The 143,620-nt window shown below is 43.3% G+C and overlaps 6 protein-coding genes across 8 annotated transcripts; 3 read left to right on the plus strand and 3 right to left on the minus strand.

Moving 5' to 3' along the window:
- The first annotated feature begins 1,771 nt into the window (after positions 1-1,771).
- Positions 1,772-7,312, plus strand: lancl2 (LanC lantibiotic synthetase component C-like 2 (bacterial)). The gene is made up of 10 exons (XM_086102003.1): positions 1,772-2,072; positions 2,785-2,951; positions 3,229-3,346; positions 3,454-3,661; positions 3,737-3,884; positions 4,727-4,873; positions 4,991-5,173; positions 5,789-5,965; positions 6,158-6,230; positions 6,314-7,312. Exons 2-10 carry the CDS (start codon positions 2,787-2,789, stop codon positions 6,388-6,390), a joined length of 1,296 nt encoding a protein of 431 aa, XP_085958129.1. The 5' UTR covers positions 1,772-2,072; positions 2,785-2,786; the 3' UTR covers positions 6,391-7,312.
- A 3-nt stretch (positions 7,313-7,315) lies between these two features.
- vopp1b (VOPP1 WW domain binding protein b) lies at positions 7,316-14,106 on the minus strand. The gene is made up of 5 exons (XM_086102004.1): positions 13,780-14,106; positions 9,351-9,409; positions 9,146-9,223; positions 8,931-9,064; positions 7,316-8,739 (listed from the first exon to the last, which is right to left on the minus strand). Exons 1-5 carry the CDS (start codon positions 13,828-13,830, stop codon positions 8,534-8,536), a joined length of 528 nt encoding a protein of 175 aa, XP_085958130.1. The 5' UTR covers positions 13,831-14,106; the 3' UTR covers positions 7,316-8,533.
- Positions 14,107-16,589: 2,483 nt separating this feature from the next.
- On the minus strand, positions 16,590-26,127 carry stk17a (serine/threonine kinase 17a). Its single transcript, XM_086102607.1, has 7 exons — positions 25,691-26,127; positions 22,250-22,462; positions 18,734-18,881; positions 18,468-18,594; positions 18,308-18,356; positions 17,980-18,156; positions 16,590-17,861 (listed from the first exon to the last, which is right to left on the minus strand). Exons 1-7 carry the CDS (start codon positions 25,873-25,875, stop codon positions 17,486-17,488), a joined length of 1,275 nt encoding a protein of 424 aa, XP_085958733.1. The 5' UTR covers positions 25,876-26,127; the 3' UTR covers positions 16,590-17,485.
- Positions 26,128-26,423: 296 nt separating this feature from the next.
- Positions 26,424-50,414, minus strand: reck (reversion-inducing-cysteine-rich protein with kazal motifs). Its single transcript, XM_086102243.1, has 21 exons — positions 50,250-50,414; positions 40,285-40,343; positions 38,930-39,004; positions 38,488-38,524; positions 38,304-38,389; positions 38,148-38,195; positions 37,955-37,988; positions 37,635-37,832; positions 37,143-37,407; positions 36,268-36,441; positions 35,569-35,781; positions 35,202-35,338; positions 34,877-35,020; positions 34,616-34,804; positions 33,570-33,692; positions 32,624-32,795; positions 31,462-31,651; positions 30,699-30,909; positions 30,272-30,345; positions 29,722-29,877; positions 26,424-29,585 (listed from the first exon to the last, which is right to left on the minus strand). Exons 1-21 carry the CDS (start codon positions 50,323-50,325, stop codon positions 29,364-29,366), a joined length of 2,883 nt encoding a protein of 960 aa, XP_085958369.1. The 5' UTR covers positions 50,326-50,414; the 3' UTR covers positions 26,424-29,363.
- A 5,006-nt stretch (positions 50,415-55,420) lies between these two features.
- hccsb (holocytochrome c synthase b) lies at positions 55,421-58,214 on the plus strand. Of its 2 annotated transcripts, none has more exons than XM_086102027.1 (8): positions 55,421-55,553; positions 56,172-56,290; positions 56,365-56,415; positions 56,531-56,661; positions 56,847-56,995; positions 57,126-57,245; positions 57,324-57,410; positions 57,668-58,214. In XM_086102027.1, exons 2-8 carry the CDS (start codon positions 56,182-56,184, stop codon positions 57,864-57,866), a joined length of 846 nt encoding a protein of 281 aa, XP_085958153.1. In that variant the 5' UTR covers positions 55,421-55,553; positions 56,172-56,181; the 3' UTR covers positions 57,867-58,214. The 2 variants fall into 2 exon arrangements, with proteins under 2 accessions (XP_085958153.1, XP_085958154.1); XM_086102028.1 differs by having other exon boundaries at positions 56,368-56,415.
- A 47,549-nt stretch (positions 58,215-105,763) lies between these two features.
- Positions 105,764-113,787, plus strand: LOC147186906 (polypyrimidine tract-binding protein 2-like). Of its 2 annotated transcripts, none has more exons than XM_086102114.1 (14): positions 105,764-105,871; positions 107,163-107,190; positions 107,686-107,746; positions 107,995-108,167; positions 108,475-108,615; positions 108,767-108,922; positions 109,024-109,134; positions 109,245-109,452; positions 109,613-109,728; positions 111,250-111,283; positions 111,807-111,899; positions 112,021-112,237; positions 112,394-112,471; positions 112,568-113,787. In XM_086102114.1, exons 1-14 carry the CDS (start codon positions 105,864-105,866, stop codon positions 112,695-112,697), a joined length of 1,554 nt encoding a protein of 517 aa, XP_085958240.1. In that variant the 5' UTR covers positions 105,764-105,863; the 3' UTR covers positions 112,698-113,787. The 2 variants fall into 2 exon arrangements, with proteins under 2 accessions (XP_085958240.1, XP_085958241.1); XM_086102115.1 differs by having other exon boundaries at positions 109,245-109,440.
- Positions 113,788-143,620: the final 29,833 nt, after the last annotated feature.

Consider the following 143,620-nt stretch of genomic DNA (forward strand, 5'->3'; position numbering starts at 1 on the left):
GCGCCAGTACACAAAGCAAATTCCACAAAGGCATCCGAGTTGAGTTAGTTGAGGTGTGATTTGTGGTTTGACAAAAATCCGTGATTCCCAGAGTAGTACGCAGATTCCCTCTAGTGGTATATGAGAGGATCACACGTTTGTGTTCAAATTTCATAATAAGGTTTTAACTGTGACTTCTGCTGTTTTCTGTCTCTGTGTTTAGCAAGCTTTCTCAGAGGAAAATTGGAAACGGATTCAACAAAGAAAGGCTACCAAAAATCCAGACTCTTTTTTGTCATTTTCACCGACTTGACTTGATTGTTCATGAATGACCAGAGCGAGAAACCGTCTCTTTGCAGTTACGGTTCCTCGCCAATAGAGGGTACTGCAGCTCAAGAGATCATTCCTCACTTCAACAATACAGCAGTTCAAAACATTGCTCTTCTACTTCCTTTATATGACTGGAGCAATATGCAGACATGGACAAATGGCAAGTATGTTTTATTTGTAATTTATGATGTGTTTTTTTCTCGTTTGGATTATGCTTGGTTTGAATTCACATGACTTGTTTCCTTGTCTTGCTCGTCAGGTTCTTTTTGTCCACCTGTTCTTGTTAACCGGTTCTTTGTGTCAACCAATCAGCTTCTTCAGTCACTGGGGCCTTGCCCAGGTGCACCGAGTTGTCTCATCAATTTACTTGTATTTAGTTTCCAGGTTTTGCTCAGTCCTTGATGGCTCATTGTTGCTGCTATGTTGCTCTAGTCATGTTATGGTTCATTTTGTTGTGAGTTTATTCCCTGTGTTTGTTTGTTTGATTGATTGTTTTTTGTGTGTAGTTTGGTTGTGCAGCATATCTTGTTTTCTTTGTTGTTGTGATGTGTGACTTGAGTAAAATGACCTTTAAAAATGTGATGAATGAAGCCAAAGAACTGTAAGATACATTTTTATTTATCGTGGCAATTCCCAGATAAATTCAAGACGCTGTAGATGTGGACCTGCTCAACATGCAGGCATGCCCCTCTTCCGTTTTAGAAAACTAAGTGAACACCAAGAACTTTCCGATCGAGGCACTCAAATCCTCCCTCTCAATGGAAGAAACCTCAAACACAAAGATTCAGTGTGGGGTAGCAATCTGCCTTGAGCAGTTGGGAATTAATTTTGGCGGATAATTGGTACGAGTAAGCCTACACTTTGGGAATATAGTGCTGAAGTAGGTTGATAAGGCAAAACAAGTGCTTTATAGTACCTGCACTGTTTACAGAAACAAAAAAACACCAATAACTTGATTCACTGTGCACGTTTGACAAATCACATGTGGAATTAAACACTGCATCAAGCAAAAACATGTTTTTATATTATTACAATTAGATCTAAGGAAATATGTGTCTAATTATTTTCTCAGCCACATGCAGGCGAACGGCACGTTTTGAGAGGAGGATTTCATTTAAACGATTTAATTATGGATACAGAATAAGGCTTTGTTACATTGATTGACATGCATGCCGAATGATTTGGCGAGTGATGCTGCATCATCTGATGCTCGTGACCCTTACCACTACAGAATCAAAATGGTCCATGCTGGTGAAAGGGAGAGGGGTGGGGTGCAAGTGTACTACGTAAGGATGGGTGGCGGCATGTGTGGATTTATTTGCAATGATGTCTAATCCCCGACAGCAAAGCATCATACACCAACACCATCTGTCACCATTCACGGTCGGAGTCGACTGCTTGCACTGCGCTGCTGGGTACTGGCGAGTACTGTTTGTTATGGGGATGACTAGAGTGGCGGTCAGGGGGAAGGGGGTTAGATCTTCACCCGCAGTGTGTGTGTGTGTTATTCGTGTGTGTGTGTAGGAGGGTTGGCTTTTTATTTGTCGAGCGGCAGCCGCTGCAGGGTTTGAGGATGCTGGGGGACTGCAGCTGACGGAGGCTTCTTGTCCCGCCCGATCGCCCTGACTGCGGCTTCCAATTTTCACTCACTGTGGAAGGGATACTGCAGGCTGGGGATAAGGGAGACGCTACTGGCTGCCAATATAGGATCATTCTCATCTATACAAACTCTGGAGACACCATAGCCTGTTCATCACAAATCGGTAATAGACAATTTTGCCTCAAAATGTCTTTTTAAGCGTTTGCGTTTGAAAAGTAAATGTAGGCCTGCTAAGGATGGCACACCGGTGTCAAACCGCATTGTGATGGTTTCCCTCAGAGAGATTATGGCTGTGAACCCATATAAATGTAATGTTTAATTACCTTCATCACAATATTGCATGTACACAATAAATTGGTGGATTAAGTAGTTTTCAAATCATGTGTCGGCGAAAATAAATTATTCAGCTACTGTTCAATTTATTTTAAGGGATTTGAATAAAGTAAAAGTAAAGTTCTGTTGTGTTTAACTTGAGTTGAATGCAGTTGCATTTAATGGAAAATATACTTTTTAGAATTAAAAGATCACATTTTCAATGAACACCGCATTTTAATTTCGATGATGATGGTTGTACTCGGTTTAAAAAGTTTGACAACCACTACTACTATCAGATTACTAAAATGTGAGGCCCACGGCTGAAAGAAATAAGTAGCAGTTTAGTGATAAACCACTCTTCAGCATAGTTGAATCATCCAGAAGCAAAATGAGTCGCTTATGCTGTGCCAGTTAATTACTAATTTATACATGTAACAGTTTTTCATGCTAATCCCCAAAAGAAGTAAAATAAGGGCATGGATTTATTTCTTCACGAACGCGTTTCTTTTTTAAATTGTTCCTGTGTGTCGGAGGATTTTGACCCTCTGGTGTTGCCGTAGGAATGGGAGATAACATGTCAAAACGTCTGAAGCTCATCTCGGTGACGGAAGCTGAAATGGAGGAGCGTTCTTTCCCAAACCCTTACACCGACTGGGACCAAGGAGTCCTCACGTCCAGTTCTGGAGCAGAAGTGGATTACAATGAACCGTTTGATGGGGAAGGAAAAGTGAGCTCCTTTGTCGTTTTGCAGAATGTACGCCAACATAAACAAGGGCTCTCTAACTTGGACATTTTCAGTTTAAAGACCCCCTTTGTTTGAATACTTACTTAAATCGGTCTTCAATCGCATCTAGGTCATGTCTGTTTTTTTTTAATTCAATGCAATAATGCACGAATTCTTATGACGAAGTTATGGCGCATTTATAACTGTCAGTTGCGTACCAGTCGAGGGAATGCACTAAATTAAATATAATAAGTATTTACGGTATTGTGCCTCCGTTCAGGTGAGCTCCTCCTTCCAAAGGAAGGTTCAAAGTAAGATAAAAGATCTGCTTCAGCAAATGGAGGAGGGCTTGAAAACTGCTGACCCCCATGACTTCTCGACGTACACTGGCTGGACAGGTCTGTCACCTGTGAAGATATATGCAGTGCATCACAATCTAATGTCTGGTTAATAACGCTACTCTTGAATGAATAGGTTTCCGCATAATTCCCTCTCTCCTATTCAGGCATTGCTTTACTGTACGTGCAGCTGTATCGTGGGTCCAATGACGTGGCGCACCTGCAAAGGGCGTTGGACTATGTCAAGAGATCAATGAGGATTCTGAATGGCCGCAAAGTGACTTTCCTCTGTGGTGACGCCGGGCCGCTGGCGGTGGGCGCAGTGGTCCACCACAAGCTGGGCAACGCCGCCGACAGCAGCGATTGTCTTTCCAAGCGAGTGTTCCTGAGTTAAGATACAGTTTTGCAGACACTTGTCCAATTACATTGAGTTTTTTTCCCCCTCGTCAGGCTCCTCCAGCTGCAGCGGTCAGTGCTCAGTGCAGATTCGGAGATGCCGGATGAATTGCTGTATGGGCGAGCCGGTTACCTGTACGCTCTGTTGTATGTCAATAAGGAAATAGGAGGTGACACGGTGGACGAAGCCACCATTTCAAAAGTGAGACATGTTTTGTGCTTTTAAATGAACATCCAATTCCCATGATTTATTTTTAGAAGGAGATGGCAGTAGTATCTGAGGTGAAACTAACATTTTGTTTTGGAGTAGCAGATTCCCGAAGCACTGCACTGCAGGTAACCATTATTTGTGCTCATAAATCCGGCCTGGCCACCGCGGCTCATTTTCTTTATCAAATGGTTGCCTCAGGGTGCAGTTAGCGAGTGTTGTTCCCGTTGTATTTTTCTTGCTTTTACCTTTGATCATTTCACTTTATGGCCTAGTGAAAATTTTGATTGGAAGCAATGTTTCTTCATTTATTATTACCGTATTTTCCGCACTATAAGGCGCATTTGAGAGCATTCCATTTTCTCAAAAACCAACAGTGCGCCTTATAATCCAATGCACCCTATGTGTATATATATACCTGTATATGTATATATATATATATATATGGATCAATATTCTGATTTCTTGGATGTAGTATTTTAAATGTTCCATAAAGCGCTTTGTTACAGCTGCAGCGGTTGTGAAAGCGCCATATAAATAAAGCTGTGTTGTATTGTATTGCTTTAGTGTAGCTCCATCTACTGGATGCATAATGCAACTGCAGCCACTGTTGTAGCGTCTATTCTATGCGCCTTATAATGCATTGCGCCCTATATGTGAAACGCAGTTTTAAAAAAGGCCATTCATTGAAGGTGCGCCTTATACTATATGCTGAAAATACGGTTTGTTTGTTTTCTTTTTAACGCATAAGCGTATGTTGGTTGAAATGTGCATCACAATTGGGAATGAAATTGCGTTTTGGGGCTCTTCCTGACACCGGTTCCTTTTCGACCCAGGTAGTGACGGCCATTATTGAGTCAGGGAAGAATCTGTCAGCAGAGCTGAAGAAGACGGAGCGCTGCCCTCTGCTCTATGAATGGCACAAGAAGCAATATGTTGGCGCTGCCCATGGCCTGGCCGGAATCTTTTACATGCTTATGCAGGTAAAAGCAGGCTTGACAAAGTCCCACTTTCTCTTTCGATTCTTTACAAGCCAATCCAGCAAGTGACGATTCAAAAGCGTGCATACTGGGGTTTGTGTAAAATGTCTCTTCGGTCAGCCGGGGGCGAGGGTCCACCCGGACGTGCTGTCCGAGTTGGTTCGGCCCAGTATCGACTACATCCGCCACAAGAGATTCCGTTCGGGTAACTTCCCCTCGTCGCTGAGCAATGAGAGCGACCGACTGGTTCACTGGTGCCACGGGGCGCCCGGCGTCATCCACGTGCTCATAATGGCTTATAAGGTACGACGAACGAAGCCGCTTCAATGTCATGCTCATCGTTTGTCTTGTTCTGGATGGCCCTCTGCTTCTGACTGCAAAAAGTTGGCACGCGATACCCTTTTTGCAAGCCTCATTGAACACGGAGTAGCCCCCCCCCCTTCGCCGCCCCCACCACAGTCAAACTGTGATTCATCAGTTTATAAAACACAGTCAGGCCGAAAGAGATGAGAAGACTGAGCAAGAATCCGTGCAAAGGATTTGTGCCGCGCGCACGATATTTCATTTTTTTAACAGCCTGACTTGACACATCACCCACGCGCGGTTTAGTTATAAATTACGAGCGAAACCCCCCCCCCCGCTTTCTCGGGGAGCCGCTCGGCACAAAATGTGCCGTTAGCGCTCTCGCTGCAGTCGGTGAGAGACGCGTGAAGCTCAACATTGAAAGTATCCTTAAAGGGGAATCTATTATGAACAACGTCCGTCTCGTATTTCTGTCCCAGCATTACAGAAATGATCGAAATAAATGTGACATGTGCAAATTTTAAAATAAATGTACATAATTTGACCTTCAGATGTATTGAACAGCAACATAGCAGACTGTCTACTGGGGTGTGTGTCCTTCTCCCCTCCCCCCAGGTTTTTAAAGAAGAGAAGTACCTGAAGGAAGCAGTCGAATGTGGCGAGGTGATTTGGCAGAGGGGTCTTCTCCGAAAAGGCTACGGCATCTGCCACGGTACCGCCGGTAACGGCTATGCCTTCCTGTCTCTGTACAAACTCACCCAGGAGAAGAAGTACCTGTACCGTGCCTGCAAGGTAATAAACGGATCAAAGCTAACCTTTTCAAATTTGGACTTGTCTGTGTACTATAAATACGCTTTGGAAAACCCCCCCAAACAAAAAGGCTTTGTGAAGATAATCAAGCGCACACTTGAGCATCCAAAACGGCCTTATATGGCGAAGTGGACATTTGAGCCATGACTTTCCGCTTCGTTCTTGTTTACTCAGTTTGCTGAGTGGTGTTTGGACTACGGGACTCACGGCTGCCGCATCCCTGACAGACCCTACTCACTTTTTGAAGGTATCGAAAAATCACTTGACAATTGATTCATTTTGCGGTCAATATTTCTCTGAGAGGAATGAATCCCCCGTTTTATCCATCAGGTATGGCGGGGACCATCCACTACCTGTCCGAAATGGCCGAGCCCGAAGCTTCCTGTTTCCCCGCCTTTGAACATTGATCTGCTGGAGCCAAGAAGCGGCTAAAGTTTTGAGCAGATCTCATTTGTTTCACGTCGTTTTCAAGCCGCCAAAGTGTTCGGAACCTATTTTTTGACCAAAGTACATGTTATAGGTCAACTATGAATGACTGTCATACATGAACTGGATGTGTCGTGAACATGTGCTATTTGTATTCACGTGCATGCTCAAGTGGTTCTTCATGTCCTGCCAGTGATGTAATTTTTCTTTTTCCATTCTGTATGTGAAATGTTTGTTTCATTTTTTTAACTGTCTTTTGTCTCAAACTGGAGGTGTTTTTTTTGGGGGGGGGGTGTGTGTTTAGTAAGAAGCCATACACATGAATGCATGTTTGATAACAACCCAGAAATGAAATAATTAGCCTCTGAAATGGTGGCAAAAACACAAACTGGCTCATGAATGATTCATCCAGCGTTGTTATTCAGCGGAAGTAGTGGTTCACAAAGTTTTTACAAAAGTACACCCTCGAAAATAACACTTGGCTCTCAAAGTACCGACAATAGCGTTTTAAAAAAAAGAAATAAATACAGGAACTTAGTACTTAAATGTGGACAAAAGAGAACTCAGCAGTGATTCAATTAAAATGTTTTGCCCAAGTAAAGTTCAATATTGCACCCAAATAAAAGGTTTGCAAACAAATAGTTCCGAAAGGTCACATGCAAATGAATTTAAAAAAAAAAAAAGAAGAGGTACTATAAACTATATTCTGCTCCTAACATGAAAGTCATTGAGGCCGACAGCGTATGAATGCACACAAATGCCTCATTCTCATGAAATGTTGTCCCTCTGTGTTTTTATCCAAAACGTGTCGTGTTTGACCCGCCAGTGTGTAATAATATTGTATAAACTGTGAAAAAAAATGTAACACTTGTTTTGCAGTAAATTTTACCAAAAAAAAAAATCCACTGTGGTTCAAGTCTATTTATTGTGTTTTGTAAATGGGACAAGAAGAATCAATGAATGTTTGTCCAGTTTTGAAAGAAAACAAATGAGGAACTTAACCACGACCCTGTGGCACACCTACTTGATGTGGCGTTTGTCAGTGTTCAGGCTTTTTGTCCAGTCTGAATGGACTATAAAAAGAGAAGGCAATCATTTCAGGATTACATTTTCTCCAAACAGGGGAAATGGGACCAAACATGAGCCTGTCTTAACGACAATGTAATAAATGTATTGGGAAGTGAACCATATTTGGTAACTGAAAAGGGACGTATTATGGACACTTGACCTTGTATTGTTTGGTCAGTAGAGTTCCTGCACAAACCAAGTGTGTCAACACCAGTTTCTCAGCACATGTCATAACTTGCTCATCTGGAGGAAGATCCAGAGCTACTTTCAAGCAATGGCCAGACTACAGTACAGTGAAACACTCATTTGTAAACATTCCAATCTCCCCCACGTATAATGCCATTGTTGTCACCTCTAAGACAAAAGGTTTTGTTGGACGTGAAGATTAGCGTTAGCTAAATGCATTAGCTTCTGATTAACAGCACACACTTAATTGGTCAAGTTGTCGAGACGTTCGTGGGGTATTGCTGTTTGGTGGCAGGTCCATTTGTCCCAAACACAACGTAGTAAACTTACTGCAAGTGCCTTCCCCTGTCAGAATTTACTTTTCACACTTTTTGAATTTGTGAAAAAAAAATAAAAAACCTAAATACTCCCCAAAATATTAAAGCCGTCATGGTGGTAGCCGAAGTCGAATCGTATCGGTACATCGGCCTTCAACAAAACTTCTCTCGTTATTTATCTTTACGGCAGATCATTTGAAAATACTAAAAAATAAGTTTTCATTGAATCAAATGGCATCCTGTTTTGTTTTGTTTTTAATTACATGGCGCATTTTGATGGCATTATACATTGTGCAGCTGGGAGGCAAAAGGAAGCTGGTGAGTGTGAATCCCCCTGATCCACTTGAACGAAGAGAAAATAAGTAGTGAATGCAAATGAAGGTGTGACCATGCATCTAGATTGCTGTGCCTGTTGCGTTTTTATTTATTTCTTTATTTTTAGTCTTTTCTCCAGGACAACAAACGGGGTGCCGGTGTTCTCAGACAAACAGTTAAGGTCCAACAAACAGCGGGCATTCCTTCTTCCTGCTTTTTTTTTTTTTTTGTGCGTTTGTTACTTCTTGTCCCCGTTGTGGAAAATTTGTTCATAGGACGGTGGTGGGTGGTTGCAGTAAGATGGCGGTGGCGGGTAAGGGGCCAGCATCATGTGGGCGGAGCCGGGCTGCGGCGGGTACGCGGGGTGCGTCATGGCGAGCGCTGGGTCACCGGCCGTCATCCCGTTCACACTGAAGCCCTGCACGCTTCCTGGCTGCTGGGAAACTACACGGAGCAGAAAAAAGATATTGATCGATTACATGCTAATTTCCATTAGCGACAGCGTTTTGCATTTTGATGTTAGCATTGAGCTGGTGGATTTTGTTCGCCGAGCTGATGTGGTTTGGGTGAACTCGCCGTTTAAATATACAATGATTGATTATTTTGAGCGGTGTGCATCAATTTGATCTGTTTACCTGGCGTGGTGACGGCGTGTCTGGTGAAGGACACGTTGAAGGCAGGCTCATCTCTCAGAGACGACGGGTACATCCTTCGACGGATCAAGAAGCCGGCGCCGCAGCAGAACAGCACGCCCATCATCAGCAGCACCCTGTGATGAAACCACGAAAAGAGCGGATGGACAATTGGGAAATACATGTTTGGGATGCGGTTCTGAAGGCAGAGTGCTCACCAGAAATACCAGAGTCTCTGGATGGATAGAGCTCTCACACAGCAGCGAGTCCCGCAGCAGTCCTCGTATGAGCGACATCTGGATCGATCAAAGATAACGTTTTGGCAGAAAAAAAATACCATTTGATGTTGGCTAAAATGATATAGCCAAAGTGGCTTCCTCATCAGTTTTCCAGTTCAATGAGTCACATCATGATGGTACTTACATGAAGTATATGGGGTATCCACCTTCAAAATACCAGCAGTACTTTTTGGCCTCTATAGCCTGTCAAAAAGAGAGGAAAACCGCCCCCCCCCCCCAAAACACATCAAATTAATTTACCATTTACTCACACGTCACAGCAGAGACCGACAATTTTTGTTTCGTTCAAAGCACTTAAATGACATCCGCTTACTTGAGCTTTAATGGCAATTTAGCCCATCTATCGTTTCACGTTGTTAGCATGAAGCTAGCAGACTTTCGTACGATGAAATTGCATAATTTGGTTTCAACATTTTGACCTCATATATTCAATGCAATATTTATTATTTTATGTATGTTTTTTTTAATGACTTCATATATTTATGAACTTTGTCGTATACTTCGTGCTTGTACAGTACCCAATATGGAAGATTGTGGCGTGCCAATTAAGAATCTAAATGTTATACTGCTCATATATATCGTATCTTCTGCAGGTGTACCCAATGAAGTGCCCGTTGACTGTACATCATAACGCCCTTCCGTATACAATTATCTCCTCTGTGATGAATCTCAGAATGCCTCCAAACAGAGCAACGATCCCCCTGCAACCTGCGAGTGCTCCCTTTTGCCCATCGTGAGCGTGCCGAGTGCCGCTGCCGGCTGTCTGCTTAATTAACTGCCTTTTAAACGACCTCCCCGTACGCGCGTGAAACTGCCGGCTCGATCAGATTTGCACACAAAGAAGCCGAGAGTACAGAGGGGCCCGCAGAAGACGACGAGGGCAAAGTATGACCCAAACTTGTGACCTTCATTTGGGGCTACTTTGCAGGAAAAAAAAATATGCTGGAATGTGGAAAATAATGCAGTCTCAACTCTGTCAAGCAGCAGGCTCATCCCCACCCAGTATGAGATCACACAACAACAATAAAATGCCGTGACCTTGAGGAGTAATTTACATGCTGCCGCTTGGTGTTTTTAAGGTCACCGGTAGTCCACAATGCAAAATATACTGTAGCCTGACATGACATAGACACTCTTGAGCAATACAGTGTACCCCCCAGACCCTCGATAGGTGTCAACCTACCATTTAGAAAAAAATAAGTAAATAGTATGGATTTTTTTTAGGCCGATTCCAATGTAAAATTCCGATAACCAATCAATTGACCAATTAATTTTAAAAATACATAACTTTTTTTTGTGTGTGTCTCTTAATGCTTTCAACAAAAAAAAACGTTGTCCTATTGTACTTATGTAACTTTACAACTGAGAGATAAATTGGCTAATTGTGGAAGGACGGAATGTTTGAATGCCATTATTTTTGTTTGATGTTGTAATCTGACAATGTGTGGAAATTGAAAATATTGTGCCACCCCTCCCTCCCCCCCCCAAAAAAAACCTGATGATTACAAAACAGCTAATATGAGTCGACTAATCAATTGTGCCCTAAAAATATTTTGTTTTCTTTTTCCAAGTCATAATTTTAAAAAATTAACAAAACAACAACAACCCCCCCTGCCCCCCCCCCCCCCTGCCTGCTAAACACAAACAGCTCAGACCAGAATGTTTTTGTGGCACATTTCCAGACTTAACCACTGTTCATTCTCCATGATTGGATCTAATTGTTATCCATTTACCAGCAATGGCCATCATCCAGCTCTGTTCATTGTCTTGTTCCAATTAGACAGAGCGAAAGAACCGACAGAGGAAGAAAATGCCCCCCCCCCCCCTGTGCTCCCGTGGGACAAAAAAAAAAGAAAAAGACTCTTACACAACCAGCAAATGTGCTCTGCTGCTTTAAAAGCTGCTCGGAGGTTTTAGCCAGAGGACATTGGATGGGGGTTGAATAGTTCAAATGGTTCTACACTGAACATTAAGCCATTCGAACCGCAAGTGTGTGAGTGTGTGTGTGAGATCCGGCTGCTTCGCCTTTGTAGTCGCTACTTGTGAAAGGCGAGCGATCAATAATGAAGCTCCCTCACAGACATTGCTCTGATACTACGCGCCTCCCTACCTTGCACTCTCAGGCCTTATTTCAAGTCCTCATAAAGGATGCCGATACCAGGCACCGATACTTAAGACAAAAAAAATGTAGTTCTTGCCCGTAGTTGGTATAGACTGCATCCATTTGACATTGAAATTTCATGTGTCATGAGTACTAATGGTATCGGTCTTGTGGTATCGACCAAACCAAAAAAATAACTCAATGATAACCAGTTTTCTTCAACTTCCAGATAATACGTTAGAAAAATCCTTTCATTGAAGTTGTTTTTTTAATCGATTTGACTTTATATTGTACATCTCTTAATGCTTGCTCTTCCGGTACATGCTTGTCCCATCCACCGATCGGGCATCCATGCTGTCTTATTGATCGCCGTTGACCACACGGATGCCCGAGCCATTAGCGAGCCGACGAGAAACATTCGATTGTCAGAGTGAGCTGAAACACAACAACAAAATTAGAAACGGCGTTGGAAACGAAGCGAAAAGGAAAAGTCGGGGGCGAGGCGGCAGATCGATGACGCCGTCAAGTGGTGGCTTCTACTTTTGGAATGCTCAGATTGAAACAACAGAATGGTTTTAAAAAAAATAAAATCAATCAAGTTCTGCTTCGGCGGCTGTACGGCTGCGCTAAAGCTGCGCAAAGCGTGACAGCGCCTGAGATGAGACGTACATAATACATGAAACATTTTCTATTTTCGGATTCATAGAAAATAACGACAGAAAATGTATGCGGAATAGATACAGCAGCCAGACATCACATTATGACCACTTGACGTCGGCTTTTAGCAACTAATCGAGGTAGCCAAAATGTTAGCGCTCTCAGTATCACGCGTTACATTTCTACACCCTTGAGGCGTCAATCAAAACTGAATCTTATGTTCACTTGGTGACGCCAGAATGCTCGTAAACAGCTCTTATGTTGAGCATTTGTTTGTTGATGAGCGATCAGCGTAAACGCAGTATAAATAGAAGACAAACAACGCTGGCCATATGGTCCCACAATAATGTCATCAAGTTCTAAAAATAGGCACGGGAAGGGAGACAGGAGAGCCACTTTTTATTCATTTCGAGTCTATAACGGAGGAATGAGCATCTGGCGTTTTTTTTTTTTTTTTTAACTTTTAGCCAAGTGAGTCCTCGTCCCGAAACTGACGAGCTAAGTCCGACTCGAGTCAAGCCACCTCTGGTTTCACCACCGATCAAAGTGAACGAACGGTGTCGGAGGGCTTGATTCCGACCACACTGCCTTTGTGTACATTTAAAATGGATGAGCTCAGTCAGCTGAGTGACGATAAAATAATCATGATACAAGTGAATAATAAATGTATACCAGTGTCGGCGGAGAGGTTTCAGGGGAAATGGGGACCGTTACCATTTCCTCTAGAACAAACCATATACGGCCCATTGTGTTGCCCCATTGTCATGCAGTGAGGACCTTCTTAACATTTATTCATTTTCTGTTCCCGCTTATAACTGTCTGAATAAAGCTCCTCAACTCACTTCAAAAGATGCCTAACACCAAGCCACCACCAAATGGCACCGTTATTACTTTGGCCTGATCAAAAAACAAAACAAAAAAACAGTGGGCTATTGACCACTCCAGGGTGGATACTGCACCTCCTCAACCTCAATTCAACTTTGTCGCTCGACAACAAGATGCTACCGGTTGGCGCCAAAGCAATGTTTTATATTTGACCTTTGCAGATATTGCTGGACAGCCATCGCAAGTGTGAATCTGTTGTCAATTGTCTTACATAAAATTTTACACCCAATAAAAATAGTGAATAAACTCATATCTGAGGTTCGTTGGATACCGTGATTCATTTGAAATCTTCAGAAGATCAGGGTGAACATTGCTGACGTCCCAAAATAATGAAATACCGGATAACATTGAGCCATGCATAGGCCCAACAACCTAATGTGGGGCGACGGGGACTGGAGACAAAACATAAAATGAGAATCATCAGAGACAATCGAAAAATAATCATCTTTGAATATTGCACATGTAACCTCTCACCTTTCAGCACCGATTTTTCGTGAGATTCTCGCTCTCACTTGACACGACGGTGGAAACAAGCTGACTTCCTTGTCTTCTTCAAAGTCAGGATTTGTTTCAAGTCTAATGTTCCCAGCGTTGCTTTGTTTTGTTTTTTTAGAAAGCCGATTTGACAAAAACATTTTGTATATCCCAATGATGCCCCAAATCCGATCTCTCCGGATCGTATCATGTTTATTCCTCGGGAGCTAGTGTTAAAATTGCTGTCAGTCTGACACGGACTCAGCTGGGATCGCTCTGCATCTAACGCAGCACACGTGACTGAAGCTTGGCGTGATACATTTTTTTTTTTTAGGATTATTATTATTTTTTTTTCAACAACAAACGGAGGACCAAAACCGCCGATTGTCTATCCAAACCTGTGAGAAAAAAAATAACAACGCCGAGCTTCACTCACCTCTATGAATAGCCAGAATGTCAAGGCTAAATCGGTCCGAGGAATCCTCATCTCTCCGCCGGTCAAAGTCAGCGGCTCCACTGAAAAGGGGCCGACGCGGAGACTCGACGCTCCTTTATGGCAGTGCGGCTTTCATTCCTGCTCCCGGGGATCCGCGGAGATCACATCCGGACGATCCAACCGCAGCCACCGGAGTGCGTCTGGCGCCCGGTAAAGGAGCGAGGGAGGGGGGGAGACAGCACAGCCTTGCTCGTTCAGACGCAGGATTAATGGCGAGGCAGGACCGTAGCAAAAGATCGGGTAGCCTGTGATGTTTGCTTCCAAGCACGCCCCTTTCGCACCCTCGTCACCCACCAAGCTCACGCGTTTGGTTTACAGACGTGACTTCAGAGCGGCATCATGACTAAACTCCTCGTTGAAATGAATGGAAATGCCTGGTCCGGAGCCAAATACAAAATATTACCAGAAGATTTCAATTCGCCATCCGTCCTTTAATCTTTTATCCGGAAGACGGTAGCGAATAATGCAGTAATTTGCAATATAACGCAAGTAAAGAATGAATTATTCCACAAAACCGAGGGGAAAAAAATACTTACATAGAAAATGACACTGTATTGTGTAAAACGCAACACAAGACAATGTCAAGAACAATTTTTTTTGGGTGTGTGTGTAATTACTCAGTCACAACAACTGCGTGCGTGTTGCATCTGAGGTCACAGAAGCTGACTCTCAGACATTCTAGGCAAATTACGGCCCGCGGGCCGAATCCGGCCCGTTGGTCTTTTTAATCCGGCCCGCTGAAGGTTGGTCCACAATTAAGGTTCGATGTGAATGATTGCATTCATTTCAATTGGACTTGTAATGACAGGCATTTCACCGCCAGGTGGCGCATTGACTTGAAGTTGCAGAACACGGGGGGGGGGCAATCTTTTCGACCACCTAGTACCTCTGTATCGCTCTACTTCTACTGGTCTGATCACAACCCATCTGCAGCGATGCACAGGCTAAAATAGGTCATCAACAACACTTTTGTCATTTAAAAAAAGTATATTAATCCGTACTTTCATGCTTTTGTTCTGTTGATGTTTGATATGGACTGTCAACAAATGCCGTTTTTTTTTTATGTACCATAGCTCGTGCTGACCTGGCCCTTCTGTCAAATTTTAAAAGTCAATGCGGCCCCCGAGCCAAAAAGTTTGCCCACCCCTGTTTCGACTTCAAATACAATTTGTCATGCGGGAGAAAATATGCTTCAATACTATTACACCGATACCACTTTACCAGCCCAACAAATTCCTTCCAAGCAGGTGAAACCACCCATGTGGAGATCAGATCAACACAGATGATGACATTTTGTTCGCCAACTGCAAATTATGTTCTTCAAAATGGACGATGAACTCTACTTGGGCGGCAACGAGGGCGGCCACCCCACAAGTTGTGGTGGTGGGCGCCAAGTTTGTTAAGCCCCATCGTCATGTGCTACACCAGCCACAATCCTGCGATGTTTTTTGTTGTTGTTGTTATATTAAACTAGAGCAATCAGATCACAGCACAGATGGACATGGTCTTCTTTTTCCATGCCGTTTTGAATTTTGCAAGGGAATAGCAGATGGTGCCACCAAGAATGCAAAATAGCATTGGCCTACAAAGAACTATTTTAAAATTAATCTTGAACACGTAAAAATGAACACGTGGTGCACACGTTATTATTATTATTATTATTGTTGTTGTTGTTATTATTAAACAGTGGTCCCCATTTGGTACATTTGATTTTGGCTCAGTCCACATGCATGTTCACTTCCCAAAATATTTCTTGAGAAATCGAATCGGTAACTGTTTTGATCAAATAAGACACAACCTCATGTGTGCGCTAAAACAAGGACTTGAATCAGACCAAGGGCAATTCTGAATATATATCATACAATGCACTTTGTATGACATTGAAAACATGATCCCATACTGGGCAATGTTTGGTCCAGTGATAAAAATGCCTGTGTGAAGGCTAATTAATTAAGACTGGATGTATCATGCAGAACAGAACACATCATCAGCATTTTCTATTTCTGTACCACAGTGTGAACAATTGCCCTTAAGTGAGAAACTAGCATGCTGCTTTCTTGAGGCCTTCACACACGAATAATTTGTTGCTAAAAGCAAAAAAAGACGCTCTCTCCAAATACCAGAAGATAGTCGAAACAATAACAAGAGACAGTATTTTATCATCTGTTCTCCCCAAGAAAGGGGAAATTTGCTCTTATCTCGTTTTGAAGGACAGGTGTACAGGTAGTTCCATTCATAATGGAACATGATTGTATTAAATTTGCCCTAACGAACATTATTTCCATCATCACATTCATGCGCAGTTTTTTGGGATCCAAATTTAACTCAATTTTGTTCATTATTTTGGAGTGTAATTTTAATCTTCGCCACAAGACGGCAGCACTCTATTATGTACAACGCTGTCAATAGAACTACATTATAGGTACCATATGCAGCCTTAAATGCAAAGTTTGTTTTTAGCGTTTCAAATTAAACTTTCTTGACCCTACTGAGCAGAAAAGAACCAAATTCAGTTGAATTCTATCTTCATCCAACATAGTTGAACATTGTCAAAGACATGATATTCATTGTATATGTTGCAAAAGCAGTTCTTTATCGAAATGCTGGAAACTTTTGACCTGAGGTATGTGCGTCCAAGCCACAAATAGTTGGCTGCGGTCATGCTACAGGAGAAAAAAAATCTATACGAGAGCTACAGATACTGCATCGTATCCCCAAAAATATAAATCAGTATTTTCGAAAATCACAAGTGTAACTCCCAACATATTTATTTGCGGTACAAGACATTCATGTACAAATATTTTCCCATTGTTTCAAACACGTAATTCCAACAACGTGGAAGTCTAGAACGCTCACAGTCAACATGTACAACTTAAACGAACATTTATTGGGTTGACAGGCCTCAGCCCTTGAAGGTTGTACCCTATACTGAAGGTTGCACAAATACCGATACATGACATGTATATTTAACAGTACCGTACTCTTAAATTAAATGAACAAAACCATCATTTGCAAAAAAAAAAAAAAAAAAGCAATTTAACAATAAAAATGGATGTTAGAAGGCAAATGTAAAACACAAAAACCCTCAATCAAGCACCAGAAACAAACACAAAAAAAAATTACACCATGCGTGTGAATGTGAGAGCAGCAGAGTTGCAGAGTTAGGAAGAGCAGCTTAAAGAAAAAAAAATATGTGAAGAAATCAAGACAGAAGTATATTAGACCAACCAAATGATGGAAAAAAAAATTTTCGCCTGTATAAGCAAATCAGACGTGTACTGTACAGTGTATTTACATAAGTGCTATGTTAGGTGGCATTCCCCCCTCAATGAGATGAAAAGAGAACACACTTTTAGCTTATATTTACACTGTTAACTTGCGGTATAGTTCTTTTTACGCAAGTATTTTTTTTCATTTGAACGACATTTTTATAATTTATGCATTTATCATTAGATTTTTTTTTGAAGCTATAGATGAATATACCTAGTTTGGCCAATAGAGGGCGCTAACACCGTTTCCCCCCTATGTGATATCCGTAAACATTTTAGAATCATTGTTTATGTACGTGTGATGAAGACATTGTTGCATCCCTTTGTTTTCACGATGATTCTTTTCGCTTTTGCTCCCGTGGGTGGGGGGGGGTTCTTCAGTAGATGAACTCCCCAGGGACCTCCTGCAGGACAGTGAAGGGCTCCTCAAACTTGAAGCGCTTGGAGTTGGCCTTCTTGTCGGCAACCCGGGCGTCCTTCTCGGCGGTGGACGACTGGCGGCACTGGCCCAGGGTGTAGGCGGCCACGACGATCAGGTCCTCAGTCACCGGGCCTTCATCTTTCTCCTCAACACTGTTTGTGCAAGTAGTCGAAGTGGTGGTGGGAGTTTCCGGGCTACCGGTGGGACCGCCGCTTGCGTCGGATGCGTCATGGACTCCCAGTGGGGGCCGTTTACCGCGTGTCTCCGCTTCCTGAGGATCTTCGGAATGAAGCCACGGGTGCTGGAGACATTGCTCGGCTGTGGCTCGAACCCTAAGTTCATACGGAAAACATGTCATGCATTGACACCATTAAAAACGAAAAAAATAAAAGCAAAGAATTGAAAGCATGCACATGACTCAGTTGAGAAACCAAAAATATTTGGACTGACTGTGGCTGTTTACAGAGCAGAGTCTGGATGAAGGACACGGCCTGGTCCAGCTCCTGCAGTTCCTCCTCGTCGTAGCTGACATTCATCTGGGAAATGTTGAGAAAGGTCTCCTGCTTGTCTTTGCCCAGGAAGGGCGACAGGCCTGTCAGCATCACGTAGGTCAAAACACCGATGCTCCTAAAAGTGCGACAAGGAGAATGATGGACACCGTTCATTCGAAGCGGAGAAATCCAAAACTGGACACCGTTTTTTTTTTCTTCTTCTCAATATTGCAATTGCGATTTAATAAGCGAGGATGTTTTCATTTCATTTTTTTTTTCCTTCTTACCACATATCTGTTGCCGTGCTTATGGGCTCATAATTTAGAATCTCCGGAGCTGTAAGAGGAGCAAAAGAAACTACCTGACGTGGACAATCCAATAACGACAATGATATAATGACCATGAATAAACAGATTGAGGCGGTAGAAGGGAGGAACGCCCACTCACCAACGTACTCGGGAGTTCCCATAATCTCTCGAAGCTCCTGCTGGCTGCTGACGATACGGGACAGACCGAAGTCCACAATCTTAATGTCGCCCAGAGGAGAGTTGCTGGTCAGAAGGATGTTCTGAGGCTGACGGAACCCCCGGACAAGATCAAATGTTAAGAGCCCGTTGGTTCTAAAGAGCCGCGTATCGAACGCTTGTCTTGCGCAAGAGTTCTCGATACGTTTGGTCCGCACAACTGAATTGCGTACGACTCGATCCGCAGACCTTCAGGTCCAGATGGACGACGTTCCTCTGATGTAAGAAGGCGACTCCTTGCAGGATCTGTCTCATGAGCCTCTTGACGTCATTCTCGCTGAAGGCCTCGTCCTCTTGATCCGACACGCATTGGTTGAAGATTTCTCCTCCCGCAGCGCTGGCCGCGGAAACGTGCAGAAAATGAAAAGTCATGCGCGGCGCACGGCCAGACGAGGAACACGTACACAGATATGCTCTTCGCCCGGGTAAATATATATATAGACTGTATATATATATATATATATATATATACATATATATATATAGAGATCACTCACACGTATAATATTAGACATAGTAATGTCCAGCAAGGGGGGCGGTGGCACAAACGTCGAGCAAAATAGCAAAATCAAGCACTCTTTACCGCCCGACATGACAAAAGTTGTCGGGAGAGTAATCAAGTAGTCTAGAAATCAGATAAGCTAGCGTTCATTTCTCGCATTGTTATCATCGCAAACTGACAATGAGTGAAAAGGAAAACAGGGGCAGGCGAGTCAGGATTAGAAAGTAGCATCGCCTCCGGCGGCTGTTGAAATACGTGATTTGTACGTCGCCTGCTGAGATCGGAATATCCCGTTGTACTCACTTGTCCGCTCACGCGTGTAATTGAGTTGTGTTGGGGGGGGGGGGGGGGGGGGGTTGACAAGTATGAGTTACCGGCCTAAAATCCAATACATCAGTGGGTCACAAATGACTGTGATGTTTCAAATATCGACTCCGAAAAGTGGAAAATACTTGTCCCCGGTTGCTACTAGCGGGCACGTTTCTGGAATGGAAAAGCCCACGCGGGCAGCCCAGAGTAACCGTGCAATGTGGGACTCCTCTCTCATCACTCATCAGCTCCGCCACCTCGCCGCCGCACTTTTAAATAGGACGCAGACCTCATTAATTCCTCAACTGGAAGGAATTTTTTCCAATCAAGCAGAATCAAAGCGTTCCAATTAGTCCAAACGTGCTGCGTGCTCACTTTTTCACCAGAAGCAAAACGGCCAACTATGAATTACTCAATTAAAATGATTATACGTTGAATGAACAATCGTGAGTTTTTGCGGCTACCCGACAGGAACAAAAAAGCAAGAAAAAGCCGACTGGCCCACTGCGCCGATGCGGCATTACGAAGTGGTGGAAATGGATTGATTCGACTTTGATCACATACTGGCTGCGACTCAGCATCTGACCTAAACGCAAACACATGACAACAATGTCCATTTTTCCAAGACTCTTTGCAAACAATAGCGGTGAATGAAAAAAAAATGTTTATTTTACAAGTGTGACAATACTGAGGAAGGCGTTAATTTTTCTTTTTTTTTTTAATCCGAGTGAGGTCATGTGAATGCCTCAGCGTGCCCCCCACATCCTGCACTCATGAGCTCTTCAGCAAAAACACACTCCAGACAAAAGACGCTCATTTGCCCAAATACACACAGCGTGATGTCACGGGGCCCCTATGGGGCCAATTCACAGTAATGAGCGTTCCTACACATGGAACGGACTTCTTTGCCGTGTATTTATGCGATACATACACAAACACACTTTTTCTCAAGTATGAATATCAAGAGGATATTAAAAAAAAAAGTCTCCAAACCCCAAACTTAAATGCCAGGTTTCAAATGGTCTAGTCGGCTTTTCCTAATATTATTTTGTAACAAAAAAAAGTATCTTTTTTTTTTTAAATCATAAAAACAACTATAAATCCAGTAAATGTGCTATAAAGTATGTGTAAATGTTGCACTAGCACATTTGAGGGTGAGTGAAGATCAACCATAATTTCATTGAGATTTTTTTTTCATCTGATATTTTGCGATTGATGGTCAGAGGACAGACGGGTGATCCCGATGTTTTTGTAGGTCAATGCAGACGTGAGAAAGATATCGCTGAACATTAGTCAGCCTGGAAAATCTGCTGTGGAGAATATTGACAGGTTCAGTCGAACTGTCAGCCTGCTGTTTTTTTTTGTTTGTTTTTTTGTGGCCTCACGTGACCTCTTTCTTTCTCTGGGTGAGGGGCCACGCTTTGGCATGTCACGCGCGCTTGTCCGCCTCAACTGTTAGAACGAGAACTGGAGTTCAGCCAGCATGGATCTCAATTTCAATCTTTTCAACATGCAAGTCTCCCCCCCGGATTAAAATTTTTACACCGGCGATTCCGACCACTGTACCCGTTCATCTATCTACGCTAGCAAACGTATAATGACCGGCGTAACAATTAAATGCTCGGGCCGACACTCTCCTTTGGGTCCCTTTTGTGGGGAGAATAATGCCGATATGATTGATGTTCATTTAACTCATTCAGTACCAGCCAATTCTGGACCAAGTCTGAAAAGACGTTTAAAAACGTCTTTGGGAGTGAATGATTTAATGGCGAATAGTAGGGCGATGGCATTGACAAACAGGCAAGTAATCTTGAAGCTACATCCAAGTGCACGCCTGCGAATGCCAGTGGGGTGGTGTCATGCATACGTAGAGGTCAGAAAAGAAAGATCCATTGCCGGTCAATACCGTCTAATTTAGTAGCCGAACGCAACTTTGACCCCAATTCGTGTATGTGTGTGTGTATTGGAAAGAGTCACGCTAGTGTGTGTGTGTGTGTGCGCTGTTGGCTGGATGCAGGCCAGCCACATTGTTCAAATAGTTCGTGTTCGCTGGACCATTCAAATCGAGCCCAGTTCGTCGTGTTTAAATTAAAAAAAAGAGCAAAACACTCAAGCGAAAGTGCTGGACATTTTTGACTTCAAAATGGCGCCGCGAGAGTGGCTGCCTTTCCAGCAGCTCCTATATTTTGTTGTTCTACTTCTTGCTTTCATAACTTTGCTGCTGTGAATTGGGAATTTCTCCATTGCGAGACTAATAAAGGTTTTCTTATCTTAAATGAGTAGTTCCTGTTTGAACGGTACATTTTTGAAAATGGATTATTTCTTCGTTCTTTGGGTATCGCGTGACGTGTGTTGTGCCGTCGTCCGGCTGTTGGGGTGAAAATAATCCTGGTGAGGAACAAATTCACGCTTTAAATCAAAATAAATGGCCATGTTCTGCGTTGTGTGGCCCTTTTTTTTTTTTTTGGTCGTTACCCTGCTCATTAGGTTTTCGGTTGCACCTGTGCTCACCCAGCTGTCTCTTCCAGGTGGAACTTGTTGTCTCGTCAGTTTGCTTGTATTTAGTTCCCCGGGTTCGTTCAGTCAGAGCCTGTTCATTGTCGCTGTTGTCGCTTCTGTCTTGTTCCTAACTGTGATGAGTTGATTTCAGTTTTGGTTTGTTACATTTTATCATGTGTTTTTTTGAACTTCTGTTGATTTAACATTTTTTTTAGTGTTCCAGTGCCATGTTTTCTTTTTTTTTTTTTTTTTAATAAATACGATTTTGAGATAATGCCTTGCACCCCTTCCTTTGCTCCCCTTGGGTGATCTTCACTCAACTATGCAAACCTCAAACCGTAACAAACGATACACGTGTCGTGGGAGTTTCCATTCCGAGAAAACAAGATACTTACAACTCCAGAACGAGCACCATCTCGGAGGCCATTTCATAGACCTGGTGAAGACTAACCACCCGCTGACTGTCTGTCGCCAGCTCGAGCACGGCAATCTCGTGGATGATCTCCATGCGGCAGTCTCGCCCTTTTCGCCTCTTCTTCATGAACTTTGCGGCGTATTCTTCACCTGTGCATTTCTTCACACACTTTCGGACCACAGCAAATTTGCCCCTGTCGACAAAAAGACAATTCTGTCAATATTTATGTGAAGGATTTTTTTTTTCCTCTCGACAAAAAGACAATTCTGTCAATATTTATGTGAAGGCTTTTTTTCCCCCCCTCTCTCATATGATGTGAATCAACATTGCATTCTTTTCACTGTCAAGATGTGCTTGGTTTTTTTCTCTCTCTTTTAATACGATGCCGTTACAGTGTTGTCGTGACAAAATATTGCCATCCTGCCATCCCCCCCCCCCCCCCCCCCAGTAGAAGCTCTATCCCTTGAATTTTGTAGTCTCGCTTTTCTATTCTAGTCTATTTAAATGCAAATAAAATCAAAATGTGCTTTTTATGCACGTTGTTTGGTTCCGCATGTGGTCGCGGCACTGGACTGTGACACGCACGCAATGAAAGTCAACTCCTGCTAAAAACGGTGGGCAGCGGTACGTTTTTTTTTGGTGTGGCGATAACTGGAAACGGCCGTCGCGCTGTTTGCTGAGTGGTTTGGGAGACCAGGCCAACTCTTTAGAAACCATACTGGATGACCGCAGCCTGTTCCGAAGCCGTGTCAGCACATTTCAAAAGCCGGCAGCCTCGCTTAACGGGCTACACCATGATGCTTTTGTGCGATATGAAATAAGTTGCAAGTCGGTGTTGATGAAGAGGAAACGGCCACTTTGATAGTTTTTCCCTTGCGAGGAAATGCGCTCTGCTTGCTGCGTGCAAGTGGCGGGCGCAATCACTCAAAAGCTTAGTCGAGTACCGCATGAGCTAATACGAGCGTAGCCCTCCTGTCACGCAGCTTTTGTGTCTTAACCATATGGAATTCCATTGTAGGCTCACATTTGCAGACTCTACGGAATGAGCTTGGCCACGGGGGCCATCTGGGACTCCGCGGCGGGGGCATATTGAGAGTATTATCTTAAACTACATCCTCAAGCCCAGCTCGGTAGCCATCTGGTGGGGGGGGGGGGGGGGGGGGGGGGTCATACGGAAGGTTGACTGATGCATGCAAACTAGTGAGGTCTATTGGCAGAAGCATTCAGGGAGAGTCAATACAGGGAAGTATCATAAATAGGAGTTCTCATTATTTTCATATGGCTGTGCTCTAATGAATGTGAGTCTTGAAAATGTGAGCAAATGATTGACTTCGTTAGCTCTGCAGGAGCCCCTTAATGACTCCATCTGAATTCACGGTATTGAAAATGAGCCTGGTGACCGTCAATTCAGTGCTCAAGCTTGAATTTAGCTTCATTCCACAAAGTTAAAGATTTATCCGGGCAGGGGGTTACACATTTGACAACTCGCCGGACGCTGCAGCATCGACTGCCCGTCAGGGGCCACTTTGTTAACTTCGGAATCCAAAATTCACTTTACAACATACAAGCCAAGGAGACAAATACTGATTTTTTTTTTTTAAATCAGTGCAGCTATGAGACCAAATGTGCAGAAAAAAAGTTCCAGTTCAGTCCATAAGCACAGCCGGTTTCCAACAAAACGGGAATGCTATGAGCTGAGGGATGTCCATCCAGGAAGCTCTTCACCAAACACGTTGATTACTTTTCTCACACAAACGTTAAAAGAGACCAAATGTTCTTTTGTCTCTTTTTTTTTCTGATACACTTATCCTCCCTGGGCTCACGGCATGCAATGCAAATCAGGTTTCGAAACAAAAACAAGGGCTAATCATTTCCTTTCATGAATGTTTAACTCACTGTCACCATGCTAATACAAAAAAAATCTAATGTGCTTGTGTGTGTGGGGGGGGGGGGTTCATCTGTATGTAGTCTCAAAACAATCTGCAAAGGTCAAATCAAGGCAACTGGACCCTGATTTGTTGAATTAGTTTGATTTCTTCTTTTTTTTCCCCATTTAGAACGCATGCAAAAAATCATAATAAATTGCCAGTGCAATTAGTTGATTGAGCAGTCTTCGAGGGCTCAAGGGAAATTGTGTCAGATGACTTGGGGGCGACAATGCTGTAGTATGCAGAGTGGTATGGCCACTGCAGATCAACGGAGCCGTTTTGATGTTGATCTGGTCGCTAAGCTGAGTCACAATGTCAGGCCATACAAAGCCAGACACGCGCACGCACTCAGTCATGCAGCTCTTCAAGGAGGAGACCGAATTAACTTGGATTCAGCCAACAAATCTTATCTGAGGGGGTTACATTGAGGTTAACAGACACTGCTGGCAAAAGAGTCGATTAACATCAGCCAGTGTGGCTGATCATTCCTTCTCAAAGGATATTCCGCGCAAAAAACTGGAGAGGCCTCGTGACTTTATGAATGATCATCACCCAGAGGAACTGAAACACGTACAGAAATTCATTTCACTTCTCAGCAGCCTCACTAAACTGTAATACACCGATTGAGATCAGGACAGACCACCCAGAGTGAACAATGGAAACATTCCGAAGTCAATACTTCCAGGATTTAACCTGTTTTGAAGTGCTTTGAGCACATTCGCTGACCAAAGCGCACAGTTCAAGGGCAGAAGGGGTGGGGGGTGGGGGGGATGAAGTCATGACGGATGCCAACCTGTAGCAAGCCTTGGAGATACCACTGGGCCTCAAAAAGGGTCACGTGTGCTTCAACACATTCATTCTTTTACATTCTCACTCAAGCCATTGCATGGCAACAGATCATCATGTGATTTCGGGAGGGGGGCGGAAAAAGCGGGTGGAAAAATAAATACATGCAGATGCATAAAGATCAGATAAATATGTTGCTTTCAGTGAAGGCTGACATGCGTGTGGGTTTGGCGTGAGTGTTGTTTTCCAGTGCGTGTGCAGCTGTTGCGCTAGTGGGAAGAAGATACGCATGCACACATCACCAAATGAGGGTAGCTCTGAAAAAAAATGACATTTCTAGCAAATATTGAAAGAAAAAAAAACACCCAAACGTGTTGACACCGATTCAAATCTTGCAGTGATGTGGCAAAAATGAACTACTGATTCCGCAAATACTATACAGGTAGGTTTTTTTTTCTTTTAATGATGCAATGCTTAAATTCAACAAAATACATGCTGATTTGTTTTGTATTTCAAAATGATTCTCTTCAGATCAAGATAGTCACTTCCAAAGTCCAAACCGTCACTATTGTAAAACAAATTAGAGCCGGAATGTTGTGTTGGTTGAAAGATGTTATTGCTTTTGTATTAACACAGTCAAATGTTGTTATTATTCTTATTATTGTTGTTGTTGTTGCCCAACGGGACAGCCGTTGAAGCAGTCTTACCTTCCAAGCTCTTTTCCGGGTATGATGGTGTAATGGTCGATGAAAGGTTCATTTTTGATGACGGTTGTAATATGCCTCAACAAGCCTCCGATGGCGGTACTCATCTGATTCGGTTCGGCAGGCGGACTGTTCTGGTATTTGGTCCTATCGATCGTCTCCACAACACTTGGACTTTCGGGGATCATGGCGTCTTTTGGAAAATGAAAACGTTGAATATTTCAAAAGAAGTTCCGTTGAAACCGCTGTGAAGTCACTGCACAGCCAGAAGTTGAATCAACAAAATACACGATCAAAGGCACCGAAACATTCGCCTAAAGGTTCATCGTTGGTTAGAAATGAAAATAAATCGTCACGTTTAGTCAAAAAAAGACATCTAGGCAGCTCATCGTGCGCAAGTTATCAGTCCGTTGTGTTTGGCTTTCCATTTGTCAGCGGTTCGTTCCCCAACTCCGGCTGGGAGTTTGCAGTAACTATGGAAACGACTGGAGTGACAAGTCAACTCACCAATCAGATTAAACAAAGGAGGCCGTATCAATATAATGTACTCATTTCATTTTTGAATCATTTTTAAAGCATTTCTAACGTACAGTGAAGTATAGATATACCTGTACAGTACTCAAATATATCGCATATCAATTGTATTGTTGATGACCCATATTACAAGAAAGATGGCCACTGCATAAATATGCTTTTAATAGTAGTGCATGCAAACAAAGCGAAAAAAGACACCAAGTAAATGAACCACCACTTTTTCTCATCTTTTTGTTTTAATTTTTTTTAAACTTTAGCCAGAGCCATGCTGTTCTGACACATTATATTCATTTCAATCTTCACATCTTAATTGCAACATTTTTAGTCTTTCAGTCCTGAAAAGTCAGCCAAGTATGGAAAGACTTTTAGATCCATCCCTCTGTTGAAAGAGAAACATGGTATACACAATTTTTTTTAAGGCAGCATAAACAATGTTGGCATGAACAAACAAAAACATTCAGTTAACAAACAGGACATGAATAATAATAGATATACAATAATATGAGCCAGGTGAGGTTTCCTTGTTATGAAGGAGTGTACAAAATGGATATTACTAGAATCATTTTGAAATATTCGAACAATAAAGTCGAAATTTTGTGAGAAGCAAGTCCTAATATTACAAGACTAAAGTCGTAAGATGGGAATTTTTTACATTCACGCTATAAAATTCAGATTTTATTCCAATAAATACACAACTTTATTCTAAAATATTTCTATTGTCTGAAGTCTCCTAAAAATGCAACTTTATCCTCACAAACTCAAATCATTTTTTCTCAAATTTGACTTTATTCTTCCCACTGTGTCCCGAATACTCCTTTGTACCCTGAATTCATCTGCCTAGCACAGTAATACTGGTCAATACTGGGACATGTGTGCTGTACGGGCACTTTTAGCTAATGCTAATAACACAACGCAAATCACGTCATTACGATCATCATGCACAAAAAAATAACGTCTATTTATTGAAAAAAAAACATGGCACACATGATATCTTAAACATTTTCATACTTATACAAATACAGAGAACTTTCTTAACGAGAAGATATTGCATTCGTAATAATACTTCATAAGACACTATGATGCAAGGCATACAGTGGAAATCTTCTCTACCCCAGGCGGAGTATAGGTAGTGAGAAGCTGATTGTCTTGTTATCAGATGGCTTTTAGTTTGTACTGTAAATGGATGAAATCCCTTTTAATATTTTAAACCTAAGAGCTACTGGCCTCACACACAAAAAAAGTGGAGTGGGGGGGGGGGGGGGGGACGATGCCCGGGTTTTTAATCAGGAAGGAGCACACCTTAGCCAGTATAACCACGATCATATTATATCATATCATCTGTGGTTCGAGAGCAGCTTTCCCTGGGACACGAGAAGGACATCATCCACCTTTTTGTTTTTTATTTCTCAAACCATAACCCACCAGCATCTTGTTCATGTTGCAAACCTTCATATACCCAAACAAAATGGCTCAAGTCATCGTATCCTCATTCCATGCTCAAGTCCTTATGTTTCAGGTCCTGTTGGGTGGGGGGTCTGCGTCAACCGGGACCATAATACTAATAATAATCAATCAATACGACTTTCTTGTATTAAAGCAACATTTAGTGCATTTCCTGAGTCGGTAACACCCCCCCCCACCCCCCACCACCCAAAAGAAAGAAAAGACAGCCATGAAAACAATAGTTCAGAATACTTAGACAGTGAAGAGAGAGAGAAATATTTATATATGTGTAATGCGCTATTTATTTTATTTTATTTTTACTCTGTGGTTGAACACAACGATAAACCGGATTGCGCGAAACATTAATGTTCCTCTCTTCAGTTGGTTCTGAACCTGAACGTACATAATACTGTGTACACCAAGAAAACGTGTGCTCTTTGGAATTCTCATTCATTGAGTGTGCCAAATTCAACCCAGGCCTGTAAACTGGATGACGCAAAGAGTTTACATCACAAAGGCCCGAAAAAAATAATAATTCTAGAAACACCTGAAAAGTCACCCGAGGCACGTGTAACGCTGTTATGGCGACACTTAAAACTACCGCTGTATAATTGCACCCACATTTCAATGTTGGACAGTTTCCATGGGAATATATCGTATTGGAATGAACTCCAATTACGAGAACACGTTTTAGTAAATATTGTGTGAAACTATGGTGGACCGCACCCCCAAAAAGATTAAGGCAATTTGGAGATTTTCACATGCGGGCAATAGTTATAAACCAACATACAAAATACATATTGTCCTTCACCTTGATGATGCATCCGACATATTCATTTACACCCCCTCCTCACAGATTTAGGGATCTGTAATCCATACACGTCTGAGATTATCTTTGGTCAAGAAAGTGAACTAATGTGTGAAGCCTGTCAGCATTACAATGAATACGATCCGTTCCTTGAGCCTTGTGATTCAAACGCTAATAGAGGTTTACCGCACGTTTGGATCGATCGCTGGCACTGCCGTACGCCAAAATACGGACGCTTCAACAACAACCGGGCTGACGTGTGTATGAGAATTTAAGAGTAAACACGTAAAAAAAAAAGTCTTACATAGACCCTAATGGCTAATACAATTCTGAGCAAACGAATGTCAGAGAAGAGCTTCATGCTGGGATTTAACACTGTTCATTTGAAGCCGGATGCTTCTCAAACAAACCACATAGTCACACACACTCAAATATACAGTGTTCCACCACAATTTGTGGGGGATTAGGATTGACCCCTGACACAAAAACCAAAAATTTGGCCCCCTCATTAGGTTTATCATTTGCCTATAGATGCCACACGATGGTCGCCAAGCACTACTTTTTTTTTTAAATAGAAAGCGCGATCGCCTATCTAAATGAATCTCCTCCTCGCACTTCAACATAGTTCTTTGGCACCAAGATGCCACAAGAGGTTTTCACAGCGTAACACTGTACTCACAGGCCCACCTGTGCATACCATAAAGTGAGGAACTCATCCACTCATAATACTGTATGTACAAAGCTTTTCATATTCATAGATTTTCCACCTTGATTGTTTTACACGCTGGCAAGTCGATTAATTATGATTGTCCGAAGGTGCCGCAATGGTTTCCTTCTGCAAGATGGCCATAGAAATGATAACAGGAGAAAAGAGAGGGCAATAATGGGTATTTACAGCAGTTGGGGACTCAAGGCTGCAGCCAGGAAGAGACCCAGGAGAAAGCACAGCGTGGGGTGCGGAGGCGATCGTCGAACCCCACCGGAAGAGTTGACGGAAGACGTCTGGGTCTCGGAGGCAACGAGAGCAGAGAGGGGAATGTGGGAAACGAGTGTTGGACTGGCGTAGTTGATGAGGGAATCGATCTTTTCGGCTTCTTTGCTGCAGGCTTCAATCTGGAAAATACGCGTTCAGCATGCAGACATCAGCAGGGCGAGAATCATAGCGGGTGTTTGTTTGTTTGTTTTGTTTTGTTTTAATTTCCAAGCACAGCCCTATTAATCCAGGAGTGAGTGGGTGCGTGTGTGTTACCTGCAGAGGCGTTGGATGCTGATCCACAGGCGCAATGAGGATCACCAGCTCGTGATCAATACTGAGGTAGCCAAAAACATCGCACTGTGGGACGGACACGTGAAGTCGCAGCATTTGCAGGACATCGTGGACTGACACTGGCTGGTTCTTATTCAACTGTAGGAACAAGTATGAGGTCAAACCACTCTCTGAACACACAGAAATTAAGCGAATATATCGAGAAAGATTTAAGCAAACTCAATGAGACAAAACCACCCAAAAGAAAATAATGTCTTCACGTGGATTTTGAAAGGCCAGTGAGTGTAAATCTGCGGCACCTTCGCTGTATAAACAACAAAAATCTAAAAAATTGACTCCCTTTCCCCAGTGTAGTTTTGAAATTGCACATACCGGTAGATGCCACAAGATGGGGACCAAGTACTTCCCACACAGAGGATGATAAAGCAACAAAACCATGCTTCTAGCATGCACTCAATCATGTTCTCATGTTACATGGAGGACAAAAAAATAAAAAATACACAAAATGACGAAAACGGAGGTGCATCCAAACCTTTGAGAACGTATTCATTTGTTCTTTGTTCCAGAGGACCTGCAGCATACTGGCACAGATTGGGCAGCAGGCTCCTGAAAAATGTTAGGTTAAGGTTTATGATGCATCCTCCACACTGTTAATATATGCAATCGTCTGCATCTTCTTCAACAGTTTTAATAAAAACCCAGGTCAAATTTAGCCTCTGCTTACGCTAATTTGTCATTGCTAGCTGTTGTTCAAAGTTTTTTAAACTACTGTAATGTTGGCATATGCTAATTTCTGTTCGTTTGTTGTTTCGCTAGCATGAAGCAAGTGGACTGTCTTTAGATGCAATTAAAAGGTCTGGTTGAAAATTTCAGAATTCAAATGTACCTGAACGATACGATGTGATGAAAATCTCCCTTTATCGCCTTTCATAACTTTGCGAAAGAGCTGAATGACTCACCTGGAGGCGTGACGGGCTGGCAGCCTGGAGGTGACAGACGTGGACAGGAAATGAGAGTGCAGGCAGTGTCCGCTGCCGTGCCAGAAACGGCCCCGACAGCCTGACAGTGTCCGTCATAGTCGGGAGCCACTCTGTCTGAGTAGGCCTCACACACCGTATTATAGGTTTCGCCATTGTGGCCACAAACTTGCTGCCGGCTCTTGCAGTCTTCCTAAAAACACATACCTCGAAATTAACTCACTGACCATAACATGACGTACAACCTATCTAATTATATCACATAGAATGAGAGAAAAAAAGATTTAGAGTATTTAGAGTTCAGGCTTTGCTTGGTTAATAATGCCCATCGTCAGTTTAAGTTTTCACTTCATATTACAGTAGCAGTACAGTTCTACTACACTACACTGTCAACAACAGCCATTAAAATAAAGTTTTGTTCAATTAAAACGTTTAATTACTACAAATTAATCATGTGTGTTTTCAGAGTTAACCCATGTTATTTCTAAATCATTGTACATCAAGGCAACGCTTGTGGTCGTGGCAGTGTGATGCCCTGGGGCTGCTTTGCTCCTTCAAGACCTCGACGACTTGTTGTGATTAATGGAATAATGAAATCTGCTGTCTAACAGAAAACCATGGAGCAGGTGCAGTGCATGAATCCCTGCAGAAAATAATTCCCAAGGTTAAACGATAACGCAGAATCTTCACTTCTTGTTGGTCATCTTGAACACAACAGGGGAAAAGTCTTTGGTCCTTCCCTCACCTGACAGTGGCCCATATAGGCAAGGGTTTTGCCAGCTTGCTGTAGCTGGCACAGACTGGTGTGAATGTGACCGTCGGTATCGCAGACTGGCTCCACGCTGTTCTTGTCACAGGCCGACTGCCGGCCGACGCATTCGTACTGCGGGCAGTCCGACAAGTCGCTCAGGCAAACTTGATATTTTGGAATGCACCTTGAAACACAAAGTTTAATTTGATAAAATCAGTAACTATGTGTTTTAAGAAATGTCGCAGGCTGAGATCATTTTTGTATAACGTTTTTGTGTGTGTAGTGTTTCCACTCATAGTAAAAGAAAACTGCTTAGAATAGCGCATGCTAGCGAATGTGTATGTTTGTGAGTTTCTTCAATCAAATCCATCCAATCATGCAGTGATGACTGCGTGCATGTTCCTTTGATCGGTGTGCCAGGAAAAAGACTTTAGGGATTTTTTTTTTCCCCCTGGGGGATCACAGAAATCATGGGGTGTGAATGAAAGTGGTAAACCAGCATGAGGGTGTGTGAATTTGAATGAAGAATGTATTCCGGACCACATGGATGGTTCAACTGAAAATCTTCAGATTAACTTTCCAGATCATTTTCACCATGCTGCCTTTTCTTATATAGGTATATATCAGGATGAGTTTAGGTCCCCTTGCCGATTCCTCTTGCCTGCATTCCTCCATAATGACCCCCACCCAATGCTACAAGGAACTACCGGAGTAGTTATTAATCTGCGTTAACTAAATGGTTTGTGCTTGATAATGTCACTCCTCTTTATGTTTGCTCATACATGCATTTTTTTTTTAAAGCTTCTAATTTGGGTCTGAAAACTTTTGGAAAACCCCGATGTGAGTTTTTCAACAAAGAAGTCTCATGACATCAACGGTTTCTTCGCAAATGGTTTCGTAAGGAATAACAAATACGTGCTATTTTATGGTTGGGAAAGCATATTGCCACACTGATGTTAAATATGGCAATTTCGAAAGCGGCCAGAACTTAGAAACAAAGTAAACCCCAAAGTGAACTTTACAAAGGAATGACTTGAATCCGTGCCATAGATGTCTTAATAATAGGTTTGTCTTGAATTGTCAGGTTGAATCTATTTGTCACTGTCATGAGTTGCTGCTTTTTCAGCTCGAAAAATAGACAGCAGCTGTTACCAACCTCTGGTTTCTCTGGCAGGGTTTACTGGCGCAGGGATTAGTGAAACGGCACTGGCCAAACACAAACTGATGGTCCATGAAACCCATACAGCGAGCCACACAGGCACTTGGGTACGTGCGGCCGTTGGAAGCGCACACTGGGATGAAGTGGTCTGGACAGTTACATGGAAGACCTGAGGAAAGATGGTGGGGGGGGGCAAGTAGTGAGTTAGCCAAGACTAGAAACTGAAGACTGGGTATATGCTATTACCGGATGACCTATCTTGGCTCGAACTGCAAGGAATCATGCTACCTCACACAGCAAGCATGTTCAAGTTTTTCGTATTCTAAATTTATGCATGGACCGAATGTTATCATAGGCTGTCTGAATAGATCATTTCAAGCCAAGCTTGGTTTGTTTTCCCAGATTAAAGTGTATTCACAGAATGAGGGGGATACCATTGACCACAACAGGATAATGGACAGTAGGCAAAGATATTTTTATAGATTAGAACAGTTTGGTTTTGTATTGTTGGCAGGGCACGGACAAAGATCTCAATATTACGATACGACGTTAGTCGTGAGTGAAAATTCGTAATGATAACGACGTGATGTCGTCTCCGGTGAATTGAGAAACATGAGGAAGACCTGATACAGATCTTGAGTCAGTGCTCTGGGGAGTACTGGCGAGACATACACCAAACATAGTCTGCGTGTTTTACGACCCGATGTAAACCTGCGAAACAAACAACCTCCGCACAGATTTCAAACTCATTCCCTTCTTAGCTTTGTCTGTTGCCTTGCGACGAATCTTCGTCCTGGTATCTGATACCTTTTGTCTATATTTCACATCATATTCGCGACATACAAATAGATGATATTGAGAAGGACGATGACAGACAGATGTGGAACGTCAACGTCGGATTAAATTTAAACATCCAGACGCCCTCTCGCACAAGCAGACGGACCAGTAAAATGTAGGTGGTCTTCGTCTGAGCTCTCAATGTTGAGACATTCTCTGTCGGAGCAGATGGGGTGGCCAGCAAAGCAGAAGCAGGTGTCACAGTCTAGTCGATAAGACACCCCGTGATCTGGTGAAGAACACAAACACATACACACACACACACACACACACACACACACACACACACACACACACACACACACACACACACACACACACACACACACACACACACACGTTACACACTGACAACTTTGAAATTGAAGAGCACAGGGCATTGCCACAATGGTAAACACAATGGAAGAATAACGATGAAAATGAGTTGATGGAGGTGCATTGAGAGAAGAAGCTCACAGTGACAGACTGCGACTGCTGTTTTCTTCTCTGAACAAAACAGTGTGGCCCCTAGTGGATAACCCACGAATTGCATTTTATTTAAAATATTCATTCTGTGTCTTTAAAGCATTTTTTCAAATTATCCTGCGGGCCAGATCGAACCTCCTAGGGGGCCGGGTCCGGCCCGCGGGCTGTATGTTTGACACAATGTATTAGCGGAAGAGCATCAATGTTAAAGTTTATAACACACGCGCATAATGAGGATGCTCGAGGGAGAAGATGCTTGTTGTATATGCCGGCTCAAGTCGTGAGGGTGTGACATTTGAAAACCAGTGAACCCAGACCCAAGAGCCAAGGCGTGCCGGAAAACAAAACAACGTTAATTTAAACCAAACGTAAAACAATGGCTGGCACACACAAAAAAACGCAAACCACAAATGTCCCGCAGACATGCTGCTCTTAAAAAAACAAAACCGGGTTTCACCGTGATATATACCACGTAATAAAACAGCTACCAGTAATCTCTCTCAATTGCCCCAAAACCAGACGCCCATTCGAAACAGTTATTCTTGCTTAAAAATACGTCTAGAATTACTGAGGGAGGTCCGTTTGTGGCTTTGAGCAGCACTCCCCACTCACTAGGCCAGTGAGTCCTTTCAAAAAAAAAAAAAAAAGAACCCCCTGCAAAGACAAAGAGGATTCATGAGGACTTACTCATCTTCTGTCCTCCCACGACGCAAGCCTTGTTGGTATCCACGCACGGCATCTCCACGCAATTCTCCAGGCGCCCGCTGGCACCGCAAGTGCAGACCTCGTAGCACCCGGCCGGGCCGGTGCGAGTCGGCACTTGTAAGCGAGCGTCCTGCTGCACCAGAAAGTCTGAAGCCTCGCCGAGTTTACATCCTGAAAGAAGAAACTCGTAAAGAGCGCCGTTCTGCAGAACGGTGCCCAGCGTTGATGCGGAGGAGGTCCGACCTGGCGCGCAGAGAAATGGCTGGCAGTTGAGCTCATCGAGGCAACCCTTCCTGTTGACCTGGCATAAGTGGTTGCTGGGGCAAGGGTTCGGGTTGCATGGATGGATGACCTCTTCAACAACGCTGTTTCCGAGGGAACTTGGGGCTGATGGAAGAGACAAAAAAAAATCACAATAATAATACGGATTTGATAATTAGGGCTTAATGCTAAATTGTCAGTGGACATACTAGTGTGCATCAAGGTGAATAGATTGAATGAAAACTACTTGTTGAACCTGATCCTCGACGGCTTTTTTTTTCCCCTGTACCGTAAAATTTTCACTCACTGAGGTATCTGTGGAGGGGAATGCAGCGTTCGGGGTCATCGATGGGCGAAAGAAGCTCGCATATCCTCTCAGGTGTTTGTCCGTCGTGGAAACGTTTTCTGTCCCCACACTGGGTCAGGATTTCCACACAATCTGACCTAAACAAACAAACAAAAAAGCATGAACGTGTAAAATATATGTATATAAATGTATTATTGCCGTAATAAAAAAAAAAGGTTATTTTTAAAGGTTATTGGTGCCGATTGTGCTATAATTCTCTTCTCCACTTTACGGCAATGATCGTTTTCTCAAACAAAAAGCACAGTGACAAGCGACGTGCGCGTCGGAAGCAACGAGCCAAATCCGAAACATCCTCGATTCGACTCACTTGCATATGACGCTCCCTCTAGACTTGCTGTGACAGGGTTTGATCTGCAGGGAGCAAGCAACCGCCTTCCACATATCCGGCAGACACTTCCTGATGTCGAGCACAGGAATGTTCATAAAAGGCATCTTGATGGTTCCGTTGGACCACAGCTTGATGTCGTTCATAGCTCCCTGGTCCGACTGCATGTTACAGCTGCGAAACAGCTCCGTCGGCCTGCGGACAGAGATAATAGGAGGCGTCCGTCGGTCTCCACAGAGTGAGCTAATTGGGGCTTCAAAGCTGAAGTGGCTTTTATTTAGCACTTTTTTTGGGTGTGTTCCATCAGGGTTTGTTTATCTTGAGCGACTGTTTGCGCGTGCCTGTACGTTTGCGTGTTGACACGCAGCGTGAGCTCGATTGAAAATAAATATAGTCCACGTTTCCCTTTTAACCAGCGGTGCAGCAATTTGAAATTTGCGAAGGAAGGTGATCTTAACTCATTCAGTACCAGCCAATTCTGGTCCAAATCTGAAAAGACGTTTAAAAACGTCTTTGGGAATGAATGAGTTAATTGCATGTTTGACTTTCAGGAAAAGGCTGTTTGTTGTTGTTGTTTTTTTTAGGTCCAGCAACAGTATTTGGCAAGTATTAAAATGTGACAATTGTATGCCGATTAGCTGTTAGAGTACTTGGCTAGCACAAAAAGAAGCAAGTCCTGACCTATTGTTGAAGTTGGTGCAATAGGAGAGCTCCTTGCAGCCCAACTGGCAGGGCTCCCTGACATCAGCCAGGCAGTTGATCAGCTCCGTCTCCACCGGGTTGTACTCACACAGCTGATCAAAGTCTTGCCACGTCTGGCTGCCCCAGTTTGTGCTGATCTCTTGACACATGTCCCTGTCAGAGAGCGAAGAGATGTGAATTTAAAACGCGGGGGAGTGACACATGTTTTCATCCTTGTCCATACGACAAAATATTGAGCAATCAATTCGATTCTGTCAATCGATTGCTCACTTTTGCTACAACCTGCCTGTCCTGATCTACCGATGCAGTTAGTGAGCTGAGAAAATTGATTGTCTCTTGCAGGCGGAACAGAAATATGGCTGATCTGCGTATTTGTAGAACGTGTTAACCAAGTCATTCGAATAGGCAATGTAGTTACTGGATAAGCTCAAATTTAGCCTAGCTTACTTCTGTTTACTATTTTGTAATTTCGATTGGTCCGAATGCCCCGTGGCGCTACACTGCCTCTCACGGTTAACATTGGGTTCTATGTTCAATTCGTGCTTGCAGAAACGGGGACTCAGATGATTGCGTAACCATATCGAGATACGGTTTGTTCCTATTTTCAGACCCCCAAAAACGATTCTGAAACCGTTAGGCAAGAGCCTGCCCACCCAAGCGCAGATGGCTTGTCTGTTTGTCAGCCATTAACTGCCTGCCATTACTACTGTTGGAATCATGCGACAGAGTCTGGTAAGCATTAAGCAAAGCACAATACGAGGAAGAGCCGAGAACCAAATGGGGGGGAATTTAATTTTCTGTAGCAGGACGTGGCCATCCCAGCACGTAAGGCCCGTACGTGTGCTGAGCAGTACCTGCAAAGTGAGGTGTTAGCCTTGGAGCAGCAGTGCAGTTTGGCACAGTCCATTTTGGCAGGATGCGGGACTTCTTTTTCGGTTGGGGAAGGGGGATGGGCGCTCCCCAGAAAACACTGCCACATGGGGTCTTGGGGGAGAGGCTGGGAGCCGCACTCGTCAATCAAGCCCTCCATGATCTCGTGCTCCGTGCTCAAGGTACGGAGGATTCGCCGGCAAGCCACTTGGCAGTGGGTAGCCTCGGCTCGGTCACAGCAGTACAGACCTGGCGGGTGGGGGGGGTTGATTAGCTGGAGAGTAGCCATCAAATAATCTGGACACACCCATTGTCTCATATATTCTGCAAAACTAAAATGGACAGTAAAGTAGAAATCGGAAGACGCTGAAATTGTCATTCCAGGATCCTGGACCACAAAGTACATCCGAACAATGTAACCTTCAGTGAATTTGTCGGCGTGTAAGGAAGTTCCAGGATGTACGGGTGGGACTTACTGTCTATAGGGCTGCGTATCGGGTAGGACTTGGTGAAATTGCTGACACAGCTGAGCAGCTGAGCGCTGTGGCTCTGACAGTACTCTTTGACGGCGTTGATTTGAGACACGGTCGGGGTCGAGTCTGTCCTGAAGATGGCCTGACAGTACTCCCGACAGGTGGTGTGACGCCCCGCATAGCTGCAACACGTGGAGCCCACTGGAGAACCACGGGCACACATCGTGTAGTGGTCACGTATTGAAGTCAATAAAAATAAAATAACACCGACGCTAAGATTCCAATTGAAGAACTTGTGACTGCGCGGCCCATTTGTAACTTACTTTCATTTTTGGTGATACAGCTGTGTAGAGGATTCTGCAACAAGAAAAATGCTTTTTGAAACCGATGGATGACGACTCCCGAATGTTTCAAACATCCAAATGTGTCAAGCAAGACTTCACGACTCCATTCCGTGACTTTTCATTTTCATGCCGACGACTCCGTCATACATTTCGGCCCGAACGCTCGACTTACCTCGGTGACTTTTTTGCATACTTTTGTTAGGTCATTTTTGGATGACGCCTGTAAAAAAAAAAAAAAAAAGAATCCCGAGACAGAAAGCAACAACACGGGGTCACGTTATATCACGACAACAACCTTTCGACAGGATTTATTTACAATTCGACATACCTGTCTGCATTCCCTGCGGCACTCAGATGAGATAGCGAGCTCGCAGCAACCGAGCCCTACCCAGCTGTCTGACTTTCTTGATACTCCTACAAATCAAAACCACAGAATGACCTCGGTGTCTAAAGTATTTAATTTTTCCCAATTTTGATTGACAATTTGTGTTTTGAATGCAACATGATCTTACCTGGAAGTGTCGAGTTGATGCAAACCCACAGCTCATTCTACAGGAAACACAAATGGGAATAAAAGTGATAATTAGCGTTGTAACGTCAGGTGATGAAGAGTGTCACACCCTGAGCTTCGCACGGAATGTGTCCATTCTGATATATCGCTCAAGGTTGTCGAAGGACATCTGATGTGTTCCGGCATGTCGTCGTGCAATGGGGCCATCGCAGCTTGTAGAAACAGACTCATTCTTTCTTCTTGAGTCATGACCTACATCGCCACCCGTGCCGTCACCGTCATCAATCACGTTCTGGTTAAACGCTAAACGTAAACTAATCGGTGCTAACGCTGCAGCTTTGCTTACCATATGGGCTTTGAAAAGTTTTTTTTTTTCCAATGATGTGTTCATTACACGACCAATTGGTGGGTTTTGTTTGCATACAGTGAGTGAGAGGACTCACCATTGACTCTGGACAGTAACTTGGCAATCTCTGCAGGAGATGCTTCAAACGCGACTCACTCTTTATTGTGGCGAGCTGCGGGAAAAGAAAAGAGTCGTGAAAATATCATCTTATGCAAAAAAAAAAAAGACTTCAGAGTCTCCGATCCAGGATGGCTTTTAACTTTTCAGCGCACACACACACACACACACACACACACACACACACACACACACACACACACACACACACACACACACACACACACACGCATGTGCAATCCTCTGAAACAAAAGCATACTTGAGACCCACAGCATGGACTGTCATGATGAATCTCTTCAGCGTTCTAAAACATTCGGACGGAAAAAAAAAAATGACAGCAGTGCGGATCAGCACCAGGCGCCTCAGGAATTGCTCAGCAGAATGTTTTGTATAAATTGAAGAAATGGAAGTAGTTGACATCATGTTACATTGTTTAAAGACATAATGCATAGAGTGTTGCCTTTTTGTTTCACTTGGAGTCAAACACAGTATGAGTGAAACATATATTTTCCTTCCTTTTCATATGCGGTGGTCGTGGCAGGCCTTCGGCTGCGCGGCTTATCAAGAACAGCTCCTGTTCAACGGGACTACGCGTTGGAGCGGCGCGACACCGAACAAGCCGCCTCAGGTCCAGTCCTTCTATTACCGAATTAAAAACAGGAACCAAACTCGGATCAGACCCTTTGATTTATTCATTGGCGCCATTCTGTTCTAAATATAGCAAAATGGGTGTCACCAGCACAAAAGGGAGCTTTCATGCGATGTAAAATAGAAACGCTGATTAGAATGTGTGTGCCGGGGCACTTCGCCCCACCCCGGAGGGAACACACATATAGTAGCCCACACCTCCCTAACATTTTGTGGTAACTGCGCTTGTAAAAGACCAACGTGCTTCATTCTCCATCTTTTTGATCCTCGTCTATTTGTTTCTCCTTTTTTTTTTCTTCTTTTTGCGGCATTTGCAAAAACATGCAAGAAACCACCTCCTCAACACTTCCACTTCAAGAGCATGAATTAGACCAAGCCTGTTTGCTGGTTTGGGGGCGGGGCTTTCTTTGTGCTTCATTTCATAATGTCCTGTTTTGTTAAGGAGGGCAAAGTGACGGCTTCAGAGTGGGACACTGTGTCACCTGCACCTAATTGAAGCAGGGCGAGAGATTTTTTTTACTCTGCACTTCAAAGTGTAAGAAAATACACCCCCCCCCCAAAAAAAACAACAACTTTACACCACCCCCCTACCTTCAAAAGCATCTATTCATGACCAAACAAACGGGCTGAGGAATGGATTCGTGTGTGTGTGTGTGTGTGCGTGCGCGTTGAGTTTGAGTTCATACCTGATCACAAGCTTCTTTGCAAGGGGAGAACTCGGCAGCATGGTGGCAACAGGAGGGATCTGCAAGCAGACAACGCAGACTTACAATAAGAACATACTGACAGCTTTTGTGTGATGTTTACCGTCGGTAATTTGTTTATGCTTGGATTTTTCTCAGCTCAAGATCCACACCGGAAAAGTGTCTCTCGGGAATGTATCTTATTCAAATAGATTTAAGTATTAAGCCTTTTATGCAGCCTGTAATCTCATAACATGGTAAGCCGTCCACTGTAGTAACAGCTGTCCGTCAAAGGGTTAAAAAAAAAAGGATAAAAGGATAAAGATTGAAGGATTGAAGGATAAAGATTTTTTATTTTTATTTTTTAAAGAGGCTTTGTCGAAAAACACAAAAACGGTGAATCGAAAAGCTTTTCAGTGCATACTCCGTTGTTTTCAGTTAGCCCTTCGGAAATGTGAAATAATTGGGTATCAGTAATTTAAATAAATAAATAAACGAATAAATAAATATATATATTGTCAAATTGAAATCCACCTCCCTTAAAGTTTCACGTCGCACTGAAAACTGTTGTGGCGCGATTAAAAAAATGCAGATAGCGCTGATGTAGCAGTTTATCAGCATACAGGTAACTATTACACCATATGTATCGAAACAATATTCAGTTTAATGGCTGAACCTATAACCCCTTGCAGGCGTTGTCGTCGTCTATAAAAAAAAATTAAAAATGACGAGAAACAAACACAACGGGAGCAAAAGAGGGTGTGTGTTTTGCGGCAGAGAGAGGTCCAAAACCACAGCACGGCCCAGGGTTCCAGTAAATGTCTTGGCTCCATTCGCTGTCAACAAACTTCTCCCGCCTGCTCAATGTGGCCAAACACTTTGAACGCAGTCGCGATATCTTGGACGAGACTTGGACATTTAGTCGCTCTTGAGCAGTTACTCATGTTGACAAGTGGAGCTCTACGAACAACCCAACCTTCACAACCTACAAAATGATCGCAGACAACGACAGCGTGTTCCCTGAAGCTGAACGTCGTATTTAGAAATAAAAAAAATGACACAACAAGCCAGAAGTTTAAAACATACAATGAATCAAATAAATGACCATGTGGCACTCAGACATAGTAAGAAAGATGAAATTCTTTAAAGCGAGACTTTTATCGTATCCCACAGGTTTGATGAATCGGACCAGAACCCATTTTCGCACATGTGCATGGAAAATTTTGTTCTAACCCAGTGAAAAAAAATGGTTAACCCCCCCCCCAAGAGCTAAGTTTGGCGCAAACGCAAGGCTGCTCACCAAAAGAACACCATATCTCCGTGGTGATGACAGCAAAATGTTTTGAGTCTGTTTTGTATCAGCTGGAACTTGGACTTAAGTCTTGGCGGAGGCAAATTACAAGCAGTTCCAAGTGTCAGTCAGTGTTTGCCCAAAAACGTCAGAAAATCCAAAGAAAATGTCAAGAAAAGCCTACTTGAACTGCAGAACTTTCATTGGTCAAAGCTGCTTTTTTTTTCATGATTTATCCAGTTGGTCTAATTTTTCTGTTACAAAAAAAAAACAAAAAAAAACATTTGACCAGGGTGTGTCAACTTTTTATATCCACTGTATAATACTTTTGTTTGCGACAAAGTATTTTCGACCAATCCTCGAGAGTTTACAAAGCGAGCACGAGCGTACGAAGGGGATATAACGCGGACACATGCTTTTCCATATAAGGCGCTTTATTTTATTCCGGTCACCATCATCTGCCCGCCGCCCCCCCACCCCCCAACCCTTTTGTTCCGCTCTCACTTCAAGTGACCAATTGCGGCAGGCATTTAAAAGACATAAAAGAACGTGAGTGCACTTGACAGGTAAAGACATTGACAGAAACCATCACACCCACTTGTCAGTGTGTCTGTGTGGACTTGGATAAGCACACTTGTGGCGCCATTTATGTGTGTTGGAGAAAGGGAGGAGAGGGGGGGGGGCACTGTTAGTGTGTCCTCAGCTGCTTGACACGGGGGGGGGGGGGGGATTCTGGATTCCATCAGCAGGTCCAGTTGTCTTTGATGCTTTAAGGAGGAGCAGACGTCCACTGTATGTGATTTTGTGTATACAGTGTGAGATTTCGAACCGAGGAGCGCGGTGCCCCGTTCTAAACAGGCCTCTTGAAGAATTGGCCCCAAAGATGCTCCCAGCTGTTCCCAAGATAACGGCGGTACGATAAAAAAATGTGGTCGGAGGAGTTGTCGATACAGAGCGGGGATTCATAATAAATCGGATAACTCAAAGGGGTAAACGGAGGACACCGGTTCAAACCCTGTTCGCTTTGAAAACGTGAACTACAGTCCTCTGAAAGAGAATCAAAAGCGGTCGTGTTGATTCGCTGGCGTTTTCGCTTCAAGCCAAAGAAGCTTGTTCATGTCACGTGAACATGCGATGTCGATTGTGGATCCTTTCCCGTCGCCGGTCAAGATGCCCATTGCACGAGAAAAGCGATAATGGTTTGTCGTTACAGGTTGGATGGAAAACAACTTTGCGGACTGCTTTTGTTGGAAGGAAACAGAAGCAGTAAAGAAATGAAAGAAAGGAGTACGAGAGGAAGGAAAGAAAAGGACAATAAGGGAGGTCAGAAGGGAAGGAAAGAATCACAGAAATGAAGAAAGAAATTCAGAAGAGGCATGCGTCAAAATGGTCTCTGGTCTTTATATTGCAATAAATTATCGTTTTACTTTGTAAATTCTTGCGAAAGGAAAAAGTCACATGTTTGATTGCGATCAAACCATAATTCAAGGTATGAACAACTACATTTTTTTAGGTTGGTCCAACATATTTTTTTCAGTGCATCGTATTTTATTACTTTTTTTTCCCCCAGGACATTTTGGGAGTTGAGCAACTTCTGCTCTTTCGGTAACCTCGACGTTGTTACTCTGTCAGTGCCGTTTGTGAACCAAAATTCATTTCGGAGACCGCAGCTGAGCGTGTGCATAACTGCTTGTTGAAACAATGGCAAGCGACAACTATCGGAGGGCGGGGATGGGACGATGTAGGCCATTCAGTCATGTAAAAAAAATAAATAAAAAATCTCTTGCTTGCTGCTAATGAGCGCCGGCCCCATTTGGATTCAGCATACGTGAGAACAAGCACCCCCCTTCAGCAACGCTGTCACATTGGTGCTCAGTGCGATGAAGGCCGGTGCTCGCGGCCAAAATTCTCCCGTCCAAAAAAAAAAAAAAAAGACAAGTAACACTTTCTTGACAAACTATTAAACAGTAACTTTTAGTGCCGCCGTCCAGGGTTGCAAAACTTCCAAGTTGGAAACTAATTTATGGCCAAAGAGGAATTCGCACAATATTTGCTCAGTGCTGTCAATTACGTGCGGGGTTTTTGCTCTTGGCCAGGCCGCTGCCGAGTTCACCGTTATGAATATCCGCGTAACTCACAACACAGATCAGGATGACCTTTGACATCTTCGGAAGGTGAAACATGTGGTCCGACCGTGGGGTTTATTTAAATCAGCGGATCCCTGGGGGTTGACTGAGTGTGTATATTTAGGGGTGTTGTGAAAAACAAAGTTGGAGGGAGGGGGCGGGGCTGCAACAACAATGGCGGAAGATTTCAAAAGCCTCCGTCGCTGTAAATCAACAATGTCTTTGTTGAAATGTCAACACGGTAGTCACATCGACGTTATTCATCAAACATCAATTGCTGCCCCAATTGAGTTGACTTGAGGACTCGACAAGAAGAAAACAAAACATCAAATTTGAACCATATGTGACAAGCGGAAAATTAGAACATATCCGGCGAGACCGTAGCATTTGATGACACGTTCGTTTTTGTACAAAAACATGTAAATGTGGCGTGATGACGCGTCAAAAAGACCGTTCGAAGCTTCAATTTCCTTCCGAATGTAGAAAGCACAAAAAAAAAAAAACGGAATGTTTTTGGGTTGCTCTGGCTGTTCTCAGTGTCCTTCCGAAACGGCTTCACCGATTCTCCCAAAACATCCACGTTCACACAATACTGCCAGCAGTACCCGAGAGGCTCTCCTAACATTCTGCTTCCTGCATTCCTCAGATCCGCAGCAGACTCTCGAGGGAGGGGGGGTGGGGGGGATTTTAATGGATGGGGGTCCAAGGTCACTTCCTGTGAATTGATTAATTATGAATGGCCATGTATTATCTGGTCAACAGAGTTTGCCAGAATCAGCGACCGGTTCAAAATACATGACAGATGTGTTTTGTGGAGTATGAATGAGCCAGGGAGTGGGTGTGGGGGGGGCAATCCAGATCTTGTGTGCATTAAAATATGAGAACCTAACAAAATTCAGGCAGTGCTTCTAATACATATGCTGATTTGGATATCAGGTTTTCTTGGAAACAAATAAAAAAGAACCGGGAGCAGCAGTGGCAAATTAAGCCAATTAAAAGTCGCTGCCATGATCTGTGTTTTGGTTGACTCCATTTTGATTAGTTTCCGTTTTATTTCATTTTGTCATGTTTTTTCCTGTCCCCGTGTTTGTGTCCTGTTTGTTTTTTGTTTTGTTTTTTTTGTCCCCACCTGCTCTCGTTAACTCTGTTTCTTGTGTCGACCAATCAGCTTCCACCAGCCACTCGCAGCTTGCCCAGGTGTGCCTCGTTGTCTCGTCAGTTTGCTTGTATTTTGTTCCCTGGTTTTGGTCAGTCCCTGGCAGTTCATTGTCGTTGTTAGTCACTGTTAAGCTTCTTGTGTTGTGCCTCCTTTTGTGATGAGTTTATTGCTTGGGTTTTTTTTTTCTTTCAAGAGGGGGTTTATGTATCTGATTTAGTGTTTTGATTGTATTCCATATCTTGTTTGACTTTTCTTTCATTTTTGTTTTTTTTAATACTTTGAGACTTATGCACACCTGCCTTGGCTCCCTCATTCCCACTTGTATCACTAATCTTGGTGCATTGGTTGTATCGCATCAGCGAAATCTCCTTAAATCCATTTTAAGTACTGCATTGGTGGAAGTAGGGAAATAATTCCTTCCGCGGATTTCTTTCTTGACTTTCTAGCAAGCTTTTGTTGAGGTGTCAATCGTAGCGGTACGTTATGGTGTTTGTTGATCAAGAATGAGACAATAGTAGAACTGTCGCATCCGCGTTACAAAAGAACGCACGATAAAGGCCCTCTCACGTTGCATCTGAGTCGGCCGGCAAATTGTTGCGTCATCTCGGCGCATCCAGCGGGGGGAAGGGGGGGAGATGGTGGCAGAGTGATTTCAGAGTGTCAAAAGCAAGGCAGTTTCGTGGCGTTAAAAAAAAATCATTGTAGAGGACAAAATGGCGTCATTAATCACAAATGCAGTGTCCAAGTGCCTTGACGGAGGTTGTATAGTCCATCCATCCATTTTCCGAACCGCTTGATCCTCACTAGGGTCGCGGGGGGTGCTGGAGCCTATCCCAGCCATCTCCGGGCAGTAGGCGGGGGACACCCTGAATCAGTTGCCAGCCAATCGCAGGGCACACAGAGACGAACAACCATCCACGCCCACACTCACACCTAGGGACAATTTAGAGCGTCCAATCAGCCTGACATGCATGTTTTTGGAATGTGGGAGGAAACCGGAGCACCCGGAGAAAACCCACGCAGGCCCGGGGAGAACATGCAAACTCCACACAGGGAGGCCGGAGCTGGAATCGAACCCGGTACCTCTGCACTGTGAAGCCGACGTGCTAACCACTGGACTACCGGGCCGCCCTAGGTTGTATAGTGATGTTGTTAAAAAAAAAATGGTGGGGAAGTCGTTGGGAAAACGGGAAAGAAGCGTCGAGGAGAGCAGTCACTGGGCATGGAATCAAGTTTTCTGTTTACTGTAACAACAGGCACCCAGTGTCGAGATTGATGTGCCACATATCACACCGCCATGAATAAGAGTCATCCTCTGACCACAGCCCATTCATGCCACGGCGTTGGCACCGAAGCCAGCAGCGACGACATGGAGCAAGAACTTTAAACTCTGCACATACAAAATATTATTCGAAAAATTCAAAGCAGCTGCACTGTCAGTGTTGTTGATATTTTTTTTTTGTTTGTTTTATTGTGGCTAAATTTTACTTCCAGTATCTCTTCCGTCACAAAAACTTCAATACGGATTATATTCTCTGCGGTTCTGTTTAGATCCGGACTTCATGAGTAACAACTAGTCGAGTCCACAACAGCCAACCAGCTGTGGATAGTTAAAGATCAATAGAAAAAAAAAAGAAAATGAGACTTGTTCACAATAACAACCCAACTGCCTGTTTTCGATCGGAACAGCTGCTTGAAAATGCTGTGATAATATTTGATAACATGACAACAGACGGCTTATAGGAAATGAGCAGAAGATGCAATTACGGCCAGTGCCGCCATCTCCTTATTGCGGTTGCAGTCGTTGATTGAAGACTTCCAAATTGTTGTTTATGTCCACTGTTACTCGACTGAATAAAGTTTGAATAAAAACATACATGACTGTACGTCTTAGGGGAGGTCTTGGCACTCACTTAAGTATTGACTATTGATAGGTCGCCTTTTCATTTGGGTAACAAGAGGAACAATTGAAGATGAGTTCACGTGGTTGATTTACTGTTTCATATTTTGCAGGGGCTCACTTCTTTTTACACTTGTGAGACAAGTAAGTTAAAAAAAAAAAGTTCCTTCTTCCACGTCGAAAAATTCTCGTTAAGGCACAGAGAATGGCTCTGAAATAGACAAATATGACTGGCTTGACACGCAATACTCGTCGACACAAAATCAAGCCAACATTCTTTGAGTTTTGCGAAAGGGTTGTGGGCAGACGATGTTGCAACGGTGCCGCCATCTGCGACTGGCTGCATGCATTTGAAGGCACGACACACGAGCAATTTCTTTTGTTGAATAATTAGTCGTTTAAATGGAAAGACAACAGTGGCAATCCGAAAACAATTTTCCATTTTCATGGAACGACGAAATCTGTTCTCGGTTAAAAATGGCCTCGTGTCGACGTGTGAAGACAACAGAACACACGCAAGCGCCACAAATGTTGAAGTTTTGAAAACAATTCCCTCTAATTAGACAGATATTACATTTGGGTCCCCCCCTCACCCCCACAATCTCTCCTGAGCACGACCAATAATAAGCTTAAATATTTGAGTGCCACCATTTTCCTCCGCTTCCAATTTCAAATTTCTTCTCAACAATACACAATCCATCGTATGGGCGGTTATGTACATAACAACCATATGATGTGGTGTCAATCTGATACTTGGTTCACACGCCACATCCCCTTCTGAGGGAAACCAGAAGTACTGTGTGACCCAAATGACTTTGACAGACATGAAGAAACGGCAGAATCGACAACAGAAAAAAGAGATGGCGTCATCGAAACGCTTTTTAAGAAACAACGCAGACAGGTGCAGGCCGCGTTAACTGCCGCTGATCCCGGACTCGCATACGATCAGATTACATCAGATGAAGCGGAAAGGTCATTTTGGAAGCGGAATGTTGATTTTTCTCGTCTCTCGGGCTACATCTCGCTGTTGTCGACGGCACCGTATATTTAGCTTCCGCTAGTGTTGAGCAATGTCAGAACAAAAACCATTTTCTATACCGCTTTGTTATTGAGTCGAAACGTAGCACAGGGAGAACGTGCAAACTCCTCACAGGAGGGGCTTGAGCAGAGATTGGAACCTCCCGCCCGGGGAGACAGACGTGCAAACCGCGAGGTCATCCTATGGCGCAAAAACAACATTTCAGACTCAATTCGACAGTCACTCCGGTGAAAGACGGCCAAGAAACTCCCCTCCGGAGCGCCGCTTCAATCTAATGTTGTGAAAACTATAATTTGGTTTGCGGGATGGCAGCCCATTCCTGATTACAGTGGACACGGAAAGAAAAAGGGCAGCCGTTCACGACTCTCCTCCCCCTCCACCCCTCCTATTCCACCTCCTCCTCCACCCCTTCTGCTTTGAGGAGTCAAATTGGTTCCAGATGCATTCTCTCACGGCTTGCCTCCACAACACAATCACAACATGAAAGACACGACGGAGGAAAAAGTTTGGCCAAACTCGAGCGAGGCAAAAAAAAAAAAAAAAAAAAAAAACGTGCGGAATTCTGCCGTAAAAAATGTGGAAGAGCTGCAATATGGGCTCGCCCGGAGCAAAGCTTGCTGATCACTTAACCGTATGGTGATGTTCATTGTGCCTTTTAAAGCCTTGCCGAGAGCTTCTGAGCCTTCCATTGACTCTTCCTGGGCCTCGCTATGTAGTAGACAATGTGCACCCCAAATGAGGATCTAAGAGCTGCATTACTTTCATGTTTCGGGCAGATGTGTGAATGAAAAGAAAACAGATTCAAAGTGATCGAGCAAATCCACATCCTTACCCCATGTGGACTTGCACTCCAAAAGACGTACATCTTCTAATCATGTCGATGGCACCTTAGCAGGCAATTTGGCGACGCAAAAAGGGTGTTGAGGAGCACACCTTTCCCAAAAGGCAATGTGAGGCCATGGCTGACGCCCCCCCCGCCCCCCCCACAGGAATAAATGTAATTCAATTTAAAGCCAGAGCCCCAATATACATCTCAGTGTTTGTCTGTCCTGAAAAGTACCAGAAAATGAACGTACTGAAGTTAAAAGTGCAGCATAAGCACCAATTCAATGGAATTAGATATTTATAATGTTTGTAGGGAAATTACCCTACCGTCAGCCTCTTAAAATAAAGGCCAAAATCATATAATGACAAAAAGTATTTTTGTGGCTTCGACATCTCATGAAAATCAGCTGCATCCTTCGTGAAAGACATCATTTATTCCTCACCCTGAAATTAGATTATTAAGAAATATAATCAGAGTTCGGTTACGTTTTTAACATTTTCTAGAAAAAAAAAAGACTTAGTCCAATGTTTGAGGAGTGTGATGATACGACACATTTTTGTGGGGTGAATGAATTGAATTCTAATCTTTTTTTTTAATCACCAAGTAGTTATGAAAGCGCCTTTCATGTTCTTCCCAAACCAGAAAGCAGTTCCATAACTGAATGCTAGCGATAATGATTAAAAATGCACTTTTCAACATCATCCAATAGATCACTCATGCGAATGTCATAATGTGATATTACCACCTGTGGCACATGAAAATCACCGATTAAATGTTTAAAACTGTGCAGTGTTATGTCTCAAACGTTTTTTTTTTCTTGGTTACAGTTAGGTTGTATTTAATTCTAAATCCAATAAATGTGCACCGATCATTTAGAACCGTTTGTTTTTGTGCACTTATTTTTACAATTTGACTGATGTGCGATACCTTTTCATTGGGTCGTTAAGTCATTTTATTTTACTGGGCATGTAATGTTATAGTTTACTTTTTTTTTTTAATCAAAAAAAAATACTCCTGAGGACTAAAACTTGTCGAGTTTTTGATGAACACTTTTTGACGACGCTACTGCATTTTATTTGAGTCATTATGGTGGAGAGACGAGTACTTTCGTGAGTTTACATTCGCTAATAAATGCATTATTCGCATGTCATTGAACGCCCGGTTTTGGAGCTAAAAACGACTAAAATGATGATGTCACGATATGACGAATCCTTCGAACGTCGCGCTGGAATCCAACATGAGCTCTTGAATCGGTTCCGTTATTCAAACTCAAGTCTCCCGAGAAGTCTTCTTCCAACTTTATAGCCGCAAATGTTCCATTCTATTCTACTAAATGTGTTATATGCCAACCACACTCGGAGATGAAATTGTATGATAAATATCGAAAACGGGGGGACATACCGAACAGGACAACAGGATGTCAGCTGCCAAAAAAAAATCACAACAACAAACTTGGTGAGGGGGGGGGGGGGGGGGGGGGAAAGAGGTGAACACTCAAACTGCAAACACCCCCCCCCCCCCCCTTCTAGTGAATGTCAGGAAATAGGCGGAGAATGGGAATAACTTGACAAATGACTTCGGTCGTGCTGAGCAGAAGTCCGAGAGAACAATTTGAAACAAGACTCACCCTGAGCTTGGAGCGGCGGGAGGTAAAAGTTTGCGGCGAAGAGGAAGCCGATTATCTGCAAACAGTACACACGCATCTTATTGAAATCCTAAAGTGCATCGTGGACGAGAAGACACGGGGAAGCCTGACGCTGTGACATGGTCCATGAACCTCCGTTTCTCTCGCTCTCCCTCTTAGACAGCCTTTCTTCCCCCTCCCGCAACCCCACCACCACCACCAAACTGCCCCCCCTCCCCTCCTACTCTCTCTCCCTGGATGGAACATGCGCAGATCGAAGGGTGAATCGGTTTAGCCCACCCCATTTCAAACACACACACACGAGGAAATAATAATTATAATTCATGCTTGAAAACCTGAAACTTCTCCTCAAACCTTTTCTCGTCTTTCCAGACAATGTTTTCCACTTTCAGTTCTTAAGGGTCAGTTGGACTCAAGTAGAGGTGCAGATAACTAACTGTATGTAAAAAAGACAAGACTGGAAGAATTTACAAGTGTTAATTCAACTCCTTTACTTCCATAAAAAAAAGTACAGGCTTTGATATGTGCTTACAGTAAGTACACATCAGTACATAGGTAGCTACAAGCCGCCGTTAATTTGCATCAGCATGTGTACCATTTGTATTTTCACTTATGGAGACAGCACTTCATCACCGAGGCATTCCGACACTTCCTGAAAATGACTGAAAATCAAACATGCACTGTAGTGGTGCAATGATTAATAAATGAATCAGCTGCTTGACCTATCAAATGAATCGATAATAATTTTTGTAGCAGCGGTCAATGTGTTTTTTTGGGGGGGGGGGGGGGTTCCCCGAAATGTTTTCATCGGAGATGCACGTAAAGTTTTCGAGCTACATTTTTTAACTGAAGGAAAATTGCAATTAGGGCACGCTTCCAAAACTACAACCAAGAAAGATAATGGGACTTTATTTGCATTAGAGGGCAAGATGATGTGTTGCAGTGACCCCCCCCCCCCTTCCAGTGATACATGTGAATTTTATACCTGTGATTTTGAGCACCCTTTGTGTGCTTTCTGAAATAAAACTTCAAACATTCAGATAATCCCAATATCATGAGAGTGGAATGAACAGAACACAACATTTGACAGGGAGAGTGAGATGGGGGGGGAGGGTCATGAGTTTCCAAGTGTGTCGCCTCATTGTCCCCGTTAATACCCGTGTCGGCTGAGCCGGGGGGCTTTTTATGCCACATAGAATTTAGCAGCAGGGAAATCTGTGTCCAATGAGACGCCCCCTTTTGTAATGGGTCAAAGGTCAGCCCGAGGAGGATGTCAAGGGCTGGAGTCAGGACATTGGCTCCATGTGAGGAGACGACAACATGCCAAGAAAAGAATTGAAAAAAAAGACGTTCACGCCGTTATAAAGATATCACAAATCTGTGTGGGACTGATTGATTTAAAACATATATAACAAGGCTTTTGTCTGTCGCCATTTTTTCCCTCCAAATTATTAAATATAGCTTCAGTAAACACATACCCACGTCACCATCCCTCCAACTACAATCAAGGGGCGAAAAAAAAACTGTTGAAGAGAGAGTCTCTTGTTTCCGCTTGAATGTACAATGCAAACCCAGAAGCTAGTTGCACCATCACTCCTTTTCTGGCCCGCAGATTGAACATAAAGGTTCATTGTCCTGGCAGATGTGGTTCGACAACATCAACGATTCAGTGTTGTTGTTGGGGTTTTTTTGTTTCCCCATCAGGCCTGTTGCTGAATCCACTCATGAGATATTACAAAAATAACTACATACTAGGCCCTGTTTTGATTTCGGCTATCCATCCATCCATTTTCCGAACCGCTTGATCCTCACTAGGGTCGCGGGGGGAGCTGGAGCCTATCCCAGCCATCTCCGGGCAGTAGGCGGGGGACACCCTGAATCAGTTGCCAGCCAATCGCAGGGCACACAGAGACGAACAACCATCCACGCCCACACTCACACCTAGGGACAATTTACAGCGTCCAATCAGCCTGACATGCATGTTTTTTTTGGAATGTGGGAGGAAACCGGAGCACCCGGAGAAAACCCACGCAAGCCCGGGGAGAACATGCAAACTCCACACAGGGAGGCCGGAGCTGGAATCGAACCCGGTACCTCTGCACTGTGAAGCCGACGTGCTAACCACTGGACTACCAGGCCGCCCTGATTTCGGCTACATCTTTGAAATTTTTCACGAGGGTCCATCAGCTCAGTCCTTTTTTTTTATTTTTTTTTAACATCTTAGTGGCATCTTCTCTCGTTGTGGCTAGTAAAGGCTTGCTTAAAACCTTCCTCACAAGCTTTTCATGACAGACGCTGCATCTGACATGTCAGCGCGCGGGGTTGCCATTCCGACATTGCAGCAACTTTCTGTTTATGTTCCACAGGCAGCAATTAATGGCCTTTCAAAATCTGTCAGAATGTGTGTGTGTGTTGGGGAGACTCGCACACTCAAGTCCGAATGCCAAGGCAGGTAAATGGAAAAGCTGCATTAACCAAAGCAAACATCTGTCATGTTCGCACTAGCTATACAGTCGTGTTGATATGTCTGAAGCTGCACGGTTTAAACACACTCACACAATCACTTCGCATAGCTGTCTTACTTTTTGTTGCCGCACAACAAGAGAGGCGGCAAGACAGCACACTGACAAAGAGGGGCCTCTGTCAGTGCCGGAGTGACAAGTAAGATCGATGACAAAAAGGAACATATGGTTTGCTTTTAGCGTGGGGCTGTTAGCTTCATTTCCAAGTGTTTGGGTTGAGATTGGGTTGACACGATTGGGTCAGAACGTGACGCCACAAGTTAGTGAATAGAGAATAAAAATAAATGAGACGAGCCGCAGACTTGAGCAGGGCTCGCCGACGTAACATGCTGCTTTTATAACAATGCAGGCGGCTGTGGAAAGTCGTGTGTGCATTTATTCCATCTCCATCCTCTGTTGTCCTCACGAGGAGGGCGACTTTGGTATGCCGGTGGGAGGCTAAATTGTGCACTTGATGATAAATAACCGTCTACCTCTGTGACATTATAAAAATGTACTAGTTAACATATGGCACTTGATTTGTGTTACTAACCGAGCACAAAAGACAAGTGATGCACACAAAGCCTGAAATCTGATTGGACACACACACACACACACACAAAAAAAATCTTCAGCCAACAGAAATACTGCAGGATTAGGAATAGCGTTCTAAATGTAAGTCAGTGCTTCTGATGATGTTTAGGCTGTGAATAGAATTTTATTTGGATGCCTGGGTACTTTTAATGGTGGGTGGGTGGGGTGGGGTGGGGGGGGGGTTATTTCTTGTATGGGGAGTTTGGCTGTTGGGGTGGGGTGCACCTTGAGGCCATATGTGGACCAAACCACAAACGGCATAAAAGTACGTTCTCACGGGCACATTGATATAGCCTGTATGTTAAACGTAATAGAACCTTGTGTCGCTTTTGGTGAAAACATTCAAATTATTGAGTCAGAATTGTATAATTGGCTCTCGTTTCAATATATGCCCCTTATCTTGGATGCGCAATATATCGGGAGCATCATTTTATTTATTTTGTTTCTAAGAAAGAAAAATACGTGTCCCAGTGAGTGATGTTAGTAATGAGGTTGATAACCGTCTGCACATGATTTCGGCTTCCTGCAGCTGCTTGTGAATGTTCTTATTTTGTATTCCTGTATATGTATTGTATATTTTGAAATTACTGTCACAATATCAATACAAAATACAAACGCGCTGTTATTTTTTATTTTTTTCCCCCTGAATGCTTGTGTAGAGTTTCAGTCGTTGAGGCAGTCATGCTGCAGCGCAACTTTGCTAGTTAGGTATCATCAGGCAACTCAGTTGAAATTAAAAACAAAAGTAGCAAGCAGCCTGTAAGTTGTGGCTAAATAATGTGCTGCATCATCTGTGAAAAATAGCCATGGCGGGAGAAAAAGGCTTTTGAGACCATGGTTAGCAGCTCTGTGACTTGTTAATACGTTGAACCAAATACTGCACGGCCATACTGGACAAAACAGCTGGGACACATTTTAAATGAGGCAGTGTGCGACATGTGGACAACCACCTTGTTTTGCTTTCCTCCATGTGTTTTTCTCTTGGGTTGGATGTGATCTGTTGTCATGACAGCCAGACATTGAAACGACACTGCTCGAAATGACTGTAGATGGCACAACACAAGGCAAGATTTATTCGCCCTTGCTTTCAAACAGAACTCGCCAAAGTGTGATGACCCTCGCCTGTCAGAAGGAGCACGTTCAAAAAGCAGTTGTGTCTTGCGCATTAAGATAACTTGATCCATGGCAAAGTCGAGAGCAAAAGTCAATATAAACGCAGCAGGATATCACAGGTGGAACATGTATTCTTTTATTCTTCCTTGTATTTAGATATTTGTTTAAAAAAAATAAAGAAGACGAAATAAAATATGTACTTATTTTTGAATACTTTCAGACATTTAAAAAAAAAAACCAAATTGCTTCTGTTCAAATGAATTTACAATTCAAAATTTTAAAAAGGGCGGCCCGGTAGTCGAGTGGTTAGCACGTCGACTTCACAGTGCTGGGTTCAATTCCAGCTCCGGCCTCCCTGTGTGGAGTTTGCATGTTCTCCCCGGGCCTGCGTGGGTTTTCTCCGGGTACTCCGGTTTCCTCCCACGTTCCAAAAAAAACCATACATGGCAGGCTGATTGAACACGCTAAATTGTCCCCAGGTGTGAATGTGAGTGCGCATGGTTGTTCGTCTCTGTGTGCCCTGCGATTGGCTGGCGACCGGTTCAGGGTGTCCCCCGCCTACTGCCGAAGACGGCTGGGATAGGCTCCAGCACCCCCCACGACCCTAGTGAGGATTCAGCGGTTCGGAAAATGAATGAATGAATGAATGAATTTTAAAAAGTGATAATTTCATTCAACGTTTTTACATTAAAAAAAGGTTCAAAAAATATAAAAGCCAAAAAATAACGAACTAAACGGAGATATTTTTTTTCAAGTGAATGCAATATCAAAAGGATCAGGAAAGTGATTTCACTAATTAAAATAAATATATCTGCCGATGTAACTCCAATCAAAAATGCAAGTTTTATTCTCCAACAGAGGGTGGCGGTAATGTACCTAAACGCTGTATGAGAATCACGTAAAATGAAGAAGAGGATGGGTACGTCTTTCTGCGTCGTGACGTCATTCAATACGTACTCACAGACGTTCCATAACCCAGTCGCGAGCCCCTTGACTCATTGACATTGGAATAGAACGTGGACAGAAGTACTGCAATTGGTGCTTGTTTTGATATTTTGTTATCACGATCACGTTATATGTAAGTAACCCCAAGAGCCATCTTTTGTCCACTGTGTATCTTTCACTGGGTGTACCGATTTTTGTTCGGAACTTCTGTTAATATTAGCAGTGCTGCTAGCTTGTCTGTACTTGTCAGCATCTAAATAAGCTATTTGATTGATTTGTCATTGTATTGAATTTGCCAATACAACGCAAGTATGTTTGTTTAGAATTTCAAGTGGCGTTCCTATAGTGCTAATTGTTAGCAGTGACGTTATTGTGCGGGTTTCAAATAAATATTATGTCCATGCATCATATCACATAATTATCATTATGTTTTTATGTCATAGGAGGATAATTATGATGCACATGCTTGCGTGGTAATTAATACTCTTGAGGCTACACAACGTGTTTTATTTGCCGTCATATTTTGGTTGTGACGTAAACTTAGACCGGTCAGTGGGAGTGATACAATACAATATATGAAGTATGAACACTTGCAGGTCTTCGTATGAGGGTTGATTTTAAGCTTGCAGTATTTTTTTTAAACTAACACGGAAGTCTTGCTATGTCCGAAATGTGAAACATAGTGTTAACATTCAGCATTATAGTACAGTGTAGTGTCATCTTTGTGTGTGTGTGTTTGTTGCCACATCAGATCAGGCGGGATGGGGGCCTCGACTTCAACACCTGCTGCTCCCACAGTTCAAGCAGAGGCAGTGATTGCTACCCCTCCTCAAGGCTGTCCTATGCACAAAGAAAATCAGTCTGTTAAAGGTGATGATGCATAATGTAATAGCATGGAAACTGTGGCATTATCTAATTTGTATATCTCTTATGTTTCTTAAAAGTAGACTCCCCCCCGTCAGAGTGTCCCATGCATCAAGCTAAGCCAGTTACAGGTAGGGACAGGTTGATAGGTCTCGTCCCATATGCAGTAAGTTCCTTACTGTCTACATTGTTTTGTGAAGTCAAATCGCTCATTCCTTCTGCTCTGGTGTTCTGCTCTTGTTGCAGTGTCTCCGCCTTCGGAGTGTCCGATGCACAAGGCCGAAGCTGGCCCAGTTCACCAGGATCGGGCCTATGAATTTGTGGAGTGTCCCATGAAAGCCGCAGCTGGCAATAATGACATCGACCCAGCAAATATGGTACAAGAAATACTCTATGCTGTTTCTGTTTGTTGAAGTAGCAATGAAATGTTATATATTCAAAACAATGAACAGTTTAGGACGTGATCAGGTTACAGGGTGCATGAAAGGGAAGGGTTAATCGCAGTTTTAAGCCTCAATGGTATATTGTTTCGTAACATTTCTGTCACGCCCCATGTTCTTAGATGCCTCCTCCAAACCAAACGCCGGCCCCAGACCAACCCTTCAAGTTATCCCTCTCCAGAGAAGAATCGACGATTCCCCGCCATGGCACCGAAAAGCACTGGGTGTACCCATCCGAACAGATGTTCTGGAACGCCATGCTGAGGAAGGGGTCAGTGAAGCGGAGATGTTCCTCCTCTATGAACATCAGCTCTTACATTTTTCGCTTTGCACCGAATGAAACCACTGGATTAGAGCAGCATCGTCGGGCAGCAGACAGTTTTGTGTTATTGTGAACCCAGGTGGCGCTGGCGCGAAGATGACCTCGCTGCCGCCGACATGGGCAACATCATCAAAATCCACAACAAGAACAATGAACAAGCCTGGCAGGAGATCCTGAAGTGGGAGGCGCTGCATGCAGGGTGAGTCGATGGGCAACAGACCATTACCCCCCCGGCCACATTTGAACTACATCAGTTGACAGCAACATCTTCCTGCAGCGAATGCCCATGTGGTCCAATGCTGAAGCGGTTCGGCGGTAAAGCCAAAGAGTACTCGCCGAGGGCTCGCTTCCGCCATTGGATGGGGTAAGCTGAGCTTTACCATGATGTGAATATGGATGCCTACCGGATATTTGTGTTTTACCGTATTTTGTTTCTTCGATCCAAAGTAGAGTAGCAGCGTCTAGTGAGATCAAACACAAGAGCAGCATTTACTTTTTTTCCTGCTCTGCTCTTCTGGATTAATCATACAAACAATGGATTCATTTGATCAGAAACAACACTTGAGCGCTACCAAAAACAAAAATGGAATTCTTCATTTGCCTCATCTCTCTCTCCCACAGCTACGAGCTGCCCTTCGACCGTCATGACTGGATCGTCGACCGCTGCGGAAAAGAGGTGCGCTACGTCATCGACTATTATGACGGAGAAATCGACAAAAAATCGTACCAGTTCTCCATCCTGGATGTCCGCCCGGCCTTCGACTCCTTAGGTGCCGTCTGGGATCGTATGAAAGTGGCCTGGTGGCGATGGACCTCCTGAAGAACTCTTGCATAAACTTGAAGCACACACACACACACACATTGCTCATTTCTGCTCTTTGCAAGTTTTGTGGTGCTGTGTGAAGAGAATCTGCTTTTTGGAAATAATCATGGCTTGTAAGAAACTCAACTATAGCTAATTATGTAACGTTTTTTTTTTTTTTTAAATTATGTTTTTTGTGGACAAATTACCTCAAACGCTCAGATAAACTACACAACAGCAAATACTCTGTAATAAATAGTTATTGATTTATTCATGTCAAAGTACCTCTCAGTGTTTGGAGACCACTGTTTTACATGAATGAATGTACCGTTATACTGTAACTGAATACAAATATCCACAAACCTATTGAACACAATGTTAATGACTCAAATTATGTTAACAAGTTTTCCTTGGCGGGATTTAACGTCTTGAGTCCTCGTTCGTGTTTGGAGAGGTCTTGTTTTCATATCTCCAGTGACTGAGACTGATCAGCGTATTTTAAAAGATTTATATCTTCTCCTATAATCTTTGATACTGAATTGTGAAGTCAATGCTAAAGCGTTTTAGGAAAGCGCCCGGCGCCAAGTGATTCAGAAACGGCGACGCTCCAGCCTTATGGATGCAGTTTCAAATATGAACACAAGAGGGAGGTGTTTCATCAAGGTTTATTTCTTGATTTGCAGTCATGGCAAACGAGTTGCGCATAGCTCGTAAACAGTTGCTCATGGCTGGTAGCAAGCATTATGACTACACGCACACAAAGTAGCACAGGTTTAAAAAACGAATAAAAAAAAAATCACTGTCGAAGAGCCACTCTGAGAATGGACTTTCGCAAGACAATACCAAAACCAGATTACAAATGACAATCAGAATATTCAAATGAATTTAGGTAACCGGATCCATTCGTGTTCTTTGGAGATGAAAAAAAAAATGTAGTCAGAAGGAGCTATGCTGTTCCTCATCATAACATGAGCATGCGGGTGCGTGCACGTGCGGTAACGGGTCGATGGCGGACGGTCGGCTCCTTGAAACGGAGCTTTTCGGTCATTCCAGCTTGACAGTAAAAGACACACTTTGAAGCTTCCAAAAAGGCGACACACCCGGTGTAAAGAGGACGTTGGACCATCTTAGCCCACACCTGCTGTGAAGCTGTTTTGCTCCCTGCTGGTGTTGTTGACTGTCAAATCACCTTTGTCCACAGGCTGTTGTGTACTTCTATAGCATTTGCGTCCTTCACAGCAGAGCTGCTTACAAGGCCACGGGAAGTCTGCTCGTGGATGCCTGCGGCGGTGACTATTGAGTTATACTCGCTTTTTTTTTTTTTTTTTTTTTTTTTTGTGCACACCACAACAAAATACGATGTAATGTGCTCATTCGTGAGCCTCAGTGGTGCTGGCAGGCACGTTTCACGTCTCGAACCAAGCAAGCAAGCTGCGTTTACTGAACAAATGTTATACACTCCATTTACCGATTGTGAAAGTTATCCCAAATATACTCGAGAGTTTTTGCATAACAAGCCAATGGGCGTCAAGTTATGTTGATAGACACATACAGTATTTAAAAAAAAATTGTAAATAACTAGGCAATCAACAAATACGTCACAAAATTTTATTACCAAACCCACCGTCACATATAGAATCCTCCTTTTAGGAGAAACTTGTTCAGATGGTTCAGGACACAAGGCAGGGAAAAAAAAAAGTCATTCAAGCTGAATCTCAAAACAATGCCCATGACAGACCCAAGCTACAGAAAGAAGAACCATAGCTGCAAACTTGAATCTTGAGCTCCTTTCGAAATCGAAACAAGAAGGTCATTTTCTTTGTGGTCATAAAAAGAGAGCGTACGCTTCACTGTACATGGTCCCGATCTTGGAACTGATTTATTCCTTCCTACTTAGTTTTCAGAGCGTTGACGACTGCACAGGATGCAAATAAAATGAAACACCCGACCCAACGTGTCTCGCCTGTTCGCTGAGCCGAGAGGCCGCTCGCTGCACATTTCCCAAACATTCGGAAGCTCTGATTATGTCTGCATGATGTTTTGCTATCCTCAAGTGGCTTTTGTGGAAGAAATGCCAAAAGGCACATATGGCCATGGTGAATTGATGATCAGCTCGGGGTTCTTTACGTAGGTGGGCAGAGAGAAAATCTGCTACGCAGTTAAGGCAGCAGGCGAAACATGTCTTCGGGCTTTTGCATTGCATTATGTCAATGGAGAATCGGATTTCACTGCATCTGTGTTTGCAGTCCTGTTGGTGTGGTGGGTCATGATTATTTTCAAAATCTAAAAGACATCGTATTGAATAATAATACAAATGTCGATGCTAAAACTACAGTCGACGACAATCTTTCACCTCCCACGAACCGACCGTGTTTCAACACTTGAGTCGAAGCGTGACTTTCCCCCCTTTGCGTCGAGCTGCAAAACACACGAGATGTCCAAACCCGCCAGCAGTCCATTAAAAATTCACTTATTAAGATGTTTTTTGTGCTCGGGTGTACCGTAACGTATTGCTCTATCGCCACCTGGTGGCATCTTGGTGCTAATGGGGTCATTTTACAAACCGAAAATGTATTTTAATTGCCAAAACGTGATAATGTAATAGAGACTGACAGATTGGTCACCGTTTACAGAGAAAAAACTGTTTGATTTGTGCCATCTCCTGAGATGCGTTTCACTTCACACCCTGTGGTCATATTTTGCTGTGAGGCTAATCTGTCGTATTGAAGCATGGCTATAAATGCCAAGAGAATATGTTCTTGTTTAATTGATGCCTTCTTTTCAAGTGCCCTGAGGCAATTTGTTTTTACTTCCTGCCCGAGGAGAAAGATCACATAACGTTGCACCTGCTGCTTCAAGATGGTGCCGATAGAATATTAAGAAGGTTTGAGGATGACCAATTCGCTGTTGGTTAAGATGGTTTCCTACATTTCCGGGATCGTTAGGGGCACAGCAAAAGACCTTTGGCTTGCATGGATGGAAAAAAAAAAATGTGTGAATATAAAATCAACTCTACCATTCTTGAGTCCAAAAGGGAATTCACAAAAATGAATGCAGGACAAATACATGTCCGAAAAGCAAGATGTATGTGTTTCTCATTCCACTTTGAAGGCTCTGTCAAAGGATTCCCGCAAATGGAACAATTGTATTCTTATTATTATAACAAAATAACTTGTGGTTCGTTATAAAAACGGCATCAAAAGTATCTTTTGTTCACACCTTGACTAATACAGAACATAAGCACTCATAAAGCAGCGCCAAAAGGTTTTCTTCAGACGGTAACAAAGTCCTTTTTTTTTTTTTTTTTTTTCCGGGGCGCTCCCTACAAAGCATCTCCTCCACCTCTTGGCAGTGATGGAGAATGGCTTTGACAACGAAGTAGACATCTCAATCAGAGCACGGCGCTTCATCACACATCTCCTCGGGGATATAATCAGTCCTTCTCCAATTTGGCATAAGCTGCTTATCGTTCTACCGGGAGCAATGACCGACGACATTTATGGTGTGGGCCACTGACAAACGGAGAGATATTCCCCATCTGCCTACTAGTGTCTTTTCACGATGGGGTTGATAAACTATCAAGGGTTGAGGCCCTTTATAATTACTTCTGCAGTGATCATCCCATTTCATTTGGTATAAGGGATCAATATCGCAAGACGGTGCCATGATGACTTACAAAGTCACATAATCTCAGTTGATACCGTCTTCAATGAGGGGGCGAGGTTGGAGACAACAATAGGCTATGGAAACACACGGATGAAAATAGAGTTGTAGCTTCCCTTGTTTTGTTAAGATATAATGCAGTGCAACTCAAAATACATAAACATTTGATTCACCGGACGCATTTGTAACATTATTAAGAGTTGAATATGTATGTAGGGGTTTTTTAAAATGTCATTTTACGATAGGAAGTGCAGTATTCGCGTATAATATTACAGTGGCTTCCAATAATATTGAATATCATTTTAAGGAATTACAAGCCTCTGTGTTGTTTTTGATGAGCAAGTGGCTCACTGCGCTATTGTAACGCCCTGCTGGTCATTGTGGTGGCACTTGGAGAGGCAAGAATTTAACTCATTCACTCCCAAAGACGTTTTTAAACGTCTTTTCAGACTTGGTCCAGAATTGGCTGGTACTGAATGAGTTAATGAGGTGGTACGTGCTGTGAAAACTTTTGAGAATCGCTGACAAAAGTCATCCCACTCATGCAATATAAATTCTGTTTTCATCGTCATCCTCAATAGCGATGAGTTATTCTTTCCAAAAGCCTGTTACTTTTCCAAAATCAACAGTCTCGTTTGCATTTTTGGCACCTTTCTGAGCAGGAAGGAGTGGGCGGGGGGTAGGGAAAGGGCACTAAAACAGGTCAAAATCCCAACGTGTTCCTTGAGGAATCGTAGGTCCCACAAGATGGCGGCAACACGCTAATTTTATATTTCACGCAATGTTGGCTTTGTCTTTTTTTTGGTCTATAAATATCATTTTGTATGCGCAGATGTTACAATCAGAAGTATTCTTTAGACATGTTTGAATGTTTTTTATCTTTCAAAGCACCTACCAACATTGTTGTAATATTGAGCACAAAATTAGATTTTCAACACAAACACGGCATACGTGCATCTACTGTAGCATTCCATTATTTAGATGCAGCCCGCTTGGCTTTTATCTTGTCAGACCAGACTACTGCACAATCAAGCCGCATTACCTTTTGAAAGTGTCTAGAAAGGATTGGCAACAATAGCAACATTCACCTCAATTTTACATGCTGCAAATATTCGATGAGTCCCCACACCAACAAAGACAGACTCACCGCTGAGCACATCCTCCAAAGTGCTTCAGGACATGAGAGGAAATGGCAAAAGCACTTGCCCCTTATGCTAATCAAAGTGGATCTATTTGGTATTCTCTCCAGGAGCTCACTATACCCCCCCCCCCCCCCCCAACCCCTCTTAAATTCACAATAACACAAAGAAACTCTGATTGGGCCCCCGATTTTAATCCCCTGGAAAACTTTGAACTCCAAATGGTACCTTGGTTCATGTCATCTCCATTTTACCATGCTCCAAGTAGTCAATTCACAAATGCGAAATACCATGGTAGAATATTAGATTAGGAATTCGATTTCTTGCTTGGTTCTGTTTGTTTGTTTGTTTGTTTTTTGGGTGAAAAGACCATATGGCTATTAAAAAAGGGGAAATGTGTGACAGGAAAGGGAAATAGCACAAAATGTATGTGACGCAAACAGGCATAAGGTTTCATCCTGGAACGACTCTTGAATCCGAACCTAAGGCAGAACATAAAGCATGCAGCAGCTTGCAATTACACCGAAATACTGAAGAAAAAAAAAACAAATAACAACAAACAAACGTTTTTTTTTTTATACATAAGAAAAGTCAATCAGCTTTTCATGATTCTGTTTGTGACCAACAGGTGGCACTGTAGCCCCCCCCCCCCCCCTCCCTGCAGCTGCACACCTGTTGGTCGTTATGTAATTAGTAGTATTAAAGGACTCCCGCCCGACCCCGCATTGCCAGGTCATTGTTTGCTTGTTTCTGTCATGTTAGTTGCTGTCACAGTTTCTGTCGTTTTGTGTTTATCACTTTGTTTTTTTGCTTATGCCATGGTTTTGTTTGCTACTTTGGATTCGTTTTGTTTTCCAGACTTTGTGTGTTCTGGATTTCGTTTCCTTAGTATTTTAATCCAATTTGTCAAGTTCACCCTGCTCCTCCTTCCTGCTTGCTTTTTGGGGTCCACTACCACCACCACCTTTGCAACGTGACACAGCTGTCTTAAAACATAATACTGTATAAAAATGCCTTAGATGATGAAAATTAGCACGGATATTATGGTCATTATAAAAACTTTAAAACGACTTCAGCACACACAAAGCAGCAACGCATACAAACAGAGCGTGCTCCCTCTTTTTCTTGCTCTTTATTATGCCGCTTCTTTTCCAGTAGAACTCAGTGCCGCCACACAGGTTGTGGTGGAAAGCGGTACTACACTTTGTGGCGTTCGTTTCATTTTGTCTAAAAAAAAAACATGTTCATTTTGTGTTCAACCCACTGAATCTAAATTGAATGATGCTAGAAATACAATTTCAAGTCCAATCCCTTCGGTTTTTTTCGTCGCACAACCACCACACAGATTTAAAATTGCCATGAACAAGACAAAAGAGCGCAAGTTCATTTGAATGCGCCGACAAGCACATCCCTCGGCCTTCTTTGTTGTGGAGGATGCTGTGAATCGGATGCATTTGCGGTCCGCAGCCAACTTCCAGTGGGGTCAATCAGAGTGGACCGACGCAGGGTCATGCTCGCACACGGCTCTCCCAGGCTTTCATTAATATTATTTTGCTGCCGAGCCGTGTCGCCGGCTTATTGCTGCTCTCTTGCGCGCTTCACATTTCAATGAGGCATACCTTAGTGCTTGAAGATATTTCATGACAAGGAATTATTCATTTTGGATGAAAGGCACACGAAAGCAGGGGTGGGAAACGAATATGAGCTGTTAGATGGCAATCGCGAGCGAGCCTTGCAGTGTTGTAGACCTGCGATATTTGCCACGTCTTGGGCATGTCGTTTTAGTCCACAGACTACTTCGACTTCATTTTGAGTTTAACATTTATTCATTTATGACTCAACTTAAGTTGAGCGCCTTATAGGTTGTACATTTTGGAATTAAGACGTGTGTGTGTGTGAGAACCCAAAGGATTCATTCGTAATTGTCTGCTTGTGATGCTCCCACAAAATGGTGTCAGTGACAGTAAGGAAGAGAAATATTAGAGATCTTCAGAGAGAAAATGGATGAGCAACATATTTTCCCCATTTGCATTGAAGATAGTGAGATATATATATCAAAGGTCAACATTTCAAGCACGCTCGGATGCTTTTCTTCTTTTCGCTGGCTGAAAGTGATCTTATATGACGGTGTTCCATTTCTTGACGGCGATAAGAGTGACAACAGGTGCTCGTGAAATACTTTTAAAAGCACGTTTTAATGAGTTGAGTGTGCTTAAATTGTATGGGATGAGTAAAACTGCATAGAAAATGCTTTTGATACGCTCTCACAATATATCGCCTATAGCCTGCGGGTCTGGCACACGATACACTCCATAAACATTCGGACACTCCCAAGTTATTTGTGGCGTAAATCCTCCCTCATTGACACCGCAGCGTCCGATCGAGTCAGTCTGGCCAGAGCTCAAAATGCCTTTTGACATGGTGCCAACATGTTTGACCCTCGACTCAGGCCAAATCCAGGCCAATTAAAGTGACTTGCAACCTCAGAGACAAAATAAATCAACGATACAATACAATCCTACCACTAGAGGTCGCCGCTGCGCCGTTCTGCAGCTGTAATTGGCCGCTGAGGGTGACAAGCGTGGGCGGTGTGTGTCTGACATTCTATAGAAACGCAAGTTAATGAAAGTGGAAAGTGAGAGAGCGAGAGAGATTATGTGAACATTGGATTTAATTGGACTTCTTTAAATAGCACCGGAAAACACACAGATGTGCTTTGTGCATAGCTTTCAGTCTGTGGACTCCGCTCACTCAAACCCTCACAGTTGGGGATAAGCAATCATCTTTGACATTCTTTGTTGTTGAGCTCACGTGTTGTAGGACCATACTGTGACATCATGGATAAAATATAAAAAGTAGTGGGAGGGGGGGGGGGGACGTTTTTACTCTTGATGTTTTTTCCTAAGTGCCGCGTACTAATATTTACCGCCGAGAAGCATAAATTTGAACAAACTTGAACTAAAAGAGGTCATAAATGATGCCTCGATGAATTTGATCATCGATCGATCGTTGCGCCTCGAGAATATAACGCCGAACACACCGAGAAGGGTGCCGCTATCCGCCCGGCAAATCCAGTCTCAAACGTCGATCACGTGGTCAGCGGCCGATCGAATCTGAGATTCGCGGATGTTCAGTCACACATTTGTCATTCGATAATTCGGAACAAAAATCGCCGTTATGAACATTAATTGCCGTCACAATGCCTCCAGGTGAGCTCTTTAAAAAAATAAAAAATTAAAAACCTTCCGCATCCGCTTGAAAAAGGGGCAATGTTCATCCAATCCTTTTACTGGACTGTACATTGCGGCGTGACAATGGATTCCACTTATTTCATCCAGTCGTCAAAGACTCATGAATACGTACAATAAATGTGACCTTGTGCTTGTCTCTGATTTCTAGTCGGTACAAAAGCAAGCCTTGCTGCTTTGGCATATCTGCGCATTTCCCACACATCACTTGCGCAGAAGGCCGCTTGTGTTATTTGCTACGTTTGAAATGCAACTCGCTCCAGGGCCATCTGTGTGTGTGTGTGTGTGTGCGTGCGCGCGTGACTGGAAGTATATTGTGTTCAGTTTCTGCCATTTAGGAAGCAACGACCGGTGGCTTAAGGTCGATCAATTCTGTCTCTTCCTTTTCCGCTAATCAGACAAAAGGCGTCGCCTTAATTGCAGCTGCAAAGAGGCCTCCTTCGCACCGACCTGGTGGACGTTTTAATGTTTCCGCACATTCCAGTTGCGAGCCATTTGTTCCTTCGTGTACATTTTGAGGCTGTGCACTTGGGTAGACGCGATTTACAACATATGCACTTGATGATGGCGATTGTTGTGGTTCATTTAGCATGGAAATGTTTTTTTTGTGTGTATGCTGGAGTGACGTAGCTATTTTAAGAGCAGCGCTTTTCAGGATGAAATCTTTTTTTCCTTTGATTCTTGATCAGGTCCAAAGTAGTTGTCGCTCTGAAAGTGAAAATGGGAGTGTGTGCGTTGTAGTACGGTGAACTCTGCGAACTGTGTTTTGGATCCTATCCGCTTTTATTTCCGTACTTACTAATGCCGGTGGCATCTTGGGGCTGAAGTTAATTGAGGAGCTTGCATGCCCACAGTATTATGGCATCTATAAGCAGTGGCATGACAGTATCGATTTTGATTTTGCCCATTCACTCGGTTTGATTTTAGTTAGGTTTCACTTTAAAAAAAAAATGTGCACACCAGGTCTCGTCGGTACTGGAGTCAACCAATCAGCTCGCGCCAGCTGCTGGTGCCGTGTCCAGGTGCACCACATTGTCTCATCAGTTTGCTTGTATTTAGTTCCCAGGTTCCTCACACGCCTCTTTTGGTTCATTGTCGTCTCTGTCGTCTTGTGTCAACATATCCCTGTTGTTTGCGGTGCTTGATGTTTTGTTTCTTTGTTACTTAATTTTATTTTTTGTGGTCAATCTAATGTTTTGATTCATCCACATGTTGTTGTTGTTGTTTTTTTTTTTTTAATGGAAAAAAAATGTTATTTGATGATTGATGACTTGTTTCCCCGCTTTCCTGCATTTGGGTCCTCCACTTTTGCCATCAACTGTACAATGCAAACCCACATTTCTGATGCACAAGTTACACCCCAAAAAAATGTACATGTTTGAAAACGGACCGTTTGAGATTTCCTATGGACATAAACAACTCGCATTGGACACGTTTCATCGATCACAGCTGCAGAAAAAAAAGAGAGCTAACAGGTGTATTGAGTTAAAAAGAAGCCTCAAGTCAAATGCGATGGCCGCAATTTATTTTTCTTGGCAAAAGTCTCAACCCCCCCCTCAGGAAGCGAGCGAACACCCGACCCCCTGCAAACGACAAAGGCGAGAGACCCTGAAGGCTCTTGTTTTGGGATGTAAACAAGACACTCCTGGCGTTGCTTGGATACGAGTTTGAGATACGGAAATCTGAAGCGCCGCACGTCCAGCCAAGCAAACAATTTCTATGTTCAAATCATAAGCATGCGTTTACTAATGTGCGCACGCTAAAAGCAAGCGGTGCATTTTAATCGGACCCTTGACGGTGTGACTGTTATTCTTTGTCACGCGATGACAGTTCCGTTTTTGTTACTCTGCACTGTACATTGGCTAATTTTCCTGCGGCCCCGAGAATAAATGTTTAATCAGCTTTTCGCATGACTTGTTAACCACCAATTTATGGATTTCTAGTTTTGACCTCACTCAAGTCAACTATTTGTTTTAAAGTTTCTTTTTTTTTTTTTTCCAGACAATGGTCTTTTTTTGGTGACATTTCTTTTCAAATCTTACCTGGCTGACAGTTTCGGCTGTCACTTTAGCCTTCATCGGAGCTGTAGTGTGAACAGGATAACACCATTATTGCAAAATGGCAACGTCATTTATTACACATGACAATTTGACATTTCAGGACAGATTTTAGCAAGGATAATGCAAGTTGACACGCAGGATTTTCTTTCACGGGCCACATAAAATGATATGGCGGGCCTAATCTGGCCCCCGGGCCTTGACTTTGACACCTGTGATGTAGATTATCTATCCAGTATAGATGTATACATAGATGTATATACTAACTCCATACTCCAGAAAAAATAAACAATTCCTGACTGCTAAGCTAGCTCCCTTCTTTTTCAATACCGGCAGTATTAAAAGAATGATGTGTGGCATGTTCCTGGGTTTAAAACCCTTTTTTTTTCCTCCCCACTCAACACCTTACTTATCACCTATGATGGAAAAGGACTGATAGACTTCTCTTAATCCCGCTTCAGGCTTCAAGCCTTTCCGAGTAGCAGGAGAAAAGGATTTAATGTCGGCTGAATCTATTTCCTTGAGGGCTCCTTACACTCTGAGGGGCATTTTGTTGGTGTCAAGTGCCTAACATCCAGTTAATGGAAGCAAAAACACCCGATGGCTTTTCCCCGGGCCGCATAGGTGTTAATATTTTCTTCCTATATGGCACTCTCGTATTACGGGAAGATGATCCCAATGCGCCAGCGACTTTGTTATGAAGATGTTTTTTTTTGTCACGACAGGTAACGTTTCCCGTCTTAGGAGCCTTCCCGGCGTCGATCATTCAAATTAACTCTTCAGATGGTCGTAGCAGCAAGGCGGATAGTTGGCGAGCGAGACCGCTTCACCGTAAAAAGAGATACGGGTTCAATTTTTAAGTTTTGTATGTTCTCGCTGTGCCGGCGCGGTGTTTCTCGGAACATACTTCATCGTTAATTAAATATTTATTCGTAGCACAAATGTTGCGGCAGCGAGCGGGCGGCAGGGGCGCATGAGAATAAAAATAAAGTGAGTCGAATGGCGGCAGGAAAACACAGAGAAATGTGACTGAACATGAAGCTTCTGTGAATGCATGCGCAGGGATAAGAATACAAATATTAGGCGCTGACTTTGATGAATAATTTTGACACACGACGCAAACTAAAAACACGACTTGCGGGAAGGGGGTGTGAAAAGTAACAAAAATACAAACATCTTCAGGCGGAGTAACGGGCAAGTCTATAAGGCAGGGGTGTCAAACTCATTTTTGTCGCGGGCCACATTGTCGTTAAGGTTTCCCTTGGAGGGCCGTTATGAATTTTGGGAAACCATATGAATGTTTAATCACCTCCACAGATTACATACACAGCGCACAACAAATTGATGGATAACTAGTTTTGAAATCAGAAGTGGAAAATAATGACTGTTATTTTGGATTACATATGACAACTTGAAATTCTGCTTCAGATTTTAGCAAGCATCCTGGAACTTGACATGCTTGATTTGCTTTCGCGGGCCACATAAAATGATGTGACGGGCCAGATCTGGCCCCCGGGCCTTGACTTTGACACCTGTGGTATAAGGAATTTAAAATAAATAAATAAATATATATATATATATATATATATAGTAGGTCATTGGAAATTGAGCTTGACAAGACTTCTCAAGCGATGTCAGAAATGAAAACCTAAGTGGTGACCAAGACAAACTGTCAGTCTGAAATCGTTTGCGGTACAGTGAGGCCACATTATCCACCATTTCGTTTCATTTGAGCAATTCTAAACACTAACCACCCACGCTCTTCATGTCGTCCTGAGGTGTTCTTTCATGCCAGTGTTACCGTCTGAGCCTGGAAAAAAAAACGACGGCTCTGCTCTTTGGACTTCCACTCCCATTTACCTCCCATTAAGCCCAGAGAGTCCACCGTTTTTCCATTGGTTATTGATCGGCTTCACAGCATTTGTCGGCTACCGTTCTCTGAGAAAATGGGCTGGGGCGCTGCATTTTCATTAGATGACGCCACGGACAAATGGCAAGGAAGTGGTCAAAGGCATCAAGTCCAACATTCAGTCAATCAAACGCGATGGCTCTCTGTCAGCCTATTCGCTATCCTTTAAGTTGGTTTATTAGGGGGAGGCTGTTTGTGTGAATCTTGACCAGGTTGGCTTGTTTGGACCGGAATTTTCGGGCCCCCTGTCAAGTACCAGGAAAATGTTGGGATTGAGAACATGTTATCAACAGCAGGAGGGGAAAAAAAATATTTCTGTACCTTTTTTTTTTCTTTGCTGTATTTAAGCGAGAGAACATGTGTTTTTTTTTTTGTGGGTTTTTTTTGGATCTTCACCTGAATGGTTCTGTAATTGTCAACTCTGAAATTGATTAGCAGTCTGTCCATGACGTCAAGATGAATTAGGCTTCAGATCCCTTCCCAAACCCGCTTGGGAAGCCGTATCGGAAATGGATGGATTGATTGATGGCATCGACCTGACCGGAATGGACAGAAGCCAGCCAATAAAGACGGACTCTTAATGAGATCAAAGCCCTTTGGAATAACCGTCCCCGTGTCCCCCTGCTTCATCACATTTTCACAGCCTCACTAACGAGCAATCTGCTCCCGTGCATTCTCAAAGTTGATCCACCACTCGGTTTGTTTACGCCACCATTCTGGAAAAAAGGAGTGATCATAGCGGGGGGGGGCGGCATTTATGAATATCATTCACCCTACTGTATGCAAGGCTTTTATAAAGGCGGAAAAAAATAAACGTACGACCAGGAAGTGCATTCTTGTCATCCGTTTCGCTCCAGGTCATACAGCGTTTGTAGAAAAGTGCGAACACTGGGCGAGACAAGCTTAAAAATGTCAACTGGAATCCAGCCCCCCACCCTTCATGTCAAATCCATATGGGTACGTTGCTTTTTTTCCTGCTGTTTTCCTGTCACGACGGGGCTTAATCCTTCCCGTTGTCTCAATATCAAGTGGAGAAAGCAGGAAATAATAGAGCAACACGGGAGAAGGAGGAGGTGCATGATGTCCCTGAAGAGCATCCTCCGGGGAAATAGCCCACCCCCAACCCCTGGTAAACCCACAAGAAGATTATTAAAAACCCACCCCCTATTCATACTGACCCCTTATTCCTCCTCCACTCGATACATTTACTTCCCCATACATAATGGGGCTCATATACATCACAAAAGCCGAGGCGCAAGGCCGAATGGTTCGTTAATAGCCACGCATCCCATTTCACCGGAAACAACACGCCTCGAGACGACAAAACATTCAAACTGGGCTGTCTTTTTTTCGTTCTGATTGCCGTTCAGGATCGACACCATATTTTATACTACACCGGTGTAGTATAACTTTCAAGCGGTGTTCAGTTTCTACGTTGGACGCACCTTTTGATGGTTTGATTTCGACAGAGCGGCTTTTGACGCAGATTTCGAGCTGGACTGACGAAATGAAGCACACTCGCGATTATTCAAGGCACGATATTTTTTGTAAATTGAGTCCGTTTTGCAGATTACACGTCGCACTGCTGACCGAAGACGGACATTTCTATTGTTCAAATTGAATTCATCACAAGGGAAGCGATGGCGTAGAGTTTGCGGGTCAGGGTTAAACTTCAAGCCTGGAGGAGTGCAAGTCGAAGCCTTGCTTGTTTTGTTTTGCATACAAATCCTGTCAATGAGTTTTAGGGCTCACGGAATGTGCGCTTGTGTACGTTTCTACGGAATGAGACCCAAAAGAACAAAGAAAACAATTGATGGGATGATTTAGATTCAATTAATACCTGATGTTTTTACTATCATCTAGCACCCGCAAAGTCGCCACAAACTGCAGCGCAAGGGATGTGAAATGTGGCCCGTTGTATTTAGAAGTCGCAAAGGAAGTCAATTGGTGGGTAAAGTGAGACGAGACCTCAATCAAGGTGGACAAACACCGCGGTATGATACAATAAGACGACGGGGGCAGTAAACGGTTCCGCCTGATTGGATGGAGCTCTGCAGTGGTTTGCAGCGAAACAAGTTCCCGATTGAGGGACGCCTCACATATTCTTGCCTTCGTTAAATTCGGCGAGAGCATGTTTCCGAGTGCTTTACGGTCATTAATGGTGACCTTCCCGGTTTGAACCTCTCCACATTTTAGATTGGCGGAAAAGCCTCTGAGTCACAGTGTACCAGGAGGATTATTTGATGCTCCAGACTGATTTCATGCTAAAATGTATTTTGTGGGGGAGTGTTTTAGTTACGAGTGTCTGTCCTTTTTCTGCATTTTAATAATTGAACATATTCTAGGGGACACATGAGGGACCTGATCATATGTATCAGAAAAAAAATACAACCTATCACCACAAGAATCTCATTTTTGGCTTCTCTGAGATGTCAGGAATTAGCATTCAAACACTAAAAATAAATATTTCCGTTCAGGGTAATAAAATACCCCTTCGATAATTGACGAGGCTCCCCAGCGTTGGTTTGCCCATTTTTAACCGGCCCACCGGGGCTTTGTGTTGCTCCTGTGCCGTTGATCAGTGGTGGTCACTGGGTACATTGGAGAAGAGCCACCATAGCAACAGAGCTATTTGAAATCAATGGGGTCATAACTGTGGCGCAAATAGACAGAAAATTGGGCTCCTCGCTTGAGGCCAGAGGATGCCGTGGCTTGCATCAATAGCTGCTACCCTCGAGTGGAAGATGCTGCACCCACCAAGCTTGAGCTCCAAATTGAATTCCATGGAACGATAGATGGGAAAATGAAAACATTGACAAACCTCCAGGAGCTGAATGAAAGCTTCAATATGTCCTCCCTACCCCCCACTCCCACAATCAATGGCATACAAAAAGAATATGATGATCCCAAGACATCTGAGTCCGTGTACCGAACACTGTGCTCCATTTCGTCGCGTAAGCGATGACAAACTGGCAGCTAGAAGATGAAGGATCATGGCAGTTAGGAGTGGCAGCAATAATTGTGTGTTCCCGCAAAGCGACTGGACGGCGTGGACTCACCAGAACACAAACAAGCCGGAATGGAACATTATTGGTGCCATACTTTTTTCAAGCGATGTCAATATTCGGAAGCGTTATTTGATAGAATTATTCATCTTGGTCAAGCTAACGCTAACGGAACAGAATAGCTCAATGCTAACAGATAATGCGGACAGATGGTGGAACGGAAATTAGCAATCGACTTGATGGCAATTAAAATCCGGCTACTTTAACGCACTGTATATGGAGCAGCAACACATACAAACGGGGCATACAACGCTCCTCACAGCCTTACATTTTCTGTCACTGGAGCTCGTTGGTTGGGAACCGTCTCGCTCATGTAGCATCGGAAAGCTAACAGAACAGATCTTTGGGTTTATCCGTTAGATCAGATGTTCTGATCTCTCTTTTTTTTTTCTTTTTCTGACGTTTCAAAAGGAGACAGGGTGGCCATATCCTGCTTCCCAGATGGTATGCACTCTAACATATCTGCTTTACTGGACTTCATGTAGAAATATATTTTCGTACTCGTTTCATTTGAACACCGAGGACATGACCTGGTCGATGACACGACTCGCCAACCCACAGACTCCCCAGGGGGTTCACACAATCAGCAACAGCACCACGATTAAAGGAATACATGGTCTGGTTGGACACAGCGGGCGACAAGCACGTCCACACCAAAGGCGCCACAAGAGGATTTGAATCCTCAAACCCTTTCTGGGTTGCAATCATAGTTCACAACGCTGTTCTTTAGCTAGCATAGCCAACAGAAGTCATTAGCAGATTCTATTGTGTAAACCTCATTGAAAAAAAAAGTCTAATTCAGTGATGGGGGAATAAAACTTCCCCTGCCTTTTGTGTCCACCGTATTGTAACTGACCTCTTTGCAAAGACAAAGTGTCACGCAGTCTGCCACAACCTAAGACAAAGAGCCGTTCTGTAAGCGTTTATGTGCACCGCTTCTCTCCATCGCATATTGTGTTCCAATTATCCACCTGAGGAATGGGAGTCGTGGTTGCCTCAGTCGACCAGAACCTCGACCAAAACACAATCTCCTGTCAGACGGGATGTACTTGCAGTCTCATTTGGACTGTTGTGTTTGGGTTTTGTGACCCCCCCCCCCCCCCGCCTTTGAATTTATGTGCGTTCTTGTGCTGTGAGTTACATTTTTTTGTTTTTAATGAATTACATGAATAATTCAAACCAGGTATGTGATTGAGCTATTTAGGTTGACTAAAGGTGAGGTTTTATAAAGGTGAATGACAAGGCTCAAATAGGGGTTTCAACACTCATTAAAATATCAGCCTACAAAGATGGAAATCAAACAAACACGGACAGCACAAAATACCCAGAGGCCCATATGGGAGGCATTGTAAGTAGGGTTACTTTGCCTTTGCCCATCCTAATTATACTGTCCAAACACTTTGAACACACACACACACACACTCTGAGGCCCACTTCACACTAAGTGATGCGACCGAACTGTTGGCCGTGTGCGATGTTCTTCACCTAGTTTACTGGCTGAATGTATGTTGGTGTAGCTGTGAATCGAAATTTTTATCTCAGACGATGGGCGTCACAACATTGTACTTATAAAGGCCAAACAAGAACGTCACATCGTCGTATGTTATGAGCCTCCAAGACAAAAACAATCGTTTCTTGGTATGAAGTGAGTTCCAGTTGGCTGCTGCAAAGGTGATTTTGGGGTTAAAAAGCAAAGCGTGGAGAGTCTCTCTTACCGAAATACACAAATGCAGTCGAAGGACCGAGCCATCATTTCCAATCTTGCCATGTCGTTTATGGTTCCATAAAAACTATTAAAAAAAAACAAAACTGTGGGCCGGTCTGAGTTGCCAACTCCATTTTTTTTTTGTCTTTTGTGAGTGTCCAGTTCTATCATGTTAGGCCGCATCACTTCGTATGTGATGGCCCTCACTGTATATTACCATAGTTTATTATTTAATCTATTGTACATGTATAATGCAAATCTTAATACGTCCCGTAGTGGTGGATCCAAAGTTGGAGTTCAAGCTAAATTTTCCAGAAAGAAAATGTTGCTGTCAACACTGGAATAGCACAAGAAGTGCGCACAAAGGCTTTTGAAAAGAAAAAGATTTCGTCAAAGTATTTCCAAGGCATTTAATCTGTGACTTGTTGTAAAATAGTTTCTTTGACAGTGTTTTGCTAGCCTGTAATTTCCTGCTGCAATAACTACCTGTCCAAATTTGTTCCACCATGAAATTAACTACAGAGAAGGCCATGCTCCAAAATGTGTCACCTTGTTGTACAGTCAAAGTTTAATTGCCATCAAAAAAAGGGACAGGAAAAAAAAAAACATCTTTGCATCCATTTTATCCAAAGGAAGACAAAACTGCAATGATGATTATTCATTTCTTGATGTCCTTTCTACCTTTCTATCAATAAAAAAAGAAAGATATACATCCAGCCCTACTTTGCCTGTACAAAAAAGTAGAATGTAATAAAAATGTGTGTTATAACCAGCAGTTTGCCTGACTTCTATCAACTATGAGAATGTCATTTGTGTACACTTTGCATCCTTTATTTCATAACTGGAAAGAACACTGTGGTAATAGACTTGGGAGTACGATTCAAGTAAAAATAACACTGGAATAAGATTCAACGACTTGCTTGTAAAATCCATATTTGTCTTAAAAAAACACACACACACAAAAAAAAATCACGAATGCAGCAACGCAATATTTCTTCTTGTTGCCACCCATATCTTTTTTGTCACATGACAATTTACATACGACATCGTCATTCCACACACTATTTCGGTGCCAAAGACGGACTAAAAATGTTCGGATGGAAAAGCGATTGTCGGTCACCAACTCGTTTTGATTATCTGACCACACATGACCTGTAATTAGAGACACAAAAAACCCCAACCCAAACAGTGTCCCTGTTTACAAGCATCCTTCAATGGGCTCCATCAAATTTTCTGGCCAAACACTCATATGCTTTTTCCATCAATCATTCCAACTTCCATCCAACAAACAGCCCCGCATTCCCCCCCAAAATAAATTACAATCATACCACACTGGGACGCTAATGGATTATGGTCAAATAAAGAAGAGAAAAATAAATAAATAAAATCAACAACAGGTCTCTTGGTACTCCTGGACGTTTGTTGGCATCGGGACCAAAATATACAAGAGAATGTTGGCAGAGTGGAGGACAGGGAGCAATGGAAACGGCATCGGCGAGTGAGGGAGGAAGCGCTGCGAGTGTTCCGACAGTAATAAAGCAGGGTGGCTCTGCAGCCAACACCAATAATAGCAGAGAATAACACGGAAATATAATAAGGGCATCACTCACTATCACCTTGAATATCTGCTGTCTCCATAACACACACACCGTCGTGGCCCGATGGCCCTTTGCTACATTACGAAGGTCTCTGCAATCATGTTGACTGACAACCTTATTGCCAAGCAATGTACTCATCACTCTACGTGTCAAAAGGTTATCCGTCGGACTTGACTGATGTGTTTTTAATGGATGCGGTCCATAAAGACGATGACCGTCCTCATTCAGCTCTCACTGTTGTTTTATTCCATGTCCTCGACAGATACAAAAAGACATTTTTCTTATTTATTTATTTATGTATGTATTTATAATGTTGTGGTTAAACTTTTGAATAGTCATGGCATGGGGCTGGCAGGTGAACAGATTTCAATATCACTCTGAATTACAAAAAGAAAAAAATTGAATTCCTTCCGTGAGCACAAGACATTCAATAATAATAATCGTGTGCTTCTCTTCACATTTGTGCTTTGCTTTATGCTCCCCTGACTCTGTCGTCGTATTTCCCACAGTCGCGCTGTCAGCCAGCTAATGGCTAGCGGCAAACCTATTGCTAACAAATTAACCATGCCTGTGCCTGGGCTAGCAACCAATATGCCTGAAAATAGGCATCATCAATCACACTCTGACAGTTTGGTTTTGCTTCAAAAATATTGTCAGTCTCACACGGATGTATGCTTTTCCAGAAGCGTATTTTTTTTCAAATTGCAAAACAACAGCCAAGGATTCCGGTCATGGGTCCGATGGTCTTTCAACATGTGCATTTCAAAACCAGATCTTTGAGTGGACTTGACAGGTGTCGTCAAAGCATTCAAATTTGGCATCCCATTCAACAAATGTATTCCCTCGAGAGCAGCGGTGTCAAACACACGGCTCGCGGGCCGGAACCAGCCCCCAAGGAGGTTCAATCAGGCTCGCAGGATCATTTAAAAGTGAAAAAAAATGCATAAAAGACACGGAATGAATATTTTTAATAAGGTGCAATACTTGGAGTATCCGCTAGGGGACACAGTTTTCTCTCTCAACACTCAAAAATAGTATTTGTCGGCATCGTGAAGCCTAATCCTGATATAATACAGGACATCGTTTCTGAAACCAAAAGGTCACGCGTACTTTCCGGGTAGCTGGACGGAAGAACTCGAGTAGCATGTAAAAGAAGCACGTGGCTCCTTCTGATCGTTATTTCTGAACGTCACCATAAGGCACGTGACAGATGGCCGGTTACACTCGAGCCCAAACGCATACGCCCGCATCAGAACGGACACGTGCATAAAACACTCATGGGGTGTGTAAATGGCCCATACGCTGCGGTTCTGTCCTATGGGGTCTTTTTAAGTGGGTGATTACCGTATGTATAAACGCTCGTGTAATGATGTGTTACCTTACATAAATGTCCCCACCGAGCATTGGATGGATTCAACAGAGCCGAATCCCCGAAGACATCGTAATGGACGAGCCTTCATTTGTCCAGAAGGGTAATGAGAATGTGGCGCAGTCGGGGATGAATCGAGTTGGGAAAATCAATTATTTTCGGGGGTAAAACCGTTCAGAATTAGCTACGAGATTGTTGAATCAACCCTGTGGTTTGGTTTCCTTTTCAGATTTTATTGGCCATTAAATTTGTTGCGTAAAGTGAAATACTTGGAGCACTCTAATTCATGTTCATGCAAATTGTCATTTGGGACGATGATGGCAAATTTGAGGTAAAGAGAAAAATAATCCAAAACACTTTGATTTCATGTTCACATTTGAAGTTTGATTTTTATTGAAAGACTGAACCAGAGTTTGAACGGCAGCTTGCAACTGTGATCCTGACCGCCACCAAGTTTAGTGATTTTGTTCACTAAAGAGAGACATGTTGCAGTTGAATCAATACAAGATGCTTTGTGTTCCCTTGCCTGTAACTCCTGCTGGAGCCAAAGCCATTAATTTACTCTCAACAAAGTAAAAAAAAATTGTGGGGGCAGCAGAACAACGCGGAGCTCAATCACACCTTGGGTCTGCACCGCAGCTGGAATTTTTTCTTTTGAAGTCGAGTAAAAGTATGCTTTATGATCAATAGACCCTTTTTTATGTGTGTGTGTGTGTGTGTTAGTCTGTTGACTATTCAAGTCCAAAAATAGTTCACAAATGAAGATTGATGGCATCAGGAAAAGGATAAATCTCTTGTTAATTGCTTTGGAAGTCGAAGTCTGATAAGAGTACACATCGCAATCACCTCAACTAGATGTTGCTGCAGATCAGATCTGCACTGTGGTAAATAGAATTTTGGAGCATTCATCTTTACAGCTTTATCAGTTCAAAAATAATCTTGGGATGTCTGTTGGAAATGCCACTTTTAAGGTCATGCCAGAACATAGTATTCAAGTTGAAGTCAAGACTCCAACCGGTTACTATTGGAAGGGTATTTTTTTAGTTAAGTTCTGTTCAAGCCAGTCTATTTTCGATTTACTTCCCGTTGGGTCATTGTTTTGTCGAATCACCTATCCTCTTTGATCTTAATAGCTGGTTCTCTCAAAAAACGGCTTTATGAGCTTGGAAATATATTTAGCCGTCCATGGCACTAGTCCATCCAGGCCGTGAGGTTGTAAAGCAGCCCCAAACTATCCTGCAGAGAGATTTAGTGCAGCCACTCAAGAGCCAGGTGTTCAACCCTGCAGAATTTTCTCCATTTATAGACAAAGCTTCTTTTACAACGGACAGACAAACATCTAGGCTAAGATTCACGCAAGTCAACAATTCTCAATTATGGGTCTTCGTCTGGCTGTTCGCATCAGGCAGACTCAAAACAGGTGTGTGTCTTTTTCACTCCAATCCCGTCACATGGATTGAACTCCAGGTTGGCGAACACCTCTCTCTCATTAGCTGCTGGACAAGTCGTCTGTGTATTTTTCATTCTGATTGTCAGTCAGTGACAGATGAGGAGACTTAAAACTCTCATTGAGAGGGCTCAGATTTTGAACTTAGTTAAGATGTCAAAAAAAAAAATAGCATCCCATGCCCGAGTGTCTTTGTGTGTGTGATTTGTGCAAAAGCATGTCGATGAGGAAGTAAGCCAAAGCGGCCACCTGTGTGCGTGTCCCGGCCATATGGCTTCTGGTGTAGCTTGATGATCGGGCCAGCAAGTGCAGGTTACAAAAAGTTGCAGTGAGATCCAGAGATTAACTGGAACATGTGAAGTATGAGAGCCATCTGCTCGTCGGTAGCCCTTCTCCACCCCCTCGGTTTTTGTGCAGAGAGGGAAGAGATTCAGGCATTGCAGATGGTGCAAACAAATGAATTTGCATTCTTCCATTAAAAATATATATTTTTCTTTTCGGTCTACATGTTTGTGTACGGTTTATGCCAAGGCTGGTTTTAAAAAAAACAACAACCAAAAAACAGATGTTAGAGAGAAACACAAATTACATTTTCATCTTGGACAATTTTATTTGAGCGTGTCTGGGTTTGGTTACGTAGTCCTTCCCTCAATGAACCCCAAAAGACTTGTTTTCATCTTTTTCCTAGCACCGGTTTGAGTGATCTCATGTAAAAATCCGAAAAAAAATCTGTTCTTATTTTAATTATCGTCCAACGTGTATCAACACGAGGTAACGACATCATTCACTTCGGAAATCTTTATCAAGCATCCCGAAAGTTCATAGTCATTCATAACCAAACAATGCCCTTCAAACCGCTTATGTGTGGCGTCTCCTCATTCCTGTGACGCTTTGCTCCTCCTCTCCTTGAACCTCATCTCTCTTCATTTTCATTTTCTTCAATCATTGTGCAAAGGTGCAGATATGGCACCTTCTTCATTCTTCAACATCATTTCAAATTCACGACCTGCCTTTGAGTGGAGGGACTTCTCTTTTTTTCCTTTTCAACGCCAAACGTGACTGAAATGGAAGGTTTCATCAAGGTTGATCTTTAATTGGGATGTTAGGGGCTGAAAAAGAAAAATGTTCTGTTCGTACATTTCTGACACTCTCGAAGCTTTTGCGGCAGGCTTACATTTGCCAAAGGTGAAAAAAAACACACATTCAGAAGGGTTTTAATTGCAAAATTGAAATACTTGTATTTTTATTTTGTTGAATTTCCCTCAGGGAGTTTTGACATCGCTGACATTTTTCTCCATTGTATCGCAGTCCTGATTGCCACTGCATGTTTTACCTCGTGCTTCTTCTTGAATGGTAAATATGCTGACAGCTGCCTGTTTTTCAATCACATTTGCAATGTAGTCATTCACGAACAGTATTTATTTATTTTTGGTCACTTTCTCATTCTTATTTTAGGAAAAACATTGTCAAAAAGAATCCGAATGCATAAACTTCATTTTTAATGCACAACCCTCATTTTAAGATGTTTCAAGTTAATAACCGGTAAGGCACTCATTCAGGCTCGGATAGTCGGTTGGTGTCGGTCAGTAAAAATTTGGGATATTGCTGTTTATACCTGTAATCCACGTATGTGAAGATCTAATCTCTCACCAAACCTGTTGAGCTTGTCAACAGAGTTGAGCAGAACCGTTTTCAAAAACAAAAAACATCAACAAAAGCATGCGGGCAATGCGCAGCAGTCAAGATCAATTTGAGACAGCGTTTGTAATGCCTCACTTAAGGAAATTGAAAGCCTGTCTAATCCAACCTCTTGAGTGAATACACAAGTGGTTTAGCGCGTGAGCTATCAGTCATTTTGATGTAATACACAGTCCCTGAAAAACGAAGTGGCAGGAAACAGCCCGATCCAGACATATACACGAGCATCAACTCATACTCACAGACTACGTCCTAATCCACCTCTCATCCGTCTCTTTGGATGGCTTCAAACAGCGCGGATGAATTTTTATTCATAATCTTCCACCATTGACCGGCTGTACACCATCTGACTCGATCCCCCCCCCCCCCCCCCCCCGCCCTCTTTCACACCCACGCGCACCATCACAAAATATGTGCACTAAAATGAATGAGTGTTCAACAGCGTCACAACTTTGAACGTATCATAATATAAACGGTCAAGTATTTTGGGTTAGCACAATTACATGAGCCAAATATGAACATACCGATGCATGTGACGAGACGAGAGTTTGCACCTTGGAAGGTTTTTTTCCTTTTCACCTCATTAGAAAGCAGTCAAACACATCAATAGGAAAGCGACTAAGTAAAGCACATACCACTCGCTTGCCAATGTCAGTGTGTGTTGTCCAATGGTGGAAGTGTGCAAACATCATTTCATCTAGAAAAGCTTGCAGCCGATTTTTGCTCCTCTTTTAATCAAGAAGTTGTGTCTACCTCGAATAAAAGTGCTGCATTTGCTAAACCCACACTAATCTCTTCGGGGGGAGGGGGAGCTCCAGAATTAAGTCTTACTTCGTTGACATGGTTAGTCTCTTCATTATTTGACCAGCCACAATCTTATTTGAGCAAATATAAAGGCGGCTACATCCCAAGATGACTCATTTTCCTCCACGGCGTCTCCATCGGGAACACAAAGCCATTTTTGAATCACGCCGGCGCAACCTAATACATTGCGCATGAGCCTGATATGTATCACATTTTTGGTACTTCATCGTTCGTGCCCCGCGTTATATTGCAGAATTTTAAAGACGCAGCATTGTTATGAGCAAGAAATAGAAGCAGAGGTAGTCTCCAAACTCCAGTAATCACCTTTGGTGTTTGACGGTTTATATTCCCCGTAATATCAAGACTAAAATTCGTGAGCGGTATATTTGTCTTTTTCGGGTTATATCGAAAAAGACATTAGCATTAAGCTAGCAGACGTTTGCTCGGTGAACGAGGATGCATCAATGTATCCTTAGTGATCAACGGTGGCTGGTGATGTAACGTATTTTACATATGAAGCAGGTTAAGGCACGGTTTTAATGCATAAACACAAGTACAAACCATTTGCTACATAGCTAGCAAGCACTGGGCATAGGAAGACGAATAACACTCAGCTCAGTTTTGGTTGGGGATGATTCTCTGAAACATTATCTGACAAGGATGTTTATTTTCACATAGTGTATAAAATACAAAGGTCATTTTTTGAAATACATCCTCTCATGATATTTGTTTTCCTGCAGTTATATTAAATTTGTGTCCTTATGATTTTGTCATAAGACAGGAACTCATGTATGTGTTGGCATTGGGGGGGGGGGGGGGGGTGAAACACCTCTGGATTTCTGGCTTCGATTCAGACCTTTTTCCAAACACGCACACTTTTTGTCATTGAGGTGAGAAGCCACGTGTGAGTAGGCGGCAGAAAAGGGCCTGAATTTATTAAACCCACGCAAAGCATTCAAAGTGCGTCAGCAAGTAATGACTCGCCGACAAGCAATAAATAACCTTTGTGTGTTTTGAGTTGCAGGCAGAATTATCAGTTGCGGAGGTGGAAGGACGTACTGATGAGACAAAGAGGGAGACAGAAACACTAAAGTAAGTCTTAATGGGAATCTTATTTGTTTGGGAGGATGAGGCACAGCTCCACTCTGATACTAATTAACACATTGAAGCTAACCCAAGTCAGAGGCCGACGACAGCGATTTAAAATCGTCAAGCCATTCTTGAACAAGAATACCGCACACATCCAAATCTAAATTTGCTCATCAAATGACTTTGAGTCCTACTCAAATAAATGCATGGAATAGTTTTAATAATGCTGCTGAAGCTAATTTAATTAACTTGCATCACAATCACAAATGCCTTTTGGAATAACTCGCCCCTCTGTATTTTGATCTCGATATTTCCCATTTTCCTCAATCATGAAATCACCTTTACGTATATAAAACAAAGAATACAAACCTCTTAAAGTAAAGTAGCCGACGGTCTCCGCAGAGTCAACTCAAGCTACAGTGAGTTATATTGATGAACGGTCTTGAGTCATCTATCAGCGCTTTGCACGGTGCAATTCGGTGCCGAATGACGATGAGCACTTTCTCAGGATGATGACAGACTGCGGCGAGAGTGAAACGTGAGCCAATAAACTGCAAGCGCCGCGCTCATGATCCCCACCAACTACACAACATTCTGAGCGCCCGAATTGAAATCCGGGACCCGTCGGCAGAAACTGTTCGAGACTTGTATCAGCGACGCCTATTGTGTCTGGAATACGTCTTTGTGGAGCTGTTGAATTCATGTTACAAAGTACGTACGGCCGAATAACCATTTGGCTGTGCTGAAGAAAAACAAAAACACCTCACTTGTGTACAATAACTTCAAATGTGATTACTTTCCAAGATCGGTGAACACACAACAGCCTGTTAAATGTGAAATTGATAACGTACGACTAAATTGAAGGGAAATTGTTGCGCATCCACCGGAATAATTACCCGGCAATTTTGCTGTGTATTCGACTGCAAACGATGCCTCCGTTTCGCTCAATCTGAGGGGCTTTGTGTCATCTCTGAACGGCAACAAACGGAAGCGAACAAAAGTACAAATTGGAATCGGAAAAATCCCCACAAAAAAAACGCAACACGACATAATTGCAGGGCAAGTATGAGCGCGCCGCCATTATAACAATAACGTTGCTGTTGGCGAGAACCTTTTTGTGCTCAGGAAGCGTCACAAGCAAAGTGAAAATTTACAACACTCCTGATGTATGTTAAAGTAGACAAAACATTGATGTGTTGGATTCGTATGTAGTGTTTCCGACAAACCCTCATAATTAAAAAAAAACTAAAAAAGGCATATTGTTTCTTTTTTGGAATTTGTTGCAAGACCAACCCTAATTTAACAGATCTAAAAAAAAAATACAACTTTCAAAAATGGAAAAAGAGGAACATGCGAAGGCTTTTCAATGCCTCTGGTATCTGTCCGTCAAACAGCGGGTATTCCCAGCAGGTGTTAGCCGGTGCATCAGCCATGTTATCATCTGTTATCTTGTCGTAACAGCGGTACAACGACTGGGCTTAGGTGGGAGTGGGGGGTGTTATCTCGGTTAAAAGGAACAAACACCACCCCCCTCGAAGCAGGACATAGTGGATCCGGCATCGCCGCAAGACGCGAGACCTACTGCAGTTCGACACGGCCCCCGGTTGGTGGCAGGAGGACTTAATTACCTATTTGGGACTCACCGCAGAGAGTTGGCATACAGAAAAAAGAAAGAAAGAGAAAACGGGTGAACAGAAAGCCGGCGGATTTTGGGGCGAGGAGGATCTCAGCCATCACGCAGTCGAGCCAATTTCCCAAGCGCAGGACACTTCACAAGGTGTGAAAGCCTTTTTGGAGTACAATGAACCCTTGCTCATTGCAGGGGGTATTGGGCCCAGATTCACCCGCAAGAGGTGAAAATCAGCACGAGAGAGACCCTATTTTTTTTTTCAATACACTTTAACATCATAAAAAGAACGTGGGGCCCGGTGGGGGTGGCGTGTGGTTGTCAGCGAGCGGGAAGGAGGTAGCCGCAAACTACGGCGCATGTGCTTGCGAGTGTCGGGACACGAGCTACGGCAAAGAACAGTCTGAGGCTCTGAAAATCTAAATGGAGGGCATTTTCACTGAGGGGTGTGCTCACTTTTGTTGCCAGCGGTGTCGACACGCGTGGTTGTATGTAGAGTTATTGAGGAGATAGTACTGTTCCTGCTTTCGAGAATGAGGAATACCGGAAACAAAGGGGAGCAGAGGAGCAGGCACTATGAAAGCGGGCATCCTCCAAAGGTGATTTATTAACAAGGCAAAACACGACGTACTTGAGCAGCTGGATCAGGACTAGCGACAAGGACGCGCGATGTGAAGCGAGCAGGACTCAAAATGCAAACAAACGGAGACAACGAGGCACACGTAGGCAACGATTGGTGTATAACATAAGGAGCGGGGTTGACGAGAACAAAGACATGATGGAACAAAAAAAACCAACTTGTAGATCAACCTAAAGAGAAAAATGAAATGTATGTTCCAGAGCGAAACCAAAACATGGATTGTGACCTTCCAAAAATAGAAGTTTGGTTCATTGGAAAGCAAAATTGTCCATATGTGGAAGTGACATCGGAATGTGGTCCCAAACGACGCTGCTTGTGGCCCTTCAGATTTCTTTCTTTTTTGGACATGAATATTATTTTCAAAATGACAGTTTGACCTTCTCGCACCCTTGGCCTACTTTGTCTCTCTGACCACACATCTATCCAAAAGTGAAATGAAGGACATGATGGTGGTGTTTACCCCGACCTCCAGTTATCCGGAAACCCGGAGTGATCAAACTGAAAAGAGAAATTGGAATTAATAATGTAGACTGACTCTAATATGTTGACTCAACCTCAGCGATGGCTTCAATAAAATATGACGAGTACAGTACGCCATTAGGATATGTATTGGGAGAGAAATACTATTCCCCTCGACTCTATTTGCCAGCCAAATCCATCAAAGGCTGTTGACTGGGGGGGGGGGGGGGGGGGGGGGGGGGTTGGCTTTCCGGTCACCTCTGACCAAATAGAAAAAGGCGGTCTGGGGTCACAGCATCTATCATTTCTATTTGTAAAAGGTTTCGCCTCCTCTTGACATGGAGGACTAAGAACACAGCAAATGGATTTGCTTTGACAAATTGACAAATGCGTGATGAAAGTGTCGCCGCCGTGCCAAGCCATTCCGGTTCGAGCAAATTCCTGTTGAGTTTTGCGGCGGGCCTGAGATGATTTTTGCCAAAAACGTCACGCCGCGTGCGGCCGGGCAAAAGCAAAGGATCTAATCCGATGGAACAGGACAGTCATTCTGATCGATGACTCTGATTAACAGCTGATTGGATGTGTAAATCTTCGCAAAGGCCACGTCTTACCTGCTAGCCTGTGGCCTTTAAGTACTCTGCACTCAATCACAGTTAGAGTAACTCGGCTGTGCTGTTTCATTACACTTACACCGTCCGTAATTATGGAGGCCATGAACAAAAAAACAAAACAAAAAAAACCCACAACCCGGAAATTGTTCAGGAAAAGGAAATTCTAATTTTGTTTAAAGGACGGTGGTGGATCTGGAATGAAAAGGCTTTTTGCAGGGCCAAAACCAAATGTTGGGTGCCCCAGTGAAGAAGTCAACACTAGTTTAAAAAAATAATAAAATCCCCACCCCGCCAACAACGATATGATGTGCCACTAACGAAATGTTAATTACGATATTTTTCATTTGTGACATCCGCGATATAGCGGTTAGCTACAAACATTGGTGGGGCCCTTCATGAAGATTTATTGGGGGGGGGGGGGGGTTGCCCGGTTTTCGGGCGATGCCCCCTTTGACCGACATTTATTGTACAGATAAATGCTGTTTAAAAATGTAGAAATACAATAATGTGGACAACCACGTCAGCTTTAGCGACCCATTAAATTGAGTACAAGAATTAAAGACGAGCATTGATGCGAACGCAATCCAGGCAGAGTAGTTGTAAACTGACGCTTCAAAATGCTCTAATTACCACATAGCACTCAAACCACTTATGCGCTTATAATTGTTTTTTTGTTTTGTTTTTGTTGCTTGCTTTGCGCTATAACTGAAGGTATTTCATTTACATCAGATGTGATTGTGAGCGGAAACAGTGTGGGCCTCCTATGCTGACTTGCTGATTTTAAGTTTCTATCCTTTAAACTTTAAGCAATAAATTCAAATCCTATCATTTGAGGGCGTTTTGGGAACAGTCAAAGAAGCCTCCGGCCAGTTTGTAATGCAGCTTTTTCATACGGTTGCAAGCGCAGTACGCGAACCTTTGAAATGAAATGGATTTCTGAAGACATCTGACATCAACAGACAAAACCGTTTTCTTACAGTAAGAGCACACGGACCTTGGCGTTGGCGTTCTTTTTACTGAACGCAGAGCGTGTAAACAGTGCCGGGCAGAAAGACTGCGTGATCCTTTGATTTGAATGTCTGGTTGAACTCGCTGTGGCAGCAATGACCTCAACCAAACGTTGCCTGGATTTGCAGCTCAGACCTGGCCGATGGTCCGGTGGAATTTTCGGAGCATTCTTCTTTACAAAGATGTTTCACTTGAGCGTAATTCTTTGGGCATCTGGTGTGAATCATCCTCTTGGGGTCTTGAGGCAACAGAATCTCCATCGGGTTGAAGTCGAGACTTTGACTGGGGGAGTCTAAAAGGCGTTTTTTTTTTTTTTTTGGTTTGTTTTTCTTCTGTTGAAGCCATTCTATTGTTGATTTTGCTTCTGTCCTGTTGCATCACCCGCCCTCTGTTGACCTTCAACTGGCAAGTTCCCTGAAAATGAAAAAATGCCTCGATCAACTTGGGAGAAAGGTTTTTAGCGTTGTCTTCCTTCCAAACAATTTAAACTTTGGTGTGATCTGCCCCTACACCAAAGCCTTTCGAGTTATGCTCCATGCCGCCGCTAATCAACAATGCTATAAAATCATGTTGGAAAGAAATCGTTTTGCTCGGTTAAGATATGTATTTTGCGGATCTTGAAATGCTGGCTTGCAGTGAATGAGTTTACTATCGACGAGATCCGCGAAGCGTGGGTGACCTACCAAAATGTGCGTGCGAGATACGTAAAAATTTTGAAAGAAACAAAACAAAGGAGAGGAAGCAACGATGTCATTGTAATTGTGATTCTTATGCCGCCAACTCTGTTTTACAATGCAGACCTAGGGAAATGTAGCTAATGTGTTGCTGAATAATTGAAGCGCAATTGTGCTTGAGGACATATTGGTTCATACGTCTTATCATGGCCTTCGCTTCACCCTGACGGTATTACCAAACCCTTGTGGATTTTTTTTTTAAAAGCCTCTCTCTTCTCCTCACCTCATTGTGGTGGCGAGGCAACATGTGAACCTGAGGAAAGTTATTTGCTCTACTGTGATTTATGACAGTATTATTTGACAACAAAATTGATATCAGTTTACCGTGCCTAGAAGCCACTTATCCAACCCACGAGAGAGGGCAAGTTGACTCCAGTACATCTTTGCGCTCAATGCTCACAGGTACACAAAACACTCAACATATATCAAGACCCTGCCTTTCGCTGCTGTGGATTTCCTTTTATTCACATTTTCTGCAGGATACACATCGTGCTCTAATATTCCCGCTTTCCCCGGTGAGCTGTCAGTGCCAAACACAAATTGCACTTCCTATTTATACGTCTTAGTCATGAGAGATGGAGTAAAATCTAACAGAACAGTGTTGGCATCAGAGTACGTACGGTTTCCCTTATACTTAGAAAATGTCACTCTGATTTGCGATGCCACCTTAACCTGTGTCCAACTTGTTTGTGGGATCCCCCAAGGATCAATTGTGGGCCCATTCCTATTTCCGATAAAATGTGTAAAAGCTGTTTATCGTGTGGACCGTACTCAGGCAGCTCACAAAACATTTTTCTAGTTATGTGTTCTACACTTCATAGATGGGGGAGGCACTCCAGAGGCTTTTCGTCTAAACAATTGTATACAGGTAATTAAGAAGTCACTTTTCCATAATGCGTCCATTTTTTGAATAATATTTTTAAGGCTAATGAAAATATATTACAGCAGAAAGTCCTAGTTGCTGACTTTATGGTTCTTGCGGACTCATTAGCTCACACTACTCTGGCAGTTTAGATTCATATAGGACCCATCCTCCAGTTTGAGCTGATCTATTAGCTTGACCTCACCTTACAATGAAGACAGGATGTGCTGCCTCCAAAAGTCTGCTTAACTCATTAAAAAACATTGAATGTATAATTAATGCTCAATTATGCAAATGTTATTACATTTTTATATCCCTTACTGGGTAAAATTAAATACATCATATTGAAACTTGAATTATTCACAAGGCTTGGGATGTCGTTTCACAATCGGGGCCAAAAGAGATGCACTGAGAGAAATGCAAGGGTGTCGGGTGAACTACGGCGCATTTAATCTTAACCAAACTGTACAGGTCATTAAGGGACCAACATTGCATTGCATGTACACCACTGTGGACTTGCATGTTGAAAAATTCAGTTTTTTAATATTGCGAGTCATCATTAGGCTCACTGGAACAGGAATCAATTGTCTGTTCCAAAAACTGCAGCGAGAAGCCAAAGTGCAAATAACCGGCGCCACACTTGAAATTCATTTTTTTCATGTCGTTTATTTGATATCTGAAATGAATCTCCCACCCTTTTTAAACACATTCTTCTCCTTATTCAAGCACTGGGAGGACCTATTTAAATGACAGCAATCCACGAATATCCAGAATGAAGAAAACACAATTTTACACTAATTACAGAAGTGTGACATGGTTTCCATACTGCCAATTTGTATGAAATCACTGACTGGGTCACGATGTCCCCTGTTAGTTCATCTGCATCTATTTAACACCGGCCTCGGAAACGACATCGGATACTGTTGATGGCTGGTGTGCAAGGGTCAGTTGCCTAGTGTCATTTGTGTGATTGTCTATTTTCAACTGTGAAGACTATTTGGGTCCATTGTTGTGTTGAATAATTTTGATGGGTTTTGACTTGTGAGAACAATGACAGCCCGCTAAGGAGCGTCCTTCATTTCACAGCAGACGCGTCTTCAGGCTGATTAAAAACCACTTGTAGGGCATGTTGTCTTCATCTGCAACGATATCAATACGGTTGTCCCTCAGCTTCGGCAACCCTGGAAGAATCTGGCGCCCATCGCCATGGCAACTGCTAGAAAGTGTAACCCGATCCATCAAATCCAATTAAGAGAATGGGATCGGATTAGATTTTAATAGATTTGATTGCATTAAGGATAGATTAGGCTGATTGCATTATTAGCTTTAGAAGGACAGGACAATGGCGTGCCAGACAATTGGCGGGGTGGCGCTACTCATCTTGTCATCACGAAAAGAGGCTTGAACGTACCATTTCTCTCATAACGACCAATTAACAGATGTAACATGCAGTATACGGTACCTAATCCAAAAAAAATGTCTCAAATATTTCACTTGGGCGGAACCATTTGCGTGCCTCATAACAATCCATGGTTCGCTTTTTTTTTTTTTAAAACCCGTTGACGGTCATCAGGTGCTGGAGCCTCTTTGGGTGAAAAGCAGACTACACCCTGGACTGGTCGTCAATCGATTACAGGACACATCAAGACATTTTTCACTCACATTCATCCCATAATTATCACTGTCTTCCCGTAAACAACTCCCGCCCATACTTTCAGCGAACACGGTGGTTCACAAACGCTAACAGCGACGTAACTATCCTAATTGAGCGGAACTGCTTGGAACCGGCTGCCCCGCTCGGCCTTGACAGTGAGTCATCACCTTTCACCTCACATCCTGACACCCACCCTGATAAAGCTCACTGGCACCCATTAAGACAGGGGGGCTGTAATTGTCTAATGTTCACCTGAGAGCGCGCACGCACACGGGACAAATTACTGGCCACAATGAACCACTAAATGGCTTTGATGGATAGGTGCGGGAGAGTCGTCTCATTTTCTCTCGTGGAGCATAAAGGGCTCCTCGGCGGATTTCAGCAGCCCACCGGGTCAAAAAGCTATCAAGCCCACCTTCTCTCGGCTATTAATCTGACTGATCTTTCGGTTGCCTCCTCTCCCTTGTTCTTTACGAATGTCACAGGTGATCCTCCCCCTTTCTGCATTCGCCACTTTTACTCTCGAATATGCACTAAAAGAAAATCAAACTATTCCAATCGATCACTTGACGTCACACCGAAAATGCACATCAACGCAATCTTCCCCATGTTCAATATCGCTTCAGTGTCAGACGGAACACATGCGGACTCGTCGATTTGAAAATCCATTTCCTTTCGCGCTTTCCGTGTTTGACAATCCATGGTGGGGAAATGGCAGTTTTAATTTTTAATCTAGGGGCCAGATGGAGGAAATAAATACACATTTCTTATGTGAATCAATATTTTGAAAGCCGTGATTCTCCAAGTATGCTACGCATACGTACCACTGGTGAGATGTGCTCCCTCTAGTGGTATGCATTTGCGCCGTATTTAACTTAAGTTTAGTGCGTTTGCGTTCAACCTCTACGAACTGTTTGTTTTTAAGGTTTTCTTTTGGGGGGGGGGCGGGGAGGGGGTCCAGTTTAACTGCAATAGATTTCAAACTGCACGTCGTTATTGCGTAATAAGTCTCCAAACCTTCAGTCCCAAAGTCAAGCATTGATACCCCATAATCCGTGTCAGGAGCAGGATTCATTAGAACCCTCCACCTTATATTTGTTTCAAATTTCTGGGGATTCTCCATTTTCTTTTTTTCTTTGATCTTCTTGCAGCACTTACCCCCGACTGCAGCAGAGGGAGCTCTGGCTGTGGCAACAGCTGGCGCGCCAGCCGTGCGTTTCTGCAAATGTAATTGTCTGAACCTACAGCCGTGCCTACTTCAGCAGGCGTGTGTGCATGCTCACGCGTGCATGACTGTATGGAAATGTCGACTTGGAAAAATGTGTGTGTGTGCGCGCGCGTGTGTGTAGTGAGAGAGAGCTCGCTTTATACTGGCCAGTTTCCATGACGATAATAACCATCATGATTGCGCTTGGATCTCCCCGCGTGTGTTCGTATATTCCTACAGGTTATGCCCATTAGCGCAAATAAAGTTGGGCATTAAAGTGCAATTTTCTGCTCGCTCCACTGTGTGATGCAGGCAGGGGAGTGGATGTTGTATTGTGTGCAAAAGAGAGCCCTTGTGTGTTTGAACCCGGTGTTGGAAATCATCAAACTGCATCATGTTGGAATCCACTGACACTTGTTAAAGGATCAACATATCTCGGGGGATGTTTTTCCCCCCTCACATATCAACCACAATATAAAATAAGACATTGTGTGGGGCTTTGTTTCCTGGGTTTTTTTTGTTTTTGTTTTTTTTTTTTTTTAAATGGGATGGTGACATTCAAGACATGAAGTATTCACATTTCCAATTGATATTTACGAAAAACTGGCAAGAGTATATTCCATGTTGTTCTGATTCCGATCCCCAAACACGCTTGGGTGCTCGTCATGTAGTGTGTTTTAAAACTATTGTCATTCCAAAGTATTCCAGATTTTTTTTTTTTGTACAGGAATACTTTAGAATATGTAAGTGGGGAGTGGGGGGGGGGTAGACAAGGCTGTGAATAACAATGCACACTTGTGTGTAACTATCCGTGCATCTATACAAACACAAAGGAAACGTGTACAGGAAAAGATATTAGATATGTGGAAAAATTCCAAGCCACACACACACACGCACGCGCTCATGCACTGGCAGCTAAGGTCTTCCAGCATATCACAGGGTCAGTGGCACACATCGGCATGGATTATCACACTGTCACACTCCGCCTCACGCTAACGGATAACAAGTTGCAGACAGATGTCCACCGGGGGGAGGAAGGGTGGGGGCCACTCAAAAGAAGTGTGGAGGAGAAGAGGATCAGAGCAAAGCAAAAGAAAAAAAAAATTTAAAAATCAGAAGATGCACACATTGAATACATTTACACTCCCGGGGGTGTATTTGCTTTTGCGACGGGAGTGTGTGTCCAAGCAGGAGTATGCAGCTCTTAATACATTTTGAAAGTGCAGCTAATAACTTATACATGTGTGACCCAGTACCGAATGGCGCACGGTCCGGTACCGAGCCGCGGATCAGTGGTTGTCGATCTCCGGTCTAATAAATGTGTTAAGTAATGTACATGAATATATAAAGGTTAACAATATAGGAACCAGTCAGCCATTTGAACAATGCAGATGCGCACGTTAACGCCTCCGCAAATAAACACACGGCCGTTTGGGAAATGTCGACACTCATTAACCATAGTGCGCACTGCCACGCACACAGCTTTTATCAAGTAAATAATAATGGTGCCAGATGTGGAGCTGCCTTGAATGTAGCATCTGATGTCAACGTTACCGCAGTACCGTACGCAAAGATTACAATCCGTGCCAACTGTGCACCAATCTATCGATCAACGATTTCACTTTCAGAATCGACTTTTGCTTTCCCTCCCGATAACGCAAACATCTGGTTATTGAAGAACAAGTAAACAGCACCGGGAACGGTTATTACCTGCTGCATCTGCTGGTTGCCGGGGCAACCTCACCGTGACAACAAGGCGTCTTTAAAGCCGATCACCAGTGACCATGACTGCCAGTTCTGAAGCTCATTGAGGAAAGAACTGTTGCGTATAAAACAGCTCGCATAGGAGCCGCGCTTTGGTTTTTCTTTTTTTTTTTTGGCTCCTTTATTATCATGATGTGGTTGTGTGTAATCGAGATTAAACCGTGAAAAGATCTGTTGTTCTACAAAGGCAGAGCAGATGGTGAGAGGGAGCTCGCGGATCCTTCCTCAATGAGAGGCTCGAAGCACAAACGTTCACGTGCACAGTTAACCGCGCGAGCAATGTATCAGAAATACCAAAGAGACAGATCGATGAACCACAACCACAAATACAAGAGAAACAATGCGACCGCCACCTTTCGCATCGTGACCCGCGAGCACTCGTGGGCAACACTGAGGCGCTTTAAAGTAGGGACACGAGCGTCGCGGTTGCGCTGGATAATGCAAATGAAGTTCTTAGGTGGATGGGTGAACTAATGCAGGACACGGACATGCAAAGTATGAACATTATAATAATTGAACATCAGCTCAATCTGTGCCAAGTGCTTCATGCTCGGTTTTTCCAGTCAGTTTGAGGGTAAGGCACAGGTGTCGAACTCCGGTCCTGGAGGGCCGCTGTCCTGCCTGTTTTCCAAGTCTCCCTGTTGCAACACTCCTGATTCAAATGATCAGATCATCAGCAAGGTCTGCAGAAGCCTGACATTGAACCTGTTCATTTGAATCAGGTGTGTTGCAACAGGGAGACTTGGAAAACATGCAGCACAGCTGCCGTCGAGGACCTGAGTTTGACATCCTTGGGGTATTTGATTTGACAAGAGCCGCCGGAGTGATGACAAAACATTTTTTTAAAGCGGATAGGTCACAAGTAAAGTGTCATATTAAAGGCAAGGAGGCTGAAATTGAGCAGCAGGTTGGATCAATCTTAGCAGCCTGCAGGGGAGCAAGACGCTACTCTGTGGGTGTACCCATTTAGCAACAGTCTCATATCAGGTATAAGATGCGATTTTAGCAGAACAGTACCGTGGTTAATGTTCAATTTCTCTCTGACTTTTTTTTTTTTCAATATCAGTCACGTAACGGATGAGCAACCCTCTTATGGAGTTTCCGGAGTTTCTTTGGAATGTCTTCGTTGAGTCGTCTTAATCACCTACGGTCCATTTGTTGCATATTTTACGTCTCTCACTAACAATATGGCCAACTCAACTCACCCTTGACAAAAAAAATAAAGATATTTTAAAAATGAACGGATACCAAAGTTGAGCTGCGTGTCATTGAATGTTGATGTGTTGATCATATTTCATTGCTCTGATATATTTCTAAGCAATAGTTATACAGTGATTTAAAAAGAAGGAAGAATAAGACTCCCGCCCAATTCATGTCAAGTACATTAAAAACATGTTAAAAATCAAAATAAAACTGTTTATTGGCTGCCGCTGGGGAAGGAGCGCAATTGGTGAATAAAACAGGCAAAAATGAGTTCAAACCCAGAGGAGCTTTTGTCGCTGTGTTATCAAGCCACCTCTGTGTATTGAATAACAAGCAGCATTTGGGCCTGAAATTAAAACCGTGGCTGAGAGTAAGAATCACTGACATGATCAGCAGATGGGATTCAAATGAGGAAATCGTAATTGCAAATGATTCAACTTCGGCAATTGCCTCTGAATGGTACTTGATTGTATTTATGGCAAGCCCCGCAGTTCTTTTTTTTCTCTCTCAATGAGTTTAAGTGAAAATACAATCTGAAGGGCTGAACAAAAGAAAGACGCGACGCCGAGTTCGCAGAACTGAAAGAAAGACAGAGCTTTGGAGTTCAACGTGTCGCTTGAATAAATTAACAATCTTTTGCACAAAAGCCACGAAGAGAAGAGTCCGTCTGGCATGTCTGCGTAATTTATTCCTAAAAAGGTGAGCCAGGGAGGGACTTGTCAAGGGAAAATAAATAAATAAGGAAAGGACATCCTTAATTACCGGAGTGTGATGTTCCTTTCCCTGAAAGTGTGATGACTTGATTGGAGGTCAGTGACACTGATTTATTCTGTCGGCTTCATACATGCGTTTGCGGCCACTCTTGTTCCGAAATGAGTGCCGGTATCTCGTAGCAAGGCTGACAAGCTTCTCGTCATATCTTGAACCATCCATCCATCCATTTTCCGAACTGCTTGATCCTCACTAGGGTCGCGGGGGGTGCTGGAGCCTATCCCAGCCATCTCCGGGCAGTAGGCGGGGGACACCCTGAATCAGTTGCCAGCCAATCGCAGGGCACACAGAGACGAACAACCATCCACGCCCACACTCACACCTAGGGACAATTTAGAGCGTCCAATCAGCCCGCCATGCATGTTTTTGGAATGTGGGAGGAAACCGGAGCACCCGGGGAAAACCCACGCAGGCCCGGGGAGAACATGCAAACTCCACACAGGGAGACTGGAGCTGGAATCGAACCCGGTACCTCTGCACTGTGAAGCCGACGTGCTAACCACTGGACTACCGGGCCGCCCATATCTTGAACCAAAATGCATTTTTCACTCCGAACGCATTCATCCCGTATGCAATTTTAACGAAAGTGAACTTTCACGCTATTGTCTGAAACATCGATTAGATTATGATGATTCCGTCTCAAGACAAAGAAAAACAACAACGTCCTTTCTAATAATTCACTCATTATTAATTATTATTAGGATTATTATTTCTTTATTATGAATACAATTTCCAGACTGCAATGCGCTGCCTGATTTAAAATCCGCAACAGCTAAATTCAACCATACTACGTAAAAAAAATTAATAAAAAAAATTGGTAAAAGTATTGTAATAGCCACTGGACATGTATACTAATTTCTTCAACCGTCTATGGTGAGTTGATCGACAACTTTTTATGCCCTGAATTTGATTCATCTGATTCCAACATGGCCGCCAAATCAGCGTAATGCTTCACTCTCATCACATGGCTTCCAGTTCAAGTGTCAACCTTTGGCAACGAAGCAACACTTTGTATTTCTCCAGTCACCCAGGTGCAAGGTAATGGGATTTCACACAGAAATCACATTATTCCTGATGCTATTTTCCTCTGCTGCCATTTCTATCAAACAGTGGGGCTCAGTCTTCTCACAGGATTACAGGAAGTAAAAAAAAACAACAAAAAACATTTATCTTCAAAGTATCCATGGAGATCATTTTGATCCCAGTGCAACATTTAAAAAGGGAAAAAACTTAATGAATTTTTGGTCATCTTTATTTTTTACACAACTGTACAACAGCTACGGCTGAATTTGTTTAAATTCATTTTTTTTTTCATTCATAGTCAATTTGCCGAAAGTGCGTAGCTTTAAAGATGACCCGCATCCGTAATGAGAAATCTGCACACCGTTGCCTGTGGGGGTTTTTTTTTCTCCATCATGAGCTCTCGTTGGCTTTGTGTGGAGTTTGTGTGCATATGAGCGAGCGAGCCAGAGCTCATTTCCAAGAGGTAACAGCTGCGATGTCAGGAGAGAGACACTGAGAACGAGATAGGAAGGGGAAGAGAGTTGGGGGAACAAATGACTCCCAGAGGTGCCTCTGGATGCTTAATAGTCTGAAAGATGCTGTCACAAAATATTGCTCCCTCTGTTCTACAGGGGAGCTTTAGGGAGATTGTGTGGGTGGAAAAAGATGAGGTGGGGCGAGGAAAGTGATAGAAAGGTTTGCCTGCCGTTTTCCCGATGTGACTCACACTACCCTCCTGGACCGACGAGGCTGAGTAAGAGCTTAACATCCCATGTAAGGTCTTCTCAAAAGGGATGATCCCCCCCCCCTCCACTCCGCTGTCACAATTCACGTTGTTTTGGGACGCTTGTCCCATGCGCTTCGCTGACGATGCTCTCATTTATCTTCTGCAAGAGAGAATGCCATGGATTCTTTTCAATTATGCAGGATACGGCGCCAAATTTGCCGCATCATTTTACTCCGTGCAAGGGGTGGGGTGGGTGGGGGGGGGGCATTGAAATGCGGTCGGCGAATCGGAAGCTGACACCGACAAAGACAGACAAAATACCCACTCACCGTGACGTGTCCGCATTTGTCTTCATCTTGGTTTCTTACGGTGTTTGAAGCCTCGGCAAGCACATGATTCCCGATGAACGCAGACCTGGTCAGGGTTTTCGGTTGGATAGATGTTGAGCACAGGGAACGAACAAAATGTCCACGTAGTCTTTTGCATGTGATGTGAAAGGCCCCTTTGGAAAGCAATTTGAGCGTTTGCATTTAGCGACTAGTCTGTCAGAAACGAAAAAAAAAATGCACTTTTACATAATATGGGAGGTTGACTTCAAGCAGCTCTGTCTCGGAATATTTACACACTCCACATTCCCAGAACTCGGTGTGTTTTGTCCACGCTCTCTAACCGGAGACTGAGCCACACTGTATTTGTTTACAGGATACTTATGTCGCTATAGTGCGAGTCATTTCTCTCTCACCGTTTGGGATGCCTGTTTCGTGGAAAAATGTTTCTCAACAAAAATCTGAAAGCGGAAATCAGGCAAACGGATCTCCATAAAAATTGCCAAGTCTGATCATTAAAACTTTCAGTGAAACTCGGTTCCGTCCATTGTGTTCTTTGTCGACATGGGGCAGAATGACTCACCCAACGTAGCTGCTGCAAATGACCCGCATCGATAGTTTCGGAAAGTTAACACCGCGTTGGGTCTTTTGATGGCATAAATGGTAATTGGAGAGCGACAATGTGTCGACGCCTCTCTCCGCGGTGTCTGGCCCGCAGCCTGCTATTTGGGAGGCTTCAATCTTTTCTGAATGGTCAAAGAAATAAAAGAAGCCTTGTATCAGCGGGATCTCATTCAATGCTGAATATTTAATGAGCGCCCAGGAGCAAGATGTCTCGGGCCTAAAACTCCCACGGAAGACCTCAGAGGCGAGCCGTTGGAACTGCATGTTAATTTGCCGTTGCACCAGGTAGCATGGCGACCTTAAGTGTTACTTGTTTGTGTTTTGTTGTCGTAAGTGGTTGAAAAGACAGTTTTTTTTATATGGAGGGGGGAGGGGCCATTTCTGATGCTTGGAACAAAGCTTTTTAACCCAATCAAGGCATTTGACCATTTATTTCAGTCCACAGTATTGTTCTTGAAGGACATTTTATAATTTGAAAGTAGCCGACATAAATCCAGCGCAAGCACTCAATCCGTCTCCATTGGAAGGTTCGAAAGTGGCCATTATTGCTGCAGGTTATTTTTGGGCAACGGGCTGCTCTTTGGATGCAATGTGACAAACTGGGTACGTGTGCTCCCTGCTGGGTGATTGATACACGTTGCTCAGGCTACATGGGAGGAAATTGCGCTTGTCCATCTAATTTGTGCTCATTGATCTACGAAAGGCCGGCTGGAAAAGGACAGGAATACGTGGGAAGCCACATGAGAAATTGTGACGGCCGCTGGCTACAGGTGGTTGCCGGCAGTGGATTCCAGTTTCCCTACCTTCCATGTTCGAATTCTCTCCAGCTGCAGCTGCGTTTATATTCGAAATGCCGAAAGGAGGTTTACCGATGATAGTGAATTCTGCCTTTGACTTGTTTTTTTCCTCACAATATAGACCACCAACTAAGCCAATCAATCCGATCCATCTGTTTTTACGGAGAGGTTTATTTCAAACAAATGCGATCGGCACAAGAAGCTATTCGATTGCCGACTGTCAAATTTTGCATCCTCCAGCAGGTGACCGATTGAGGGCTAATCTCGCATGTCCCCAGGGGGCTCGCTCCTTTTGAGCCCGAGTCATCTGGAGGCTTTTTGGGACTTGAGATGAAGAGTAGACTATAAAATGGGGATACACCACGCCAGATGTGCAAGTTGTAGTGTTGTGAGGACATGTTTCCTGGGTTCTTCGCTTTAGAACACAGCGGGCCTTCTGACGACTGCTGGAAGCACACTGGACAGCTGTTGGGATGAGAAATGCGACGTGGTGTGGCTTTTGTTTTCTTTCCATCAAATTCCTCTGCAAATTCTCATCTCCTTTATTGATACAGTGAAAATCCTCTAAAACGAAACCTACATGCGCGGAAATACCCCCTAGTGTGAAAAAATCTTCATGCATTAATGTGTGTGTGTTCGTGTGTGTGTGTGTTTACATCCGAGATCAAATTTGCTACAGTGAAAACTCCCTGTTGTGAAAATTTTCTTGCTGCAAACACGATTTCATGGTAGAGGAGTTTCACTGTATGAGTGTAGTCATGCTGTGTAGGTATTTTTAATTTCTCCTTGTCATTCGCACGAAATATACCATATTATCAAGATATATTATTGATTATAATGTGAGATAATTGAGTTACTTATTTCACTGATGGATTCAAAGGCTATGGAGAAAAAAAAACTCATTTAGTGAAAGGTGGTAAGAACTGACAGGATGATATCTGATTTGCATAAACAGTCACCATTATCTGTACGTGTTAGCTGTGATGGCCCCGTATTTTTAAATGACGGATCGCATTGGATAAAAGGGAAGCAGAAGACTCTGTTCGCAGTTCAACCAAAGGTCTGGCATTCCCGCTGCCACATCCATGCATTTATTGTACAATGCTTGCCGATTATTTGTGCAATCCAGGGCCACTTTGAGTGATACCATTCACACTTTAATGCGGAATAGGGTGGTAGGAGGCAAGCCGTCCATCATGAGCTCCTAAAAGTCGCAAAGTGAGAAATGACAAAGTGCCCACAGAACATTGTTCAAACCTCCGGAAAGGCCAACCTTCTCCCATCATAACGTTCCGTATATAAAAAAAAAAGGCAGCGAGTCCAGTAATGTGAAGCCTTTCACTGCAGCTGTCTTTCTGACAGAAATTAGATGGTTAGATAAACAGCATATATTGAGTACTGACATTTTATAAAACAGTCCAAAAAAAATAAAAAAATGAGGGCACTAACCCCCATCCAAAAGGCCACGCTGGTGTATAAGACTTTCTTGATTCAACTGTATGAGCCCGTATTTGTGTGACAATAAAAAAAAAAAATTAAAAAAAAGGTCAGCGCGTGCCGTGCAGATACAATAGTGTTTGGGAGATCTTGGCAATTTATCAACATCATATCAACACAGCTCCGATTTGTCCTGCAATGAATTAGAAGGTTGAAGATTTACTCTGAAAACGGGCGGCTTTCGAGTGGCGCGTCAACCGCAATCCACCGCGGGACACTGGTCCCATTTGCGCCGCGCGTGTGTCATTGCACTCAAATATTCATCCCGTTCGCAACAATCGGGCCGCAGTTCCTCCAACCGGTACGAGCGTCTCGGCGCGCTTCAATAAGATTTCGTTGACTCGAGTAATAAACACTCGAGCGATAACCGTTGAAGCTTTCCTATCTGCCAGCTGATGAGGTAGCGCGGCCCCCATTAATCACAAACAACAGCTTTGGTGAAGGCTAATCTATTCTAATCAAATCAAAACAAATTGGTCCTATTGTTTGGAGAGGAATGTGACTGCTTGGCGGCGAGAGAAATTACATGGGTTCCGAATGAAGGTCTGCTTTTGGAAAGCCCTAATTGAGATCTTGGAGTCAAGTCTCATCCGAGCAGATTGGCCGAAGGAAGGAAGAGATCGCCGGCGGCAAGGAGTGAGCTCGCGCATAAAAGACGCTTCCGCATCGATTGGGGAAGTTAGTCGCCGAGGTGCCAGAAAGCGCTAACATACGCTAAGCCAACTTGGCTCAAATGAGAGCATGTATGTACTTCGAAATGGGAGACTTGTATTTCCCTGCAGTACAATCTAACCTTTATCTTCCTTTTTCAAATTGCATACAAACAGCGCTTCCCGAAAAGCAACGGAAAAATTTCTCTCAATATGCAAAACTGTGTTCACAGACCCCCTTTATCCGGGTATTCCTGTGATGTATATTTGAGATATGCAAATATGACATTTCTCTCATGTGATTGCTTCTTCGCTTCCCACTCGTCCTAACGTTGTGGCTCCGCCGGTAAAAGGTGAAACGTCACCCGTTCATTTACTCAAAACCGAACAGCCGATTAAAGAGTATGGTTGGTCAACCGAAGGGTGGGCGGGACTTGTTTTTTTCAACTTTGATTCATTCACTTCAAGACATGGTCACGTTCTACCGGTCCTTATCTGTTTTGTTTTGTTTTGTTTTTTTGGACTTGGCTTTGCTTAGATTTAGTTTTGTTGCATATTATTTTTGTTTTGCTATGTCCCATGATAGTGTCTTGCCTTGCTCGTTAGGTTTTTGTCGCCACCTGGTCTTCTTTCGTCCACCAATCAGCTTCCTCCAGCCACTCGGGGGGGGTCTTGTCCAGGTGTGCTTCGTTGTCTCATCAGTTTGCTTGTATTCAGGGCTGCGGGTTTCTTTCTTTGCTCAGTGCTGTTGCCAGTAATCGTTTCATGTTTTGGATTCTGCTGGAGTGAACTTACTTATGTTTATTGATTGATTGATTGATTTTATTGGGTGGGTGGGGATGGTGACTTCTTCCGCACAAACATCCATCATGCCCTGCTTCTCTTTATTTTGGTCTTCCACTCTTGTGCCACAACACCACCCAAACCTGTCCAACTGCCACTGAGACACCACATTTAGGAGAACGTAGCCGTCGTGTTACTCTTATACATCGAACCCAAGGAATATATGTCAGACCCATTGCGCAATCGGCGGATGCAATAATGCAATAACCGAATAGTCGCTATAACGCCGTTCACCTTTCACGGCTTCGGTGTTTCACTGATTTTTTTTTTTTTGTGAAGTTTTATTGTATGTATGTATTTATTTATTTTTTAGATCAATGTCAATAGTCGCCGCGCCTCATCTCTGTATAGCTTGCCGAATTTGTGGCAAAAAAACAGGTTTTGATCGTTGGTTTCACTCTGTAGTGCAGTTTTGTGTAATTCTTAAAAAATAAAAAAAAATTCAGCTGACTACTTCATGGATTTATCACAGGTTCTTTTTGGAACGTGACCCCCGTGATCAAAGAAGTTTTAACTGTACATGAGTGTAATGTTTTGTTTTTCCAAACAGCAATACCCCAACGGTGTTTGATTGAGTCTGAGGACATTTTAAAAGAGGAATTTGAAGTGACCCCTTCCACTTTTGTGTGCATTCCTTGTGCGCACCTAACTTGTCTTTTGATCACTGCAAAAAAAACATCTTAAAACACTTTTGAGGTGACCAAATTCAATAGGCATAACACTCAGCGCAAAGTACTTCACATCTCCAGCTTTTGTGGAGTCAAACTAGTTTTCAAGGCAAAACTCCGGCGTGAATAGTCGGCACGCTGACGGGATCTTGTAATGAGCTGCAGGTGTTAAGTGTTTTCGGTCCGAGTTTGCTTCGCTAAGTGCATTTCATGGCAACGGCAAGAGGAACAGCAGTCATGTCGATGGCACGGGGCCACGAGGGTGCTTCAATTTGCCGTGGCGGGATTCACTGTCGTTATGCTTCCTTCAAATCCAGATGAAGCATCCTGAAAAACACCTGGCTGAGTACCAAAAAGAAGAAGAAAAAAAATCACCCTTGGGTTGGGATATAAATTAAATTGGGGAGGCTTAGATGCTTTGCAATTGAAGGGGCTGATTCTATCTTTCCCCTTAAGATACTTGACAGAAAAACAACAGTCGAGAGCTCGACACAAATCTTTTTGCGCGGGTGACTTCCGAACATTTCCTTTTAAATTGAATTACATCCCAGCATTTTTTTTTTTGTGTGTGTAAATCGGGAATGAAGAATCATTTTCGGTACTGAAGGAAATGTTTCAACTCCCTCACCTCATCCCACCACTTGTCCGATGCCAGTGGAATTATTTTTGGCAGCCTTCAGTTTTACCCTTCGCATTTCATTAACGCATGGCACCGCTGCAGAATCCAAACCTTCAATTAGCGGTTGCACTGATGATTTCTCAATTGGCATTTGGAGACACCTGCAAGAAAGCACGCAGAAACACTTTTAATGTTTATAAATGAGCTCTTAGTGCATAAATGTGTGTATGTGTGTGTGTGTGTGTGCTCGCGCGTGTGCACTCGTGCTCACCTCCATGTGTTGCTCATGGAGCAAGAGGACACTCCCCTCTCGACTAGTACGGATACCGTAGAGCATATAAGACTGACATGTTGGCAAAGGAGGAGCCCCCATGGCTACATATTACCAACTAGTCATAAACGGCTGATGTTGAAATATGTACGACAAATATGGAACACTTCTCATCACCGAATGTAAAATGCTTTTCAATTTTTTTGTCTTATTAGCTGGCTTTTATTTTCAGTGGTTACCTTAGAAACACCAAAGAACAGAGTGAAGGCTGTATGATGAAATGTTAAATGAAAAAAAACCCCTAAACATGTACCTTGTGGATAATATCTTTTCATGCAATATTATTCTCATTCTAATTTGGTCGAGCGGTGAAAATAGAGCCCCCGGTGTTTATGACCTCCAGATGTCATCCAATGGTTGCCATGATTTTTTTTGGTTTTTGATTAGTTTGACTGGTTCCTTTCGTGTCGTCTTTCTGGTTAAGTTTGTGATATTCCTGTGTGTGTATATTGTTGTCAATCAGTAGTTTTGCCCAGTCTCATTAGCTTACTTACTTCCCCCTCCTGTGTCACAACATTTAGTTTGTTCTCTTGTCTTGTCTTCCCCTGCTGTGTCTTTTCTGTTAATTAGTCAGAGTGTATTTCGCTCCCCTCTGCCCGTACTGTGCTTATTAGTTTGTTTTGTTTTGGTGTGTCTTGTCATGCCGAGTTATGTCATGTCATGTCAACTTGCCGATATAAGATACAACCGTTGTCATGTTTATTGCCGCTTCATGAGTTACTCCTGAATATTTTAGAACAATAAAGCCCGCTAGCAAAAGCCCTTAAGCCACACTGGGTGTTGTGCTCCTGAATTCAACGGAAAAAAATGTGAAATTACAATACTTGTGCATTATGTTTAAATTAATCAAAATCCATTACCACACTGTGCATCCTATGCAGAATAGAACTACAGTACTTTAGTCAAGTGTGAGAATGATGGGATTTCTCATAATACCTTGGGGGTACCTTGGATGCAGAGTACCTTGGATATCGAGTGCTTTTTAATCAGTAATGAAATACTGCTTGTTTGTGGTGACTCAAAAGCTTTTTCCTGAAGCATATTCCCCCTCCTATTCTAACCACATTGTTTGTTTGCCTATCACATTTGATGGGCTTATTTCTTTTTCTTGTTATTAATGCCATTATGCCATACAGGGCTTCAGCCCACTGTTATTTCCTGAAAAGCGAGCAGGACTGATAAACGGCAGTGATTTGCCGTTTGACAGAGTGTTTGACAGTTTTCTTATTTCCCTAGCTCAGAGGGCCCCTCATCAGCTAATTTCAACATGGCAGCCTCAGAAGCTGAAGTCTTCAGGGAAATGTCATTTTTAATTAAATCCCAGGTCCTTTAAGATAAGCAGTTGGTGTTAATTTCACCCAGGGCGTGACGTTGTCAGGAGCCCAGGAGCATGACGTCTGTCTGTCAAGATTAATCATCATGCATAAACTGTCTGGGGTTTTTTTCTGTCTGATCCTTTCCCAGTAAACAGGAGTTCCTTACTTCCCTCCCAACACATATTTCCAACCAAATGACATGAATGACAAGGGAATATCCATCCATGCTTTTCTGAACCCCTTATCCTCAAAAGAGTCGCAGGGGTACTAGAGCCAGCTGGGTTCACGCTGAACTTGTCGCCAGCCAATTGCAGGTGACCATGGGAATTGATGAATGGCAATACATTCTGTACAGTACATGTTAATACTGTAGTATCTTTTTTTTCCAGGGACTTAAAAGGTTCCACTTAACGGAGTAACATTGCAAAGTTGGTGTCCTTTTAGGCCCTCTTGATGACTCAAAACAGTAGAGTGCAGCAGCAAAACTAGTGAATTTGAATTTTCCTGGTCTTTGGGACACTTGGTGAAGAACAGTTGATGCACGTAATATACTTGCATTTTTTAAATACTAGTTTTAAATAAAATAGCATTCATTCATTCATTCATTCATCTTCCGAACCGCTTTATCCTCACTGGGGTCGCGGGGGGTGCCGGAGCCTATCCCAGCAGTATTCAGGCAGTAGGCAGGGGACACCCCGAAATAGCAATGTAATGTAAAACAACATCAGAAAAGCGCAGTGAAAGAAAATGTAAAATAACAATAAATAAGATGGTATTCTAAGGTGACTGTATGTTGGGACAGGCTGAGTTTGTATGTGAATACACAAGTGAAATCAATTTCACCAAGTTAAGTCTTGTAGTCGTTTGATAAGCAGACATAACACATTCAATATGGCAGACGCGCTGACGTGACCGAACTACACATTCAAGGTGGAGGCCAATCTTGTGCAATACAATATCACCCATGTGACATAATTCAACCAATCAAATTCAGATAAGCACGTCGGCAAAAAAAAAAAAAAAAAAGTATATTGTGGCTAGCTCAAATTCAGAATCACACAAACATCTGTTTCATATGCTTTTTAAAAAATAAAATTTCTGCCATTGTTTTCTGTTACTCAAAATCTTCGTTCATTTTCGTCCATTTCCGCTTGACTTCGTCACTGGGGGGGGGGGGGGGGGACTAACACCGCCTCCATTTTGGTCTCGTGTGTATGTTTGTGCACCGTTGATGTAAACTGGAGGTACAGAAGGATACAACGCAGAGGCATTATATATACAGAAATGGACGGGTAATGTTCTGTCATATTCGTACTAAGTTCGACTGAGTGAGCAATTACAGCGTTATCGGGTTTCCATAGCCACGCGCCGCTGCCTGCCAATCTTATGGGGGACGTGCCTCTCATTCTTGTTAAGTCGCTTTGTGATCTATATTTATATCAATTATGAGTGTAGGCCGGGTTTCATTGAATGCAGTCGAATACTTGATTGACGTTGAGTCACCTTCTGTGCCAAAGAAGGAAGGTTCCCATTGGTCACCTTTTGTGTTTAGCTTGTATCTAACGTTGGCGCACATAGCCCGAGTGGCTGCCTACTCATTAGACCTCATTTAGTTAATTCTCTAATATCCTTAAACCACGCATGCCATTATATCCTGGAACTATGATTACCCGTGAAGGGTAACGTTGTCAAGTGGAAAGCTATTCTTAAACTTTTCTAAATGCGTCATAACAACTATCGAAAGCTTCACCGCACGGAAACGTAAACCCTGTCGTTTACAAGAGCATGTAGGGCCCCTGCAAGGTGTAAATATGATTATACTGTATGTACACCGCCTTGTGCATGTAGATTACAAGTGTTATTATACAGCTCTCAATTTCATCATCACCTTTGAGAGTCACGTGGGCGGTTTCAGCAGCATGTTGATGTACATTCTTAGCATTTATTGTACTACAGTACTGCACGATGAGCATTGAAGCGGGTTGTTGATAAGCGATGAACACCAATGACATTCTTAGCAAAACAAATCAAGCAAGTTACCGTTGGGTTCATAAATTTGGGGACGTTGACACAGTTCTCCTATTTTTGGCTGTAAACGCCACCACAATGGATTTGAAACCAACAGGTCAGGTGAACAGTGTCGTACTTTCAACAGTTGTGGAAACCATTCTTCATATGCCTGCCCCTTGAGAAGGCGCCATTGGGACAAATGACCAATGATCGAACCTTCACTTTTTATTACGATGTAATGCTTTTGTCCAGCCACTGAGGATCAAACCCTCTGGCTTTGTGATTTGGGGAAAATCTGTACAGTTACAATGGTTCTAACTAATTGCTAATATCTGATTGGAATACATCTCTGTATTATCTCTCTATAACATACAGTATGTGAGAATGCATGCTATGTGAAACAAAGCACTCCACCGCTCCACTGTTGAGGCTGTTTGTGAACTGAAGCATCGCGATCTGAAACAAGACAGACGGCAATATAATCATGCTCGTAAACTGAACTGAGGTTCCACAGCACACCAACTATTTGTTTAGCAAGTCTTTTGATCGAATGAGGAATTCTTTCTCTTTCAGGATCGGCGACGTTGCGGTTGGAGTGAAGGTGCGTTGACACGGTTGCGTCTTACGCTTTCTTACCGCACCTCATCATCATTTTGGATCTTGTACCATGACTGCAATGTAACGTTTAATAAAACGCTCCAGTTTTTGCCATGTCTTAATATTCCTGCATGACAGCTTATATGTAGGTTTAATCAAGAAAAAGAATTGACATTTCTAGCAATGTGTTATTGGTCACTGCAGCAGAGTCTGTAAGAAAGAACCAAGAAGAATCAAAAGAACTACATTTTGTGACAGAAGAACAGTTCACATTTTATGGAGAAATGAGTGGGCGTGTAGCTATGGTGCAGTCGACTTGTTTTTTGACTCCCCCCCCCCCCCCCCCCCCACCTACGTGTCTTTATCACCCACAGTTGATGTTTTCTCAAATGATGTTTGATGAAATGATCGTGCACAATCCACTTTAGTAATCTGTGCCTAACAGACTGACCGTATTTGTCCCCCCGCCCCCTTTTTTTTTTTGTGTGTGTGTACGTAGAGAGGATCAGATGAGCTGAGTCTGTACAACAGTCCCAACTCTGGCCTGAGCAGTATGAGCGGTGAGTTTTTGCTGACTGCTCCTGAAAAGGAAACGCATAATGAAGCACCTCAAACAAATAGCAAGAGTCAGGTTTGATTTGTTGTTGGGTTTTTTAAACAATAGGCCGTCCACGCCGCATGTCCTATATCCAAGTAGCCGCTTAAAAATTTGGAGCGTCCTTTTCGCTCGCCATTATGATATCCACGTTGTCCCACAGAATAATATATTGGTCATGTTTTTCTTTTTTTCTTTTTTTTTTTTTTAAAGATGGGAGTTCCAGTGGCAGTGACAGTAAAAAGCTGAGGGTGGAGGAGGCACCGCCATCGCGTGTGCTTCACATCAGAAAGTTGCCCAACGAAGCCTCAGAAACTGAAATCATTGCTCTTGGCTTACCTTTCGGAAAAGTCACCAATATCCTTACGCTGAAGGGAAAGAACCAAGTGAGTGGGGGGGGGGGGGGATTGTCTGGTTGACACCATTTCTCGTTTGTGTGATTTATTTATTTTGAAATTATTATTTTTATTATTACAATTTCTTTTTGCACTTTTGCATATTTTAACATCATCTGAAATTGGTTAAAATTTAAATCCATTAAAACCCAAGAAACATCAGTGTAAAATGTACAACAAAAAAAAAGAACGCTTCAGTAGACCTTATGATACGGGTAATTTTTTTTACCCTGTTATTATAACTTTGCATCTGTATTTTTATTGATTTATTTTGACATTCGATATCCTTTTCTTCCAGGCTTTTTTGGAGATGGGCACCGAGGATGCCGCCGTCACGATGGTGAACTACTACACCACCGTCAATCCTCACATTCGCAACGTCCCCGTCTTTATTCAATACTCAAATCACAAGGAGCTCAAAACCGATGCCGGCAATCAGGTTCGTGGTGTCGGCAGAATGAAGTGAACTGATTAAAAAAAAAAAAAAAACGATTAGGAATCAGATGTTCTTGTCGCCCCCGCGCAGGAAATTGACTGTTTGACTTCTTTGCGGGACTGGTGGGAACTGAAACTTTGTCTTTGGGCTGCAGCGGACCCAGGCGGTGCTGCAGGCGGTTTCAGCCGTTCAGTCGGGCGGCTCGCCTGCCGCGGATGTCCAGGAAATCCTCGCCAGCGCCTCCAGTCCAGTACTGCGGATCATCATCGACAATATGTTCTACCCGGTAACACTGGATGTGCTCCAACAGGTCTGAATTGTGGAATGTACAAAAAAAAATGGCCGGCGTCTCCGAGTGCCACTTTCAGATCGTAGTTCCTTTTTTTTTTTTTTTTTTTTTTTTGTTCCCAGATTTTTTCCAAATTTGGTACCGTCATGAAGATCATCACGTTCACCAAGAACAACCAGTTCCAGGCCCTTTTGCAGTTCAGCGAACCTGTCAATGCGCAGCAGGCCAAACTGGTGAGAGATGACACGTTCCGCTACCTCGTGTATTCTTGGGTGGACCGCATCTGTTACTCGGGCTTTAGTAATGTCAGTCACCGAGGCTTTGCCCCCTGCCCCCGCCCCAGGCACTGGACGGTCAGAATATCTACAATGCCTGCTGCACGCTGCGGATCGACTTCTCCAAGCTCGTCAACTTAAACGTCAAGTATAACAACGATAAGAGTCGGGATTACACGCGGCCGGAGCTGCCGGCCGGCGACGGTCAGCCCACCATGGACCCGGCCGTCGCCGTGGCTCTCAGCAAAGACAACTCCCTCCTCGGTAAGATTCCAGGTAGATACAACTTTTTTTCCTCTTTTATACTCTTCCCTCCCGTCGGCGTCTCCGAGACCTCTCGCGAGACGACATCAAAGTCACTGTGATTTTTGTTTTGGAGTCGGGCTCACTCTCGGTACACTCGAGAGTGGAATCATTCCTCAATCTTGCCCGGCAGGAGCCCTGAACCCGCTCAGCGCGGCAGCGGTGGCCGCTGCCGCTGCGGGGAGGGTGGCGCTGGCTGGACAGACGGGCTCCAGCGGGGTGCTCTTGGTCAGCAATCTCAATGAAGAGGTCAGTAACACACAACCCGGATACACACCAGCTCCCGGAACCATTTAAGTATGAACACCCCCCCCCCCCCCCCCCCTTCCCTCCATGCAGTTTGTTGGCTAATCTTTAGTATATTGCATTTCCTAGATTGCAATATGTTGCTTGGTCCTGGACAGCTCGCTTTAGAGTTGAGGGGAAAGGATTGTTGCGTGACTTCATAATGTCATTGATTTGGTCGACTGCAGTTCTGAACTTTTGACTCTGTTGCTTGAGGGGGTGAGGGGGGGGCAAAACTGTAACGATTGCAATTCTTTTAAAATCCCGATGAGATGGGTGGAGAAAGAGAGAGACAGAGACAGTTTTTATTTACTCGTCACTGATGATCACAGTGCCGGCAGGATGTGAGCCACTGAGCGGATGAAAGAGAGACGAATTGTCAAGGCTTTGCAGACATGTTTAGAAAACAGAACAGTCAACCTGTACTCGGGCCTGTGTTTCTTTTTCCGTGATCTCCCTCGCTAGAAGTCTTTGTGTCTTTGCGATCCATTATATCAATTAGGGGAGCAAAAAAATAAAAGGTTTATGACGCGATTGTCAATGTGAAATATGACCGTGTCTCCCTCCCGGCCATCTGTTGCTCATCGCTGCGGATGAGCGGTTGCGTCATTCAAAAATTCCAAAATTCGTATCACGGCAAACTTGCGACGCGATCGATCCTGCGCTCGAGTGTTATTTTTGCGCCTCCCCGGACTTCATGTGAACGCCGCGGTTTCGCTCCGGCGGCCTTCACATGTCCCACAACTCTCGCATGTCCCAACGGAATGTCCATTGCATGCCCGCCAAAGCCGATTGTTGCCACTTCTACCGTTTGCACTAATGTTCTCCCTCACTTTGCAATTTGTATCTTTCCAGATTGCTGCATGTTGTTTTTGATCCCATGGCCATGACTCTCTTGTTGATTTTGATTATAATTATTTTTTTTTTTGAATGTATTATTATTATTATTATTTTTATTTTTTTTTACCCTTTGCTTTTCCAGGGTGAAATACATTTTGTTGCAATTATATGCTGAATACATTGATCCAAGCCAAACGACCTGCATTCCAGTGTACTGACCTTTTATATATATTTTTTGTCCCTCCCCTCACTTTTTATTTCCCCCCCCCCACCCCCCCAATTGACATTCACCTCCTTCTGTTTCCCCGACTGTTCCCCGTCCTCCTTTCCCGTCTCCATGTAACCCTTCTTCCTGGTTGTTGGGCGGAGGGGGTGTTTCACCCTTGAAACCAACACTTCCCCCCTCACCACCTCCTCCTACATGACACTGCGCCCCCTTCCCCTCTTTTCAAAAACTCGTCATGACTTTTCTCTCCTCCTCCATGACCACCATCTCCATCACTCCGGGGGGAGAACACAAAAACACCATCCCTTCTACCTACCTCCGTTCTGGATCGATCTGTCCATCTCTACCTCCGCTCCGCTCCGACTCTTCTACCTCTCTACCTGTCTCACGCTGCTTGTCGCTCTTCTCTCCCTCTAAAGATGGTTACGCCCCAAAGTCTGTTTACCCTCTTCGGTATGTTATCGTTGGCTCTTGCTCTCCTCTCTTTTCTGCTATCTACTCTTTTTTTTAATTTTTTTCTATTTTCATCCTCTTTATGTTTTTTGTTTTTTTTAAATTACAATTATTAGTCATTTTTTTTAATATCACGTGTGTTTTGTTTGTATTTGCGCAGAATAGAACCGCAAAGCGAGATACCAGTTAATTTGGTTTGGGTTAATGTTTATGGTCTGTCACAATTTCATGATAGCAATGCATGGTTAAGCAACATATAGAGAGATATATTTTTGCATGTTTTTATTTCTTGCCATATGATCAACAGTAACCTAATAACCTATCTATTTAAGAGGCTGTTGTTTCTATATCCTTACCACGCACCTCTCTCTGAAATCTTCTATAAATTCCATCTGTGTGCTCCTCTCTTCTCTCTTGGTTGATTCTCGTCTATGATATCCTTGTCTCGACTGCTCTTTTTTGATTTGCGTTTTCTGACGGCCCCGCTTTGTGCCCGCGCGCGCCCATCGCGGCTCCCGCTTAGGCGTCTACGGCGATGTCCAGAGGGTGAAAATTCTGTACAATAAGAAAGACAGCGCTCTCATCCAGATGTCAGACGCCAACCAGGCTCAGTTAGGTGAGCGGAGATTCGAATTTAAATTCGTTTTTTTTTTTTGTTGTTGTTGTTTCAAACGGTAAACTTACTCAAAATGAATCGGCAGAACCCTCAAAGGTATTTTCCTCTCCCCCGTCTCAAGCCATGAGCCACTTGAATGGCCAAAAGATGTACGGGAAAATTATCCGGGCAACCCTGTCCAAACACCAGACGGTGGCATTGCCTCGCGACGGCCTGGACGACCAGGGCCTGACCAAGGACTACGCCAACTCTCCCCTTCATCGCTTCAAGAAACCCGGATCCAAGAACTTCCAAAACATATTCCCGCCCTCCGCCACCCTCCACCTCTCCAACATCCCGTAAGTGTTACTAAAGAGTTTCTCTTCAATTCTGTCGGCTCTGTTCCCGGCAACGCCCGCATCTGTTTCGGAAAACCCAACAACCAAACTGTTCCGTCGACTTACGAAACGGGGTGAGAATAGAACTGCCGGTCACGTGCCTTGAATCTTTTTCAGGCAAGATGTAACGGAGGACGACCTGCGACTGCTCTTCTCAAACGCCGGCGGCACCGTGAAAGCATTTAAGTTTTTCCAGTATGTTTTTTTTTTTTATCTCTGACATCTCCAGAAGTGACAAAAATCAGCAAAAGGGTGCTCGCGTTGACAACGCTGTCATGTTTTTTTTCTCAGGGATCGCAAAATGGCCCTGATCCAGATGTCAACAGTCGAAGAGTCCGTCCAAGCTTTGATTGACCTTCACAACTACAACATGGGATGCAACCAACACCTACGAGTTTCCTTCTCAAAGTCCACCATTTAAAAAAAAAAAAAAAAGAGAACGGGACCCAAAATCCACTCGGTTTTCACGAGCTATGACGGGAAACGTGACCTTTGTCACGTTGGTCAAAAATTAGGGATGTTGCTGTTGACGCCCCTCGGTCAGCTGTCCTCAATACCTCGGGAAGATATTGACATTGATTGTCATCCCGTATGATAGTTTGATGTAGAGCAGCATTTATTTCTTAATGTCGACAAAAAAAAAAAACTGAAAATACACGTGCCTTATTTAATATGGGCTGTCCACAGCGCACACCTTGATTCAGAACACCCCCCCCCCCCCCACCCCCCTTGTATGCTGTGTAATCTCATGGATGTACCGTAAAATGTCGTGGGTTTCTTTCGAGCGTTGTCGCTGGACGGCCTTTTTTGCGATTTTTCACTTTGGATCGTTTCCACTTTGAGGAATCACAGCCAGATATCGAAAGAGTGTTTCCGAAATTGCAACGCCGGTCTCCAGCCAACAGGAGAATTTGCTTGGGCCTGAGCTTCTTCACACGGGCCCCTTCCACATCAAATAAGTTTGTTTGTTTTTTTCTTCCCCTTTAGATTCGGCCTTACTTTTTTACTTTGACAGCGTGCTTTTGGTGACGTATCACAATGTGGCGTTGCATTTTTTTTTTTTCCAGGCTGGTTTTCGAACATCCATTGTCCTTTGCATCGCAGTACGGCGTGATTGCCAATGGCATTTATTTGCTTTGAAACAGTTTTTTGGTTACAAAACAGGTTACTTGAGACTTCTACTCCGTTGGACCAAAGTTTCTGTGCCTTAAGTATTCCTGTAAGAAAAAAAAATGCATTTGTAGAAAACTGTTCTCAGTTTCAAGCATTCCTAAATTTAAGATCCATGGAAACTATTGTCTCAAAATGGTCAAAAAAAAAAAAAAAGATGATGTATCCTTGTTGCTTTCAGATTGCGTTATTTTCTCAAATTGTAATGGTCTTTCTTAATTCCAATATGTCTCGTTTTCGAATTGGAAAAGTTGTTCCAATCATTTGAATGCTGATTTGAGTGTCATCTATATTTCGTCTGTAGCATGCTTAATAAAAAAATAAATAAAAATTCAGCTCTCTTTTCTGTCCTGTCCTGTCCTTCAACTCGCCGAAAAAGTAACTGCGCCAAATTAAAAATGAAGCCGGCACCCCGTTTTGAGGAACTGCCGTTGATGGCTAAAAGTCAAAGGTCCATTTTAATGGGCTGGCAGTGAATACGTTAATGAGCCAGTGTGACCCTTCTGATTCCACTAATTTGACAGAATTTTTTTTTCTCCTGGTGGTTTTATCTTGTAACCTGACAATCTAGTTAGAAATCAAGGGAAAATGGCAAGCAGATCCCGCTTTATACGTTTAAAAGATTTTTTGGGGGGCGGGATTACATTTATATAAAGAGGTCTGCAGATGTTACAAACAGAAGAAAGATTTTTTTTAAGTCTAACATTTTGAACCTGTAATAATAAATTGAATACTGACGTAAAAGGGAAGGTTTTTTTTTTTTAATGCAGTTTTTAAAAAAAATGACTGCAGTTGCAACCCCTGCCACCACTCATTAAGTTAAGAGCCGTCCGTAACCTGATTTCCACCCCAACTCCAAAAATGACTCAAAATTGGCCCAGGTTGTGAACGGTTGCCCATTCCCGTGTATGCTTCCTTCTCCTGTGATTGATTGGCAATTAATCCAGTTTTTATCCCTACTCCCACCCGAGTTCATCCAGCGATAGGCTCCCCGCTTCCCACTGACCCTGAACGCGATAAATGATGTATTTTAAAAAAAAAACCCTAAACAAAACATGTATTCATGAATAATTGAAAATATAATCACAATGTCATGGTTCATTTTGCTTTGAATGGACCTTGTGTTTAAAAGCTATCACTGTAGTCGAATTTAATTTGACCATGTCATTACTCCAGTCTGATTTATTCCAGAAATGCTTTCAAATGAAAAAAAGCATTCTGAGTTTGACTTTACTGGCATGGTGTCCCAAAAACAAACCAAAAAAAATGCATTAACAATAGGATGCTTCACCGCTGCCATTTCAAATGCAGATGCCCGGAGGTGTTTCATGTCTGGAGCCGCGATGATGACATTCAGTTCAATTATGAAGTAGGCATGTTCTGAACATCATGATATGCACAATTACAACATAATTAACGTGTGTGTGTGTGTGCGTGTGTAAATATATATGTGGTTACCATAGCAACAAGCCTCCCTCTTTGGGCTCTGGTCAGTTTTCAGCGTTTCTTTCAGTCCACCCCCCTCCCCGCATAGAAGCATCCTGCTTCTATGCGTTATTTATTTATTTATTTTTTAACTTATTGACAAATGCCGAGAAGCCTAATGAGCCAGTTTTCCACTTCAATGCATGAAACCACATCACCGGTCCTCGACTGCTCTGTGTGAACATCCCCCAGGCTTCAAAAGGGAATGGGCATGGCCAAATCAACGTCGCGCCACACAGTTCGTAGACGCACGACACTTCACTGGCGTGACTATCGGTGAAGTTCTTCGTCCACGCTGCTGGCACGAACACAACCAACCAAACCACAAGGGGTGTGAAATGACATGAGGCCTTTCTAAGAATGAATCAGAATCATCCAGGTTGAGAGGGTAAAGTAAGTCAATTTTTCAACAGAAGTAGGCATGAGTTGTTAGGAAAACTCTTGTTGTGTGTGTGTGTGGGTGTTGTTATTGTGGTCGGTTGCCCCAAATGACTTTTAGCACTGATCTCTTCCATTCCCCAACTGTTAACAGGACTCTGCGCAGTCACACCCTGTGTGTAATTTCAGTTTCGATTGACTGTATCGATTGCTCAGTCTCGGGTCATTTCGGAGCTCTGATAAACGTTGATGAACGGATTGGGTAGGAGCTTGTCGGTCAAGGTTTGGGCTTTGGAACCGTCGCGTCACCGTTCAAGTAGCGCTGTCGACAAAATAAATTGCAAGCGAGTGTTTTTGACATGTGTTTACTCGAATGTAGATGACGACTTTTCAGAATTGTCCAATAATACGTTTATAGCCATCTTGGGTATTGCCTGTGTCGTGATACGTCTTACTTAGTTAACTCAAATGATATCAAAATATCATTGCTTACTGCATGAAGGTATTGCATTGCTATAAATAAAGGGAAATTTGCACTCAAATACCATCCATTTTAAAACACATCATAGGGCATGTTTTCCTTTCCGGGCCATTAATTTTAAGCAGTATAACCTAAGGACCTCAGAAAGAATAAAGAAAAAAAAAAAACGTAAACACTCTCAAGTGTGGCCTAAGCCTAACCTCAGACGCATTTTACTTTAAGTGTCCTCATGCGAACAAACAACGCAAAACGTTACAGATGAACCGACGTGTAGAATCGGTGCAACGGGGGGGAAGGGGGGCAGTTCAAGTGGCTTGAGTACCCTGTCGGTAGAAAAGCGCTTTATAAGTAAAAGCCCATTTACATCCAAGATGCGATTCATTACTTTCAGCCATCTCTCTCTGTAACCCGTCAGTGACCGTATAGGTCGGCAAACACCCCTGCTTCTGTACACACCCGCTACATTGCAACCCTTCCACTAGGAAGCCGCTCGTTTGAAATGAAAATGATTCTTCTCCCGACAAATACGTGGCTTGTTCTCATCACCATATGTCAAATTGGCTCCGGCCGCTTACGCAAGCAAGCAATCATACGAGGGCTCCCTCTTCTGCAATTTCCAAAGCGTGAGCTGTGAAAAAGCCGACTGGATGCACCTTCCATTACTCTCTTGATCGAATCTTTTACCATACGTCCGTATCGCACCAATATGGGCAACCGGTGTTGTCTGATAATTTTTTTTTTTTTTTTTTTTTTTGGACTACGAATGATACTGTAGCGGAAACTTATAAGGTCCTACAATTCTGAATGATATCAATATTTTGGGTTGTTTTTTTGTGTCTCAACCTTTGGACTCGGGTGCACAAAAATGTAATCCCAACTTGTACCGTCTCAGTCTCCGTTCAGAGAATGCCAATTCCTCTTTGATACTGTCACTTAAAATCATTTTGATATGCTTATTACTAACAGGACTTGTCACAGATGGGGAAATATAATGGTCATTATCACTCTTTCTGGTGCAATTGGAATGCCATTGCTACCGTTTTGTTTTTTTGTGTGTGTTTTTTTTTGCTTGAATTTTTACCTTATGACATGGTCATTTAAAACTCCTTCATCTAAAGCGTCGCCGCCGGACACAGAAATGAATAAGAGGCCCAGTAATATTTTCATGTTCTTTCACATACACACACTCCCCCAATCTTCTAAAGCCAACACTTTATACAACTTTACAATCTTTATTTTATTTGGGGGTGGGGGGGGGGGCCCAAGGTGAAGAGCGGGGTTTGGCAAAGGCCATAAAAATCCCCAGTCGCCCGTTTTTATGTGTCTTACTTCACTGAGGAGTTGAGAAATTTATCGGCGCCGTGTACGTCACTTTGCTTTTTATGACCTGCATTGATCACTGAGGTGTACAACCATTATCTCGCCGGCTACATTATTATGTTTTTCCAGCTCCCCCACTCCATAGTGACATATGCGAACAGAAGGCGATCCGATCCGCCTTTAGATTTTTCGAAAAGGACAAGCAGCCGTCTTCTTTTTTTTTTATTTTTTAAACCTGTTGACGCAATTCACACTGCACGGGGTGCTTAGTGCTGTACCGCATTTTCTCATTGCAAAGACATGATTGCTCTTGCCAGTTGGAAACAGGAAAATTAAAAAACGGGATGCTTCTGCGTTCCAAATCAACGTGGCCTCATTCCAATCAAGTCAGGCGTTATTGTCACTTTATGTGCGCCGTGAAGAACAAAACCGAAAGGCCAGTAAGGTTTACTTTCATCAAAGACTTGACAGAGGAGCTCGGCGAGTCGACTCGGGAGGGCCTCGCTCCCAAGAAGTGTGCGGACATACGTCATCATTTAATTAAAGCCAAGGCAGTGAAACGGGGAACATTCGCGAAACATCGGCGCTGGCACGCCCCTTTGCACAAACACCATGACATTTATAAAGATATTAAAAGCAAATCTCCCAGATTGCTGTATAAAAAGGTAATTTACAATATTAAAGTGACTTGTATCTATATGCAAATGACTCCCCTTCCTGCAACCTGCTTGAATAATTTATGTAAGAGCTTTATTTGGGAAAATGAGGTGTCTCAAATAATGCTATAAAAGAGACTATTAAGATCCTCACCAGTATTCGTTCTTCTCCCATTTCATTTTTTTTTCGCCTCCCCCCCCTACCCTCTCCCCAGATTTTATTTCATTCAATTACACCGATAGCTTAGCCTTCAGGTAGAGAACTGAGAAGAGCCAACATTCACATGTTATTGCCTTCCTTTGCGAATCCTCCCCCATGGGGGCTTCTCATATTTGTTCTTTCCTTTTGCTATCAATTATAGCGGGGCGGAGGTGCAGCAGGCTTCCTCCGGGCTCTGTCAATAGGCATGAATGTCCTTTTTTTTGTTTTGTTTTGTTTGTTCCCCCATTCGCCTTTCTGCCCCCCCCCCCTCTCATTTCTTACTTTCGTCTTATCGGATGTGTTGTGTTGAATGTCACATCACGTTGCGCATTATAGCCCATCCTTGAACAAGGCTGTGCGTTAGCATGCGTTTAGATTTCCTTGACCGCATCGGTAGATGAGACTCCAAAGGTACATTTACGGTACAAAAAAAAAAAAAAAAAAGTCCAAAGAGCTGTTTGATGCGAAATGGATGATGGATCCTTAATCGAGTTGTACAGAAAAGATACTATAAGAAAATCTCAAATCTATTTTAATAGACATGAGTCAAGTTTGACCCAAGAGCACCCGTCAAGCCATCCATCCATCCATCAAATTTTTTTTCTGATGTTTTTAAATATTTGTGTGTAATATAATTTGTGTGTATTTTGGGTCACTCCAGGCAAAGTCATGAAATTTCCGGACGGAAAGATGACATGAACAGATGATGGCGCGCGTTGCCTTGTGACAAAACCAGCGTTGGAAGCTTGCATCACCACTTGAGGGCACTCTACACAGGTAGACGCATTTGTTCATTTTATTTTAAGCTAACGTTTCTGTAGTTTACGACGCCGCGGTGTATGTAAAACGGGTGTTTTTGCTATTCGGCTTCTTGTTCGAGAACAGAAAGTTATGCCAAAAGTACTGAAACATTGAACAGATCATACATTCAAAAGTAGCGAGGAAGTCCAAATATATTCAATGAATTTCTTTTGAGTAGTCTGCAACGCCCATGTTGACAGGACCCAGGCCTGTGCGGATGCTGTACTTCTTGAGTTATCGAGTACGTTTCTTACCTTGCCCTGGGCAGCCCCTCACAGAATGCTGCTGGCTTTTCTAGCTTTTTATTTATTTCATTTTATATATACGGTATAAATGTTAGCTGTGAAGTCCCCCCCCCCCCCTGGTTCACTAAAGCCTGTTACTTCAACGCAGGCAGTATAGATTCATATGCCACTCAATGACGGTGCGAGCGCGAATGCTCATCTCCAAACAGTAAATGCCCTGCGATTGAGTGCGGCGTGCATTTCGCCCAAAGTCCGCTTCAGCTCAGCCGTGACCCTCAACGGGAGAGCGGGATGAAGGAAATAATAAATGACGGATGGCTCTTACTTGCATGTCCTTTTTGTTTTCAACAAACCTTTCTCAGAAATCTTGACGTATCATTAAAAATCCAAACCAAATTGGGGGGCCAAAAAAAAAAAGATCCGTACGCATTTGATTAACGGGCAGAAATGCCCCATGCAGTTCATTTATTTGCATCGCGGGGACGTCGCGAACATGAAGCGACTGTTTCAAACACCATTATTGCCCCGAGACTGGCTATGATCATGAGTGAGTCACACTCGGAATAATGAGGCAGCATCAGACTCTTGGAGGTTAGCAGAGGTGCCATCTCGACGCCGGTGGCTAATTGACGATTATGTAGAGGACACGGTCTGGGCAAAATGTTTCATTTTAATGGGGTGATTATTGGCAGGAAGGATCTGCGGCAGAGAGGCCCGACGGTGGCCTCCGAGGGACACGACACGACAGGGGTTGAGATCAGTGAGGAGTGCGGTGAGTTCGCCGAGGTAATCTCATCTCCCCGCTTCTCCTGCGAGGAACTATCGGGAAAATAAAACAAGATTAATTTCCTGTTTCTTCGAGTCGGGATACGTACCTTGATGTAGAAGGGGAGCCAAAGAGGGCGACAGGAAAAAAAAAAAAAAATTAAAAACGGCCACACAGACATTGCTGATAGTATCGCATTTTAATATTTTTGTTCATCAAACGGCACTGCCAGCTTGGGGGGGGGGGCGTCATCTGTTTAAGCAGACAACAAAGAAATTTGCATAGCACCAGCAGGTCTGTAAAATCTTTGTTGTCCACTCAACCGCTTGGATTTGACAATAATGACTATTTGGGTCCAAAAATTAGACAATGACTGAATTTTAAATGCAGAAATGGAAAAAAAAATCCAATCTGTTTTAAAATCTCACAATTTCACAAATTGGCCTTAGCCATTTCGCTAAACGGCTATTTTGTTCATGGCTTGAGTTTTTAAATACCTCTTAATCCTATTGGGTTTTTTTTTGTCGTTGTTCTAACTAGATGGATTGGAAAATATTAATTTCGTTAAATCATGTAAGCGGCAGTCCTAAAATCTCCAACCTGTTATCCACAACCAGGTGATCACATGACTAGGACTGTTTCCCGAGGTAGTTCTCTGCACACTTAAAACGTGCCAACTCCGCAGACGAAAACCCTGCCGGAGGCTTTGTGTCATATTCTATTCGACACGAAAGGGGGACGGAGGATTAGACCGTAATCCAAAATATGCCTGTTGAGCCCACGAGTTTCTGATAGAAGTCTCGTTTTTTGTTTAGTTTTTTTGTGCTCCAAATTTCCTCAAGGACAACAAGTCAAAACTGTCTTGAATGTTTTTGAACTTTTTTTGTTGTTGTTGTTGTTTACCGCATATAGCGGTGGAAAATTTGTCCAAATGAAGAATTAAAGGATACTTTTGTAAGAACTGGAAGGCCCGCGTGAAGGCGCGGATGAGAATGAGGCGTTAATGTCAGCCAATTAAGGTGAAGAAGATGCCAAGTGAATGCAAAACCGTCTCGATGTGATGAGACCGTAATTGCGCTGGGATAGTAAACACCCGCATGGGAAACGCTTGGTCATTCCGGAAATAAACACCTACCTGCCAAAACACTTCTTTTTCGAATTGGATCAACACGGCACACCTACGAATCCCGGTCGAATCCACAAAAGTCATTGCAAGGGGGAGATCCGGCGACTGCCGTGCCGCCGGCGCCTTGCTCAAGAGCGCCCCCCCCGGGTAGTTATAAGAACTGGAATTTCCATCATGTACCGTCCATTCAAAATTTTCAACGCACAACAAGGATCTCCTCAACTGGCTTTGTAAATGTTTGGGTGTGTCGTCTTGTTCCTCATTGGAGCTGTCAACCAGAAGTCCTTCTGTTCTGCATGCGCTCGTACGGCGTCGGCTTTAACAAGGTCTCCTCGGAAATGATTTCCGATCCGAAATGTTTGCCTAATTGGCACTGGTTAATAAGTTTATTTTCGGCACATGCTTGGGTGCGCTTCTGTTGGAGCTCGGAGGGGTCTCATACTCTCCGCGGGCTTTTGTGAGGAATTAAACGAAGGATACAGTGTACTAATTAAGCAGCAAAGGGAATATTAGAGCCAGGCATTAGTCAAAGAAAAGTCTGTTGTCTGAAAGGTTATGCGGCACGCCTGACCAGCCTTGATTTTCAATTTCCGGGTGGTCCAGGACCCCCCCCCCCCCACCCTCCTTACGATAATAAAACATTTATTAACAATGCAGTTCATATTTGAAGCAACAGCTCAAGAATTGTATATTAACTTTAAAACACCAAACGAGAAAATGATATGCGACGTGCAACAAAGAGAAGGAAGGAGAGAAAGATTGACAAAAAAATTTTGGGAGATGTTTCCCCTTTCCTCCAATACACCGCATTGAAATGATGAAGATTGTTATCAGGCTCCTGCAGAGCTTTCTGATGGGCTGGTCGTTTCAATCAGGCATGTTGGTTGAGGGGGATTCGACACCTGAGTCGTTAAAAATATTTTTATAAATGGAAAGAAAAACCCACAAGAGGTTTTTTTTTCCCTTCAAACAAAACAAAATAGTTGATGTTCTGTTCGAGGATTTGACCTAACAACCCTCCCTTGTTAAAAGAGTCCCCTCACGGTGACGAGTCATGATTCCGTACTTGGGCGAGGGGGGGGGGGGGGGGGGAGGACTCAAAAGCGTGGGCTCCAGAAGACCGTCGCACACGGCGTCCGCCGAACGGGAGCTTCTGACTGTTCCGGGGCTAAGATTAGAATTATTGAGTCACGGGGTGATTCCGGGCCGAGGGGTAAAAAACAGCCTTTGAATATGTATCCGTGGGTTTTGGAATCAAAGACTTTGAAAAAGAAGAAATGGCTGCAATTTTAAAGCAACACAACTGTTGCCACGCAGCCTGATTCATTTCATCCGGGCCCTCCTGCTGGGAGCATGTTCCCGAGAGAGACCGTCTGGGTTTGTTGGCTAATTGGGGTGACTTAAACAGAAATCTGTGTGTGTGTGTGTGTGTTTTCAGGGGGGGTCTGGCTCACTCCCTCTGCCGTGTTGGAAGAAAACCAAGCATTTACATGCTCATTATCAACTGCAGTCATTCTAAACATAATATGTGGCCGCCACAGGCTTTGTTACTGGGGCTCCGTTTCGTTTCATGATGATTTCAAGACGATGTAATATACCGGTATGTCCTTGCACATGTCCCACCCCCTCAAAATAATCATAATAAAAGGACGGGTTCTTTTGTTGCCTTTGTATGAGCATCCTGTTTTGAAAAAAATATATTTTGTGTCATGATTTGAGCTGTGATGTAAATTATTCGCGTTATTCGATGTAATGTTAATGTTAAAGTTCAGAGATTTGACAAACTGTCAGCCAATGAGCCAAGACCATCAATGTACGGATAATCCCATGGAAATGTTTTTTTGTTGTTGTTTTTTTTTTTAAACAAAGTAACAGACCGTCAGGGAAGTCGTTTCTTCAAATATGAGAAAGGTCGGTCCTATTAAAAGCTGGCGGCGACATTCTAATTTGTCAATGATCAAAATCATGGCAAAAAAAAAAAAATCCAATTTTCTCCGCAAGAGGAGAAAATGTCAGTGAGATGGGAAGTTTTAAGATAGGATCTAGTATTTTTCTTGTGAAGAAAAAAAACAAAACAACAAAAAAAGAATAACTTTGTTTTGTTTGAACTCGTCTGTGTTTTTCTGATGAAATTTGAACAAAGAATAATTTCCGACTGTGTGAGGTACATTTGTAACTACAACTTTAAATGTTATTTTAATGACCCCTTGCGCAAAGGATTCATGGCCAAGAGAAGTTGCTAATTCTTTTTTTTTTTTCATTCACACCTGTTCTCATCAGCCCTGTTCCAAACAATCGGGATCCTCCAGGCACTTGTGTGTATGTGCGGGTGTGGCTATGGATGTGGGTGTGGGTGTGGCCATGGATGTGGGTGTGGGTGTTTTCCAGGTGTGCCTTATTGTCTCGTCACTTTGCCTGTATTTAGCTGCCTGGTTCGACTGAGTCTCTGTTTGTTTGTTAGTTCTTTTTGCTGTTGTCTTATGTCACGTCAAGTTTCCATGTTTGTTTGTTTTTTTAAAGACACGATGAATGTTTTATTTCCCTGTGAATCTTTAACTTTTCTTTTTTTTTTTAATTGACATTGTCGATCCATTCACTTTTATTATTATTATTTTGTTGGGGGGGGGGGGGGGAGAGACTGCTGCCCCAAGCCTAGAAATGTCACCATGTGCAGCAGCAAATCCAGAAACGATGTCAAATTGAAAATGCATAAAAACAAAGGCAGCTTTGGTATTTAGCCAGACACCTTTGATTTATTCAAGCTTGTCTTTATCTTTAATAGTTAGATGATAGCGTATCGGTTCAACACCAGTGATGGGAAGTGGAATTTGAATAAAAGGTCTGCTCTTAAATGTTCAGGAAAGCGAAATCTTCTCTCTTTCTGACACGAGCGCGTCCATGTAATCCCCGCCTCCCGCTGAACAGACTTTCCATTCTGTGGAGCTGCTGTGATAGCTTGCGCAGACTTTTGTTATGTGCGTGGCAGAAACATTAAATTTGTAACAGAGCTGGCAAACAACGCCCCCCCCCCCCCCACCCAAAGGAGAACCCCAACATCACTGCACCTTTTCATGCAGTCTTGCACTAGAAACAGAAAACGGTCTTGTTGTATTCCGTACATGGCAGAACTGCATTTTAAATACTGTTTCTTATTGCCCTGTGGGCAAGCATAGTGAGGGTAGTGATAAAAGAGTAGCAAATTCCTAATTCGTGTAGTATTCACTTCAACCCCGGAAGCTCAAGTGTCGAGTTCATAATTTTAGGGCAGTAAAAAAAAAAAAAAGTGAGGGACAAAACGCAGGACAGCAGGGAAGGAACCGAATAGCGGAAATGTAGCCACAGTGACGTAAATTTTTTAAAAATGACAACTTCTAACTGTTCTTCCTCAGTTTTATGTTGGCATTATGAAGATCAGTAACTGCATGAGTCACTGGTCATCTGAGCAGGAAGGAGAAAAATTCCAATGGTGCTCAGGAATGTATGATGGATCGAAATATAAATGGATCTAAATATCCGCCCCAAGTAACCTTTTTTTTTAAACTCAAGAATGCCCATGCACACATCACACGCATGACAAAAACGATCAAACGGCGCCGAACGCAACAGTCGGATCAGATTGCAGGTGCTAGACTTCCACGTAACGATTTGTGGCATAATTGTTCCGAAAATCGCACAACTAAATGCTTGCGCAGACATGACCTCCTAATTGCTGTCACCTCCAATTTCTTGATTGCGTCTTCCGTTTTGTAAAGGGCGGCCCTCTAGAATTTTTATCCTTGTATCCGCGGCTTTCATATTTGCTCCAGCAATAACACGCACCAATTATTGCCATTGTGTATTCCTAAAAGAAGCGCAGATAGCAGAAGGAAAGCTCGCAGCCGAGCGGGACAAGTGGAGTGAAACGGACGCGGCCTCCAGCAGAGCTTTGGTACTTGTGGAGTTTTCTTCTGCGGGGTGTCCTTCCAGCTTAGGGGGTCATTGACTCCACAGCATTGACTGCAATCGCCTCACACTCCATTGGCCAGCTTGGCGCCTCCCGCTCACACGGCACAGCAAACCGGCACAGGAAATAAGGGAGCGTGCTGCAGACGGCATCCACGAGTAGGAGGAAGCTAATAAGACACGGGGGGGATGGAATACGTACAGCGGAACCGATGACTGGCTTTGCATCTAAAACAGGGATGGCAAACTCATCGCGGTTCAGGGGGGGGCCCGCCTCCAGCCAGCCTGATTTGATGGCGAGTGGACTGGGCCGGTCAAATCCCAGCGTTAAGTGTGAAAGCCTTTGAGACTCTTGTGATTAAGGGTGATATAAATAAATTGGACTCGATTTAATTAATATGATGTCAATAACAACACGCTGCTACAATGACAAAGATAACAATGAAATAGCAAAGTGACGTTCGCACTCGTATTTAGCACCAATTACAAGTGCTAATTTCCGTAGTCGAGAAATTTGAACCAAATGATTGTCTTTTGTTGTCTGTAAGAAAAAAATGTGCCGAAAATGTTGTTTCGAGCGGATGCCGCACCACGATTCCTCGCCGGTGTCATCACCCCGCTCCAAATTTATACGGTACGCATCCATTTATGCGGACACGAACGGGTGTGATTTCACCAAACCACACAACGAACAACATAAAATGGTTTCATGAAAATAATGCATGACGTCATCTCGAACGGTCCTCCAGTGATTATTATAAATCCCATTATAACATGTGTAAGAAACCTGGAAGAAATAACACCGTGCAATAATGTTAAATGCAAAAAAAATAGCAGCAGGTTATGGAGTAAATAACAGCAGGCACGGCGGAATACTGCACAGTGGAGCAGATTGCGTACTGTGTTTCAGTGTCGTAATGTTGCTTTTTAGTGTGTTCGGTGTCGTGATGGCTGGTGGGAAGAAGAAAAGAGAGGATGATCAAAAGCAGGACGATTGCTGTGATGTTATTTTTTTTTTCTATGCAAAAAATAATAATAAAAAGTGGAAATTCTAGTCTCGGTTCTGAAGTCTCCCCCCCCCGCGCCCGAGTGCCAATAACAACTGGTCAGTCCAACTGTTGGACTGACATCATGAACTTCTTTGACAGGAAAATGAAAAACGAATCACTTGCGGTTTCCAACTCGATGCTGATTTATCGAGAGCTGTTTTTCTGAAGTCGCCTAAACTCTTCCCTCTTATGTTTAGCGCTTTACTGAATGCAATGAATAATAAAAAGTCTACACACTCCATCGTAAGAGACGTAGAAGAGTCCCGTTTTCTTTTTTAAATCATAACCGACTATTCCCCCCTCCCCCTCACAGAATTTCATAGATGGGTGAAATGTCTTCTTTCCTCTTCCCATCCTGCAGTTTGTCTGTCCGCTATCACCTTCTCCGCGTCTTTTACTGTTCCTCATGCCCAGTGTTGTGTCCCGTTGCTTTCCTTTGTGAAAGCTTTGACAGCCTTGGTATTTGGCTCATCCAGTCATGCCTGGTGGCAGTGGGCCCCCCTGCAGCACCAACCCCACTGTGCTGGCCTACCCATCTGCCTGGTGAAATGAAATTAAAGAGAACTTGATGGCACAGTCATCCTCTCCCCACCCAGAGGCTGATTGTATTAGCCAAGCATAAACTCAATTTGGTACTTTTCTGAGGCCATCAGAGAGGAATTGATTAGGATTTAAACTAACAGGCCCTGCTACGGATCCTCAGCCAACACCGGCGGCACTGCTTTCCGACGAGAAATCGGTGGAAATGCATCGTGGCAAAAAGACAACGAAGGCTGTCTTCAACGGTTGCGTATACGTGGCACACGTTACGTTCAGGGGGAGCCGAATTGGAAGAGTGCATTTGCGGATAAAAATGAGGGAAAATGTGACCCAAAAAAAAAAATTAATAAACTTGGACTGCTCCTTGGGAGTAACAGTCACCTTCTCGGTGTTTAATTTCAGTAGCTTTGATGTCATCCGGTTTTTCGTCATAAAGCAGATGACAACTTAAAGGATGGCGGTAAAGGTGTGTAGCATACAAGTGAAAGGTCAATCCACGGCGGTTGGCTAAGTGGGAGCATGTAGATTGCAAGTAGAAGGGGTCCAAGGAAAGACCCTTGGGGTATGTCGTAGCTGACCAGAGCTTAAGTGGATCTGGAACGATGGATGGTGACAGATATGAGTCGAACCAAAAAAAAAAGCTTCACCGGTGATGCCGAGGTGGTCGGACGAGCCCCCGAGGGAGAAGAGACGGGAGTGTCAAAATCAACAGGCGAGGCCAGTGTGTCTTGAGTCAGCAACGATGGGGAGGTTATTTTGAGAGGCTGTCAAGCGTATCGCTCCGTGTCATGACACTTGTGTCAAAACACACAGCAAAAAAAAAATAATAATAATAATGACTTCTCATTCTGGAACATTTACTTCATCTATATCATGTCATCTTTTTAGTCACTCTCTCCATCCAACTATAGAGTATTATTATCATCCTCCACCAGAAAAGTCCTTCCTTTCGATTTTTAGTCATGCCGTGGCTGTCAAACAAGCCCTTCAGCATTTCTGACAAAGATAACTTTGCTATTTCACATTACATTTGTATCTCTGTGTGAAGGGCGTCCACGCAGACGCATGAATACTCGTGGAAAAAAAAATCTTTTGGAATCCTCTTACCTTGTAATCATAGGAGGCCATGTTTTTGAATTGACGAGCAGCCAAAGAATGTCATCGCTTTATTATGCTAATCTATCGTCGTGATTATTTGGGCTTGGCTTCAAAAGAATTGCTTTGGTGTGTGTGTGTGTGTGTGTGTGTGTGTGTGTGTGTACGCAAGGGAAAAGGATTGTTCTCAAGCGAGAATGAAATTCCTTGAATTTACTTCAAAGCTCTCATACTATTTGAACATCACTTCTACATGAGAGCAAGGATTTTTTTTTTTGCTTTTGTTTGGTTTTTTTTTTTTGTCAAGATCAAACTTAATGGATTTTTTTTTTTTTACAGAATAATTTTTGAAAAGAGAGCAGAGAACTCCAAAGATATCCGATCATGTTTAGCATCATTTGAAACATCTGTGGCACTGTCATGTCAATGCTAAAAGGTAAGCCGAGCTGCAATGTTTGCTCAGATGGCTCGTTACCAAACAACGCTGTGCTTCATTCAAGGCTTGAAAATGAGCGCAAAAGTTTCCTTTGTAATTTGTTTTTTATTTTTTCAGTTTCAGCTTGTTCTGTAATGAACCTCAAAGTGGTAAAAATTAATTATCATTTGGTATATTTAAAATGTGGACTTTTGTATATTGATGATGGCATGCCGAAAGGGGAGCCCCATTTGTCGTTCGGTCATTTCGTTATGACTCACTTGGTTGTCCGAATGCAGAGCTGGAAAGAGAAATATCGTCATCATATTTATTGAGACGAGTCTGTGTAATGGCCTCTGGATTCCTCGTGGCCTCGTCGGACTGGAGAAGGACAGCAGGTGTAAAATGCCTTTGCCGCGTGTTTTTAGTTGCATAAAGAGCACGCTAACCATATGAATTCATTCTCATTTTGGATCATTTTTATTTCTTTTTTTGTAGAAATAAGTTGGAAAGTTTGTGTGAAAAGAACTGTTATTGTTGTGACACTCTTGTCAGTTGCTGTACAATGTGGAGAATTCTACCGCTTTGAGGCAGCGTTGACAATACGTGTCAACGTTGAACCGTTCTGGCTTTTTTTTTTTTTTTAACACAGAGTGGTCTCAGTGTTGTCGGTAACAACCAAAAGGTTTTACGGGGCCTAACGAGCTTTCTTTAGCCTCCGTGATTTCATCCCAGAGCCAAAATCTTGGATCAGTATGCCTGCCTGCATTAATGTGAAGACTTGCACCGCAATTGCAAGGCCCCTTATGTTAAGCCCCGTTCTCATGTGCACTGCAATGTTTGATCACTCTCCATCGCCATCTTAACCCTGCACGGAGAGAGGAGTTGTATTCATTTAAAATAGAGTGCGCACTAGATTCCTACCTCCCTCTCTCTCCTGTGTGCCAGAGTCGTTAACTCAAGTGTGTGGCGAGAAATTTAGAAGGGAGAAAGATAGAGATCATGCAATTTCGAGGTCCTGTTCTTATCTTGGCTCAATGTTGCCAATATTATTTGTTATGCCTGACGAGGTAAGTCGTGGGCGCAGCTTTTAACACCGGATGCACAAACACTGGGTTTGCGTTTATATCTCTGTTACACACAGCTGACAAATATATACGTCGGCTGCTGTTGTCTATTAGTGGCACGAAGCAGTTTGGGCTCATTTGAGAGACGCGGGAATCCGAAGCTACACCACCCACTCCCGGCGCTTCTGCAGCTTATGGAAGCGCTGATGAGCATTTGTCTGGCTCTGTGTTTATTGCGGCGGCAGCAAGCTTGATGCCATGTTGATATTTAATGATGAGCTGCCAAACACCGACGAAGCCAACGCAAGTGTTGCACAACTCTGCCAGAAACAATTGGCCATGTTAAATGTCGCTCTAATTAGCCCTTCCTCTTTTGCGCTGGACCGGAGCCGTAAATATTTGCCCATTTCTTTGTACCCTTGATACTTCTCCCGCCTTTTGCACCCATCTTTATGATGTCTGATCAGCGGTGAAAGATCATACTAGCGTACATTTGCGTTAAATCGGTTTTGACAATTTCATGCAGGTAGTGTTTTCGAGAGCCCAATTTGTTGTTCTGACTCGTCTTATGGAAAGCTTCATTGTAAAATTCAAGGTAAAAATCACGTCTACATGAAAGCACCCAAAAAGTGTGCTCCGCTGAACCATGAAAAGTCGATGAGTTTCAACCCGTAGAAACCTGAAATGGCAACGTAAAAGCGTATGGACAAGATGTGGGTAACAGGTACCCGCGGAGCCGGTTGCAAAATGAATGGCTTTGGCCCCTTGGCTGTTGCCATTTTGTCCTCACAGTGTGATGTGGAACATAGCCTGAGAGAGAGAGAGGAAGGAAAGGGTCACGCTTGACCTTTCTGTGTTTATCAGTAAATCAGAACCACTATTCATACCTAATGATGCAGAAACAGTCAAACTTGACATTTAATCTAACAATAAGCCGACTGCACTCCGGCACCCAGGTAGCCCTGACTGCGATATCACAATATCCGCAGAACCGCAGTCGGTTGCATCCAGACAAATGGCGAGGTGCGCTAAACATAATCAGTTAATCATGGACATCGCTGTGTAAGATTAGATGGTACCACTGCAGACTTCTGAGAGGGAGAGCTCATCATAACAAAAATAAAAAAGTGTTGAGGTGTATCTCAATTAATTAGAATATGGTGAAAAAAACACATTTATTTATCACTCAATTTAAAAAAGCGAAACTCATCGTGTACGGATTTCCCTTAAAAGGGTACACCCCGCTATAGTCGAGAACAAAACACAGAAGTGTTTGTGTGCGTGTATGGGAATATTTAGCCAGCTATCGAGCTTTAAATTCAACTGTGAAGCAGTCAAGTAAGCCAAACAAAGGGAGTTTGGCCACTTGCACAGCGGAGAATACACCAAAATACCGTACACCAGTTAGCTTAGTGCTAGCTAGCGGCTTGATTGACGAGCGGGATGGATTTACTCAACTTTATGGAGCCCTTTTAAACAGCTATCGCTGTATACAAAGGGCTGTACATGGAGCAACTATCATATATACGACAATAAAGTAGTAACAAAGATTTAAAATGAGTCCACTCCAGAAAACGAATAGTTGGATGTTTGTTGATGCTGCATTGCCCTTAGCGCGTATGTATAATCCATATGTGTTCAAAAAAGGGAATTTGAAACATCAATGCCTTGAAACCAAGGTACCCTTTAATTCTTGTTTTGTCGATTGATTCTAATAACAACAACAACAACCACTCTCTGAAATAATTGGAATATTCGATCACAACCCATGTAAATGTATTTGTAATTTGCAATTGTTGGCCTTCTGAGAAATATGTTCATTCAAATGAAGTCCGTGCTTGGTTGGAGCTCTTTCTGCATGAATTACTGCATCAATGTGGTGTGGTATGGAGGTGATCTGCCCGTGGCACTCCTGATGTGCTGGGCTTTGATAGCCGCTTTCCGCTGTTCTGCGTTAGTGCGTCTGATCCCACTCATCTTAGTCTTGGCAATACCACATCGAGTCTCCATGTGGTTCAGGTCTGGCGGGTTTGCTGGCCCATCAAGCACAGCAATATCACGGTCATTTAAACAGCATTTGGCACTTTGGGTAGTGTGCGCCGGTGACTGATTACTGATGGTGGAAACTTAAAAGACTTGACTTTCAGGAACTTGGAACGGATTAGGATGAATGGATAGACGGACGACTTCCGGAGCTCAACCTAGCTGACTTGAGTCAAGAAGACCTCACCCTCGACCGGTCCACCAGGCGATCACAGGGTTAGGGTCAACCCTATCCCCTCACCTCACGATTCACATGAACTGACACCCGCACACACAAAAGAAATTAGTCGGAAAATGCAATCTGTTATCATTTGCATTCCTCTCCAGCACCCGTCCCTCTTTGAAAATTAAGATTTGCCAACATGTGCAGGAAGAGTGTCAGAATGCTTGCTGCTGTGTGCGTGTGTGTGTGTGTGAACCCAGACTTGTCTGACAGCACCGTATAATGCCTGATGAATGTCTGTCTTTATTACAAACCATTAATAAGGCGGCTTGCCTCTCACCATCCCATCCTCTTAAAGACAATGTGTGTCAACATGAACAATTACCAGGCTGATAAAATGCATGCGGGCCCGTCTTACTCATTGTCAGGGCCGTGATCGATTACAGGGGACATTTATTTAACCGCACAGGGGCTCACATGAATCATTAACAATCTGCTGGCCTGTGATCAAAACAGACAGACTGCAACGGGATGAGGAATGATCCCTTTTAGTACATTTCGGTCATTCATTTCAATAACAGGGTACCGAGTCTGCCGTCGAGAGGTCGCGGGTTCAGATCACCGCTCGGCTCCTCCTGTGCGCATTTTGCACGTTTCATTTTTGTTTGCATTCAAAGTGACTCAACGGTGGTGGGGCGGCACCCGAGCACCCTCTATTGACCCGCGGATAGGGACAGATTATTAGAATCTGAATCGTCGTTATTAGCCAAGTATGTAAAACATCCAAGGAATTTGTCTCCATGACATCCTGAAACTTGACGACTGAGCCGAGATTCTATTTTATTCTTTTTATTAACACTGGAGCTAACTTGACTCCTCCGATGGCACATGGAGTCCAGTATGAATTCCGTTGCAGAGCTGCATTCATATATTTTGCAGCGTCTGATGTTATTTTGAGTTCCAGAAAGCGTGGAGGCTGCCTCGGCCTTGGAATTGCTTTGTCGGACATCACATTTCTTTGCACATTAGTTCCCCCGCTATGCCACTAAATTACCTCTCACTGTTGTTTTGTGTGTTCTCTCTCTCTCCTTAGAACTTAACATATTCATCAATTTTCTTGTTTCATTTTATTTTCCAAATATGAGACATCCTTTCCTCTTATGCGAATGTACTATTGCAATCACCTTATAGATAAACGGCACTTCGACGCGAGGAGGGAAAACAGCACGGATGGAGAAAACAACAGAGGCAGGGGACTGAGAAGCATAATAATTGTGTGATTTATCCTCACGGAACCACCTCAATCAGAGCATAATTAAACATGAAAAGCTAAATTTATCACGGTGGGCTCAGCCTCCTCATTAATTTAAAGCTGAGACATTAAGAGAGGAGGTCCTTTTTAATCCACCCACAGATTTTCTGGTTTTCTTTTTACCCCCCCCCCCCCCCCCGCCCCCTCCGTGGCCATCCCTCCATCCCCTCCCATTACAGAGCATTAAAATGTATATTACCCACACAGCTCCATCATCATAAACCACAGAGTCCGTAAGGGGGTGGAATGATGAAACTGTGGAAAGAAATCCACCGAGAGAGAGGACCATGGGAGAGAGTGCAGAGTAATTAAGGGTTAGAAAGGTTCTCATTAAGAGAGAGCTGTCATGGCTCAATGTCCTTCCCAAAAGCTCCGCCGCTGCAAACTTGTGAGTTTTTACTCTTGGCAAAATCAAACAAACCTAATCAAGATATAAATCCTCGAGTCAAATTTCAATGATGTGACGTGAACCGTTTTGGAGATTCCCCCGTGAACCCTTCAGGACCGACCGGTGCACGTTTCCACTGTGACGGTTTCAAGCTCGCTCTTGAACAGTTTCCAATGTCCTTTAAAAAGTACGTAGTCAGTAGCTAAAGCACAAATACGACGCAAGTAATATTTTCAGCAGATGGCAGATGACCTAGTTTGAATAATGATTTTCCAAAAAAATTGCATTCACACAGGAGTGGATCCCTAACGTTGACTGTCATTTTCCCACTGTTCGTTGTCTGGATTTTTTATTTTTATTTTTTACTTAGTAGCAGGTGTTCGCATGCAACAATAACTCTCTGAATAATCAAAATGGATATAAAGCGTTCGGAAAAAGAAGAACCAGCATCCATCTGGTTAGCAGTAATAGTGAAACGCTATATTCATGTTTGAGACGTGTTGTATATTGTTTTGTATTTATGGTTTACGTATAGAGTATCACCAGAGACGAGAAATCTTGTTTGCCATTTGCTATGCTTCGGTTGTATTTGTTTCACTCGCATCCTCAAACCGTAAATCACGGGAAGCGGTATCACTGGGGGAGCTAATCACCCACTTGTTCATCTACCTTCATGAATAATACAATGAGCCACACAACACTTTGTTGCCTGTCAGGCAAACTGCAACCGTCCTGTCAGTGCCCACTGCAACATTGGGGGGGGGGGGGAGTCAGTAAAGCAGCAGCTATCTTATTCCCTTTCCCTTAGCATAATTTGTACCCCGATTGCTATTTTGTTCTGTTAGCATATCAGCTGCTAGCATATTAAAAGTTTATAAATCAGCACTTTTCAGAGCACCTGGCTCCATGTGTAACAATACCCGACAACCGGAAAATAAAAGTCCTTCTCGATTGGCCTTAGCGCATTTTCTCCAGGTTATGCTATTATATTAGCATGTTAGCATGCTACTAAGAAGTTGTACCGTTAAATCCTACGATTCTGCTTTAACATCTTCATTTGAACGGATTTGCATGAAGTCAAAAGGTTCAACAGCCCTCCTGTCAAAAGCCGCAGGGGAGAATCAATAACTTATATTCCTGGAAGCTCTACAACTAATCCTCTCACATTCGATCACGTCTTATAATAAGCTTGCAGAATAAAAGGCGATAAGTATTTTCTCCTGTGTCACACTAAATATACGAATGTTTCAGGGAGCTTATAGGGATTGGTTTGACCGGAGTTGAGCTTGTAGCAGGTCTTATCCTTCTACTGATTAGCCAGGACCGCAGTCCTGAGATGTACAGTTATTGTCATGGCTGTCTGGGGGTACCTCAATGGGCTGTTTCATTAGATGGACTTATACTGGACTCCGGAGACTCTGAGGCCATCGGTCTCTCTCTCTCACAGCTTTACCTTCTTTGTCTGGAGAAAGCCTTATAACTGATGAAGAGACCTGGGTCGCACAATCTGAGTTCTTGCACTTAAGGTTTGCTGTTCAGCTGGTTTGTGCTGTCCTTGAATGCTAATTTTTATGCAAGAGAGCCTTTTAGAACTGATAAAAAAAAATGTAAAAAATCCCAGCATGTGGTTGTTGATTGCCGTAGTAGATATTTCATGCATATGTTGAAAAAATAGATAATGAAAAATGAAATATCATAAGAACATGTTTTTTTTGTTCCATGTTGACAATTTTTGTCATATATCTGGTTAGGAAGTGCGTGGTGCAATGTTACTCTCCAGTAGCAAGGATGAACCCCCCCCCCCCCCCCCACCACCACCTCCATCATTTAAGCTGCCCAGTGCTGCAGAGATGCAGTTTGCAGGTATCACCCAGATGCTTCCTGTGTTTTGGTTTTATTATTTTTTTAAAACAACCTTTAAGCGTTCCAGCACAGGAAAATTGAATTTTTCATCCAGAGTGCACATCTAATATCGCCTGCGCTCCATACGTTGTTATGGCAACTACCACGTGAATGAGTGAGTTGACGGAATGAACTACACACGCTTCTTGAAAAGCGATCAGGTCCTCACCTCTCATTCTTTCCTACGGTGGTTAAAAAGTCACCAAAACTCATTCAGACTGCAGCGGCTGTAAGCACTTGGGCTCTTAAGCTGGCAAAGTCTGCTTCCCGAGGTGCCCTTTAGCAAGGCAACGAGCCCACGCCGACATAAAGACTCGAGACGTGTCTTCTTTCTGCTCCATTTCATTCACTCTTTTTTTTTCTTTTAGAAATAAAAATCTATCCACATCATATGATTAATAGGCGATTGTGATCGAGCAGTTAACTTATCTTATATACTTTTCTTCCATCATTTTCAATACCTCCTCTGAAGAAAAAAAGTCCCCCCCCGACCCTCCATTCTTTTTCCATCAGAGGCAATACATTTTGACTGTGAATTCTTCACCTCCAACTTTGGTGAAGCAGTAAGTAATGTGATTTTATTGTCCCCTGCTGCGAATGTGTATGGGCAAGTCACGCTGGGTTGGTGTCATCGCCGTCCTCGTTCCCCTGCCTGCACCCCCCCCCCCACCCCCACCCCTGTCTGCCTGCAGGCCAGCGGTGCCCTTTGCTCCGCAGGTGAGCTGTCAGTGCCGATCTGAGCTGCATGACATACTGACCTGCCAAGAATAGACTTAACTTCACTCCTGCAACTGATACACATGCTCGCACTTGCGTATTGACATTCACACCTGCCGGGCCAATACATAAAAGACCAGTGAGTGTTGTCGTTTTTGGAGGGGGGGGGGGTTGTCATGGGGTATGGGGGTGAGCTGTAATTGTTCAACAGATATACACCACGAGGTTTGTGAGTGTTGGTGTGTGTCTTGTTGGAAAACTCTACTAATCAATTAAAATCACATAACTGTGATTTTTTAAAATGAAGATGATGATACTTTCATAAGAAGCAGGTATACTCCTCACACATTAAGGAAAAAACAAACGCGAAACAATGACGTGCTGTAACCTCAAACGGAATGGAAACTCATTAACAGATGGGGAAACAATGTGGTGAGCAATGGATGCTGTGGTAATTAGCAATAATGAAACATTTCTGACATAACTACCAATGGCACAGCTGTGCCTTGAGACCCAAGTTTAGTTCATTCCGCTCTTGTTACTTAAGACACTTCGACGAAATCAAATTTAAATGAATGGAAATGTCTCTTTTGGCACATTTTTGCTTCATTTCAATTGACATTGTGCTGCTCCGTCGACTGTGCATGCCTGTCCTGGCCACCCAGTGATTGTGAAATACAGACATACGGATGTAACTGGCCAAGACTCTTCAGTGGGCTGCAGTCATATTAGTCAATCTTTGCAGAGGATAAAGAAGATATGCCTGTGGGTATTGCTATATTGTGGGTCTACGTGTTGCTCCATCGTGTGTATTCAAATACTTGTTGCCCATTAAAGCGACACTGATGATGTTGTTTTGCATTATTTGTCCACATCGATCTATTTTCTGCTCACTGTTAAGCAAAATTGCTGTTACCAATCCTCCGCCGAGATACCATCCCCAAATTCCTGACACCCTCACTAGTATATGTCTTTTATTTTTTAAACAATCTTAGCCCCCTGTCATCACTCATTTCTCCGGCATCCCTCAAAATGTGTTAAAATCAACATTCAGCTCATTTCTGAAGTCCCACATTCTAAACTTCATCCGTGCGGCATTGCAGAGAAGGGAATTATTCATATTTATCACTCTTCTAATGGCTCTCCCTCCCAGCCTTGCTTAATTCTTTCCTTCAGTTCGCCCGCCCATCCCTCGACTCATTTGGCATTAACATATTACTGCTGTGAGCCCAGACACGGGCACAATGGGGAGACTCACCGTTCATGCATGCCGCTGTGTAAACTGGGGTGACTTTGATCCGATAAAAACCTCTAATTTGTATGGTTGAAAGAGTTTACATTCTCCCTCTTTTCCTCTCGACTCAGGCCTTTCTTTTGCTACGCATTTACATTTGGCTTCAATCCACAGTGTAAGCCCAACGTGGATGGATTCGGTGCTACAAAAAAAAAAAAAAAAGAACATGTTTTTACAATTGGCCAAGTTGATCTTATTTTTTTTCCTACTCCTTGCTTGACATTTTTTTTTCATCCACTGCACTGCCCAAAAGCAGCAACAATTTTTCAGAGCGAGGTTCAAAAAGGAAAAATAAATTAAAAAAGGGAGGAAAAAAAGCACATGTTAAAACACATGACTCAAACCATGTGGTTATTTGAGTTCCAATGTCATAAAAGTGCCGGGTAGCTTTGGCGGGTCAACGAAATAGAAAAGCAAAAAGCAAAAATTTTAAAAAGGTTTGGTCGACCCATGATGAATGAACAGCGATGTTGAAGGTTGGATCGGGAATGGGCAAAGCATAGCGATGGTCCGCTTGGGGTCGATGAGAGTCTTCACTCCTCGCACATAAAGGCCAGGCTGCCATGTACGGCCTGGCACTGGACTCTGTGATAGAATCCAGTCAATCCAATACTTTAAAATATTAAACACGGCACTACACTACAACCGGTCAATGTGAAGCCTGCGCAGTTCTAGCCGGGGAATTTCCCGAAATGGATTGCTTTTCGGGGAGTTGCTTTCATGTGTACTCATCTCTCGGTGGTTATCTGATAGGAGGAGTGAGGGGTATTCATTCCTCCTTCCGCCCCAAAGCGTAACGTGGTTCTGTTCACGTCAATGAACGTATCTCAGCTCCGGAAACGACAGGAACAGATACACAACCACGGATACAGACACACAAATGGCAGCAAGGGGGAGGACTCGTTTGGCGCGTGTCGGATTCGATAAGTTTGACAACCGTCCGCCTTGTTCTGCACTGGGCATTGGTAGCGAGTGTCCAGAAATCCAGTGAAGAATCAGAAACATATGGCGCTCGTTCGCTGACGCTGAGCTCCGCCCTCATCTTTGGGATGATCAAAGATCAGGTGCCATCTTTCTTCAAAGTTGCGACTGTCGGCGCTAGTGTCGATATTTATGAACTGACTGCCGCCGCCCAAATCAAACTCTGCCCCAGAGTAATCCAATAACGGAGTGAATCTCGATCCGATTGCCGGAAGATGAGTGAGCATTGAAACAGAAAACCCGGGCAAGTCCCAGAAACTCGAAAATCACATTCAAATGCGCCGATGTGAGAGGGGTTGTGAGTCTGCGCAGTCCACTGAGGCCAGTTGATATTATTTAGCGGACTGCTTCAAATGCGGAAAAGCAAGACCCAATAATGTATACTTCAAGCAAAACTGATTTTACATTCCAGATTATATAACGGCAAAAATGTTTTTCTCCAATCATATCATTCCCCGGCCCGTGCCGCCCCACCCCCCACACCCACCAATTGACATTCAAGCCGCATTGCAAAAGTTTTTCTGTCAGTGACAGTTTTTTGGGACTTTTGGGTGCTAAGCATTATTCATTCAATCGAAGCATCCACTGCATCAAGCCTTTTCCGCTTCTCCTCACAAGGGTCGAGGGTGTATTTCATCCAATGTACGTTTTTTTGTTTTGTTTTGTTTTTCTGGACATCTTTTGGGACACCTCATATGTAGGGTTGGACTGTGTCACCCGTCTTGGGCGGTTGGAGCGGTACTATAATGACCATATGTAACTAAAATGTAATTCTGTCATTGTGTGTGTGTGTGTTCTGTCCATCTGTTTCTTAATTAGCAAGCTCGCTCCTGATTAATGACGGACAGGCGGGTGGTGTCATTTTGTTACTGGGAGGGGGGTGGACAGTTCCATTGATGCCATAATGACTTTAAGAGTGATAATACAATCCTTGTATTTGTACAATTTCCAGATAATCATCACAAAGTGTCATGTTCTTTATTGGTACATGCACCACCCTTCTACAAATTTGAATAAAACACTGGAGGGGTTGTTTTTTTTTCTCCCCCCGCACATCATCACTCTAATATGTCCTACTAGTCACTGGTTTCCTGTTTACGGGATACATATTTGTTCCCGTATTTTTGGAAAGGGTCATCAAAACAACATTAGATTTTTTTGCACGGCCGTCTGTCAGACTCCGAGAGTGTAAAAGAGTTGCTGTAGCAACGTCGGTGCTTTTCATGCACATGCCAAAAGAAAATGCTGTCCCCATGCTTTTCTTCGTCGTCGCAAAGCAATTGTTTTCCATTGTAGAAATGCAGAGCTGTGTGGCATTTTGAAGTGTCAGAGCCCCCATGCTGAGTGAAAAAGACTTCTTTTTTTTTCTGGAACCGAATCTGGCCTGCAGAAATGTAATTAATTAGAACAGTGGTTGTTTGGATGTTTATCAAAACATCGCAGTGTGTCCCTACATGCTGCCTCATTACAAACAACATGGAAGATCGTTTGCGCTCGACGCGTCGCAGACACAATACAATGAATTCACACGCAAACAAACACGGAGAGAGTTTTTCAAAAATATTATCGATTTGAGTCATGAGCCGCTCTTCAACGACAATGCAGAAGGGAAAATGAAAACGACGTGAAGCTAAACTCGGATGAGACGCTCGAAAATTCCAAAAAGGCATTACGGCTCATTTTGAAATGTACTACATGTATGGATTTCTATTTTCTATTGTCTCTGTTAACTTTGTGTCTAAAAAAAACAAATGAAAAATATGTCATTGTGTGGCACAATAATGTTTACTTGCCTCTGATACTCATCCTTAGAAGCAGATATTTTTTTCTCGGTGTAAAATTATTTGGCGGCAGGCCAATTAGAGTTGCACACGCACAGCATGGTCATACCTCGGGTGAGCTTTCATTTTCATCTTCAACTTTTCATTTGCTTTGCATTTATTCATACAGCGCGTCGTCAAATAATTCTGTCCCGCTGGCTTCTTGTCATGCAAGTTGAAAAGATGACAAAAAAAACCCCCACAAAAAAAACAGTTCAAGACGAGACTACAAATGTGGTGTTCCACACATTTGCACTTGTTACTCCCATTCAGGATGTCGCGGTGGATTTACAAAACTGACACGCCTTTCATGTTCATGTCTTACTTTCATACGTTTTGTTGAAAATCTCCATTTCCCATAACTCTGAATGTTTCCCAAATCACATTGAATGTTAAAATATGAAGCATATCATTGACACACGAATAACTTTAGTAGCACACAGTTTGACGTTCGACCCGATCTTGTTTCATGTCCCTCGGGCCTTTAAAATGGACCGTGACACTTTTTAAGCATCATGTCACATAATTGGTTGTCACACAAATAAAAGTCATTTGTTTGCGTCATTCTCTCTATTCAACTGCCTTTGTGTCAGCTTGTACGTTTATTTTATTTTTCTCCTTTTGTATATAGTCGTCTGCACAGAGTGTGGGTGGCGCATGTGTGTGTTTTGCATTTGTTTGCAAGAGATGGGCCGCAATATGAGGCCTGAGTGGCTCCCTCAGGCAGATGCATCAAAATGCAAATGGAAGAGTCAGCCATTCAAGACTTCAATGTACTGATATATTCTAATCAACCAGACTTTGCCGGCTCTTCTTGTCTTTTGATTGCATTGCTTTTCCAGCACCGCGCGTGCTGGACCAGGCCACAAGTTCGCATCTCTTTCCACTCTGTACTGAAATGTGGATGTCAACGGGATTTGGAGATTTTTGCATCGCCGTTTCGTTTCAAAACAGAACATGAACACGTGAAATAGCCAATGATGAGCTTCGCTTAAGGGATAAAAATTGAACTGCCAAATGTATGCTTGCCGCAATAGGCCTATGTATGCTAGGATGTCATCGTTGTCGAGTGAAAACCTCTGATGTCCAAATTTGGTCCGTTTCATGTTGGGCTTGGCGTGACTGCACACTTCAGTGGGCACTGCCGGTGGCTGAGACATGCCCGTACACTCGACAGAGACGACATATACATCCTAATTTCCATTAGCTGTTTCCCAAGATGATGCATAGTGAGATTGATGAACGGATTGTCACAGCAACCGCATTCCCGAATGATTTACTTCTGTATGTGACCATTTTTTGGGTCTCAAAAAGCCCAAATCATTCAATCAGTGCCCAAGGACGTTCCCCAGGAACTTGATACCGAAGCAATTTCAAGGTATTTATTTATTTAGAAGAGAGCGCTGTGCCAAAAGGCAAAGCTGGCAATCACCCAAACTTGATGATCACAAGCGTTCAATGCTGACAAAAAAAACAAACCCACAAGATTGTAAGTCACTGCCCTAATGAGGTGTTTTGAGCATATCCAACCAGGAAGAGACTTGGAGGCAGTCGAACACGATGCCGGGGGCGATGTCTCACAGCCAGCCTTGGAGCGCCTTGGGGTCCGCCTCTAGTGGAACTGGAGAAAATGGCAAAACTGGCTTGCTCTCGATCCAAACGACGTTTGGTGACATCGCCTTCAGTGCCACGGCCGCCCCACCTCTGGGGCCTCTTTCCCGAATGAAATTAGCAATAAAAGCCTCTCTGGACATGTGAATTTTTTTCCACTCAAGCGCCTCTGTACACCAAAGCATACCTTGAATTACAGGACGACATACGTGCCCACTCACCGACACATTTGCAGTCAATGACAGTGCGGACCGACAAATTCACATTTTCCTCACCTGCACTCCAGCCACTCAAATTGACTTGGACTGGAACCTCACTCAAACTTCTCCAGAGAGAGAAACCCATTGATATGTTCTTCTCCTTTTCTATTCCTCCCGTGAGACTTCTCGCTCCGAGGGTGTAGGAGAGAGCAGGAGCACAACCTGGTGATACGGCCGACGGCCGAAACGACACATCCTCTGGCCGCATCAGTACCATGTGTATGACCCGGACTGACTCTGCTGTCACAGGAAACTCATGAATAGCATTAGGAATGCATCAGATTGTGTGGTAGGGCTGCTCCGACAGTGAACAATGGCTTACTTATTTGGGAGAAAAATCAACCGTGTCTGTAAATTATTGACGCCGCCGCTTCAAATGAGACAGGCAAGTAGCCGGCACATTGAAAGTAAGCCTACTGAATACACAGTGAGGGGAAGACCACGAAGTAAAGCCGACCATTGCTGCTGTTCGGTGCAGGTCGAGAAAATCTGCAGACGACTCGCTTTTAACTCATTCACTCCCAAAGACGTTTTTAAACGTCTTTTCAGACTTGGTCTAGAATTGGCTGGTACTGAATGAGTTAAATTCGACTCCGACAAGTGGATACTGAATTAGCCGTAACTCTTTACTTTGGATGATGACATGTATATTTGAAGGATGAATATCCAAGACCTTTTTATCAAGAGATCTTTGAACGGTTATTAACTGTGGAAAAAATGAAGATGTCAATTTGAAGAAAGACGGCACCGATCAAGTTAGTGCAAATCAATCACTGGATAATTAACTCTGTTACAGTCGACGACGAACTAAATAAATAACGACTAGTTTCACGAATGAAACCAGGTAGCCTACAATCGGGTTATTGTGAGGTTTGAGGAGGCACCGCTAAATAGAAACACAAATGTAAACGTAGCTTTTGGGGTGCCTGCAGTTTCAAATGCCGTGTTGATATCGACAGTTCTAAGAATAAAAGAAATGAACGCGACGACGACATCCCGCTGTGTGCCGGCTACCGCTCAGTGGCACACTGTTACATGGCGTAGCAACACAATTAATATTGCGGAGTGCAATATTGTTTCAAATGGTGCCCACTGGGCCTCCATTGCAGCCTGGTCATCCTGGGAAGGGGAGTCTCCCATCTGCGGCCCCTTCTCAAGGCTTCTCATTTTTTTCCCCCTGGATGGCCTTTTTTTGAGTTTTTCCTTTCCTTCTTGGGGGGGGGGGGGATGCCAGGGGATGTCGTGAATACTTGTCAACCCTTTGAGATTGTTTGTGATTGAGGGCTATAGAAATAAATCTGACTTGACCTGACCTGATTGCACCACGGCTGCAAAGTCTGAACTCAGAAATTGCAATTATACCACGACTAAATTTCAATTATAATTTACGAATGGCAGGGGGGGGGGGGAAAGTGAAAGCTCCGTTATTTTGAATTTGTACGTTGACGAGGTCTACAACATTTGGTACTTCTATCTAAATGGCATGACACTATTTATTAACTTCCCCAGTTGACTCCTGTCAGTATTGATCGTCAGGGTTGCCGTGGGCTCAAAAAAAGTTACAAAGCTGTGTTCCTGTTTTGTTTTGTTTTTTTTAATATGCAGAAGCCGGCTGTGATAAGTATCACTGCTGTGAGAAAGAAAAATTATGGACCAGGGTGAAATACACTCTCTTGAGCCTGCAGTCTCTAATACTGGGCACATAATAGCTCGTGTTTTGTTTGGTCCTAAAAAATGTGGCAGCCCACACAATTCAATTTCTTATTGATAAACCCAAATCCTCTACAGTATATCTTCAACATAGCAATGTATCAGATCGATGGTTCCTCAAGCGGTGGCTTATAATTTGCAAAACTTTGAGGGTGAGGCTCTCCTTAATCAAGGTACCACTACAGATTCATTTGGTGGTGAATCTACCACATCGCAGCCCTTATTGTGTGTACACGGCCTAAGAAGGAACATTGATTATTCCTATCGCGTTGTGGTTGGAGCAAGGAGTCACCGTTGAATAAACTAAAATCAACATTACTTGAAAGTAGAATTTCTTGGTTATTTATTATTTGCTTGCTTAAGTCCATAGTGTGAGTCGGGAATAGCTGCGGGGAATGATTTGGT

This window comes from Hippocampus guttulatus, chromosome 21, assembly GCF_054856545.1.
Source record: "Hippocampus guttulatus isolate MCC_2025c chromosome 21, RoL_Hgut_1.0, whole genome shotgun sequence".
Lineage (NCBI taxonomy): Eukaryota > Metazoa > Chordata > Actinopteri > Syngnathiformes > Syngnathidae > Hippocampus > Hippocampus guttulatus.

What these genes read in the sequence shown, in the direction of transcription:
- vopp1b (XM_086102004.1), bottom strand. Translation starts at nt 13,830, where the DNA reads ATGAGGATTCCTCGGACCGATTTAGCCTTGACATTCTGGCTATTCATA. An exon ending in CATTCTGGCTATTCATAGAG is followed by an intron (nt 9,410 to 13,779) that starts GTGAGTGAAGCT and finishes TCTTTTTGACAG; the next exon opens with GCTATAGAGGCCAAAAAGTA. An exon ending in ACACGCCGTCACCACGCCAG is followed by an intron (nt 8,740 to 8,930) that starts GTAAACAGATCA and finishes TGCTCCGTGTAG; the next exon opens with TTTCCCAGCAGCCAGGAAGC.
- lancl2 (XM_086102003.1), top strand. Translation starts at nt 2,787, where the DNA reads ATGGGAGATAACATGTCAAAACGTCTGAAGCTCATCTCGGTGACGGAA. An exon ending in CGTTTGATGGGGAAGGAAAA is followed by an intron (nt 2,952 to 3,228) that starts GTGAGCTCCTTT and finishes GCCTCCGTTCAG; the next exon opens with GTGAGCTCCTCCTTCCAAAG. An exon ending in GACGTACACTGGCTGGACAG is followed by an intron (nt 3,347 to 3,453) that starts GTCTGTCACCTG and finishes TCTCCTATTCAG; the next exon opens with GCATTGCTTTACTGTACGTG.
- reck (XM_086102243.1), bottom strand. Translation starts at nt 50,325, where the DNA reads ATGCGTGTGTACTGTTTGCAGATAATCGGCTTCCTCTTCGCCGCAAAC. An exon ending in GCTAACACCTCACTTTGCAG is followed by an intron (nt 36,442 to 37,142) that starts GTACTGCTCAGC and finishes GCTCTCTGACAG; the next exon opens with GGACATGTGTCAAGAGATCA. An exon ending in AGCATCCAACGCCTCTGCAG is followed by an intron (nt 29,586 to 29,721) that starts GTAACACACACG and finishes CGTATTTTCCAG; the next exon opens with ATTGAAGCCTGCAGCAAAGA.
- LOC147186906 (XM_086102114.1), top strand. An exon ending in ACGTTGCGGTTGGAGTGAAG is followed by an intron (nt 107,191 to 107,685) that starts GTGCGTTGACAC and finishes GTGTGTACGTAG; the next exon opens with AGAGGATCAGATGAGCTGAG. An exon ending in AAACCGATGCCGGCAATCAG is followed by an intron (nt 108,616 to 108,766) that starts GTTCGTGGTGTC and finishes TTTGGGCTGCAG; the next exon opens with CGGACCCAGGCGGTGCTGCA.
- stk17a (XM_086102607.1), bottom strand. Translation starts at nt 25,875, where the DNA reads ATGATCCCCGAAAGTCCAAGTGTTGTGGAGACGATCGATAGGACCAAA. An exon ending in ATGGTGCTCGTTCTGGAGTT is followed by an intron (nt 18,882 to 22,249) that starts GTAAGTATCTTG and finishes TTCCGCGGCCAG; the next exon opens with CGCTGCGGGAGGAGAAATCT. An exon ending in TCGTCCATCTGGACCTGAAG is followed by an intron (nt 18,595 to 18,733) that starts GTCTGCGGATCG and finishes GGGTTCCGTCAG; the next exon opens with CCTCAGAACATCCTTCTGAC.
- hccsb (XM_086102027.1), top strand. Translation starts at nt 56,182, where the DNA reads ATGGGGGCCTCGACTTCAACACCTGCTGCTCCCACAGTTCAAGCAGAG. An exon ending in TCAAGCTAAGCCAGTTACAG is followed by an intron (nt 56,416 to 56,530) that starts GTAGGGACAGGT and finishes CTCTTGTTGCAG; the next exon opens with TGTCTCCGCCTTCGGAGTGT. An exon ending in AACGCCATGCTGAGGAAGGG is followed by an intron (nt 56,996 to 57,125) that starts GTCAGTGAAGCG and finishes TTGTGAACCCAG; the next exon opens with GTGGCGCTGGCGCGAAGATG.